Source organism: Camelus bactrianus, chromosome 11 (assembly GCF_048773025.1).
Source record: "Camelus bactrianus isolate YW-2024 breed Bactrian camel chromosome 11, ASM4877302v1, whole genome shotgun sequence".
Taxonomy (NCBI): Eukaryota; Metazoa; Chordata; class Mammalia; order Artiodactyla; family Camelidae; genus Camelus; species Camelus bactrianus.
Window position 1 is genome coordinate 82782245 of NC_133549.1, and position 143756 is coordinate 82926000.

At 46.8% G+C, this 143756-nt stretch overlaps 2 protein-coding genes, 1 long non-coding RNA gene and 1 pseudogene across 10 annotated transcripts; 2 read left to right on the forward strand and 2 right to left on the reverse strand.

The window, feature by feature from the left end:
* The first annotated feature begins 402 nt into the window (after window positions 1-402).
* Window positions 403-5739, forward strand: LOC123611871 (uncharacterized). The gene is made up of 3 exons (XR_006718961.2): window positions 403-558; window positions 2985-3066; window positions 4147-5739. It is a non-coding gene; the product is annotated as an uncharacterized LOC123611871 (long non-coding RNA).
* Window positions 5740-10458: 4719 nt separating this feature from the next.
* Window positions 10459-30122, reverse strand: LOC105078521 (rho GTPase-activating protein 22-like). Its single transcript, XM_074373120.1, is given in 10 exon segments — window positions 10459-10840; window positions 10843-11009; window positions 15001-15904; window positions 17927-18048; window positions 18629-18702; window positions 19099-19231; window positions 23487-23527; window positions 23529-23695; window positions 26342-26439; window positions 30094-30122. Coding segments are annotated over 10 exon segments (1776 nt in total). The 3' UTR covers window positions 10459-10799.
* A 12114-nt stretch (window positions 30123-42236) lies between these two features.
* LOC105072670 (uncharacterized) lies at window positions 42237-103932 on the forward strand. 8 transcript variants are annotated; one of them, XM_074374423.1, is made up of 13 exons: window positions 42237-42365; window positions 46104-46236; window positions 56582-56664; window positions 71486-71661; window positions 74433-74565; window positions 75626-75813; window positions 82584-82718; window positions 85690-85951; window positions 86071-86324; window positions 87722-87760; window positions 88882-88968; window positions 89373-89450; window positions 95554-103932. In XM_074374423.1, the coding sequence occupies exons 8-13, from the start codon at window positions 85861-85863 to the stop codon at window positions 95779-95781; spliced, it is 777 nt and encodes a 258-aa protein (XP_074230524.1). In that variant the 5' UTR covers window positions 42237-42365; window positions 46104-46236; window positions 56582-56664; window positions 71486-71661; window positions 74433-74565; window positions 75626-75813; window positions 82584-82718; window positions 85690-85860; the 3' UTR covers window positions 95782-103932. The 8 variants fall into 8 exon arrangements, with proteins under 8 accessions (XP_074230524.1, XP_074230522.1, XP_074230523.1 ...); XM_074374421.1 differs by lacking the exon at window positions 85690-85951; XM_074374422.1 differs by lacking the exons at window positions 74433-74565; window positions 85690-85951.
* A 32393-nt stretch (window positions 103933-136325) lies between these two features.
* The window catches only part of LOC123618302 (LRP chaperone MESD pseudogene), a 25060-nt pseudogene continuing 17629 nt past the window's right edge, over window positions 136326-143756 (reverse strand).

Genomic DNA, 143756 nt, shown 5'->3' on the forward strand with positions numbered 1-143756 from the left:
TAGCTGCCAAGAAGGAGAATCATTTTTCTGAGATGAGAGGAGACAAGGCAGGGAAGGCTGTAAAGGAGGGAAGATGAGTGAAAGCACAAAGAATTTTACAGACCAGGAGAGGCCAGTTGGGAAGTCCTCATGCAAGAGTGCATAAGTGTCTATCTCCTGGTGTGCGCAGCATGTATGTGCACGTGTGTGTCTGAGAGACAGAGTGAGACACTTTATGGGACATTGGAGTATAAGGTTGGAGAAGGATGCCATCCTGGCACTCTCTTCCAAGAAGACCCACATCTCCACAGGCCTCCTTCACCAGGATTCCTAAAATCCTTCATGAAAGTTACAGGAACTTCCAAGATTTAGGAAATGGACCGCAAAGCAGAAGAGTTGGGGTGGAGAGTAGAGCGATGGGCATGCACCTCCTTCCTGGCTACTCACTGGCTTCATTTTGAGCCTGTGTCATTTATAGCTTCTCACGAGCACATGCTTCCTCCCCAGCCCTAAACTGCGGATGTCCTTCGTCACCTTCTCCACACGTGGCCACGTCCTCATGAATCTCACCTCAGACAAGTAAGTGCTGCTTTAATCCCCAAAGGTAGTCATGGTGGGCGGGGTCCAGGGAAACCCAGGGAGCTGAGAGTTTCCACTAGTTGCAGGCTGGGCTGTCCTGGGCTCCCCTCAGGGCCCATCCTGAGAGCCCTGGCTCCCACAGACCCCTGACTGGGTGGGTACTGGCAGACCCCTGTGCTGCTAGACCATCTCCTCCCCCTCTAAGCCGTGTCCTCCACCTGTCCTGTGTCTTCTCAGTGCTCTTCCCTTTTCTTAGAACAGGCTGGCTCTGAGGACTTCTGGGATTGGGTGGAGCAGATGTGTGAGCCCTTTATGAACACTGGCCTGTATTGGGCACCTGCTGTGTGTGTCCCTTTCTGCTCTGGGCTTGTGGGGGAGGCAGGGAGGCAGAATCAGAACCAGAAGGCAGGGTTAGGGGTTGTCAAAGTGCTGAGGGCTTCAGGGGATGGAAGCTGGTTCCCTTGGTGGGTCTGAGACAAGGTAGCTCATGAGTTGGTTCTGAACACCAGGCTGGGCTGGGGTGCAGGAGGGAGGCATGTGGTGCAGGAGGGAGGCAAGCATCCTGGGTGAGACGTAGATGGACACAGCAATGGGCTCAAAGGCCTGGGGATAGGAAGATATGGCTCTCTTGAGTAGCTGTGAGGTTGAAAATCTCATGATGCAAGTGACTGGATCCCAGTTCAGTGGGTGAAATACCAAAGAGAGTTTGAGGACGTCAAGGACTGAATGCTCCAGGATTTGTGGCGCAGAGCCATGTTCGGCACCTTGAAGAGAAGCTCAGACCAGAAGAGGAGCCCAATAGCAAGGCTGCAGGGGAGGGGACGTGGCGGTGCCAGCGCACAGAGACAGCGCTCCTCAGGCCCAGCTCCCAGCAGAAGCAGGGGCAGGGCTGGCCCCTCAGTAAGCTGGGGGATGGTGTGGTTCTGTGTGTCCCTGTGGCCTGCATTTCAGAGAGAGAGACCTGAGTGAGTCTGAGGTGGAAGAAAACAAGGCAGTGAGGAGCTGTCAGGCAGGAGGCAGAGGCAGCGGGGGCTGGGCGTGGGCCTCTGGTGGAGGAGCTGCCCACGGGGAAGAGGGGGACCACGGCCTCCTCCAAGGTAGGGGTTCAGAATCTGAACCAAGGGAGCTGTGGGGAGGCCCTTGAGAGTCTTCCGGGTCCTCTCTGGAGAGTGAAGGTGGGGACCTATTCCTCAAGGGAAGGTGTCAGAGTGGGGGTGGGGCTCAAGGGAATGGAAAAGACGTGAATCTGTCTGTGATGGGTGATACATTACAAAGCAAACAGCTTGATGAGGGCATAAGCAGCCTGGTGTCCTCTCCACCTGCAGAGCTGGGAGTGGGGATTGGGGTGCAGGGGGAAGCGCAAGAAAAAGGCTCGCTCAGGCAAGAGTGAAGCTGGCCAAGCTCAGTCCCGGGCCAGAGACTGTGAAGGGCTGGGAGTTCCAGCACATTCGGAGTGCGGTCGACAAAGCAGACATCTTCCCACAGGTGCCAAGAAGAGGGGCTGGTGTTTGTGCTGAGGTGGGCAAAGCTGGGTTTGGCCTCCACTGGCCCTGGGTCTCAGGCGTCCTGCGCTCCTGGGTTGGGTCAGGCCGGGCAGGACCTGGGGCCCTCGGATCTCACCACAAATTGGCATCTCTTTGGCCCAGAGTGAGAGCCCCTTAATCTTGCTGTGATAGCTCAGTCCACACACTGGATCAGCCTGAACTAACCCCCCCACCCCACCTCATGTGTCCCAGCCCATCCCTCACCGTCTGCTTTAATACAGGCTGACAGCCCATCCTGGTGAGCCTGGGGTCACTGCGTGGATGGTGCTCAGGCCTCTTTTCCAGCCTATTGTCTCTTTCTCCAGGGGCACATGAAGTCCAGGAACCCTACCACTCTAATGAAGCGGCCTGGCCACTTCCTTAACATGGATCCCAAGGGGAAGTGGCTTGGAGGGACCAAGTGGACCTCAGGGGTCAGTGGCAGGGGCTGATGGGAAAGGGCAGGGGTGTCAGCAGGACGACCTTTTCCAAACTCAGCCTTTCCTGTTGGAGGACCATGCGCCCTCACCAGTCACATTGTGAGCACTGGATTCCCAGGTGCACGGCCCTGGGTGACCCCTCTCACCACGGACAGTCAAGGCAGGGCCCTTGCTGAGTCCCTGAGGTCACCTTCCTTTGACAGGGATGAGCACATTGGAAGCCAGACCCTTCCCATGGGGCCAGCAAAGCAGCATCCCCTATGCTCACCAAACAGGGGGCAGAGGAGTCCTGAACAAGGCCTGTCATGTCAGAGACGTGGGCAGGAAGGTCATGACGGGATGACTTGTGTCCTCTTCTGTCCAGGCAGGTCTGCATGGGGCAGAATGGCACCAGGACATCTGTGCTGTGATGTAACAGTCAACCCTCATTTCTCCACCACCCTCTTTTCTGATTTTTTTTCAGACAAGAAATACACGCTGGTCTTACCAAACTTCAGAAGGTAGTGCCTACAGGAGACACAAACATGCATGAAGGATTGAAAAAGGTACAGACCCCACAGCTCTGAGAACTTATTCTGCTTTTTCAAGTTCTTAGAATCTTTTGGGATCATCTCACTGCCCTCCACCCACATTCCTTCATTTTGTTGCAAGCGAATGAGCAGATTGAACAAACTAACTCGGGAGGTAAGTCACCTGCTGCCGTCACTGCTCTCGGGTGGGACAGAGCCAGGCCTGGGCCGCAGCAGGGGCTGGCGCAGACCCACCGCGGCCAGTTCCTAGCGCTGCCTCTTGGAGCGAGGTCCTTGCCCTCTCTGTGCGGCAGCTTCCTCCTCTGCACAGTGAGGATGAAACCACCCCCAGGGAGGTTTCTGAGAACCAGACGGTTCTTATTAGATGTGAGGTGCTTGACCTGCGGTTGGGCTGCACGAGACAGAAAAGGGGAAAGCCAGGGGCCGCGAGCAGACAGGGATCAGTTGAGGGAACAAAGGCCTTGATGTCCCCCTGGCTGCCCACACCTGTGTACACCCAGTTCCGGCTCTGCCTCCTTTCCCTTCAGCTTCCGCCCTCGGGTTGACTCTCGTCCTGTGACTGAGTCTCCACCAGTGGGAAAGGCTGTGCTCAGCCCTGAACCCTCAGCACCTGGACTGCAGGGTTGTGGCTCTTGTCAGGAGAGACACGTGGGTTGCAGGGAAAGGCTAGGAGCTGGGCGGGGGCTGCTGTCCAAGTGCCTTGACCTCGAGTCCTGAACGGCAGGACCCACAGAGCCCACAGGAAAGGCCGCAGGCGCCGCCCGGGCCGGAGCCCAGCTCCTGCCTTTGCTCACCTGAAAGGCTGGTCCTCGTCCAGGGAGGTCGCTGGAGCGGCCTTTCAGGGCCAAGGCTGTGCCATCTGGTCGTAGTGAGGGTTCACCAGGAAGAGCTCTGAGCCGCTCTCAGGCCCCTCATCTGTCAAGTGGGTCCTGGGCCTCGGCCCCTTCTCCCTCCAGGCGCTCTGGATGGCGGGCGCTTGGGTCGGGGTGGCCTCTCCCCAGGGAGGGGTGTGGGGAGCAGCGCTGTGGGCCTGGCAGCCTGAGGCGGGACCCTCCGGTGCCTTGTTGACCAGACTGCTCCCTGCTTCTTCTGCAGAAAACAAGGTTGCCTCCAGGATTATCTCTCTGACCGATGGAAATCTGGAGCCACAGGCGTTTGAAGACACTAAGGAGGAAGTGAACCCAGACCATCGTTAACAGCTTTGTGCTCCATGTATTTGGTGAATTATATTTGACACTTTTTTCTCTTAGACTCAGAAGTCTAGGAAATTGGAGGTGATTGTATACTGCGTGGGTGTAAATGACTATCAGAGAGACCAGGTAATTCAGAACAGGTAAACCAGCTGGGGAAAGCTTTCAAAGGCAGCTGTCCCAGGGTCACCCCGAGGATGGCCCTCTGCCCACCCCAATGTTCAGACAGCAGACAGCCACTGCAGATGAGCAACGAGTGCTGTGTAGACCTACACACCAGAGGTGTGGGTGGGGGCTTCCTGGTCCCTAAGAATGAGCTGCTGGCAGATGCCAGGCGGTGGCCCTTGGGGTCTAACATGGCAGGAAGCAGGAGCCTGTCTCCTGGGATGGGACCTGCTGGGTCCTCAACCCCTGGCTGTGGGCCAAGCCATTTCCTCTCCCTTGCAGATATTGGAAATTGCAGGCAGCCCAGATCACATATTTGGAGTGGACACAGGATTCAGTGGTCTTAAAAGCATCGTTAACTCAGTGAGTGAGGGCTGGATGTGAGAAGCGGGAAGAGGTGGCTTTGCGCCATGCCCCCACCGTTCATGCCCCCTTCCCCTGCCCCTCATTCTAGCTTGCAGCTAAGTCTTGTATTGAAATTACAACCATGACGCCTTCCAGTCTCTGTACAGGAGGCAAGAGCTGGAGTCGCCCTTGTAAACACAAGGGTGTGTTTGTGTGAGTTGTGAGTGTGCCCCATGTGCACTGTGGGAGTGCTGCCAACACGTGGTTTCAGTACGTGTAACATGTGTGGTGTATGTGTGGTTTGAGTGGAGTGAGTGTGTATGGCATGTGTATGTGGTGTGTGTGAGTGTGGTGTCTGAGTGCGTGGTGTAGGCACATGGGTTGGTTGTACACAAATGTGTTGGGCATATGACTACATTGGGCACATAAGCGTGTGTTTATGTGAGGTGTGTATGCCACAGGTTGTGGGGTGTGTGTTGTTAGTTACTTCTTTCTTCCAGTTTTACTGAGATGTAATTGACATACAGCTCTGTATAAGGTTAAGGTGTGTCCCCTAATGACACAAAAATACTGTGAAATTATTACCAAAAGTTTAGTGTACATATTTTTTAAAACTGAAAACCAAACGTTTAATTAAGAAATAAGAAAATTTTTATTTTAAAAGCCTCAACATTCTTTCTTTCTCTCTTTCATCTTTTAAAGGATAGCATACATAAAGTGCACTAATTGTGTACAGTTAAGTGAACTTTTACATAGGTAAAAACTCATTCAGGGTTAGCATCTTTTTATTTACATTTCACTATAAACAGAGGACTGGCAAATGCCTCATTAATGAAAGGAAGGAAGGAAGGAAGGAAGGAAGGAAGGAAGGAAGGAAGGAAGGAAGGAAGGAAGGAAGAAAGAAAGAAAGAAAGAAGGAAAGAAAGAAAGAAAGAAAGAAAGAAAGAAAGAAAGAAAGAAAGAAAGAAAGAAAGAAAGAAAGAAAGAAAGAAAGAAAGGAAGAAAGGGAGGAAGGGAGGAAGGAAGGAAGGAAGGAAGGAAGGAAGGAAGGGAGGAAGGAAGGGAGGAAGGAAGGGAGAGAGAGGAAGGGAGGGAGGGAGGGAGGGAGGGAGAGAGAGGAAGGGAGGGAGGGAGGGAGGGAGAAAGAAAGAAAGAAAAGAAAGGAAACCTAGCCAACTAAGGAGGTGAATCAGAATACTCAGAACTTGAGACATAATGATAAAAGACTAGTCATAAGCATTGAATCTATTGTAATTTAGAGATTGACAATGTGGAAGTTAAAGCAATAGAACAGAACATAAATGTCTTTAGAATTTAAAAGTAAATAAAACTAAAGGAAAAAGAAAAAAACTCTCAACAAAATACTAGCAAATGAAATCCAACAACATATAAAAAAAATACATCAAGACTAATTAAGGGTTCACCCTAGAAATGTGAGTCTGATTTAATATTCAATTTCTCAATGTAAATTACCACATCAGCCAATGGAGAAGGGAAACATGATTGTCTCAAGAGATGAAGAAAAAAATTGGACTCAGTTCGATCCCAGCATCATACTAGGAACACGGCCTGACAAAGGCATCACGCGAATACTCACAGCCAGCATTACACCCAGCGGTTAGATGGGGAAGGCCTCTCCCTGAGGTCTGGAACTGGACAGGGCTGCCCTCTCTTCCCCAGGAGGGTCCCCGCATTAGTGCGGGGAGGACCCTGTGCAGGTCCTTTTCTGACAGGAGCCCTCTCTCTGCAGTGAGCGCTGTGTGTGCCGGCTCACGTGTCCACATCACTGGAGTTTGTGCAGCTGAGGCTGGGGGACGAGCACACGCTTCCACAGGGACCAGCACTCAGCCAGATGCAGCTGGACGCAGACTCGGGAGCTGGGCCTGGCCCGTGCTCTGAACAGCACGGCTGCAGTGCACGAGGCCGGGGTCAGATGGAGCAGCGTCCGTTCCTGAGCTCTGCTGCCCACAGGCACAAACCGGGGCAAATTGCTGACTATCTGTGAGCTACACTTGCATCCCCTAGTGGTAGAAATAGCAGGACGCACTGTCAGATGTGCAGTGAGACATAGTCCTGTGGAGTCCACAGTGACCCACACAGGATCTAGAAGCCGGGGCCCCTCACCACTGGGAGCTGGTGCTCAGATTCCATCACTGACTACGGCTCCCCCGCAACACCCCCATGTCAGCCCAGGTTGGGGGGAAGCGGTTTAAGAACATCCAGGGGGAAGGGGCTCCAGCTGAGCCCGCTATTGCTGGCAGCTGTCAGACTCCTCCTGTCTTCTGACCCCAGGACCTGCAGGGTGGAGTGTGGACATGGGCCTGAGACCCCACACACAGAGGGTCCTCCCCTGCTTCTCTGGTGCCACGTGCCAGCCGTGCAGCGGCCTGACAGCTGCAGGTCTCTGCTTGTGTCCCCGGGACACACACAGACCCGTCAAGCCCCAGAGAGGATGCCAATTGTCACCTATGCCCTGGGGTGGCCCAGCCAAGGTGACTGGTGCCCACTGCACCCCCACCCCCGCCTGCGTGGCCCAGCAGCGCTGCTCTGACACTGGCTGGGTGGATGCTAACCTCAGGGACAGCTGTGCCTTTGAAAACAGCATGGTCCCTCCACATCTCTACTGCCTTCCGTCACTCCTTCCTCAGTCATGACTATGTCACATGACTATGTGCAGGGCTCCATCCTGGGCCCAGAGGGACAGAAATGAAGCAGCCCCACCCCCGCCCACAGGAGCTCACGGCCTGGTGGCTTGTCTGGTGTGGGAGCCTGTGGGGCACTGAGGGTAAATGTCACCTTCAGGGGGTGTGGCAGGTGTCCTGATAAAGTAGGACAATAGCCAAGGACAGAGACTGGCCCAGGGAGGGGACCAGAGAGCTGGGTGAGGAAGAGGGCAAAGCAGAGCTGAGAAAGGACACGCCAACCAGCAGAGAAGCAGCAGGTCGGGTTTCTGCAAAGAGGGGATGTAAGGAGAGAGAGGCCAGGTGAGGGGGGCGGACTGGCACCCCTGAGGGCTGGGAGGCCGGGGCTGTGGGGACGGGAGGTGAGGGGGGAGGAGGAAGGGGTCGGAGTGCTCTCTTGTCTTCATATGACGTCAGGGCTGCTGGTGAGACTCCCAGGGGGGCCTCTACCAGGGACCAGCAGCCTTAGTCTGCCTGCCTCCCCCTCGACCCTGCAGGGAGGGGCCAACTTGCCTGTGATAAATGAGGAGCCTGAGGCTCAGGGAGGTGGAGCCTGTTGGTTACAAACCCTCAGGCAAGGGACACCCAGACTCACACCCCAAAGCCCATGTTCTGTCCGCCTGCTGCTGCTGAGCAGGGTCCCCTCCTGTCTGCAAAGCCGAGCCAGAGCCCCACAGGCCCCTTCCAACCTATGATTATGTCACCGTGCCCCACAGTGATTGTTCCTCTTTGCATACCAAGTAGGCAGGAAAAAGATGGATGGAGGTGACAAGAGTCATCATGGAGGGAGCTGTGACCCCCAGGCTGGGGTGGGAGGAGAAGGAGCCAGTTCATGCCAGAGGCCTGTCCCCAAAGGTGTCACTTCGTTGGAGATAAACTTTATGGGCACTGGACTTTGACCACTTCAACTTTGATCACTTCCATTCTAGACCGTCAAGGAGCCACCACCAACCCAGGAAAGAGCAAAGGTAAGTGGTGTGTTTGGTCCTGATGTTGTCAGCCTGCCTGATGCACACACTGACCCGCCAGAGAGGCCTCCTGCCGCCGATGGGGATACGTCCCCTCCACCCCTCCAGCTCCCACCTACCTGGGCAGGGAGAGCTGGCAGGAGGAGGATGGTGACAGAGAGGCACAGAGTGACCCCAGGGAGGACATGGGACTCACCAGTATCACCCAGAAAACACACTCCCCATGTTCCCAGCACAGCCTCATTCAGAGCCTTTGTCACTGAATCAGCAACACGGTGAAGCCTGTTTCAGGAACAGCTATGATCCCTCCTGAAATAAATGGGCTTTTTGTCAATTCCTAAGGGATGTTTGTAGGATGGTCCTTCCCCAGGACTCAGGTGAGCTTTTGGAAAAGGACCCTCAGGTTTCACGGACCTGGTCCCCCTTCTCCAGACTCTGAGTCCGTTGGGCTCCGTTCCCTTGGTCTTCATCTCTGTCTGTTGTCAGCATGAGGGCCTTGGCTGGCGGTGACCTTTAAGGACATGGCACTGAGAAGGGAGGGAGGAGGGCATTGAGCTGTGAAGGGGGTGCAGCCCAGGTGAGCCCAGGGACCAAGGGACAGGGGAGCAGGCTGTGGCTCACCCGGGTGGGTGCCCAAACCAGGGCCCATAAGAGGCAGTTGGAGCAGGGGCATGGTGTCCCAAGAAAGGGGACCTGGGCCTGAGGTCTGGTGGGAAACCGGGTCACTGCCCGGGCTGGCATCTGCGCTGGTTGCAGTGTGGCCTGGGGACGCTGGATCTGCCAGATTCGGGTGAGTACACCCCGTCCCTGCTTATGACCCACCTCCCACAGCCTCCATCATGTGACACAGCCCCAGGCCCAGCTTCTCCAACAAGGGCAACTCCAGGCACCAAGGGGACAGGACAGAGTTTGTTGGCCTTTGTAGAAGGCCCATCTCTGTGAAGCAGAAGCGTGTGTCTCACACGGAGGACTGTCTTACTGTGCCCGCCACTGCTCATGTGTCCTTGATTCTCCAGCAAACATTCCCTGAGTGACCAGAACTTGACAGGTGCTGGGGCAACAGATGTCATGTGTCTGCAGCCAGCAGCTGCCAGACGAGGAAGCAGACAGGGTTTTCTCTTCCTAGGAGCCTGAGGACACGTGTCCCATGCAGACATGCCCCACGGTGATTGTCCCCTGTGGGTGCCAAGGAGGCTGGATGAAACAGATGGAGGTGAGAAGGGCCCTAGGGAACAGGAGGGGAGGGGAGCCGCTTCGTGCACAGGCCTGGGCCCGTAAGGCACGGCCCGAGTAGAAATGAGCTACAGGCAGTGGACTACAGTCACTGGGACCAGAGAAAAGCCAAAAGCCTCCTGACCTAGTGGCCCAAGAGAGGCCAAAATGTATGCGGGCTCATGCTACCATCACCACCAGGGTTCCTAGCAAAAGGATTTCCCCCTCAGGATGGGGCCAGCATTCTGTTGGTGTGTGGCCCCAGGTGGAGGCTACAGTGCTGTCTTGGGGTGGTGGTGGGGACAGAGCCCTGGGAGGCCATCTCAAGTCAGAGGGGACACAACCCCTCTAGTGGCAACATCTATGCCTGTAGATCCCTCACAACCACACCTCTTTTCAGGGAAAACTGGATCATTTGTGTGACTTTGTTCAGCGCTGCAGCCAGGTACCAGAGATGCAGTGCCCGCCCAGGGCCATGGTAAACAGGGCACAGGGATGCTCCCCATGGCCAAGGTCTTGTCTTTGCCCTTTATTGTTGCCCCTTGAGACTCTGGGTCAGAAGGCCCTGGGTCAGCAGGTGGTGGGGAGAGGGAGGGAGGAAAACCCTCATGCTTGGAGCACAGATGGTGGAGCTGAGAGCACACACACACGTGCGCCTACGGCCAGCTTCAGTGGCCATGACAAGGCTGGGTGCTCCCTAGGGTGCTTCACACCCCACTCCTGAAGACCCCCTGCCATTCCATGCACAGGACACCCTGAGGACTCCCAACCTTGTGAGAAACAGAGGAGGTCACTTGGTAACCCTCACTTTGCGTGACAGTAAAAAAGGAGTCAGGCATCAAGGCATCATGCTTTCAGAGCAGATTTAACAAATGCAAAATGTTCCCAGGGGGCTGCTCGGATCCTGGGTGTCATCTGTTTCAGTGGCAACAGGACTGTCCCCTCTGATGCCTGCCCCAGCCTGCATGGTCAGAGCTGCATCCAGAACCCGTGTGGGGCTCAGGCTCCCGACAGTGCCCCCCAGCATCCCAGGGGTGCGGAGGTGTGTGTCAGGACTTCCCTCTCCAGCCAGCTCTGCATCTCTGGGCGCCACAGAGGCCCAGGTCCCAGCTGCAGAGGCTCTGGCTCCTCCTCCCTGCCGACGGGAGGGTGTGCCACGAGGCACAAAGTGAGTTCCCCCCATTCCTTTATTCTGGGGCTCTGGCACCTTTGGCCCCAATAGTCAGGTTTCCTCCATTTCCTTCTGCAGCAGCTGGTTCCTCTTCTCCGCGTCCTCCCGCGCCCGCTCCGAGTTCCGCAGCTTTATTTCCAGCATCACGTACTTCTTCTTCTCCTGGTCCAGCTCTTCTTCTAGCCGTGACATTCGTTTCCTCAGGTCGGCACTACCTTCTCCGAGTCTTAAAAATCAAGAAGAAAGTGATATTTGATATTTGTCTTTCCCTGAAATAACCTATAATGAAAAATATGAAAGAATATATAACGTATATGTGTGACTGAGTCACTATGCTGTACACCAGACACTAACAACCCTGTAGATCAACTGTACTACAATTTAAAGAAATCTCTGCCAACTTGACAGACAAGTAAATAAATACCATGAGTAGATGTCAAAAAAAGAAAAAAATTGAGAAGACGTTTTAGACTTGGGCCCACAGGGTTTGCCAGGTGGGCTCCACCGTCTGCAGACGTGGGATGGTCGGTCAGCCTGGCACGTGGGAGAGGACGGTGCGGGCTCAGACCCGGCGCCAGGCGAGGCCGCATGGACCACGTCTCCTCACAAGACCCTGCGCTTCACCCCGAGCCAGCAGGGGGCTCACCCCCAGAGACCCTCCCTCGGTTTCTGGCACTCGAGGCCGAGCCTCCCTGAGTCTGCACGCAAATACGGGTGACCACTTGCCTTCCGGCCCAGCCAACTGTCCTGCTGAGGGATGGCCTGCCGGCTGGCAGAGAACAGGATTGGGCCCTGAACTGAGAGGGCAGCAGGAACCTGTCCCTGAGTTTGCTCTCCTGCGAGGCCCCTTGAGCTCCAGTGACTCACAGGAAACCCTATTCGGGATGTCACTTCATCTTCCATTCCCACTCAGCCTCCACACCCCGGCCCAGAGGCCGCACCGCCTGGGGAGCGTCTCCTGATCCTCCCCAGCAGCTCACACACACCTCTGCTCCTTCCTGCTACCACAGGGCTCCGCCACGGGCACCCATGGAGGGGGGCACCGCACCATGCAGACGTTAGCACAGCATCTTTTCCACCAGACAACGTGCTCCTGTCAGGCCTGAGGGACGTGTGGCGCCTGGCCCCTGGGAACCGGGCTGACTGAGACACGTGACTGTGCGTGGGACACAGACTGCTCTCAGCCCTGGTGCCCTCTCCTAAAAAGCAGGGGACAACCTTCCCCCAGTGTAGCTACAATGGCCCAAGGAGACCACGTGTGCACCACGCACCACCTGGTACACGGTGTGTGTGTGTAGCAAATACCGATTCCCCGCAGCACCCAGACCCAGGCCCAGGCCTCCACCCTCAACCACTGAACACAAAGCACGGAGAAGGGAGAGAGCCTCCCTTCACCCCCACCCCCATCTGAGCACTGGGCCTGCTGTCAGAAAGAAGACCCCCCCCCACTGCTTCTCCTCCAGTCCGGGTCCCTCCTTTGCCAGGTCCTCCCCACCCCCGTTGCTCTCAGGCACAGCCTGGGCCTCCCCTCCACGCCGCTCCTTGAGTGACCTTGTCCAGCCTCCAGACTCAAAAGCACCAGCTCCGTGCCGACAGCTCTCGATCTTTATCTCCCTCGGTTCCACTCAGAAACTTAATAAGCATCTCCAACCTAACAGGCCCACCACCGAGCTCCTGACCCTCCCTCCCCAAGTCACCCTCCCACTGCCCCAGGCTCCCCGCCCAGTGACTACCTTCCTCCAGTTGCGCAGCCAAAACAAAAACGTCCCTCAAGTCAGTCCTTCCTCCCCCTCCCCACATCCAATCAAAACTGGAAAAACTCTTCCAAACATGTTCAGAATCTGGCTGCTTCTCCCACCTCAACTGCTGCCCCTTAGGTCCACGCCACCCGCAGTTCTGGCCTGGGTGGCCGGGGCCTCCTAACTGGACTTTGTCTGCCCTTGAGCCCCGTCAGGAGCCCCTGAGCGCAGCAGCCAGGGTAACTCATCAAAGTGATCAAAGTCCTCACGGCCCTGCAGCAGCTTCGCATCTCACTGGGAATAAAATCAGGGCATCACTCCTGCCAAAAGGCCTCTCGGCCCCCTGTGCCCCCACTCTTCCCTCCACCTGCCCACACAGCCCCAGCCCCCCTCAGCTGCCGGCTTCTGCACCTGGCCTTCTGCCCACAGCACTGATGCCCCCTCCCAGCCGTGCCTCCCCACCCTCTCCCCCATGCTCCCCTTTGTTCACCTCCTCTACCTAAGCTTCTAACATATTTTTTTAAAAATCTATCCTGTTTATGGTCTCTCTGTTCCCCCTCCCACTCTCACCAAATAGGAGCAAGATTTTGATCAGTCTGGGTCATAGCCGTGTCCCCAGCATTGCAGACAAGCAACACAGTCAGGTGTCTGGGGAATGCAGGGATCAGGGAGCAGGGGAGGGGCTCTGAGTCCCAGGAGGCAGGGCAGAAAGCTGGTCTCCCCGCCCCTCCCAGACCAGACTCCATCTGGGCAGACATGTCCCCCAAAGACCCACTGGAGGGGGCCCCAGTCCTACCTGTGTCCCTCTAGAACACCCCCTCTAGTCAGGATGACGGCCAGGCCACTCTGCCAGCGAGAGCCCCCCAAGGGCTGCCGCTGCTCTCCCTTTGTCTCTGAGAGCCTTGCCTGACCTCCGACCCACCAAGCAGGTCACGCGAGCATGCTGGACGTGCCGGGGTCTGTACCGGGCACCCCCACCTACTACATCACTTCCTCCTCACGACAAACCGATGAGGTCACTTGTGCCCAGAGGGCCTGCCCAGACACTCAGCCAATACACAAGGGGCAGGGACTCGAATCCAGAGCCCACCAGGTGACAACACTGCATTTCCCCTTGAGAACCCCAGCCTCTGAGACGGTGAAAGGCCTAGAGGCTCAAGCCAGCCCCATAAACAGCCGAGGGAGCGAGAAGGTGGTCCTCACCCCACTCTGAGGCCATCCTCAGCCAGCCTCCGCCCAGGGCACCTCCAGGCTTTCCGCAGTTTAGTCTGAGCTCACCTTCAGCAGTCATCACCTCCCAGCGAGCCTGCAGGGAGCTTCCACTGCTACCTCTGCCTGGTCAGTTCCAACCCAGTGCTGACAGTGTGGGTTTTATCCACAATTTTAAACCCCAGGGTTTTTCTCCTACCGTGTCCTTTCTCCTCCTCCCTCAACTCAGTCCTGTTGGTCCTTCAAGTCCTGGCTCAGACATCACCTGCTGTGACTCCCACCCCCGACCTCCCCCAGGGCAGGGGCCACTGCCCTTTCCTGCCATCTTCCCACCGTGGACACAGCACCTGTACACGCCTGACACACCCCAGGTACCCACGAGATGGCTACAGCAGAACAGGAAGGCCAAGTGCTGCCTTTCCATCTCCCTGTGGAAATCCCAGGCTCAGAATTAGAATCCCTTCCATCTCCACAGTCTGATGGGAAAAGGCAGCCCTCAGAACCTGCTGAAGCCCTCTGCTATCATACGCCAGATGGCTGACACCAGGCCTGGGGCGAGCGGAGCTAAGGGGTCTGAGATGCTGATGGAAGCACTGTCCAGTGCGGGCTCTGCTGGTGACGTTCACCGGGGAACTCAGCCTCTCAGAGCTGGAAAGTACCCTCCTCAGAGGGAGGCTGGGAGGATGGAACCAGGGCCCATCAGTGAGCAAGACTTAGAGAGTGGCACGAGGTGCCCTCTGACCGAGCAGGAGTGAGGGCTGGGCTCAGCACGGCCAGCTCCCTCCTCGGAGGAAACTGGATTCCGATCAGGAGTCTTCACTCCACGCCAGGCCCAAGCACGGTCAGCCAGCCAGGCCGGTCCGGGGCCTGCACTGCACGTGGGCCCTGCCCCCACACACAGCGCCCGGGCTGCAACACACCTTGGGGGCTGGCCTCCTCCCTACCTGAGGGCCACATAGGGACTCCCACTCCGAGTCACTCTGAGCAGCTCAGGCTGAGATTCTAACTCACTCAGTGGTTCAGCAGGCCCTGAGGCGTTCTGACTGCATGCCAGGGCCCCAGCTCCCACACTTCCCCAGGATAGGACCCCCACCCCTCCATTCCCAGCCCTGTCCTGGGGACATTCTCCCAGAAGGGCAGCTGGCGGCTCTGAGCCCTGCTCCAGAGGCTGACTGCCTGGGGCCGGTGTCCAGTGAGCAGCTGGCTGCGAGCGCTCTGCCCAGCCAGGGAGGGCCAGCCTCGCACACCCCTGCAGCCACAGCCCTTTACCTTTGCACACTCGCCTCGTACTCAGTCCTCTGCCGGCACAGCTGTGCCCTGAGCTCTGCGACCAGGCCCTGGAGCGCCTCGGAGCGGCGGGCGTGCTCCCAGGCCGGGCTGCCCGGCTCGCTGGCCTCGCTGCTGCTGATGCAGGTGCCCACCCCATCCAGGCCGCGCTCCGGGCCCAGGGGTCTGCACTCCTCACTGCTGCTGGGGGCGGGGGAGGGCTCCAGGGCCCCCTCGGTGTGCAGGGAGCTGCAGGCGGAGGAGTCGCTGGCCCGGCAGGCCGTGCAGCTGCTGACCGAGTCCCTGGCCGAGGCCTCGTAGGAGGAGGCCCCAGACCACGGCGTGCCAGCCCCCCTGGACGTGCTGGGGAAGAGGCTGGCTGGGGGCACGTTGTCGTAGGTGGAGAGTCTCTGCTCGGAGCCTGAGTCCTTGAGCCGGTCTCCCGAGGAGGCCCAGCGGTGGCCGCGAAGGAAGGACAGCCCGTTCATGAGCCAGTTCCCTCCGGAGGAGATAATGGGTACCTCCAGGGATGCGCTGCCCACCTTCGGGCTCCCGGACCGGGACCCCGACTGCCAGAAGGAGGACCTCCAGTTGGGCAGAGTCTGCACCTTCTTCCCAGGGCTGGTGGCAGCAGGGCCGCGTCGGCTCCCCAGGCCCGTGGGAGAGGTTCTGGAGAGCGCCGCCACGGCGGACCCATCCAGAGAAGAGGTCCTGTGCGAGGGCAGGCCGGGGGCGCCGGGGCTGCCAGGCTCTGGCTGGCTGTCCCTGGTGACCTCCTCCGGGCCCCATCCCACGGTGCACGGGGGGCCCCCATGTGGGGAGGCTGGCCCTTCTGTGGTCCTCAAGGTGAAGAGCTGGCTGTGTTTGCGGATCAGGACGGTCATCAGGTGCTGGACCAGGCAAGTGCCTGCCAGGAAGAAGCAGCGAGAGAGGCCTGGCTGTGAATGTGAGGGCCTCCAGCCCAGGCTCTCCAGAACCTCTCCCAGGGGTCAGGGGAAGCTACAGCTCGGACCCAGGGTGTCCGGCCCTGCTTGTAGCCCCAGATCAAGCTGCCCTTTAAGTGAGGACTCCATGAGAGCTTGCCATCTGCCAGCCTGAAGGAAAGGACGGACACCACACCCTCCAAGTCCAGGCATGGACAGAAGGACCGTGCCCAAGATCCCCTTCCTCCGACGTGGGGCCAGGAGCACAGAGAGGCACTTCGCGCCCACCCCAACCAGCTGGTGGGGGGAGGAGAGGCACGATGCCCGTGAGGGCTGCGGGGTGAGCCAGTGTAGGCTGAGGCTGGAAACCACAACCTCGATTGCAGAGCCCTCCCGGTTGCCCCATGTCACCGCCCTGGGCAGCCCACAATGGCTGTGCCTGACTGTCCATACCCTGGAGGGCACAGGACACTGAAACAGGGAATAGAGATGTCCTACAGGTGCATGTGGGCACACACACACAACCCTATATACACACAACACACACACATACAATCCCCCCCACAGTCATAACACACACACAATCCCCTACAGTCATACACACACACACAATCCCTTACACAGCCACATACACACACACAATTCCATGCACATACATACAAATCCACACAGCCACCCCTGAACAGTCCCCCCAATGCAAACACAGTCACACACCCATACACACAACCCCTCTTCTCCAGGCCACGGCCCCTGACGTGCAGCCTGTGGCATCTGTGGGGACTCGGTTCCTGAGGCGGTGCGGTGGGGGAGGGGTCAGCGACAAAGGGAGGCACTGCAGAGGGTCCAGGGTATTGATCCACCTGCCTCCTCGCCTCCTGTCATCCTCAACCAAAGACCAGAGCCGGGTGAGTGGAGGGCGGCTTCGACATGATAAGGTGGGTGAAATGCTTGGATGTAACTGAGAATCGTGGGGAAAATTAAGTAAAGAATCTTTAGTCCAGAAGAGCAAGTGAAGCAGGAACTCAGCAAAGTCATCAGGGTAAGCATTTGCCCTCAGGCATTCGTGCAACATGGCAGGTGGGAAGGAGCTCTGGGGCCTGGGGTGGGAGACCTACAGTAGGCCAAGGGGGTGCTGGGCATGAGCACTACCCAAGAGCCACACCCTCAGCTGGGGGAGGGGAGCAGAGCAGCCCCAGAGCCACCCCACACCCTTCACACCCCCCGCAGGTCACACTCAGTGAGGAATGGCATGGGGTTGGGGGGTCCTGCCTGAGCCCTGGCCAGTCTGTGCACCCCTTGGGTGCACTGGGACTGGCTGTGGGTTTCCCGTCTGTGAGCGGCAAGACTCTCACAAACCCCTTGGGGACCATCTTCCGTGAGGTCTCCAAGCAGGGCTTTCATTTCCATGCCAGCCTGCACCTGTGCCCTTTGAAAAATCTGGAGGACAAGTCAGCTTGTCCCTCCTGGCCTGGATCATCTGTAAAATGGGGGCAGTAACCACAGCTCGGGCTGCTTGCAAGGTTCAAACAAGGTGATGGAAGTAAAGCCCTCGGTGGAGGCTCTGGCATATTGAAAGCAGCTGCTATGGCTGCTAGTTTTTATCTTTTTATTCTTTTTCATTATTGAACAGAAGATCCCCAGGGTTTGCAAAGCTCTGACATCCAGAATAAGCCTATGACAACTACTTACTTGAAATTACTTTAATAAAGCAAAAACACCTGTGTGTATTCAAGGGCAAGGACACCGACCTTTTCTATACACCGCTGCCCGCCCCCGCCCCCCGCCATTCTAATTGTACCCTATGACCCCGTGATTTGCCTTCTACAGCTGACCCCACGGGGGAGGAGGAGCCGGGAGAGGAACGAGGCGGTCCGGGGAGGCTCCTGCCAAGCCCCCAGGGATGGAGCCACCGGTCCCGCTGGCCTGGCATGAGGGTTCTGAGGACCTGCCCAGGACCAAAGCGAGCCCAGAGCACCGAGCACCACCACGCCCACCCCGCCCGTCACCTTCCATGATGGTCACCGGGTCTTCTATCTGTGGCCAAAGTATATTAGGTCCAAAAACGGTTGCCAGGTTCTGGACACTCATCTTGTTGACATCTGAGTGGGACTGAACTTCATCCAGAAACCTTCAAAGTTAGGAAGAGACAGCTGGCAGAGAAGCAAATCCTGATGCCAGATCTCCTGGGAGCTGCCAGGCCCCCATGCTCGGCTGCACCCACGTGTTTCCACAGCTGCCGGGCACAGCCAGCTGCTGCTGCCAGGCTTGGAAGGCGCAGAGCTTCCCCTGGGGTCTCAGCGGGCCATCAGAAGCAAAGGCCACAGGGACAAGGGCCCGTCGTTGGCATGGAGAGACACAATTCTCCCACCTGCAGTGGGGACAGATGCCTAGGAAGACCCAAGGGCTGGCGGGGGATCACCCTGGAGGTCCTCTCCCACCACCTGAGCCCAGGTCATGGTCAGGAGGCAGACCCAGAGGAGGCAGAAGGAACAGGCTACGTCCCCTTCCTCCAGGAAAGATGCACTCAGGACTGTGTGACCCCGCCTGCTCCCAAGGGGCCTGTGTGCTCCAAGAGTGCGGGGTGTGTCCTTTTATATTTCCTATTGGCTTGACACTCAGGGAGAAGTGCAGGCGAGAGCAGAGCCAGGCTCCATGGAGGGCACGGAGCCGGAGCACGGGGAACGGGAGCCCCCACCCCAGTCACTTACTTGCAGATGTATCTGAGCAGGTTGTAGTTGACCAGGGGAAGGCTGCTCACTTGTTTAGCCAACTCCAGAGTCCCCTCGGGATTGAGAGAGAAAAAGAGCATTTCAAAGCAGTGTGGCCCCAGCTCTTCTCTTACTGGAGGAAAGGGTTGGTGAAGGGGAGTTGGGACTCAGAGTCCAGACCTCCATCCATTCTCCGCCAATGTAGCCGGGCCCCAGTTGACCAGGAGGTGCCACCACTCCCGTCTCCCTTCAAGGAGCAGTCAGGCCAGGCTTGTGAGGATCCAGGCCTGTCCCCTCACCAGAGCAAGCCACTCCAGGGCTGCACCCTGAACCCTAGACACACACAGAGCAGGCTGCAAGCCAGGATCTGTGCCAGGAAAAGTCATGAAAAGTCCTGACTCCACATTCTCCCCCACCAACTGGCAGGCCCCCCTCAGCCCCCACAAGATGGGTCCCCATGAGCCACTAACCTCCCCCTCGTCCTTGGTGAGCAGCTAGGCACAGCTGAGGAAGTCCTCGTACCTGGCGAAGGGGACTACGGGCTTGGGGAGCTCCCGCAGGCAGAGCTTCAGCAGGGAGGCCACCGTGTGCACGTCTGTGGTGCTGCAGGCGGGGGGCCATGTGTGAGGCCGGGGCACCAAGGAACCGCAGGAGTGACCAACACCTCGCACCACTCACCTCAGGGGCAGCCTCTGCTAGCATGTCCTTGTGAGCACGTGTGTGAGCACACACGCACGTGCACTGTGACAGCTGGCTAGGGAAGCGGTGGGAGTGAAGGGCCCCCTTCCACTGGCCTGATGCCCACCCCAACCCCCACTGCCTTTTCCCAGACACCTCTTCTGCCAACACCCTCACCTCCTGGGTGCTTATGGCCCCAGTGGGTGCCCAGCCTTGAGCCCAGCGCCCCTTCCCTGACCCGGGGCGTTCACGAGTTCACTGCCAGCCACTCTGTGAGCCGGAGCCCAGGAGGGCTGGTGGGTGGCGGGGCAGGACAGGAGGCAAGGAGGATCAGCGGTCTTGCCTTTGGACAAGGGCCAGCCATTCTACCTCCCCCGGGGCAGAGGAGTGGGGGTGCATTTCTGATCTGGGCCAAGTAGACGCAGAGTGGCCTCCACTCTGCAGACCTCGCTGGCGGCATCCATGCCCATAGCCCCTTCCTGGCTCCTCCTGGCTGCTGGTGGTTCACAGCGCTCCTGGGCCCGGGAGGCCCGGCCCAGCCAGTGGGGCAGCCCCAGCTCAGGGCGCCCTGCCCCTCCCCAGGGCCTTGCCCTGATGGCCTCACCTTCCTTCCTCCATTCCTAGAAATGCACTTCCTCTCCGCCCTCCCCACAGTTGGCACAAGGCTTTTTCTTGGTACTTTTTTCCTAAACTCCCCTCCAACCCTCCGTCCCTGAATCCAGCCCTCACCCCCAGCACTCAAGGAGAATGTTCCACAGCCCACAGCACCACGGGCGCACACCAGCCTGGGAGCCCTTCCAGGGCAGGTGCTGTCACCCGTCCCGATCCTGCACCCAGTGCATCCAGAACACAGCCACGGTCTCCTGCCTGTCCCCTGTACACCTCACTCCCCTACAATCCACTCTCCACGCGGCGGCCCAGCCCCTATTTCTCACCTCAGCCCCTCTGCTGGCTTCCAGGCACCAACCATTACCTCGCTGGGGGCCAAGCTGCCTGCTGCTCCCATCTGCTCTGGGAGCCAGGAGCATGCCCTGCTCTGTGCCGTGGGCCAGGCGGGAGGGGGCCCCCGGCTGGGTGATAGGAGCCTGGGCTGGTTCCCTGTGTGCATGACTTGTCATTTGTCCCAGCCACATGAGGGCGGGACCTTGTCTACTGTCTGTCTCATTCACAGCAGCCTCCCATGCTCTCACTCAACGGATGGATGCTGAGTGTCATAAGGAGGGTGTGAGAGTCACTGGAGCCACCAGGGTTGGGCACAGGGGAGACCCTCCTCCACGCTCAACAGCATGGTCAGGGCTGCAGGAGCTGCTGTGGACCAGGAACCAGGGAGGGACAGGTGTGACTGCAGCTTCCAAGCCCAGTGGGGCTCTTTATGAAAAGCGGGCCCAGGACCGGAAGCCAGAGTTCATCCTGGTGGAGAGTGTGGTCTACGCCCAGGGAGTGAGCCTGGATTACCTCTGCCAGAGTGTGGGCCCCGGGACCCTTCTGTCAGGGAGTGAAGAAGAGGAGCCCTGGGACCTCTGTGTAGGGGGTGGGCACAAGTGCAGGGCCGAGGAGCTGCCGAGGAGATGCCAGGAAGTGGGAGAGAACGGTGTCAGATACCCCAGGGAGAAGTTTCCAGAAGGGAGAGGCACCCAGAGAGGCCAGGGCAGCGGTGGCAGTGCAGGGAACACTGTGAGATGGGCCCTGGAAAGGCAGGTGGAGGAGCCCGGACATTCAGGGGGCGGAGGACAGGCAAGGGTGGATGACGGACAAGAGGCCCCACGTAACAGGAGGGAGTAACAGGATGGTTCTGGAAGGGTAAGCAGGGACTCAGAGAGAGGGACTTTTTTGGAGGGGGGATGTAAGTGGAGGGCAAGGGGCTCTGGGAAAGAGGCCAGAATCTGGCTGGGCAGAGGCCACATCTGGGCATCTGGGGCAAGTTCTATGGGATTAGCCTTGGGTCCTAATCCACAAAATGGACACATGACCATTTAAGAAAAGACTGTAAGCACACTGAGGGCAGGGTTTACTGTGGGGTACTCCAGATGGGAGCAGGGGGTCGGGGCACCAGCAGAGGGCAGGGGGAAAGAGAGGCTGAAGAGAAGCTGAGGCTTAGGGGGCCAGAGAGGGGCCTGCCTTGCCCCCTCTCATCCCACTCACCCCAGCTCCAGTGAGCGGCTCCCCCTTGACCACTGACCCCTAAATCTGGTTGTTAAGCAGAATCACTGGGGGCTTTTAAACATGCAAATTCCCACTCCCCCTGCCGCTCCCCTGCCCCGAGTCTGATTCCACAGGAGCGGAGAGGGCAGGGCCTGGAATCTGGGCTTTCAGAAGCTCCCAGGGATCCAGACATACTGTCCGACGTCTGATGCCAACCCAGGGGATTTCTACAAATACAAACCAGATCTGGCTACTGCCTCCTCCAATTCTGCCAGGGCTCCCAGGACTCAGGATAAAACCTAGCTCCCTGGAGTGCCTCCCTCTGCTTTGCCTGCACTGCACACATGCTCTATGCCAAGCTGAAGCTCCTGAAAGCCTCAGGCTGGGTCCTCTCCCCTCCTGGCCCACCAGCTGTATACCCCCTAGAGAGGCAGAGCCCCTCAGACTCCCCCACCGTGCAGTCCTGACTCCTGACCTCTCAGCAGAGTGGGGCGGGCCTTCCCTGGGCTTCAGTCTCCCTCTGCCATTTCTGTTTCTATTCCTAGGATCACTTCCAGCCCATCCTCCACAGCAGAGCTTCTCAGGTTGTACCCCTCCCTCTCTTCTCCTTCATCCCCTCCCAGGTGTGCCCACTCGCTCCCACACCCTGTTGTTGCCCTGTTTAAACAGATGATGCCCCACGTCTGCCCCCAGACTCTCCCCCTTGGTTCTGGATCCCAGGGTTCCTCTGGCTACTGACCACATCACCTCCCTTAGATTTCCCACTGGTGCACCACACTCAGCTCCTCAGCACCTTCCCGCTGAGGGGAGGCAGAGAAAGGAGAGGCTGTGGTCATCCACAGCCAGAGGAGAGCTCAGGGTGTGGGGTCAGAGGCAACCTGGGCTGTGGTCCCTTCTCTGAAAAGCCCCAAAGTGAAGAGCAAGTTTCCAGGAACCACAGAAGGGGCATTATTTGAAGCTATCTCCAGTCCCAACATCTGACTGCACAGGATAGATGAGGCTTGACTAGACGGGGTTCAGAGTGGACCACAAGCTCACTGAGATTGTAAATACTGGACCACATGCTCAGAGTGTCGGATGGAGATTCACGGGGCTCCAGGTGAAGGAACCCTTGCACCCCCCTTGAGCAGATCTCCTCTAGGAAATGGTGGCCAGTCACAGACTCCACATCTAAAAAGAAATTGACAGACTCTCCTGGCTGTGGTGACACATCTGGGCAGAATCTGGAAGGGCTGGGGGTGTTCTGTCCCAAGAGGGGACCTGAAAAGGCCAGCAGAAACCTGTGGGCCTGTCCTGGGACAGAGGGGACCCTGCCATCTCAGATGGCAGATCTGAGAAGAATGGGCAGAAGCCCCATGGGGACTGGGGTTCACCTGATGCAGAAAGAACTTTCTATGAATAACTGCCCCACAATGAGGGTCCTGTCAGAGAGACGAGGCCCCCAAACAGCCACCTCTTCCCTGCCGTTCTTATTCCCGGGCTCTAAGTGACTCTGGCTGTATCCCAGGGTCAAGCCCAGGACCGGATAAGCCCCAGTAACAGACTGGGATGTGCACTGGCCCAAGACTAGTGGAGGAAACTCGCTCCCCCAGCCTCATCCAAAACCTGCAAGGATGTGGGGCTGGAGCTGCTGCAGCTCCAGGTTGACACCAAAGGAGCCTGGGGGTAGGTCCTCCTGAGAAGGCAGAGCCAAGAGACAGACGGTGCAGGAGGCCTGGAGTCCCAGGCGATGCCTGTAGGGGCCCTTCTCTTCTCCTGCTGAGGTGGGCTTCCAGGCATTCGCAGTGGGTACAGCCTGCATGGAGGTGAGCGGGCCCCGGCTGGGGCAGGATCCATCCCCGGGGGAGACCCAGGGCTGCTGCAGTGATTCTGTGCCCTGCACTTTGCCCGTCGGGGGTGCTGGCTGGGCACACATAAGGCACCATCCCACCTACCACCCACTCCCCATCTCTGCCCAAGGGAGCCGGCGTCCTGAGAGGAGGCCCTGCAGGGGGAATGGGCGGGTGGCCCCATCTGTGCCCCCATCCCAGGAGCTCACCTGTCGAACAGGGGCTTCTCCCCGCAGTCGAAGGAATCCTGGCAGGTCCCTCACCAGGTTGGCCGGGCCGGGCATGCGGAAGAGGCCCTCATCGGTGAGCCCGCGCTCCCGGATGAAGTCCACGCACTGCTCCACCAGCAGGGGCGCCAGGCTTGGGCCATACTTGCTCTCGTGGTGGACGGTGTCCTCCAGGCGCTGCCCAAAGATCCCTGGGCACAGAGATCCCTGGTCACACCCTCAGCTCTCCGGCCCAGCGATGGGGAAGGGCACCGGGGACAACGGACGGCAGGGGACGCTGCCAGGGCCAAGGGCAGCTCCCTCCCAAGGGAGCAAATGAGAAAGAGGGAGGAGACGCACCAGGCGGCTGGGATGGGGCTGGAGCACACAGCTGGCAGTAGCCCGGCCTGTGGACCCTTCAAATGGTCCTTAGGGAGTATGCATTGCCCGGCCTGTGGACCCTTCAAATGGTCCTTAGGGAGTATGCATTATGTGCTTTACTGATTGGTTTATTTACACAGCACTAACCTTCAAATAGGAATGGCTTACATTAAAAACCCAGCAGTGTCCACTAAGAGACGCGCCCTTCAACTGGCCCCTCTCAGGCCCAGTTGAAGGCACCATCAGAGGGTGTGGTGTGTGCAGGGGCTAGAGAGGCCCAGGTGTGGTGGTGGAAGGAGGTCAGGAGGGGGTGCTGGAGAGGGGTGTCAGGGTAACACCCTCAAGGTTAAGAAGCTGGGCTTTCCATTACTAAAGAAAAAGAAAGAGGCTGGAGGAATAACCCTCCTAGACTTCAGACAATACTACAGAGCTACAGTAATCAAAACAGCATGGTATTTGTACAAAAACAGACATATGGACCAATGGAACAGAATAGAGAGCCCAGAAATGAACCCACAAACTTTTGGTCAACTAATCTTCAACAAAGGAGGCAAGAACATACAATGGAATAAAGACAGTCTCTTCAGCAAACGGTGTTGGGCAAACTGGACAGCAGCATGTAAATTAATGAAGCTACAACACTCCCGTACACCATACACAAAAATAAACTCAAAATGGATCAAAGACTTAAGCATAAGACAAGATACAATAAACCTCCTAGAAGAAAACATAGGCAAAACATTATCTCACATACATCTCAAAAATGTTCTCCTAGGGCAGTCTACCCAAGCAATAGAAATAAAAGCAAGAATAAACAAACGGGACCTAATGAAACGTACAAGTTTTTGCACAACAAAGGAAACCATAAGTAAAACAAAAAGACAACCTACAGGAATGGGAGAAAATTTTTGCAAAAGATGAAACCAACAAAGGCTTGATCTCCAGAATATATAAGCAGCTCATATGACTTAATAAGAAAAAAACAAACAACCCAATCCAAAAATGGGCAGAAAACCTAAATAAGCAATTCTCGAAGACTTATGAATGTTCAATAGGCACATAAAAAATGCTCAATATCACTAATTATCAGAGAACTGCAAATCAAAACTACAATGAGGTATCACCTCACACCAGTCAGAATGGCCAGCATTCAAAAGTCCACAAATGACAAATGCTGGAGAGGCTGTGGAGAAAAGGGAACCCTCCTTCACTGCTGGTGGGAATGCAGTTTGGTGCAGCCACTGTGGAAAACAGTATGGAGATTCCTCAAAAGACTAGGAATAGACTTACCATATGACCCAGGAATCCCACTCCTGGGCATATATCCAGAAGGAACCCTACTTCAAAAAGAGACCTGCACCCCAATATTCATAGCAGTATTATTTACAATAACCAAGACATGGAAACAGCCTAAATGTCCATCAACAGATGACTGGATAAAGAAGATGTAGTATATTTATATAATGGAATACTATTCAGCCATTAAAAATGACAACATAATGCCATTTGCAGCAACATGGATGTCCCTGAAGAATGTCATTCTAAGTGAAATAAGCCAAAAAGAGAAAAAAAAAATACCATATGAGATCGCTCATGTGTGGAATCTAAAAAAAAAAAAAAAAAGATGAACATAAATACAAAACAGAAACAGACTCATAGACATAGAATACAAACTTGTGGTTGCCAGGGGGGTGGGGGGTGGGAAGGGACAGATGGGGAGTTCAAAATTTGTAGGTACTGACAGGTATATATAGACTAGATAAACAAGATTATACTGTATAGCACAGAGAAATGTATACAAGATCTTGTGGTAGCTCACAGTGAAAAAGAATGCGACAATGAATATATGTATGTTAATGTATAACTGAAAAATTGTGTTCCACACTGGAAATTGACACAACATTGTAAACTGACTATAACTCAATAAAATAAAATTTAAAAAAAAAGAAATTAACTGTTAAACCAAAAAAAAAAAAAAACTGGGCTTTCATCTGCAGGCCCTGTGGGGCCGAGATGGGGTTTGAGGAGGGATACAGGGTAACAGGAGCCATGCATGGGATGCTGGCTTGGGCTGTGGGCTAGAAGTGGCAGGGACGAACTTGGGATGACTGGTCAGGAAAGCCAGCGCGGTCAAGAGGATGAGGGTCTCCCTGGAGATTGCAGTGGCCTTGGAGGCAGGGATGGGGACATTGCCCTGGGCAGGATCTCAGGAGCTGTCAGCCTTTGGTCATGGGGAATGAAGCAGGGGACAGAGCTGAGAGCCAGGAAGCTGGGAGAAGAGACAGGAGGGAGTGCTGGACTCCAGCTGGCATTCTGGATTTGCAGGCTGGAGGGGGGCACTGCAGAGGTGGGGGGGGCAGAGGATTTGGGGGCTGCTTCCTTAGAGGTGATCACAATAATGCCAAGGGAGGCAGGAAGGGCTGGGCAGGGGCTGTCCGAGAGGAGGGGTGTGGGCAGCTCTCAAATGCTCAGAGCACCGGGATGGTTCACCAGGTCCAGCACCGGCACGGGTGTCAGGGACAAGGGTAGGAGGAGCAGAATGGGGATGCAGGGACCAGCAGACTGCTCCTGGGGGCTGATGATGGAGGGAAGGAGACGTGGGCTAGGCTGTGGCATGTACAAGGGTAAGAGATGGGTTTAAAAAAAAATGTTCTGATGAATGACTGAGGCAAGTTTGTGGGCTGAGAGAAGGAGCCAGTGGAAGGGAGGGTGAGAGTACTGGGGACAGTCAGGACATGACAGGGAACAAGATCCCAGAAGACAGGAGGGCTCCTAGTGCTGAGACCACCCGGAAGCGTGAGGGGCAAAGACTGGCAGCAGGGGGCCAGTGCACCTCAGAGGTCTCAGGGACCTGCAATCTGCCCTTGCCCCCTCCCTGGCCTAGAACAAAAGCTGCCTTGGTGCTGCCCTCCTGTACGACTTCTTCCTCCAAGTCTCAGCCTTGGGCCACGAGGCAAAGTTGAAGCAAATGAAATCTGCCACTGAACAGACCCACCACAGAGCTCAACATAGCAGAAGCACCTGGAAACATCTCCCAGAAACAATGAAATCAGTGTCTTCAGAGTTCAGAGCAAGTCCGTGAGGGTGTAATCCTTCTCTGCACATCAGAGCCCCCTCGCTGAACTTTTGACTTCTGCAGAAGCCCCCGGGACCCAGGATGGCTCCATTTGTAACAATGTCTCACAGGTAACAGTAAATGTGATTAATATCACAGCATATCAAGCCCCAAAACGCACCTGGAGCAATCCCTCCCCAGGTCCAGGCTGCCCGCCTGCAGCTCCACCACTAGCAGGAGAGCAAGTGTCCCCTGGAGAGAGAGCCAGGCTTCAGATTTTAAAGACATGTTGATTAGATCCACTATGGTGACTCCAGCACATGCTGTAGTTTTGCTGCTTTCTTCATGGGGTTTATTGTTTGAGTTTGCCTGCTTTATCAAGTACACTTTTACCCAGGGATGACATGGTCAACTACCCTGTTGTAAAAATTTTGATTCAGAAATATCCAAGAACGAAGTCAAGAACAACAGCTGTTGTCTTGGGAAAAGTTATACCAATGACTAATGGACTCTCTTTTGATCTTAAATTTTAAAAGAAACCCGCAAACTGGAAAGTCAGAAAGCTTCTTCACAGGTACCTTGCAACAGCTAAACACACACCACACACCCCAAACAGGCGTGCTGCGTCACTGCTATGACAACTGAGTCACAGTCCAAAGCAGCATTTCTCAAAGTGTGTTCAAAGATGTACTTGCTGGAATATGCTCTACGAAAGGCGAGTTGCCGGGGCCAAAGTTTGGCGACTGTATCTACCATCCACCTGATTTGGAGTTGCACAAGTGTACCAATGTGTTGGAAGCTCTGAGAAGTCTTGCAGTGAAAAACCATCCAAACTTCGATAACTCACCATTTCTAAGGTTATGAGCAAAGGAAACTTGCCCCCTGTTTGCAGCAGTACCAATTTGGAACAATGGTCCAAACTGTCTCCTGCCTAGCCAGACTGGCCACATGGCTTCAAATGTGTTAAATGAGGTGACGACATTCAAACATTTGAAGATTTGACATTAAAAACTAAATGTCTGCCTTCCTTGAACTGCAGATCATCCTTCTTGCCTGCCAGTGACTGGCTGCCCGCTCTGGACAGGGCAGGATCACTCTGACACCACAATGCTCCCCAGCCCCTCCTGCTCCAGGCTTGGCCAGCTCTGCTAATCTACATGGGCTTTGGGAATTTGTGGGCCCCTCAGACTGGGTCCCTGTTCATGGGCTGCTGTGGCCAGCTGTGCCTTAGGATGCGTGGCAGGATGGGGGCAAACTGGGAAACATTCCTACACCAGGCCTGGTCATTACCTGGATGGGTATAGCCTGGGGCCCCCAGCCCCAGAAGACAACCCTGGCAGGAGATGCCCCTGCCTCCCTTCCAGGCCTGCTGATTGAGTCCTCCCTAATCAAGGCCTTGCAAATCCATCCTTACTTCTGGGACTCTGGCTCCAACTCCCTGCAGGGTTTACTGAGAAATGGTCAGCAAAGAGTAAAGCTGCAGCCAGCTCCCCAGTGAAATCCTTCCTGCTTTGCTCTGGGCTGCCCCCAGCAGCTGGACCCTACCCTCTGAATCCTACTGCAGCCCTGGCCACCGCAACAGCCAAGACATGCTGGCCCTCGGTCTCCTCCCTCCAAACATGAAGCCCCACATGCAAAATTCTTTTTTTAAATCAAAGCTAGGAAAACTGTTGCTCTGGAGTAATGAAAACCATGTAAATGTTCATATTTGGTTTTAGCTGCAAAAGCCTTAACCACAAATACTGTCTTACAGTCAGATTAACTCAGTTCTCTCTCTATACGACCTGCTTAAATGTAGGATCTAATTTAGTTGTTATATTTATTACACGTTATAAGCTACCTCAAACCCTTTGCGAAACAAACCTTTGTATTTGTGCCATCCTTAACATCACCTGGACAAGAATCCTTCAAGCTGTTTGACACATTTACACCTTTATCAGACCTTTCCAGGATATACTTTTCAAGGAACCGGAGCCTGGCGTCCATCCTGGTAAAGCCTGGCTGACCATTCGGTTTACAGGCAAGGCTTCTCAGACGCACGTTGTCATAACAGTCCCTTAGAGAAGTCCTTAAACACACAACCTCACAGGCTCTTCCCCAGAGCCTATCCAGAAAGGTCAGGGTGGGGCCCGGGAATCTGCATGTTTAACAAGAAGTGGGTGCGGGGCACGTGGGTTTTAGGTTCCAGCGAGTTTGGGGAGCGCTGCTAAAGGGTTGTATCACTATGTTTCTGACAATCAACAGGGATCGTTTTAGGCAGTCAAGGGTTAAACTGGAAGGGCCACGGCCCAAAGGAGGCCGGACCTCAGGCTGCCGCCCACGGCTTCAGCGCGTTTCTCGGCTTGGAGCCCTCTCCAAGCCCGCCGCATTCCGCAAGCAGCTCCCCTTAAGGTTCCGCCACGACTTTTGGAAAACTCTGAGTCGGGGCCCCTGGGTCCAAGTTAGTGACAGAGGCAGGCGAAGAGAATGAATGACCCCGCTCCGAGGCGGTTAAGCCGCAGAGGCGGCGCCGGGCGCGGGCCAGGATCCCTCTGCAGAGGACCTGCGGGCGGGGCCGGGCACCGGGGTCTCCGCCGCCCCAGCCTTGGACTTGGTGGACCCGCGGCCAGCACTCACTGTCCGCTCCGGGCCCCGGAGGGCGGGCGCTCCCCTCCGTTCGGCTCCCCTCCCACCCCGGAGCCGGACCCTAACCCCCATCCGAGCTCCGCGGAACAAGAGGAGCCCCTGGACGCGCGCGCTGCAAAGTTCGGAAACTCTAGGGGAGTTGCAGCCACACCTGAGCCCTTTCCAAGGCGGGGGCAGGTGTCGGGTGGCCCAGGGGAACCGGCAGACCAGTCCCCCAGGCGGGGCTGGCAGCCCCCAGTGGCAGCTGGAGGGAGCTGGCGGGACGCGCGCTGCGCGGGAGCGCTGAGGTCCCGAGCCTGCGGCGCACATGCGCGCCCGAGAGTTACCTTTGGGCGCTCGCAGGTGTCCCCTCTAGTCTTTGCAGCGGCACAGCCCCTTCGCAGCGGCCCGCGCCCGCCGCTCGCCTCCGCTGCCTGACACACCGCCTGCTGCCCGTGCCCCCGGAGCGGCGCGGCCAAGGTCTGGCCTCCGGGCAGTGCCCAGCCCGGCGCGGGGTTGCGCGAGGGGCTGCGCGCGGGGCCACCGGCCCAGCCGGTCCCTTCCCCTCACTCTTCGTCCGGGTCCCGCGCCTCGGGCATCCCGGCCTCCAGGCAGACCCTGCTAATCAATAGGAGAACGCGCAGATCGCGCCGGCCGCGCCGCCAGCCCGCTTTTATCTCCGGGCGCCGGGGCGGCCCCGCGCCGGCTCCCTGCCCTCGCGGGCGCCCTCCCCGCCGCCCGTTACTCTCCCGGGGTGCCGAGCTGCGCGCTCGCGAGGGGCCGCCAGGGGGCGCTGTGCGAGAGGGCGCGGTCTGCGGCTCCCTCCCCTGCCCGCAGGGAGCTGGCTAAGTATGCCGGGCCATGATACCAACCCACCGCAGACCGGAAGGAAAGGTCCCCTCGTGGTGCAAGTGCGGCGGCGCCCCTCCCCCAGCATCCTCTAAGTAGTCACCTCTTGGGTGACTTGGGGAGCGTCTACCAGCGCCACTCTGCTTTCAGTTTCCCAGCTCACCTGCACTCTACAACTGTGAGTTGCCCAGGCTACCCCTAGACCTGCCTGGTCTACCTATGGACTGTGTGACTTGGGGTAACCCTTCCTCCCTGAGACAGCTCTCCTGAAATGTGCGGGAAAGGCCGCTTCAGGTGTCATTTAGCACAAATTAAAGGTTTGATGGTATCAAGTTACTCAAACACTTCGTGCTCAGTTTCCTCATCTATCAGATGGAAAGACTAATAGAACAGCTTCACTGGGTCTTTGTGGGGATTAAATGAATACATACACATATGATTTAGGACACAAATGGCATGTTGCTAAGTGCTTTGTAAATGTGAACCATCATTAGCAAGTGTTGGTGAGGATTTGGGCAAATGGACACTTTTGCCAGAAGAGTCTGTTTTGGTGCAATCACTTTGGAAGTTTACGTTCATTTGCTGTGCTTATGAAAACATACAAATGCTAATACCCTGGGTCCAAACAATTCCATTTCTCAGCATGCGCTCAGCCCGAACCCCCAGGAAAACCTCTACCGGGCTTTTCATTGCAGCCTTGTTTGTAACTGTGAAAGTTGAAACCAACAGGATGATCAGCAGTAAAGGGGTCATCAAATACACTGGCATTTTCATAAAATGAAATACTGCATCAAAGGAGGGAGATGCAGCTGAATGTTTAAGATCTGTGGATTCATAGCACTGATGTAAAGCACACACCCTAAGAATTATTACTATACTACATAATGCCCACTCTATGCTGGGTACTGCTCTAAGCACTGGGTCTAGAAAAACACTTGTGAAGAAAAAACAGCAAATCGAGAGTGATTCCCTCTAGGGAGACGGTGAGTGACAAGAGTGGATTGAAAGTGGGTGTCAAGGGAATTTAACGTTCTTACAGTGGTCTAATTTCTTTAAAGGAAGGTATATTTACATGTTATTGTGTAATTAATCTAATGAGAGAAATTATTTCAACTATCTGGCAGAGTAGGCTTCTTAATACTAGATTCTCTCTCACCCCTCCAGCTCCAGGGATCTGTTCCTTCCCCTGAAACAGGGCTGTGGTCAACCTCTGACGGCCTTGGCTGGACTAGCATTTTCTCCTTCCCTTCCAACCCCCATCCCAACTTGAGGAAACAGAGGCAGTCCATGAGAAGAGCAGTGGCGAGGCCAGGCCAGAGGCAGAGGCTGCCAGCAGCATGGAGGAGAAGAGTTAATGGGGGGGGGGGGGGGCAGGGAAAGAGGAAAGAATGACTTGGAACAGGGAAGAGGTTTTCCCAGGAGTTAAGTCTCATTCAAAGGAGAGATTAACACCAGTGGGACAGATTTCTGCCTCCCTCTCTAACTCTCCAGAAAGACCAGGATGAGGCTTCTTCAGGGAGAGAGGAGGCTTGTCCTGCACCCGATCTGGCAAGAAAGATGTTTTCATTTCATGACATGTAGGCGGGGGTTACAAAAAGGGAGGAACTGAGAAAAAACAGAGAGACCTGACTTCTGGTTGCTGCCAAGTCATTTTAAACAGTTTTAGCACCAGGCAAGATCACTTAGTCACAGCAGGCTTAATGAGGCCCCAGGAATTCCAAGCTGGAGCTCCCTGCATTCAGGGAGAGCATGTGCGGGGAGCGAGCCCCCGAGTGACTGTCCAACAGCCAAATCCTACATTTGGAAAGCAAGATTTAAAAGAAAACATCACAGCGGCCATTGTGGGCTGCTTGTTTATCTTTCTAAGACGAAGTAGCAATGCAGGATCATTTCAAACGAGCCTGTTACAGAGGGTCAGTATCCCCACTGAACCATTCAAATGCATTTTGGGATACTCAGCTTTTCAAAGTGGCTTTAAATATCAACTCCCAGGGAAGTTTACGAGACAGAACACAAGGCAAGAGCTTATGGTATTATTGTCCTTGGTTTCACACACTTTAATTCCTGATTTTACATCGTTTTCTGGTTGTGTGTCTATTCCCTAATAGGGAAGGAAAATAACAGTCACTATGTGTTTCCCATCCTGTGCCAGGCAACTCACAAGTCCTATTATCTTAATTAACCACAGGACAACCCCATGAGGCAGGTGTCGTTAAATTCGATTTACAGAGGGAGAAACTAAAGTTCAGAGAGGTGAAGAGACTTGCCCAAGACCAGTGAAATGGTAAGTGTCAGAATCTGGATGGATGGATGGACGGATGGATGGGTGGGTGGATGGGTGGACAGATGGGTGGGTGGGTGAGTGAACAGATGGACAGATAGATGGATGGATGGCATTTCCCCAGTTAGGTATAGAGTCATGGTCTGCAACTGGAAAAGCACACATGAAAAGCCACACACTGAGCACGGAATTTGCCTGAAAGCTCTGTCCCCTGAATTGATCATGACCCCAAACCATCTTGAATTGAGCCAAAACATAAAGATCACTTGGTGCTGCAAGGCTCCAGCTGAGCTCAAGCCACCAACTCCAGAAAACTGACCAGAGAGGTGGGGACTCCTGAGCATCCCACACATCATGGGAAAGCAGAGCCAGAACCAGGGGCTGGGTATCCAGGGAGTGCAGTGGGCTCTGAGAGAAGAGCTGGATGTCAGCTTTGGAGGACAGAGGCTCCGGTGGGGCTGAGGCCACCCCCAGCCACCCAGAGCTCCACACCCTATGTGGTCCTGTGCCCTTGAATCTGGGCTGCCCTGTGACTTGCTTTAACCAGCAGAAGGTGACAGAAGTGAAGTGACTCTGGACCAGTCTTGGGCCTAAATCCTAAGGCACACAGTAGCTTCTCCTTTTGTCTTCTAGGGAAAGCCATCTCCTTGTGAGCAGTGGGACCACTCAGAGACCGCCATGCTCCCGGAAGCCCAACCCACCCAGCCATGCGGACAGCTGAGGTCAGGGCCAGCATGTGAGTGCAGTGGTCCTCCAGCTGATGCAAGTAGAGCAGAGACAGTTGTCCCTACCAAGCCCTGCCCCCGCTGCAGAGCAGAGGGTTACATGTTGAAGTCACTAAGTTTTGGGGTACTTTGTTAGGCACTAACACACCTGAAATGGGGGGTCATATATAACACCAGTAGCTAACACTGCCTGGCCCTGGTGGCGAGCCAGGCTACAAGCATGACCTTCCATTCAGAATCAGAGCAGGCCTATGTGTTTGGTACCATCATTATTTCCACTTTAAAGAGGAGAACACCGAGGCACAGAGAGGTGAAGTAATTTACACAAGTAATTCACACAGCTAATTAGTGGCCGAGCTTGTATTAGAACACAGCCTGTCTTGCTTCAGAGCCTACGCTCTTCACACTATGGTAGATATTTTAGTGGGAGAAGGGACAGCACTCGGTGATGGATTCATGCCCCATGGATCTAAGGCATGTCCGTGGGTGAGACTTGTGGTAAAACAGACAAATTCTAGGGAGCGCTAGACGGTGTCCAGCAGGATGACCACGTGAGGCTCACTGCTTTACTGCTTTTCAGAGTAGCATCTGTTCCCTGGCAGCCCTGATACCTGGTAGAGAGGGCTTCTTGAAGATAAAAGCACTTTGTAGACCACTTATTGCAAAGCGACCCCATCCTGGTGCTGGTACCTGACAGGCATTATGTCATTTAATTTTCACAGCAGCCCCGTGATGGTGATAGGTCATCATGTGCACTTTACAGGTGAGAATATGGACACCTGCCCAGGTTGTGCAAGCTCTCAAAGTCACAGAGCTGGTAGGTGGGAGAGCCTGTCCTTTCATCCAGGCAGTCTGACCACCATAGATAGCCTTCTTAATGACCTGTCCCCTGCCTCCTGCCTCCTGCCTTTTAGAGGTGAAGGTCTCCATCTGGTCCTGCTTCCCCTCTCTCATCCTCTCCTCTCGTCATAGTTCTGATCTGTGTTAGAAGTTTGGCCAAAATCCAGTGTGCACACGCCATACATACGACACTCACAGACATTCTGAAATTGGAAGGGACTTTACATTTTAATACATCCTTATTTTTCCTGGGAAATCTGAGGTCCAGAGAGGCTAGAGCTACTCCACGTCAGTCACTTCTTGAGGACCTACTATGTGCTGGGCACTGAAGTTGAGTTAGTGACAAGTTGGGGCTACCCCAAGTCAACTTCAGTTTTCCCTTTGAAATAGAAATGACAAGCAGAATAGAGGCCTCTCCCACCATCTCTCAAAATATGTTTTGTGCACTTTTGCCACAGTGCATGGAAGCCAACTGATATGAATGTAGCTATCCAGTTAAATGTGTTAACTAGCTCCTCCCCCCACCCCTGCCATTATCCCTCATCAACAGCATTGCCATTATTCACTTTACAGACTCATCATTCTGGTTTTGTTTTGTTTTGTTTTTTACTGAAGTATGTGACTCTGGGAAAGGTAGAGTCTAGCACACTGCTTTGTGCTAGAAACAGCTGTGGATCCCATAAGAACTGGTATGCATTTTCCTTTCTCTTAATGAGATTTAAGTCTCAATTTTTCTTTTTCCCTTGGCTACCAGGAAGCTCAGAGGAATTTTAGTTTGTCTCTGGCAAGTATGAAGGCCTTAAAGTAGATCTTCACATTTGTTTGTTCCCTGATTTTGCTTTTCTACTTTTATTTGCATTTTCTCAGCTCCTTAATATTTTAAATTTTTACTATTGTGTTACCATCATTTCATTCTACGTGTTCTCATTACAAGCCATTTCAAATCCTTTGTGGATTAACATGAGGAGTATAAGTTAATAGGTGAATGTAATACCTCCTATTTTAAACTAGGAGTTAAACTTTTTCTAAGGGGCAGATCATAAAACGTATTTAAGCTTTGCCTTATGGTCTCCATAGCAACTACTCAACTCTGCCCTGGCAGGATGAAATCAGCCATAGACAATACAGAAATGAATGAGTGGGGCTGTGTTTCAATAAAACTTTATTTACAAAACATGGTGAGCCAGATTTGGCCTGTGGGCTTTTTGAGGGGGGTGGTAATTAGATTTATTTATGTATTTTTAAATTATTATTATTATTACTTTTAGCAGAGGTATTGGGGATTGGATGGATGGATTTATTAAAGAATTTTGTTAAAGCATTGTCAAACTTGTTTTATTTGATTACATGGTCCCAAGCAAGATAAAGGGTAGATGAGCTCAGTTGAAATATGAAGAAAGAAGCTATTTGAAGACTATCGATCCATGTGGCACATGATGAAACCAATAAAATTCTCTTGTCAATGGGAGACTGTGGGTTGCCCAGTGGGGTTGGAAAAAAGCAGGGCTTCAAACAACATTGTCAGCAAAGTTAGTACAGACACAGTGCTTCTCCACTGGGGACGACTGTGGTCCCTCTCCCTGGGGAAAGAAACTGGCAATTTCTGGAGATACTTTTAATGGTCATGACTGGGGAAGTGCAACCGGCATCAAGTCGAGGTCAGGGATGCTGCTTAAACATCCCCCCATGCATCAAGTCAAGGTCATCCCCCCGCAACAGAATTATCAGGCCCCAAATGCCAGTGATGCTGCTGTTGAAAAACCCTAGTGTAGGCCTATGACTTTGCTCTGCTGGAGGGGTATGACTTTTTTTTTTTTTTGATAATTTAAAAACTATAGTAAAATACATATAACACTTAACATTTTCACACTTTTAAGTGTACAAGTCAGTGGTGTTAAGCACATTCAAACTGTTGTGTAACCATCACTTCTATTTCCAGAACTTTTTCATCATTCCAGATAAGTGGAATCATTTAATAATTTGTTGTTTTAAATTCAGGTTATTTCACCTAGAATAATCTTTTCAAGGTTCATCCATATTGTAGCCTGTGTCAGAACTTCCTTTTTATGTTGAATAATATTCTATTACGTGTATGTACTACATTTTGTTTATCCATTCGTCTTGGATTGTTCCTACCTTTTGGCTATTGTGAATAATGCTGCAATGAACATCAGTGTACACATAACTGTTTTGAGTCTGTGCTTTCAATTCTGGTTATATACCTAGGAGTGGAATTACCATAGAATATGGTAATTCTATGTTTAGTTTTTTGAGAAACCACTAATGTATGAACCTTGATTAGATTCTCAAGTGAAAATTAAAAATCTGTAAGGGTCATTTTAAGGAAAATTTTAACATGGATCTTACAGTAATGACACTCCCAAATATTAATTTTCTTGGATATAATGGTTACATGGTTCACTAGAAGAACCCTTATTTTTAGGAGATAAATGAAGAATTTAGGGGTAAATTTATGATGTCTGGAAATTAACTTGAAAATGGTTCAGTAAAAAAGTGTGTCTCAAGACAAGTGGCACAAAAGCAAAGGTGGCAAGAAGTTCACCATGACTGAGTCTAAGTGACAGGCAGGTAAGTGTTCAGCTACAATTTTGGTTCTTCTTTGAGTTTAAAATATTTCAAAATAAGTTGCAGAGAAATAAGTAAGCCAGAAATTAACCCAGGTATATATGGTCAAATGATACTCAACAAGGGTGCGAAGACCATTCAATGAGGAAAGGACAGTATGAATTTGGATGTAACTTTACATCATATACAAAAGGTAACTCAAAGTGGATCAAAGGCATAAACATATGAGCTAAAACTATAAAACTGCTAGAAGAAAACAGGGTAAAAGCTTCATGATGTTGGATTTGGTATTTCTTGGCTATCACACCAAGAGTAAAGCACCGGTAACAAAAGAAAAAAATAGATAAATTGGATCACTACAATTAATAGCTTTTGTGTATCAAAGGATACCATTAACAGAGCAAAAAGGCAGCACACAGAATGGGAGAAAATACTTGCAAATCACATATTCAGATTTTTTTTAAAAAACTGTAGCAAAAAAAAAAAAACCCAATTCAAAAATTGGCAAAAGATTTGAATGCAAATGGCCAGTAAGCACCGAAAAGATGTTCAATATCACTAGGGAAAATGCAAATCAAATCATTAGGATAGTGCAGATCAAAACCAAAATAAGATGCCACTCCACATCTACCGGCCAAAAAGCAGAGAAATGTTGGCGAGGACGTGAAGATAACTAAATACCTTGTGCATTGCTGGTGGGAATGTAAACTGTGCAACCATAGTGGAAAACAATCTGCAGTTCTTAAAAAAGCTAATCGAAGAATTACCATATGATCCAACAATTCCACTTCTGAATATTTACACAGAAGAAGCCGGGGTCCTGGAGAACGGTGCCCCTGCTTCCTTTATGCTGGTTCCATGGGTACTGGCAGGGCAGTAAGTGGTGAAGACATCAAGACCTGGTATCCTCGCTGCCTGAGTTCAAATCCCAGTTCTGTCCTTCCCAACTGTGAGTTTAGACAAGTTAGTTAACCTTTTTGTACCTCAGTTCCCTTATCTCCAAAAGAAGGAGAACCTACCTCACCGGAGGGTCACTGTGACCACTAGATGAGCTGACCATGTTTAAAGCATTAGCAGGGTGCCTGGCTCGTGGTAGTGCTCTGTTAAATGTTAGCTTTCATTTTTATTGTTGAGTGAGGGCCACAGCTCGGGAGTCTGGGGTAGAGGGAATCATTTAAGCAAAAAGAGGATGTTAGGGGAGAAAAGGCAAAGCATTTCATTTTGAACTGGATTTAGTGAGTCAGACAGAACCACTCAAGTGCTTTGAGCGAGAGAACTATATGATCCAAGGTGGTGCTCTGGGGAGGGGACCAGAGACAGTGAAGAGGCTTTGGAGGCTGAAAAAAAGATGAGAGGATCCAGAATGTACCCCTGTGAGGGTGGTGGTGTTGTTTTGGAGGAGTTTTGGGGGTTTTTTTGTTTTGTTTTTTCACTGGACTCTTATCTACCTAAAAGCAGAGCCTCCCAAAAGAGTTCAACAGTCATAAGTCCCTTCCCCTGGGGTTCCAAAACCAGAGCCGATTGACTCCTATCACCACAGAGTAGCAGTTGGCTCCACTGGGATAAGAAATGACTTAAACAGATATTGTCACAAAACTGTCCTATCTCCCATCTGTTCTCCTACAGGTTGATTTATCTTTCCCCAAAGTCATTTGTTTTTCCCATTAGTGCCCTTTGTCTCCCTCCCCTTCCCCTATTAAGATGATGTATCAAGCCCTCAATTCTAACCTGAGTCACATTTCTCTGTGAACTCCCTCAGAGGTGGATATAAACCTGCATTTTCCTCTTGCTGATCTGTTTTTTGTCAGTTTAATTAACAGGCCCTTATATTCAGGACATAGAGGGTAGAGAAAAAGTTCTTCCTCTGTGATAAGGATCTGACTGGTGCAAAAATGGAAGTGGTAATAAAAAGAGAAAACTTTTAAAATAAATGAAGACTTAGTGTGGGGAAGGTATAACTCAGTGACAGAGCTGCTGCCTAGCGTGCTGAGGTCCTGGGTTCAATCCCTAGTACCTCCGTTAAAAAACAAAAACAAACCAAATTACCTCCTGCAAAAAAATTAGAATCAGCAATCTTCAGTGACCTCTGTGGAGTGGGTGGTAGGGATTATCACAGTGACTAAGGTTTTGAGACAAATAGGGTAAGAACTTAGGAGTCACCTAAGGAAATGGAATGCAACCACTAGAGTTACCAAATGTGGCTTTAGAAGGTAAGAACCCACAAGAACCTTCAGTTTGCTGGGGTCTTTATAGAAATTCTGTTTCTACAAAAACAACCATAAGTAACTGTTGGATGCTTTAGGCTTGGTTTAATTCTGGACTGAGGCAAACCGCCTGCTTAGATAGCTTGTTCGTCTCCTGACCCTAAAGTTCCTGCTCATGGGCTCCTTGTTGGCCAACTTCAAATCAATGGAACACATTGTACATGAATACAGGCCTCTGTGTGTGTCTTGAACATCCCCATACGGTTCATCGCATGTAGCTCCGGTGGGTATCGGTTGTGATGGATATTTAATAGCCTATTAGCAGGGGTCTCCCAGCTGTACTTCTGTGTTTTAACAGAGCTGCCCAGAACCAACTGAGGAAGGGGCTACCCAAATTCAATTCCTATAAACTAAAATTCCATGAGTGTAAATACTGAATTTTTAAAAAATAGGGTACTTTAAATCCCCTTTGAATAATTTTTTAGGCCAGGAGAGGTCTGAGAATGCCTCACTTTTTTTAGATACAGGGCACACCTCCAATATCCTATTATATGTATTAAAATAACCCAATGTTCCATGAGGGATGTATTTTCTTGCTGTAAAAATTTTTATAGAATCTTTATAACATTGCTTTCAAGATTATGCATGTCACTTTGTGGTATCTGAGCCTATGGAGCCAGGAAGATAAAATCTGGTGCCATAATGCTTTGGGATAAAGGAGTCTCAGCTCTGGGAACCCTCTGATCGTTTGTAAATCCCACACCAGTACTGTCCTTAGACTTGGGCTAAGGACATCCCAAATCCTCACTCACACCACACTCCGGTTTTGAGACCTTCGAATTCCCTGCCCAGCCATCCCTGAGCCTGCTTCCAGGGATTTGTGGGCCTCCTTCGCTTGATCTGCCCACCGGAAGATACACCTTGCTCCCTGCATGTGCATCCCCTTTGTGGCAGGCATTGCTAAATACTTAAGAGCAGTGTCATTTTAACTCCCCAGGATAGGCTTGTGAAAATGGTTCTGTTATCTTCTCATTTTAGAGAGTAGGAAATGGATTTGGGCTGGAGCCCAGAGAAATAGGAGTGCCCAGGAAGGGGTCTGACTCACTGAGAAGACCCACATCTCACTTCCCAAGATTTCCAGCAGCTAAATGCTAAAGAGCAGTCATCACTCATGAACGCAGGCTAGCTCAGGGGATCTCAAGGAGAAGCAGGACGTCCTCTTGGGAGCAGTTTTGTAAAGTAGCTTTTAGAGCTTGTGACATGATATGTGAGATTATTGACTTTTAGTGAAAGAAGTGGCAGGCATGCTAAAGGTCTTGCCCTCAGAAGCGCTGTCCTGGATTTGCAGCAAGCCTTTCAGTCAACATGACTTTTGAATGTCCCATCAGGATTCATGTAGGTGAAAACCTGTTTTCAATGATATGAATCTCCAACCCATTCTGTTTTACATATTAACTCAATCTTGATGAGGCATGATTTTAATAGACACTGATTTTTCTGGGAATGCATGTAAATGGAGTAAAGATCCAACTTTTATTGGGAATTTTACTTATTTCATTTAAGAAATCATATCCAACAGAAACAGACTCACAGACATAGAATACAGACTCGTGGTTGCCAGGGGGGAGGTGGGTGGGAAGGGATAAACTGGGAGTTTGAGATTTGCAGATACTGACTGGTATACATAAAATAGATGAACAAGTTTATACTGTACAGCACAGGAAAATATATTCAGTGTCTTGTGGTAGCTTACAGTGGGGGAGAATATGAAAATGAATATATGTGTATTCATGTATGACTGAAGAATTGTGCTGTACACCAGAAACTGACACAACATTGTAAACTGACTATACTTCAATAAAAAAAGTTTAAACATGGATGCTCCTGGAGAATGTCATTCTAAGTGAAGTAAGCCAGAAAGAGAAAGAAAAATACCATATGAGATCGCTCATATGTGGAATCTAAAAAACAAAAACAAAAAAAAACAAACAAAAACAAAGCGTAAATAAAGAACAGAAATAGACTCACAGACAGAGAATACAGACTTGTGGTTACCAGGGGGGTGGAGGGTGGGAAGGGATAGACTGGGATTTCAAAATTGTAGAATAGACTACACTGTATAGCACAGGGAAATATACACAAAATGTTATGATAACTCACAGAGAAAAAAATGTGACAATGAGCGTGTATATGTCCATGAATAACTGAAAATTGTGCTGAACACTGGAATTTGACACAACATTGTAAAATGATTATAAGTCAATAAAAAATGTTAAAAAAAAAAGTTTAAGAAATCATATCCACAATGGAATACTACTCAGTCATAAAAAAGAATAAAATAATGCCATTTGCAGCAACATGGATGGACCTAAAGATTGTCATTCTAAGTGAAGTAAGCCAGAAAGAGAAAGAAAAATACCACAGGATATCACTCATATTTGGAATCTAAAAAAAAAAAGGACACAATGAACTCATCTACAAAACAGAAACAGACTCTCAGACATAGTAAACAATCTTACGGTTACCAGGAAAAGGGGGTGGGAAGGGATAATTTTGGGAGTTTGAGATTTACAAATGATAGCCACTATATATAAAAATAGATTTTTTAAAAGTTCTGTATAGCACAGGGATCTATGTTTAATATTATATAATAACCTTTAATGAAAAAGAGTATGAAAACGAATATATGTATGTATAAGCATGACTGGGACATTGTGCTGTACACCAGAAATTGACACATTGCGACTGACTGTACTTCAATAACAAAAATCAAATCCAATAACAATATTTGTAGCTACTCATAATGGATGGATGTGTTTAGTACTTATTTTTAAACTCAATAATGAAGAAATTCAACAATATGCAGTTGCATATCCCCAAACTTCATTATAAGGTGCAGCATCTGTTTACTTCACTATGAATCTTTCAGCGTTTTGATACCCGAATATTTTCATACTGAAATGCATATTATTTCATGATTAAACTACTTTTCTCACCCTTTTTCTTTATATAGACGTTAACCTATTGAGTTTCTGAAATTGTGCGCGTACTTAGTTTGTGTTACCTATGTTTATTCCTCCCTCCCGGGAGTGCAGGGGGCCTGAGAAGAGTTCTTTGTGAAGGGGGCGTTCCCGACTAAGTCGGCCCCGCCCCACGCCTCAGGCCCCGCCCCTAGGGCCTCGGCCACACTCAATCTGGCAGCGGCTCCGGTCGGCCTAGGCGCCTGCGCAGATCGCCAAGTGGCGCGTTCCACTCTAGTCAGCGAGGCACCCCAGCAGGCTGCGGGCGGCGGGGCTCTGGAAACGTGTGGTCTGGAGCGGGTTTTGGAGGCGCTGAAGCTTCTGCTGAGCCTGGGAGGTGAGAGAACGGATCTTTCTCATCAGTTCTTACTGCAGCCCTGTAAGGCAGGGTTTCAGGCAGCTGCTGCTGAAAAGCAGCTTCAGAGAGGGCCCGACCTCTTGAGGGCGCAGGGTCTGATGTGGACGCTGGAGATTTGTACAAAATGCCAAGGAGCCCAGAAAAAGAAGCAGTGACGTTTGAGCTGGATTTGGGAGAGGATTTAGGGACTTACAGTCTATGGGAGAGATTTACGGTCACTTTTAATCTTTCTTGGTGTGTTAAGATCTTCTCAATTTAGAATTAGAAGGGACCTTAGAGTGATGTAGCCTGTCACTCTCCTTTTAGTTTTTACAGTGGAGGACACACCCACGACTCACTAAAGAAATTAAGTAACCTGACCAAAATCACATAGTCAAATTAGGGACAGAACACGGACCTAGAACAAAGGTCTGTGGAACCCCCTTCTCAAACTGAGGCATGTTATTCAGTATAGAGCGTCTGATGTTACCCGGAGCTTTGAGAAAGATGTACAAGAAATATGGCCCTACTTGTAATTAGCGTGTATACTTTGGAGGAAGAGGTTTGTAGAGTGGGCGAGGTAAGGTACATGACCGTGACGTTCCCAGTCTCTGATTTTGAGATTACCCACTCTCCAAAACTGCGAACGAAACTACCATACTTCGGGCAAGTAAAAAGTTATTAGTTGCAGTAATTAAATGCCTACTAAGTATCCCTCTCCAGAGCCTGCTGTTTACATATGTGTCATTTTACCCTCACAACAATCCCATGAGATAGGTATTACTTGTAATCCATTTTACAGATAAAGGAACCAAGGTGCAGTATATTGGACATTGCCCAATGCCAGTCTGCTAAGTGGTAGAGCTAGGATTTGAACTCAGACCCTCTCCACTATAGTATGACAACTGTACTGCTTTGCCCCAGTGAACAATTAAATTGGAAAGTACAGTCTTAACTTGCTAATTAAAAAAAAAAACTCGCTAATTGAGAGGTCACTTGTGTAGCAACTGCAACTGTCTAGAACATGACTGAGAACAGAGACAAGTAAAAATAATCCGGATATAATCATCGTCACAAAGCTCATATACTTCATTTACAGAAGACCCTAACTCTCAAAGAATGTGTGGTGGAGTTACATACATGTACTCATGTATCTTAGAATTCAAGCATTACTATTTGAAAAAGAATAATTTAAATAGTGCAGTAAAATGATAGTATTTTACATAGATTATTATATATTGTGTGACTCTTTCTGCTGTTTTCTTTTGTATCAGCTGCTGAGGGAATTAAAAAATTATCTGTGCTTAATAAGTATTCAGATGTTCCTGATGGGCAGAGGGTGTTGAAACAGGATGAAAGTATTTGTTAAAATTACATCCTGCTAGATTAAACTTCTTTTGACCCGTCTTTTTTTTAAGTTGATTTTTTTTTTTTTGGTGGAGGGGGACATAATTAGGTTTATTATTTATTTTAATGGAGGTACTGGGGATTGAACCTAGGACCTCATGCATGCTAGGTATGCACTGTACCACTGAGCTGTACCCTGCCCCCTTGATCTGTCTTTAAATTGACTACTTTTGAGGTAGTATTTACTTAGAGCCAACTGTATATAGTATTCTATCCTCAGTGCTTTTGGAGATAGAAATAAATATATGATATATATATATATGTGTGTGTGTGTATATATATATATATATATATATATATATATATATAAACAACTTGTGCTTTCAAGCATCTTGTTTGTTTGGAGAGATGGTACCACATATATAGACCAACGATATTAAACATGGCAGGATAATATTGGTGGTGAATGGATGGTACAGGTAACAGTTGGATAGAAAAGAAGTTGTCAAAGGATGGGACTATAGAGGCAGCAAGAAGAATTCAGTCTAGGTGGGAATTGAATAGACAGGACGGAAGGAGGATACCAAGTCTTTCCCTTTCAAGCCATCAAAAGTTCTGCTGCATTAAGCATTTTCTTTTCCCCTGCCTTCCATTTATACTCTCAATTATGGAGCAAATAAGAATATCGCCACCTCCATTATTAAGGAGTGTGTTAAGCAGTATTTGAAAGGGGTTTGTCAGTTTTAGTGAAGTTTTGCTCGAAGTCATCTTAGCAATAGTTTTCCTACAAAATAACTGTCCATATTAAAAATATATTCATTGAACTCTGTCATTAAATTTGAATTTTGCAGTGCGAGGGAGGGCTGGAAATGTTGATAATTTGTAAATAATGAAGCTGTATCACCCTTATTCTTGCATGCCATATTGCTTTGCACTTTGAACTTAATAAACAGTACCACACAATCATGAAGTCTGCTTTTAAATGTCACAAAGCATAGACATTTAAATTGGTGATTGGGAAGAATAAATAATGCTGTTTTTGAGGGCAGCATTTCCCAAAGTGTTGTTACGGAAATGACAGGCCAGCAAGAAACAAGCACCACTCAGGGTTGGAGTACTCAGATTTATTACGCCAGCGGGCTCAGAGGGGCTTTTGCTCCGAAGCTCTGAGCGCCTCCAAGACGTGTGCATGAGGTTTTATAGGGTTAATTACAAGCTTGGGGTATTCGGCCAATAGTCATGGAACAGCTTTAGCAGCATCATTATCACAAAAGTAGAGGCAGGGAGGCAGCAAAGCAACATTTCAAGGCCAGATATGTCTCTTTGAAAATCCAGCTGGCTAGTAAAAAAAAACATGAGCAGGGAATCGGCAAACCGACACTTGTTAACTTAGATTTACAAGTTAGCCCAGCAGAAATCAGATCAGTAATCCGACACTTATTACACTTAGATTTCAGCCCAGCTTTTCCTTCACAGTGTGGTAGGTGTGGTCTTAGGCAGTCTGCAGGGAAACATTTTGAGGCTGAATAGCACATAGTAGTGATCAAGAGCTTGGGTTCTGAAGCCAGGTTGCCAGAGCTGAATATGCACTGGGGCAGACAGTTTAGCCTCATCTGGAAACAAAGAATATAATACTCTATACCTTACAGAGTTGGTGTGACAATTGAATCAAATACAGAAAGCCCTTAGGACAGTGTGTTAACTATTACTAATTTAAGATTTTAAAAATGATTTAATTTGAAGAAATAAGCAAGTAACAATACAACTGGTACTCAGATAAATGGCAAGAATTGTGGAAGTGCTATATGGCTGTCATTTGGAGAGCACTGTTTTAAGGCAGCAGATCTGAAACTTTTTGGCTTCAGCACTCTTGCGGTCTTGAAGAGTGCTGAGGAGGGGAAACTATAGCTCAGTGGTGGAGGGTGGGCTTAGCATGCCTAGGTCCTGGGTTCAATCCCGAGTACCTCCATTTAAAAAAATAAATAAATAAACCTAATTATCCCCTCCAAAAAGAAGAGTAAGAAAAAAATTTTTTAAGATAAGGATTAAAAAAAAACTTTAAAAAATTTAAAAAATTAAAAGTGCTGAGGAGTTCGAGAAGTTTTTATGTGGGTTATGTGTATCAGTGTTTAACATACTAGAAATTAAGGCTTAAGGAGAAACCATTTAAATTTATTTAAATATAACAATAACAAACCTGTTACATGTTATCATAATGACATTTTTAATGAAAAATGTATTTAGCAACGTAAAATAATTTATCAGGAAGAGAGGCATTGTTTTACACTTGAGTGACGTTGTTTTACATTTTTGCAAATCTTCTTAATGTTTGGCTTGTTAGAAGACAGCTGGATTTTCATATTTGCTTCTCTGTTCTGTTTGTCTTGACAGGTGGTTTTGATTGAAATAGACGAAGAAAATCTAAATGCACACAGATATGTAGTTTGAAAGGAAGGAGATTTCAATCATCTTTTCAGATAATTGTGTATATTCCTCTTTATATTCTGTTAAAGCTCAACAAGAGGTAACTTCGTAAGTTCATATCAATGAACTTTTCGCACTTGGTACATTCTAGAAAGAATAACAGCATAAAAGATAATGTCTTAGTATTAATATGAAAATAGTTTTGACTTTGCAGACTCAGAGAATCTTGGGAAGGGCCTCAAAACCTGAGTCGCTATACCACACTTCCGGAAATGCTGCTTTAGGAGAATGCCTTATTTATTTTCAAGTAGAGTTTATTTTTGTAACCAGTAGAGGGCAGAGAAGACTGCTTTATTACGGGGCTCTTGAAAAAAAGGCAATTAGCTTTTGTTTTAAATCTCTTTCTTTGTGTCCCATGTTTGAATTTCAAGATCGTATACAGTCACAGGAAGTCACTTAGAAGTTGTTTAGTGATCTTAATGGTTAGTGGCAACAAGCTATGAGAGCACTCATTTCCTTTTTAGGTATAAGCCAAAGGAAGCAGATACTCATGTCGGTGGGTTAGAACACTTCGCCTGAACAGTGTTAGAGCAGAACTGGAAAATCTTCCTATTCTGATTCTCATTATTTTGAAAGAAAAATGTTACTGTTCCTTTTTCTTTATAGAAGTAGTTAATATTTCTTATAGTAAAGCTTTAAAAAAATACAGAGAAACTAAAAGAAGAAAATTAAAATGACCTTAATCACACTACCCAGAGATAACATTTTGGGAAATACATATATATATTTTGTTTACAAAAGCGGTCTCATATACTACATACTGTTTTGTAACCTTAAAATATGTTTTTAGTACAGAAACAATACATACTGTAGATAAAAATTTTAAATACAGTGAAGCAAAAAAGAAAAACTACCCAAAGCCCTGCCTTCCAGAGATCATCACCGTTAATACTTTGAAGTATAGCTTTTGTGATCTTTTTCTGTGTGCACACACATGCGTATGCATTTTAGTACGGTTAGGTTCATTCTGTTCCTTTATTGAATTTTCAGAATAACACATTAGTGTCTTAGCAGTCTCCAAAGGTAGCCAATGGAGTGATTTTTTTTGTTTTGTTTTATTGTGGACTAATAGGGGTTTTTTTGTATTTATGGTATGTTTTAATTACTGTACTCATTATTCTTGCTAAATTGTCCCACTTGTGGCCTGTGGGAGCCACTTCAAGTTGGCTGGGGGACTCTTTCATGTGCCCCAAGTGCCTTTGATTGCTTCTTTGCTTTCAGACATGACAAGATATCCCAGACTCATCATCGTATACATTTCTTGCCCTAGTCTTGAAAACAACTCTCTTTAAGAAGAAGTGGTAGAAACCACAAGATAGACACTAGAAATGTTTATTGCCACTGAATGTCATTGCTTCCAGACTTTTTCAATGATTAGAGCTAGGAAATATGTGGATTTTCAGAAGACTAAAAATAGGCCAAGAGTTCTTACTGATATTTCCAATTAAAATGAAATGTAGAGTTTAAGTTTTTTCTAACATTTTATTTTGAAAATTTTGAAGCTTATAGAAAGATTAAAGGAATTTTACCTGGAAAATTTATGTACCAGATATTTTCTCATGTGTTTGTCCTCCTAGCCATTCTTCTTTACTATATTTTATATTTTTATATTTGTACTTCTTTCCCCTTATCTGAAGATACTGAAATCTTCAATAGATTAATCTGAAGATTAATGAAATTAATGTAATTATATATATATATATATATATATATATATATATATATACACAACAAATATTGAGGCTAAATACCACATAGTCACATATTCATGCATACACATTACTATAATATTTTAAAATAAATCCTACATTAGCAACATCAACAAATCTATTGTTTCTAAGGGATTTTTGTTTATTTATTGTCCTCAGGATGTACAGGGTTCTCTATTTCAAGGCACTTGAAGTAATTCTTTGTGTAGTAATGCTGCTAATTTGGTTTAGAGTAGGAGCCTGCACACTTTTTCCGTAAAGGAACAAGCAGTAAATATTTTGGGCTTTGTGACTAATACTCTCTCTGTCACAGCTATTCAGTTCTGCCATTGTATCTTGAAAGCAGCCATACATAATATGTAAATAAATGAGCATGACTGTGTTCCAATAAAACTTTATTTATAGAAATAGGTGGTGGGCCAGATTTGACCTGCAGGTTGTTGCTTGGCAACCTTGGATATAAAGTATAGAATTATTAGTTTCATTGTTTTTTATTTTAGGAATATTTTGAATTTTCTTTTTATTTAAATGGTTTTTTTTAACTATAAAAGACATACAGGGCTCCAAAACAAAAACTCTAAAACTGGATACAATCATACCTGTCTCCTCCCCACTAATCTCTCCCTCTCTGTGTAAATAACTCATTTCAGTTACTTATTAATTTGTTCTTCCATTGCTTTTTTAAAAAATGAAAGCAAATAATATATTTCATATTCCTTCCCATTCTTACACAAAAGTTAGCACACATTCTTTTACACCTTACTTTTTAAATTCAGAGTCTTAGTGATCACTGCATTGTGGTGCATGGAAATCTTCCTCTTTCCCTTTTCTAGCTGCATAGTGGATATGCCACTGTTAATTCATCACTTCTCTATTAATGGACATTTGGGTTGTTTCAAGCTTTTATTAATGTAAGAAATACTTTTACCAGACTCAGTGGGTCCATCACTTGGGGTGCTTAGCCAGTGAACACACCAAGTACTTTCGTTTAAAGCAGAAGTATTTACCACTTGTGACAAGTCAGGGAGATAGTGTTACTGAGTCCAAGCTCATACAGAGGGGCAGACAGGCCAATAAATGGAGGGACAGGTGCTGGGGCAAGAAATAACAACTTTATTCAGAAAGCCAGCAAACTGAGAGGATGGTGGACTAGTGTCCCAAAGGATTGTTTTACTGGAGTTAGAATTCAGGCTTCTTTTATACTAAAAGGGGAGAAAGTGTGACTTGTTACAAACTTCTTGGTGCTGGCCAGACCCTGGTTCTTGCAGCTGTCCACATAGGTCTAGTCATGATGTTCCCGTAAACCTCCAAGGGGACAAATGATATTTTCTGTTTTGCAGCTTTTTTTCTCTATATGAATGAGAAAGTATACCTTTGAAGATCAAGCCTGGGAAGTAGGGCATTGAGAAAGGGCTGTCATAGGCAAAATTGTTTTACAAAGGTACTGAGCCAGCATGACTAAGCTCAGGCTACAGAGCACAAAGGTTAGAGATAAAGGAGTAGATTCAAAAGGGAGTCAGGTTTGTTCTCCTCTGTTACATTAGCTCTCAAAGCACTGTCTCTCCTAACCACTGGAGCAGGGAAGTTTTAAGCCTGGGGCATATGCATATTCATGAAAGGGCAGGCATGATCATCTGTAAGCATTATACTGAGGCAAAGGTTACTCTAGTTTGCCAAAAACTGCAAGCAGCAGGTGCTTGGGTGTTTGCTTGCACTGTGGCATCTTGTTGACGGGGTGCATTGTAACCTTTTTGAAACATCTGGTGTCTAGAACTTTGTGCAATCTAATGGTTGGTTTCTGCAAAACAAAGCACACTGGTTTAACCCCGTCCCTTCCCTACTGCTGCCTAGGTAACAATACTACAAGTGAATAGCCTTGTGTATATGTCATTCTGCATTTTTGCCTGTGTATCTATCTATAGGATGGATTGCTGGGCCAACGGTTAAATTCCTATGTCATTTTGCTAGATGCTGCCAAATTTCTCTTCTTAGGGATGTACCATTTTAGCTCCTTACCAGCTATGTATGAGAGTGCGTGTTTTCCCAAAACACACAATGTGTTATAAAAACTTTTGGATTTTAGCCACTTGATAGATGGCAAGTGCTATTTCAGTATAGTTTTAATTTACTTTTCTCTTATGAGCAAGGTTGATCATATGCTCATGTTTAAGAGCAGTTTGCATTTCTTTTTTTGTAAACTGTTCTTTGCCCATGTAGTGTGTCATACTCTGTTCACTTTAGAATATATTTAGTGGACATGTCATTAAATACTGTTCAACATAGTTTAACGGCTGCAAATAATCCATTATTTGTTCATTCAACAACTACTTATTTGGAACAGCTGCTATGTGTCAGACAGGCCTTGTTGCAGGGAGAGAGAACACAGCAGTGAACACAACAGAGCAGCATCCCTGTCTTCAGAGGGCTTTTATTCTAGTTGATGGAGAGACAGTAATAAAATAAATATTACATACCCATATAGTATGTTAGATACAGGTAGAACATAATTTACTCAACCTATCCCCTGTTTTTGGACATATATTTCTGATTTTACACTATTATAAGTAAGGCACTGTTCAACACCCTTTTAGTTACCATCAATTACATTTTGATCTTTTCTAATTTGTTTCTTAGAAGATATATCAACTTCAGGGATTTTGTTGTTGTTGTTGTTTTTTAACATTTTTTTTATTGAGTTATAGTCAGTTTACAATGTTGTGTCAATTTCCAATGTAGAGCACAATTTTTCAGTTATACATGAACATACATATATTCATTGTCACATTCTTTTTCTCTGTGAGCTACCACAAGATCTTGTATATATTTCCCTGTGCTTTACAGTATAATCTTGTTTATCTGTTCTACATATGCCTGTCAGTATCTACAGATTTCGAACTCACAGTCTGTACCTTCCCACCACTCTCCCCCTTGGCTACCACAATTTTGTATTCTATGCCTGTGAGTCTGTTTCTGTTTTGTATATGTGTTCTTTTTTTCTTTCTTTCTTTCTTTTTTTAGATTCCACACATGAGCGATCTCATGTGGTATTTTTCTTTCTCTTTCTGGCTTACTTCACTTAGAATGACATTCTCCAGGAACATCCCTGTTGCTGCAAATGGCGTTATGTTGTTGTTTTTATGGCTGACTAGTATTCCATTGTATAAATATATCACATCTTCTTTATCCAGTCATCTGTTGATGGACATTAAGGCTGTTTCCATGCCTTGGCTATTGTAAATAGTGCTGCTATGAACACTGGGGTGCAGGTGTCTTTTTGAAGTAGGGTTCCTTCTGGATATATGCCCAGGAGTGGGATTCCTGGGTCATCTAGTAAATCTATTCCTAGTCTTTTGAGGACTCTCCATACTGTTTTCCACAATGGCTTTCCTTGCTTCCCTCTCCCACTCTTAATGATTTAGATGTCTTCTTTTACAATTTTGTGTTTATTCTATTTGTAATTCATGGTAGTTATCACCTTTCCAGTTATGAGTTTCTCATTTTTGTAGCATCTTGCTTCTTTTCTATTTAGAGTAGACCTGTCAATATTTCTTTTAGCATGAGTTTAGTGTTGCTAAACTCTTTTAGTTTTTGCTTGTCTGTGAAGTTCTTTATCTCTCCTTCTATTCTAAAGGATAGCCTTGCTGGATTGAGTATCCTAGGCTGCATCTTTTTTTCATTCAGGACTTCAAATATATCTTGCCTCTCCCTTCTGGCCTGTAGTGTTTGTGTAGAGAAATCCTCTGAGAGCCTTATGGGGGTTCCCTTGTAACTCACTCTTTGTTTTTCTCTTGCTGCCTTTAGGATCATTTCTTTATCCTTGACTCTGGCCATCTTGATTATGATATGTCTTGGTATGGGTCTGTTTGGGTTCTTCCTGTTTGGGACCCTCTGAGCCTCCTGTACTTGGATATCTGATTCCTTCTTTAGATTTGAGAAGTTTTCAGTCATGATTTCTTCGAATACCTTTTCAATCCCTTTTGTTCTTTCCTCCCCTTCTGGAACCCCTATTATGCATAGATTGGCATGCTTTATATTATACCATAGGTCTTTTATAGTGTTTTCACTGGTTTTTAATTGTTTTTCTCTCAGCTGTTCTGATTGGGTGCTTTCTGTTATCCTGTCTTCTAGGTCACCTATTCGTTCCTCTGCATTATCTAGTCTGCTTTACACAGCCTTTAGGTTAGCTCTCATCTCAGCAAATCAGTTTACTAATTCTACGTGGTTCTTCTTTATAGCTTCTATTTCATTTTTGACATATTTTATATCTCTAAACACTATTTCTTTTAGTTCCTTCAGTACTTTGATCTGTCCTATTTTGAAATCTTGATCTAGTAGTCCATCAATGTGTATTTCCTTGATCGTGCTTTCAGGGGATTTCTCTTGATCTTTTAATTGGGAGTGGTTCCTCTGCTTCATTTTGCTCATATCTCTCTGGCACTGTGGCTGGTGGCCAGTGGGCCACTCCCCCTCCCGATGCCGCAGTCAGATGCTGCGCTTGGGTGAGGCAGGTGGGCAGATTGTGCGCCCTCCAAGCACCATGGTCAGGTGCTGTGTTCCTGCCAGGAGGGTGGGTGGCCCCTGCCCTCTCCCAGCACCGGTTGCTCCACTGCTCTGTGCAGCTGCCCACTCTGCCTTGGGTTGGCGCTCCATAGGCAGGCTTGAGGAAGACCGTGGAACATCCCAGCCCCTGCTCTGTGCCAAATCTCAGCTCCTTGTTTGTCTTGGCGGTGCACGTTCTCTGAGGTGCCAAGGCAGAAAGATCCTATCTGCCTCGGGCTGTAAACAAGTCTCAGTCCTGCCTAGGAGGTTGCGGAGCCCCCGGGTGCAGATTCAGGTCTCTGCCCCGCCCCCACCTGGGCACTCGCACTCGCACCGGAGGAGATGGCAGCTGTGGCTGTGCCCTGCCTCCCTTCTCACGAGAAGCACCAGTAATGGCACCGGGGGTCTGAGGAGACAAAGGCTATGGCGCCCCTCCCCCCAGGGCACATCAGCCTTGTTGCTTTGCTTTTTTCACAGTTTATGGGGGACTGAGGTGGTTCTGCTCCATATCCCCTCCCAGCCACAGCACACAGCACCCTGCAGTCCCCGGGGGCTGCCTCAGTGCAGCCACCCCGTCCTCTGCCCGGCTTGGGCAGCCTGTCCCGGCCCCCAGCCGCCAGCTTGTGTCTCGGGCTGGGTGTCGCAGGGACCCTTTGTGCCCGTTTAACTTAGTTCTGTCGGTCAAGGGATGCTCAGGGAAGATCTGAGCCTCAGAGGCTCCCCCTCTGTCCTGTTGGCCTCTCCATTGGAGGGGAGAGACCCAGTGAACAAGCGCTAGTCTCCCTTTGCTGCTCCCTCCCCGCGGGACTGGTCCTGCACTGTTTTGTTTTTTCTTCTTTCTTTTTTCCTTTTCTCCTACAAGACTTTCAGTGTCTTTGTCTTTCAAAGAGGGTGATGTTCTGTCAGAGTTCAGCAGGTGCTCTGGTTGGCTGAGTGGGTCCGTAGATGTGAGTTTTGGTGTATTTGTGGGAGATGGTGAGCTACAAGCGTCCTACTCCGCCATCTTGCTTCTCTGTTACTGAGTCTCCTTTTGGCAGTGTCAGAGATGAAATACAGTTTTTGGACAGAAGATTCTCTTCTGTCTGTAAAAAGTACAAGAGTCACTTTTAAGCCAAGAAGCGAAATGCACTTTTCTGTTGAGTTCTTAGACTCAAGCTTGAGAGATTAATGTTTATTTTTAAAAATAAAGTAGACTTTTGTCTGGGATAGTTCAGACATGACAAGCTTTTCAGATCCTAAGTTTATTTATATGCCTCGACCCTGTGACCTTCATTTGGTGGTGCTATTTATCATAGCAAAATTTTGAGCAAAAAAACTGAATGTCTGGAAATAAAATTTTTGAGAAATTTTTAACAATATGAGATGGCTTCAGCAATGCATGAAACTAAATATTAAGTGTGGTCTCAGTTAAAAAGAAAAAAATATTATGTGGAAAACATATTGGAAAAAATATCTCAAAAATGTTTATAGTGATTTGAGAAGTCTTCATTTTCTTCTTAAAATTTTATTTTCCAGATTTTCTATAATGAGCATGTACTTTCCAAATTTGATAAAATTATTTAATACAAACATAGCCTCTCCAGTTCTTGTACTCTTTGACACTGTGATGTTAAGTTAAAAAACAAGAAACAAAAAAACAGTTCTCTTGAGTCAGTGTTACTGCAGTGAGTTTATTTTTTGGATTAAAGAAATTCATGCTTTCTCTTCTTAGTTAAGGTAATTGCTCCTCGCAGAGAACCTGCTATTTACTTCATGTAATTTTTCTTTTCGATTTTGGATTTATTTCACTTTCAAGATAAGCTGACAGTGTGACAGTTTCAGAGTTGTCACCTCTCCCTTTATAACCATGTCAAGAGAATGCCCACAACTGGCAGCAAAGTATCACCTTCAGGCGGTCTCAGCGCCTCTTCATCGGTGTTTAAACGCAGCAGGTAAAGGAGGGAGTCTGCTGGTTCGGTGTCCCTCTAAAGGACCTTCTTCCATGTTTTGGATTTAAATGACTTAAGTCTGATAGAATACAAACTTGTGGTTGCCAAGGGGCCAGGGGGTGGGAAGGGACAGGTTGGGATTTCAAAATTTGTAAACACTGACAGGCATATGCAGAATAGATAAACAAGGTTGTACTGTATAGAACAGGGAAATATATACAAGATCTTGTGGTAGCTCACAGTGAAAAAAAAAATGTGACAATGAATATATGTATGTTCATGTATAACTGAAAAATTGTGCTCTATACTGGAATTTGACACAACATTGTAAAATGAGTTCAACTCAATAAAAAAAATTTTAAAAATAATAAATAAATAAACGACTTAAGTCTGTGGTAATTCACCACCTTTAGTTTTACTTTTTTCCCCTCAACTTTTTATTTTGGAAATCTACTTCATAAAAGTTCCAAGAAGAGAGCATTGCACCACCCCTGTCCACTTCACATAGATTGAATTACTGTTAACATTTTAGCATATTTACAGTCTCTTTCTCTCTTTCTACACACGTACATATTTTTTCTGAAGCATTTGAGAGTTAGTTGTGGGCATCAATCTAATATGCAGACTTTATTCAAATTTCTCTTACTTGCCCACAGAATTTCCCTTACAGCTGTTTTTTAAAAATCGAGAATCCAGTCAAGAATTATGCATTGCATTTACTTGTTATGTCTTTTTAATTTTCTTTAATGTTGAATAGTTCCCTAGCCTTTCGCCTTTCACTGATGTTTTTGAAGCCTGGGTTATAGAATGTCCCTCAATTTGTATTCGTCTAACTGTTCCCTCATGAGATCTAGGGAAGCATTTCAGCAGGAATACTACATACAATGATACATATTTTTTTATTCTCTCTGATTTGAGCCACATGTTATCAGTTTATTCCATTATAGGTGATGTTAAATTTGCTCATTTGATTAAGGTGGTAGCAGCCATATTTCTCCACTGTAAAAGTTATGTTCCTCCCTTTGTAATTAATAACTAACCCGTAGAAGATCATCTGACACAGTGTGAATACCTGTTTCCCAGTAGTCCTTTGTACTGTGGTTTCGTATCCATGGATGATTCTTGCCCATAAAATGGTGACCTTCTATTTTTTTTGTTGTTGTTTCTGATTTGTTAGTTGGTATTCTTCTGTAAGGAAGAGTTTTCTTTTCTCCCTGCCTCATCTCTTTTTAAAAAATAGTTAAGGGTCAGTACAGATGGACAGATATTTTTTTTATTCAATAGGTGACCAAACATTCCTGTCCATTTTGATGCTTAAATTTTCCCAGATTTGGTTAGTGAGTTTAGTTGTATTTTAATGTCCTAAAAGATGAATTATCATATTTTATCAATTTCAAGATGCACTTTTTTCACATTAAGAAAACTTTTATTTTAGAAATCTTTTTCACATTTTAACAACTCTGATACCTAGATGCATCTTGCGATCATTGTTGGCCAGGTAGCAATCATGGCATTGTCCGTGCCTGCAAATGAGCATTAAAACTTGTAGAATGGATGTTAGTGACCTAGAAGAAAATCATGAAGATATTAGTAGAGTGGAAAAAGAATATACAGACAATATATTATGGCAAAACATGGATATCAGTAATGGTACTGAAATGTTTCAGAAGAGTTAGACATTTAGTATGAAGTTTTAATTCTTTATCCTGTTTATTCTAATTATTTAGCTTATATAAAGAATGATATATAACAAAATTATATAAGTAAATCTAAGAGAGCTCTTTAAATACTTTTTTAAACTTGATTTTAAAACTTTTTATAGGGAAATTTTCAAACGCATCTACCAGGAATAGTATAATGAACTCCTGTGTACCAATCACCTAGACACAACTCTTGACTCTGCTATTTTCATTTAATCTAATCTTCAATTTTTCATTCATTAATTTAAAATTAAAATTCTAAGTGATAATATTTCATAGGTTACTTGGCAGTGGGTTTTTTTTTCCTCAATGATTCATAAAATAACAATGTGTGTTTATAGTCGGTGAAATGTTCCATAAAATATTGTATTTGAATGGTGCCATATTGTAACCATATTGATTTTCTAGTTTTAGCTGTTACCAAACTTTTTACTAAAACTTTCCTTAGGCCCACTTTCTTCTATTCAGTGAAGTTCCAAGTGTGGGTAATTTTGGTTTTTGTTCTTTAGAGATTCCAGAAAGTGACATGGTGCCTGGGACCATTTTGGTGACAGAAGAAGAACTTAGTAGTTGTACTGAGGATGTATTTAAGGTTGGTAATTTGAGTCACTAATGTTTTTAGGTAATATTTGTGCTTAGTCTTTTAAAATAATTTTGCCTTTTTAAACTGGTACTTCAGGAATTAGAATGACTAATCTTAAATTCCAAACTATCAAAATCTTTTTACTTGAAAACTGGAAACTATAAGCTGTCAGTGGAAAAAAGTGGTACATTTTAAAACTCTGTCAATTTCATCATTTACACTTAACGTTGAACAGTTCAAATTCTCTAAGTGGCACATGCCACTGACGAAAGCATGGCTTTTGAAGAAATTGACAAAGGCATTTACAATACTGTAAGCTTCTTAAAAGTGTATGATTTTATATATATATATGTATTTCAATTGAAGTATAGGTGATTTACAATGTTGCATTAGTTTCAAGTATATAGCAGTGATTCAGTATATACATATACTGAATATATATATTATGTATATATGTATATATTCTTATATGTGTGTATGTATGTATATATATATATGTATATATTCCTTTTCAGATTCTTTTCCACTATAGATTAGTACAAAATACTGAATATAGTTCCCTGTGCTATACAGTAGGTCCTTGTTGTTAATCAATTTTATATATAGTGGTGTGTATCTGTTAATCCCAAACTCCTAGTTTATCCCTCCTTCTCCCCCTTTCCCCTTTCATCACCAGAGTTTGTTTTCTATGTCTGTGAGTCTATTTCTGTTTTGTAAATAAGTTCATTTGTATCATTAAAAGTGTACGATAATATTGAATCTACTTTATAATTTTGATAGAATCATCATCATAAAGAAGGAAGTTTGAATAAAAGAATCCTGCAAATGACTAAATATATACTGAAAATGAAAAAATATTTATATAAATTGTATGGTCTCTATGATTACAATCTTATAAATATATATGAAGTACATATTTTTAGACAGAAATGGAATCCATTGTGTTAGATCCAGATGGCATTTAACTCTTTAAAGTTTATTTCAATAAATTTATAATAAAGACATTTATACTAGTAAATAGCTTTCAAAATTATATTTTATGTAACAGGGTGCAGCCACTTTAGAAAATAGTTTGGCAGTTTCTCAAAAAGTTAAATGTGGAGTTATTATATGACCCAGCAATTTCACTCTTAGGTATATACATGAGAGAAGTGAAAACATGTTCATGCAAAAACCTGTACATGAGTGTTCATAGCAGCATTATTCATAAGAGCCAAAATGTGGAAACAACTGAGATGTCTGTCAACTGATAAATGAATTAAGAAATGTGCTATATCCATATAATGGAATATTTTTCATCCATAAAAAGGAATTAAGTATGGATAAATGTTGAAACATGGATGAACATTTAAAATTATAATTTTTTTAATTTTAAAAGACACCAGACCCAAAAGACCATCCATTGTATGATTCTGTTTAAATGAAATGTCCAGAATAGGCCAATTCATAAACACAGAAAGTAGGTTAGTGGTTGCTGGGGGCTGGGGCTGGGGAATTGGGAGTGACTGATTATGGGTGTGGGGCTTCTTTCTGAGGTAAGGAAAATGTTCTGGAGTTAGATAGTGGTGGTGGTCATACAACCTTGTGAAAACCACTGGATTTTACATTTTAAGAGAGTAAATTTTATGGAATGTGAATTACATCTCAAAAATTTTTATTCCTTATTTCTTATTTCTTTTTTATGGTGGTAAATTAAACATTTTAGAGTAAACTTTAAAAGTTTAGTCTGTTATAAAATAGGTCTAACATACTAAAAAAAAAAAAAAAGAGTAAAACATTCATGCACCAGCCACTCAGCTTAAAAAATTAAATATTATCCAGAAATTGACACAACATTGTAAACTGACTATACTTCAATAACATATATATATATATAAAATTAAACATTATCAATTCATTTGAAATCCTCTATCTACACATCCATGATCACATTTCCCTTGCTTCCCACCCAAAGGGAACCACTGTCCTGAATTTGTATTTATTATTCCTTAAGCTATTTTTAGTATTGTTATGCATGATCTTAAATATTATTTAAATAGCATTGTAATATATCTGACTTTAATCCATTCATTTCCACTGCTAGATGTTGTTCCATTATATGACTATATTACCATTTACTTGCTTATTCTTCTCTTGATAGACATTTGAGTTGTTCCCAGAGAGTTTTGTCAATCTGTTAGGTGTGTTGTGGTTTTAGGTAGCAGTTAGCTCTCTTACTATTAGTGAGGTTGAACCATTTTGTGTGCTTTGGTTCATTCATATTTTCTCTTCTTTAAATTGCCTGTTTATATATTTTGCCTGTTTTAATAATGGGGTTATTTGCCTATGTAAAATCTTTTTAGAGTAAATCTTTTTTTTTTATAAAACAGCTTTATTGAAATATACTTTACAGATCATAAAATAATGTTTTAAATATAATTCAGTGATTTTTCCATAAATTTATAGAGTTGTGAAAACATCACCACAGTACAGCTTTAAAGCATTTCCATCACCCCAAAAAGACCTCTTTGTGCCTATGTACAGCCATTCCCACCCCCAGTCCCCAAGCAACCACTAGTCTGCCTTTATCTCTATGGACTTGCCTTTTGTGGATATTTTGCATGAGGGAATCATGCAAAATATGTTATTTTGTAACTGACTTCTCCCCCTTAGCATCATGTTTCTGAGAGTCATCCAGGTTGCTGCATATATCAATATTTTGTCCCTTTTTATTGCTAAGTAATATTTCATTTTATGAATGTATACCATATTTTGTTTATTTGTCATCAGTTGATGGACATTTGGATGTAGAGTAAATCTTTTTCTAGACAGCTTTATGAGATATATTTTACATATTCATCCATTTACAGTGTGCAAAATTATAAAATAGCCAGGTGTGGAATGTTAGAAAGACTTGAAAGTGCTGGTGGGGGTAGGACTAATTATGACTAAATTTTGATATGGACCCCTCAGAGTATTCCATAGAAGTCAACAAATTGCTTTCAGAGGAAAAAGAAATCAAAGCAGCTTCTTTCTGGCAAGTTAATTAGCCTCTAAAAACCAGACAGATCGAGAAATAGTGAATCCTGCCATTTCTCCTCTTCTTGCCCCCCCAAAGCAGGGGAAACCCTTCATAGTTTGGTGAACAGTTTGGCAAATTAAAAACTTCCTGGAGAGGCAAGCAAAACATTAGTTTTTTGTAGACACTTGATTATGCCCAAGGACTGGGACTGAAAGCAGGAAGGGGTGTAGAAGGGTAATTATTCTCTCTACAAGGTTTTGGCAACTCAGCTGCAGTGGGGAAACAAAGGAGATGTGTATGTTGGAGGAAAATGGTAAACACTGTATAAAATTTAGCAACAAAGGATATGTTGCCTTTACTAACTTTCTGCTGATACTAAGTTATAGAGTACAGCTCAACAGCGGGAAATAAGGAGAACATCTGGGATGGTTGAATTGATCCAGCAACTCACTTGGTAACAAGAAAGTGCAGGAGAGTGTTTAATTTTAGAGAGGCATTTTGGAACATTTCCAACTCTGATTTTCTCTCTGTCTCTTTTCTTTTTAACAGATTTGTTGCGATGGAACTCACCTACCGCACAGTTCACCCGTTTAGAGTGCTCAGTTCAATGTTTTTGATATATTCGCAGGGTTGTGCAACCATCACAGCAACCTAATTTTAGAACATTTTTGCCCTCCCCTAAAAGGCCCCCATAACTATTAGCTGATCCCATTCTCCCCACTTTGCGTCCAGCCCTATGCAACCGCTAATCTAATTCCTGTCTTTATAGGTTTGCCTATTCTGGACATTTCATATAAATGGAACATATAATATGTAGTCTTTTGTAGTTGGCTCTCCACTTAGCATAATGTTTTTAAGATTCATCTTAAAGTATCGTGAAGCAGTACTGCATAGCTTTCAGTGCCAAACAGTATTCTGCGGTATGGATCTACCACACTTTGTTACCTTTTTATCAGTTGATGGAAATTTGCATTCTTTCCACATTTTGGCTATTATGAGCAATGTTGCTGTGGACATTCATGTGCAGGTTTTGTGTGTATGTGTGTTGTCATTTCTCTTAGGTGGGCACCTAGGAGCAGAACTGCTGGATCTTTTGGTGACTGTTCAATCTTTTGAAGTACTGCCAGATCCTTTTCCAAGGTGGCTGCACCATTCTACTTTCCCACCAGCAATCTATGAGGATTCCAATTTATCCACATTGTGGCCTACGCTTGTCAATATCCTTTTAAAAAAAAACAAAAAACATTCCTAGTAGGAGTAAAGTAGTGGCTCATTGTGGTTTTGATTCACATTTCCCTAGTGGCTGATGATGTTGAACAGCCTGTCATGTGCTCGTTGGCAAATTGCATGTCTGCCTTGGAGACATTTCTGTTAAGATCCTTTACCCATTTTTAAATTGGGTTGCCTTTTTATCATTGGTGGGTTGCAGAATGGGGCTCACTCTCACCAACAGCTCCAAAGAAATCCTCCTTGTCAGTCTCCCCTCGGTCTCCACACCTTTGGTCTTCTCTGCCCTCTTTCTGAATGAGGAGCTTTTATAGCTTTGTTCTCACCATAGTCTGGTATCCTTCTTTGGAGTTTTAAGTCTGTTTAAGTCTATGGCACCTCACTTGACATTTCCAGTTTAATGTCTCATGTCACCTGTGTGATGACAGCTGTCCATCTGGCTGCCATCTCAGTCTAACTGCAGGGCCCCTTAATTCCTCAGAACCAGTTTCATCTTTGTTTTATACAGTCCTGATCAGACTGCTTATCTGATTTTTAAGACCATAGCAGAATTAAAAGTAACAAATTAGAAGTTAGACTAACTAAGGGACAAAGACAAGAGTAGAGGAGCAAGAAAAGAGACAGAAAAAAATACCCCCAAAGGGTATATATTTGAAAAGCAGAGCAAGTTGGGGCTGGTATGTTCAGTGTACGTCATTTAAAAAGGCAGGGATTGCGTATAACTCATTTTAGAGATACTTCCTTCTAAAAGAGTTAAAACATAAATACATTTTACATTTAAAGGGATAAACTCTCAGCTCTGTGAATGAAAATTTTATGGCAGGACAGTTACAAGGGAAGGCCTTTTTACACTGGCATCCTTCACACACAGCAGGGAGTGGAGTGGCGTAACTCTGGTGGGCCAGCTGGAAAGTTCTCAGCAAGACAAGTGTATATACAGGTGTTGTCGGATTGAATTGAAAACTTGGAGTAGCACCTTGTACTTCATCTGCATAAATAATTCTCATCATTTCTATGTGTGTACCTTATTTCTGGTAAAAAAAATTATCTAAGCCAAAAAAGGGTGTGCACCTCCAATAGCTTTTAGTCCGATGGCTTCCCATTCTGTCTCCTTCTGCCTCTGTGTGTCTGGGCCCAACCTCCAGAAGGCTTGCATGCCTTTGTCCTCCCTGGTATGAGGGGGATTAATGTTTTTTCTTTGCCTGGAGAGGTGAAGAGAGGCTAAGATTGCATAGAGATTGGTTCTGGTTAGGGCAGGGTAAAAGAATACCAGTTCTTTCTGATTTGGACCTTTTCTTGCTCTTAAGGGAACTGGCCAGAATCTGATACTGGAGGCAGAGGGATGTTACTTTTAGTATTCCTCACAGTGCTTGCTCAAGGCCCCCTGAAGGCAGAAATTTTAGGGTAGGAAAGTCTACGAGGTACCTAATTAGTTTATTTTCTACATTCTCATTTCCATTTTATCTCTGTGTTTCCTGATTCAGGGATTCTTTACTTTAATTATCCAAGTCTTTCCCTCCCCCATCTAATCTTTTTTTTTTCCAAAATTTTCTCTTTTTTTAAACATTTTTTTTATTGAGTTATAGTAATTTTATAATGCCCCCCCATCTATCTTAATGAATTTCTAATTAAAGTTTCTCTGTCAGATTGACTGGTGGACTCCTCCTTCTGAATTTTTAATTATTTGTGTAGAATTAATTAGAATATTACAATCTTAGAGCTGGAAGGAACTTTAGAAATAATTTAATATAACCCTTCTTTTTTTTTTTAGTAGACTTTATTTTTTAGAGCAGTTTTAGGTTCACAGAAAAATTGAGTGGAAAGTACAGAGAGTTCCCATGTATTCTCTGCCCTCACATTTGCACAGCCTCTCCCACTATCAACAGCCCACCTCAGGTGGTGTATTTGTTACAGCTGATGAACTTACACTGACATGTCAATATCATCGTAAGTCCATAGTTTACATTGAGGTTCACCCCCTCATGTGGTACATTCTTTGGATTTTGACAAATTAATCCCTCATTTTATAGTAAAGGAAACAAAATCCAAAAGACTGTGAAGTCATTGTCCCAAGTCATTCTAGTGAGTGGCAGAGCTGGTCCAGTATCCGGGACCAGTATTTCTTTCTGTCTTTCTCTCGCTCGCTTTCTTTGTATAGAAAAGATAATATTTGTACATGGTACAAATTTAGCAAGTGCAAAAGGCTCTCCAGTGAAGAGTTAATCTCCTTCCCACCTATGGCCCCTCCCTAAAGGCAATCATTCTTTCTGGATGTTTTCATCTCCTGTTGAACTGTGACCTTGAATAACATGGAAAGGGCTATAAAAAGTATCCTTCAAGGATGTGGAGATTCAAGCATTAGATTTTCTAAATGTTTCAGTTCGGATTCTGTGGTATCCCGCAGTGAAAAGCAGCTGACCATTTGAGTCAAATGGACCTAGGTTGGAATTTGGCTCCAGGGTTGACTATCCATGTGACTTTAGGTGACTTAAATTTGACACCTTGAGTTGCAGGTGGATAAATAATGTAAATTTTGGTAGGTTCATTACATTCATTAGTACGTAATAGGTGTTCAAAAACCTGTCAGTTCCCTTTCAGTTCAGGAAACCTCTCTTTTAGAAAGACAATTTGAAGCATTATGCTCTGAAAGCATGCGTAGTGCAAAATACTATATTAAGTAACAACCTGGTTCTTTTGCTTCTCACAAGTCTTAATTAAACTCAGTAAATGCATTAGAAGTTCTGGAACACTGCTATCAAAAGGATCACTGTGATATTTTGAAGGCAGCATTTGACTAGTTTAATCTTCAGCAGGAGTAAAATCAAGTTCCAGCCTGTACTGACTTTCAACGTTAGGATGCAGTCAGCTTGACTGTGGACAGGCTCATCATGTTTGTATTTCCATACATGTACATCCCTGCTGAAGATAAGGCCATACATTAAGAAAACTGTTTCATTTACAGTAGCATCAACAGGAATAAAATATTTGGGAGTAAATTTAACATTTGCATATGGCTGTATATTTTACAAAATGTTTTAATATGAATTGTCTTAACCGATCCTCATGCTAAAAACTTAATGCCTACATTATACATGAGGAAACTGGGACCTAGAGAGGTTTAAATGTCTTATCCATGTTCACTCACTTAGTATGTGGCTTTGGGCAATCACTTAGGTGGCAGAAGCAAAATTCACAGCCACCTTTCCTGATTCCTGACTTCCCAGTGCTCTTTCGAGTCCTCTTCCACAGCCTCTAAGGGGTGTATTTAGCAATGTCATGGAAGCCTATGAAATGGGCATGTGAGGGCTGCTTTCAGTTTTGTTTTGCTTTGCAACAGAAACACATGTTTATTCTTAATACTCTTGACCATTTTGAGTCCTCCAAATTTTTCCTCTCTTTTTAAATTCAAATTTCCAGTCAATCTTTCCAGAGAAATTCAGTCCTCCAGACACTAAAGATAGATGCAGAACAAGCCAATATAATAAAATCAAGCCTTCTATTGTTCAATATGCTCTCCCTTCCATGACTGGAGTTCTGTGATTCTGTTTAGTTAATTTACACTGATTGAATACCTTCTAGCAACAGCTTGAAGAAGATAAAAAAATGAAAATAGAGAGGGCACTGTAACTTCCTCACAAAAATAGAGCTTTTAAGAAAGTCAACAGAAGTCAATCTGCTTTGTTCATTCATTTTTTGATTCAGTTAATCACTCACCAAAAAATGTACAAAAATACCTACTGAATGGCAGACATTCTGCTCGGTTTACCGATACAGAAATGATTAAGAGCCAGCCACTGCCTTTAAGGAGCTCCTAGTCGGGCAAATAGTTACAGTAGTGTGTGATCTGTAGTTAAGAGTATCCAGAAACATGCCTCTCTCACTTGTTAGAGCAGCAGTCCTCTACAATTTAGATGAAGGGTTGTAAAGCTTAACCACGGACGCCTCTTCTCATGGTTGGTCCTGTAATAGGAAGCCAAGATGCATCCAGGAAGGAATGTGGAACCCCCGGAAAGGAACGAGGAAATCTCCAGGCTGCCAGTGGGTCATTGGTGCCCATCTGTCTCCTTGTCTAATCTGTTCTGAACCGCTTTGGTTGTCCTAGATCCATACTGGTCTCTTATGTTGCCCCTCAGCAATGTCCTACACATTTATACTGAAAAAGCCACAGGCAGATATGGAAATTATACTTTTCTTCAAAGCACCATTTCACCTACTCTCAGAGAGGCTTCTTCACATGAAAGAATTCAAAAGGTACTCTGAGAGCCTGTCTCTCCCTTCCCTGCTTCAGATTTCCCATCTCTTGGTATTTTGTTTGGTGATCCCAGGTTGTACAGATACCTCAGGTAGCCAGAAAACAACCTTTCGGCTAAACAGGATTTCATCTTTAAAGTACTAACTCCAGAACCAGTGGAGCAGAAAGCATGTGAGGAAGGGTTAGAAATTTGTTACATCTTGGCCAGGTAGGTTCAGTGTTTCAAAAAATTTTGAGTGAGGCGGGGATGGTTCATTTTTTTCAACTAGTCTTACCTCTTCATGGCTGAGGTACCAGAAAACTATAGAAGACAATGAGCAAGCTTGCAAACAAGTCAGAGAATGCTAGAGCAGATAGAACAGAGCTTTAAAGCTTGATTAATCCAATCTCTTTGTTTTCCAGATAAGGAAACTGAGACTCAGAGAAGTCAATTGTTTTGGGTTAAGTCTCTGAGCTGGTCAGTGGAAGTATTTCCAAACAGCTCTATGTGAAACTTACCCAAAAGTTAAACTGCTAAAAAAAGAAAACTTCCAAAAGATATGAAAATATTTATCACAGGTAGGAGTAATATATCAAGTATTAGATTACATTTTGACTTGAATTCAGACCCCGCTTTGCCTCCTAGTGAGCAAGGAAGAACACCCTCAGCTTGAAAGGGGTGGGGTATAGCTCAGTGATAGAGTGCATGCTTAGCATGCATGAGGTCCTGGTTTCAATCCTCAGCACCTCCTCTAAGAATAAACAAACAAACAAACAAACAGACCTAATTAGCTCCCCCCGCCAAAAAGGTAGAAAGGTACTGCACATAAGCACAGTCTAAGGAAATTCCACAGCATGCGATGTTAGGGCACAGAGACAGGGCAGTAGGGCCCTCCCCTCGGTGGGGCAGGAACAGCTTACTTGTTGTGCCTTCATTCTTCTTCAGGTGGTGCTGTCAGCAGCCTAGCATGCAGGAGCCTGGAAGGAACTGGCCCCAACAATTTTTTTTTTTCCATATGTGGTCTGACTTATTGGAAGGATTCTTTTTTCCTAGGACATTTGATCATTGTCAGTGCTGGCACCAAGAGATCACAGTGCAGCACTGACTGAATCAGTCTAGCCTCCCGTGTCCCTTTATGGGTCACTAAACTCAATACAAGTCAATGACATGGGGTGTCCACCTTAAGGGGGAAGTGACCAGATTCCACTTTGGGGTTGTAAGTAGAAGGTGATGTTGGATGTCAGGTGCGACCAAACTGTTAACCTGAATATGAGTTCAGTTTGAGGCAAGAGACTGGAAGAGGGAGCTGTTGTTGGAAAGGACTGGCTACCCCGTGGCCTTGGAGATCTACCAGAAGACTTGGTAGAAGGGGCTGTGTAAGACTCAGTAGGAGGAAGGGGTGGTACAGAAGCTGCTGTCCAAGGTGCCACTTGGAAATTCAGCCCGACTTGGCAGAGGTTGCAAGAACAGGGCTGTTAACAGCCAGACAAGCTAGGATCTACTGATTCCGAGGAGGGACAGCTGGATAAAGTTGTTATGAGTTAGGAACTGAAACAATAAAAATATTATGCACAAGGGGAGGTCAGTATTGGGAGGCCATGGGGTACATGCTTTGTTCTTTTTTACATTGTGGTGAAATACGTATAACATAAACCTTACCATGTTAACCATGCTGTAATTCAGTGGTATTCAGAGTGCTGCGCAGCCATCACTACCGTCTCGTTCCAGAACTTTTTCTTCACCCCAAATGGAAACCCTGTAGCCATTAAGCAGTCAGTCCCCATTCCTCCCTCCCCTCAACCCTGGCAACTTCTAATCTGCTTTCTGTCTTTATGTACTGTGCGTGGATCTTATGTCAGACAGATCTGGGTTCATCCTGGCCCTGCCATCTACTAACAGTCTACCTTTGCTCACCTAACTTTGCTTCTCTGAGCCTCAGTTTTCCACAGCTTTAGGATGAGAACAAAATGCTTAACTTGCAGTACTTTTATGAGAATTGATTGTATGTTTAACGTTTAGCTGAATGCCTGATTCACTCTTGAATGGCCAAGCAATAAGTGGTAGTTATCGTCTGCTTTATAAAAGCAGTAACAGTGGGGTTCCTTTAAATTGTGTACTACTGCTTTTCCACCAAAAATTTGAGTAACACAACTTAATCATCTATTCTTACAGATGCTGAAGTAGGGAGCTTGACTGTTGCCTTCCAGGCTAGTTGAAGAGCTCAGAGACAACTATATATTCAAGGATTGAATATATGTTACCAGCTTTAAAATGCTGCTGGTATTTAGAGGAGAAAACTCATTAATGGTGGTTAGATGCTTAGTGAATATTTGAATTAGAGAATGAATGAATGAGCAGTTGAGCAGTTAAATAATATAGCAAGTCTGTGGAAGAAGTAAAAGTTGAGTTGGTCAATTTAATAAGTACCACTGCCTGTCTTTCGTCTATAAAATGCAACCTGGTCATTAGAATGCAGAGCAACCCGTAAGTGGATAAAAGAACTGGATTTTGGTGATTGCTTTTAGATGGCCAGTCCAAAACTTTTGGAAAATAGATATACTTCCATAAGGATGTTTAAAGAGAGGTAGATTGGGGCTGTGTACAAGGAAACTTTTTAACTATTAATGTTGCAAGGAAGGTGACAATCCTGTGTGTGTCAAGTGGAGGCCATTCAAGTTCTTTGAGATATTGAGAAAGCTTATTGATCAATCTGAGCCAAAGGAGACTTTAAATCTTTCCATTTTGAAAAAAAAAATCCCCATTTCTCTGTTCTTATCTGTGAATTTAATGGATTTTTAGTTGATGAATTGATAAGTTATTCTTAATTTCTCTCTCTTTCCACATGTTCTTCCCCTCATCACTTTCTATCCCTTTAACCTGTTTTTCTTCATAGCACTTGTCACTATCAGATATTATGTATTTATTTTTTATTTTCTGGCCCCTCAGTAGAATGTATGCTCCTTTCAAGCAGCTAATTTGTTTCCCACTGTATCCACAGCTCCACAGATGTGTCTAGTACACAACTGGCACACAGTACACATATGTTGAACCTTTATATAAAAATGAATAACATATATATATAAATAACTGCAGTTTTTTCTATTCCTTGCAAGAAAATACAGAAAAGTATAAGAAGAGAATTGAAAAATTGGAGGAGTTGATCAACAAGAAGATATAACTCTGAGAGATGTGGTTGATTTGAATTTGTGTTAAAGTTTGAGATGCTTTGGCCTGACTAAGGCAGTATAATAGAGATTTAACTCCATTTGTTTTGTTTTTTTATACAAAAGATGCTGGTAAGGAAGGATGGCTCCACAGGGATTACCTCCGGGAATACACAATCCAGAGCCTAACAATAGGCCCTTACTAAATTATCTAGGAGAATCTCTTTTCTACCTCCTGTAATTGGTGATACCATAATTAGGCCTGCGCATTACTTCTGAACCCTGCCATACATGCACCTCATTTAGCTGGGCTTACGGAGAGTACATCATGCACAGGAAGCTGGCTTCTTGGTTATCAGGCTCCACAGAGGAGCTGGGAGGCTTAAGGAGCGTGGAAAAATTAGGGTTGATTTAAAGGGGCAGGGTTCCCTGGAAAAGCACAGAGGTTTTTCCAGCTTGTGCCTCCATGACCTTTAATTTCCCATCAACAGCATTGATACCTGCCTCAGTACTCTTTCTGTAAATTAGGGCATCTTTCAGTTTCCCTTTCCTCATCCTTTAAAATAGGACTGCTGATACAGACTTTGTGAGACTGTTATAATTTTAATGAGCTAACTCTTGAAAGACTCTAACTTAGTGCTTGGAAGATAAAAATCCTAGCACAGTTCCTGGAATATGTACTAAGAGTATAATTATTGTCAGTTCCTCTTCTTTCTTCTTTTATCATGATCACTGTCTACACTGTCAGGTTTTAATTAATTCATTATGACAGAATTACATTTTAAAATCCTATTGTGTTTGGAGTTTTGAATAGCATTTTGGTACTTGGTGAGATACTTTAAATTATCCACCTTACCTAATGATGATGATGGTGATGATTAATAATAATAATAATAATAATAATAATAATAAATAATAATATTGGTTTACTTGTTTTATTCTTCCTGTTAGAACACAAGCAACAGAGGGAATGTTCATTCATTTTTATTTTGACTGCAGAGCCTAGAGCAGTACTTTGATTCCAGTAGGTATTCCCAAAAGTTTGTTGTATCCTTTTTGAAAGGTACAACTAAAAATATTTAACATAATTATTGTTAATAAAAACCAGCATCCTCACACACTTAACTTTGTTAAAGCCAGTGCAGATCTAAGTGCACAGCGTAATTTCTTTGAACCTTTACTGAACTGGAGAGAATAGGACATGCCTGTGTGGCGGCTACATCTTAAGAATGACAGATCTAGAGCAAGCTATGTTTTGTTTTGCGTCATTTTCTTTCAAATCTAGTTTTAAGCTTTTCTATTTGGTGGTAATTGTTTGTTAGTCCCTAACAGCAGGGCCTTCAGCAATAAGATAATTATTGTATAGATGAATAATAGATGGGGAGACTTGGAGGTACTCAGAAGGAGGAAAGGAAAGAAGGGGTCAGAAAACGGGTTTCCTTACCCAGTTTACCTGGCAGTTCAGGCTGCACACACCAAAGGGCGCTGCTCCCTGTCAGTCTCCCTGTGTTTCAGCCTGTCTGCCCATCTCAGATGGTTTCCTTAGCCTTAGAGCTAAAATTGTTCCCCCTAGGACTGGAGTGTTGCCTAAGTTAAGACTGCAAGCCCTGCTAATAAGCATATGGCACTTAACTCCCATTCCTCTGGCCTTGCGCTCATGGTACCACCGTGTCCTTTTCTCTAGGTGCACATTTTGGTTGATTCCCTGCTTCCTGTCCTGGGAGTGCTCTTCTCTCTCTACTGTTTTACCAAGCAGGGTGTGACTCACATAAGGGAAACAATCTAGAGAACCTTATTATTTGTGCATAGTGAAGTCTTTCTTGCATGTTGTTCTTGTTCTTATTTTGAACGTGACTTATGCCACTTTGTAATTTCTTTTTCTTTCAAAGTCAGGAAAACATTTGACAGTCCTTTATTCCACTCATCTAGAAAAAAGAGAGCTCTGCCGATTGCAGGGGATTGGATCTAGTTTATAGAATGACTTTCCTCAGCCTCTGTCTTGGACATCAGAGGTGAAATCTCAGTTCACATGTATAAACATGCCCCTGTTTGATCAGTCACAAATACTGGAATTACATGTCTAGGAAGGAGGAAGTAGAGATTGGATGATAACTACCTTGTGAGGAGTTAGAGGTTGAGTTGGGGGAGTCTGGATCTGAAAGTGGCATCTGTAATGCAGGCTTGCATTTGGTGTTAGAGCTGTACAGTGTTGTTTAGACTGAAGGGATTTCTTAGTCATTCAGAAAATAATCTTTCGTATAGGAATTTAAGGAGGACTCATTTTGTATCAGCTCTATTTTCAGAGCGATTTATGTTGTTTCTTCCTCCTTGTAAGACTTTATGTCCTTTCAAAAGTCCTATAGAATTCTGATTTTGGGTATTTGGAAGTCCCCCATGTGTAATCTCATAACCAATGATAGTATCTTCTTCCGTGGGATTGTTATGAAGACTTAACTACACATTAAAGTGTTTAGCATTGTCTCTGGCAGATAGTAAGCTCAATAAATGGCCACTATCATCATCGTCAAGTGGTGAAGGGAAGTACTCAGTCTTGCGTATTATTCGAAGCTTGCTTGTTGCCTTTGACTCTCTAACTTTTGGCAGCCCATCACTGAAGCCCACAGCTCTGAGGGAAGTGACAAGAGAAAGTGCAGTGGAAATGGAGGCTATAAATATGTGACTTTTGAAGACCATTCATATAATAACTCTTATTTTAGTTTTGAAATCCCTTCCTCATCAGAGACTGAGACGGAAGACGTACACGTTTACTCCATTCCTCTCCTGGCTGATTGGCACAGATAAGCGGGGATAAGGAGTCAGCAAGAGTTTGTCAGTCTGCTGTTTCTTGGTCACCAGTTCTTGGAACCATTGAACGTAGGTGATTTTATCAGTGTAAACTTTCACAGTGCCTGATCCAAAGGCAGTCAGTACACTTGAATTAAAAAAATCATGTGAGGCTCACGTGTCATATCAGGGCTGCATCTAGAGCCAAGGATTCGTTAGTCACTCGTTGAATTTTAGGGTATTTGCATTCTGAAATTCACTAGAAGCATCGTTTCCACTCCTGTGCTTCAGTAGTGCTAGGTGAATTGTGCCAGCATTTGGAATGCATGGAGCCTGACAGTCATTCTTTCTTTTTTTATGTCACCTTGTTAGACATGTAGAGTAAGATGACAAGCTCATTTATAACTGCTTTTTTCTGCCAGGTCACTTTGCCAAGAGATCTTACTATGGATTCTGGGGAAATGGGAGAGGAAGAAGGCAATCGCTAGCCTGAAAGGAATTGCAGGCTTGGACAGATCTGTGCCCTCTCTCCAGTCATTTTGTCGCTTTGGAGTGACCAGTCAAGGTGGCATTATGTCACCATCAGAGAGGCCATTTGGTGAGTCCACCCATCCTTTGCTCTCTCTTCAGATTTAATTGTACCCAGAAGGCCATCTGCAACTCGCCGACTAAGGGGCGCTGATAGAAAGGAAACTAGAAACTCAGGCAGCTGAAGTGCTGCCACTTACAATCTCTAAATGAAGTGGGTGCCTGAAATGGTCCTCCAGGTTTTTCCTAGATGCTGGCTAATAGTAGGTGCATTTGCTGGAGCCTCGCAGCTCTGCATCACAACAAGCTCACTCACTTCACAAAGTCTTCGCCAGTGAATCAGAGGAAAAGGCAGACACATGTTCACCCTCAGAGCCAGAACAATCCAGTTCTCTTTCTGACTCTCAGAATGGTCTGTGTGTGTTCAGAGCCAGGCTTACTCCTGAGGGAAGTTGTCTGGGAGCTCCCTTTATGGTAATTTTAGGGTGAGGGCTTGTTTCTCCTAGGGATTGATTAGAAGGTGCTTAACAAGTGGATAATTTATTTCCCCAACATTTCACAAGTGTATTTTAAATTATTCCCACTTTCTGGGTGATATGTGAAGATGTTATTACCTCGGAACATAAGTTCTTATTGATCCGAGCCTGCATAGTATTTAACTGGTGGCAGCTGCTCTACTCAGATTTCATGTCACATTCAAAGCTGCTGTTTATTCAAATGTTTAATTTTTAATTCACGTTTAACTTGGTTAAGTTTTAAAACACTTATTCAGTATGATGGACTTGAGGAAAATAGAAAAAATTCATTGATTGCAAACAGAATCATCAGTACAAACTCAAGCTACTAATTTACTGAGAGTTGCTGAGCATTCCTAGGTTTTGTGGTTATAACCATGCTCCTGAACTGAAAGATTTTAACATTTTTTGGCGTATTTATTTTAAAAACACTTTCAGTTTAACCTGGGACCAATTTAGTGACAAATAGAGAATTTTATAGTATTTGACTTACCAGCGGTTAAAACTTACTGCTGTCTTAAGTTTTTAGTGTACTTCTTAGTGCACATACGTCAAAACCAACAGTTCTTATTGGAACTATAGTTTGTCTTCTTGGCAGGAGAAAAAGTGAATAGGCAGCAACTGAATGACTCTCCATCCACTACAAGAAGCAACAAATTCTTAACCTGGGGTCTCTACATAGACTTCTTGGAATCTCTAATCCTCTTGAAGTTATACATAAGAAATTTTTATATGCAAACATGAATTTTTGTTGCTAAAAATAGGATCCATAGCTTTCATAAGATACTGAAAACACTCCATGTCTCCAAAAAGTTGATACTCACTGTACCAGAGAAATACTATGATTTTATGTTTTGTTCTAAGGATCCTGCTTATGGTCTGGTTCCCCAAGGGCAGGGTCCATGTCACCACCTGGTCTCTATCATCACTTACCTTTCCCTGTACCATTCTGCCCTTCAGCACCAGTTGTTGATAAAAAGTTTGGTTAAAGAAACTCTAAAAGAACAGCTTAGATTTCAGGATCATGAATTTTTACTTTTCTGGAACTAAATATACCTATTTGGAACGGACTTTTTCATTGAAATTTTAAGAATGAATAAACTAGTGCTTCTTAAGGTAATTGTGATGTATCTTTTAAATGACTATTTGAATATAGCACTTCACTTTGACAGCCAGGATGGTTCACAGAAGCTTAGAAGCTATTTCCCTTTTCTTCTAACTCAAAGTGTGGTGGAGGTAACATGAGTGATCTGAAGGACTCTGGGATAATCTGTGATAAAATAGGAAGTAATCCTAAACTTAATCTGTGGGTTATTCATACTACTAGAGGAGTATAAGGGCTATGTTATTAGTGAACTGGTAAATTGGGACAGACTACCCAGGGAGATGGTCTGCCAAATTACCTTTAATAATTGTACTTTTCAGTGAGATGATGCAAATCTGTCATTTTTTTCCCTCAATTCAATATGAAAGAGATTTTCTTTCTTTCTTTTTTAATCACAGAAGTAATACATGTTCTTTGTATAATACAAAAAAGCACAAAGAGGAAAACAGAAATCAACCACTGTCCTAGTCACTGTTTACCTTATTTTAGTATTTTGTTTTCTAGTACATCTTCCGTACCTGTGTATTTATTTACATGCTATAGTATAATAATATTGTATCTTGGCCTTTTCATTTATCTGATGAATGAAAACTAAAAGCCTTAGTACCTCATAAGAAGCTTCTTGAGACTTTTTTGCAGAAATCATAGCACTGTTTTCGATATCTTAGCCACATTTTATTACTTGGAAATTTGGTCAACTCAGTTTCCTGAACCTTTATGCATTTTTCACTGCTCAACTAATTGGTTCTTATTAGCTGAGACTGACTGAATCTCCTCCTGTGAAGATCATGTATTTTTCCATTGCCCGTAACCCTCCAGTGGCTCACTGGAAAAAGTCCACGTTCCTTTGAATGGCATCCAAGGCCCTCTGTGATCCTTCTCTTCTCTTCCTCAAGAACTGGAATATCTACATACAACTTATACCTTAATTCCTCCTTGCTTTTGCAACTTATTGAAATAATAGTAATTCTTCAACATTCATCTTAAAATGAATCTTTTCCTCATTTGAGCAAACGACTGTGTAGAACATGATACCCTAGCTTCTGAGAATACTTTTTCAGCATGGAGAAACAGGAGAATAAGCACATTTTTGAGCTTTTTCTAATGATGTACTGTATGGAAATAACATGTTACTTCAGAAGATTATTAATGGGGCTTCCAAAAAATAATATCTCTGGATGATAAATCTTACCAAGATAAGCATTAACCCCCACATTGCAGTGAGGAAGATGAAGGTGAAGCCCTGTACCAGAAGGTGTCCTCAGAGCAGAGCCAGGTAGAGCACCTCGGGGACTTGCTGTCCCACTGCCCGGAGTGTGGTTTGGCAGGCGACTTCTTCATCTTTTACTTGAAGGTAAGCACTACATATAGTGCATGGTCAGCTTTATTCTAGGGTAGCTCCAGGAGCCCTTTGAATTTACAAAGCAGTCATAATTTTAGGTTCTAAAATTAGGTCTTCATTCCACAGATATAGAGGACATAAAGGTAATTTGTTTTTCAGTAGTCTTTGGTTTGGTAAAAAGAATAAATTTACCTTCAGCAGTACACACATGTTCGAACTACTTTCCAAGGTAATCTGCACTGAAATTTTAGAGATGACCAAAGCAGAACTCTTGATCCGTGAAAGGATTCATCTTTGACCTGTGTTAACAGTAAGAGCCCTTTTGAAGTTAATAGCAGGTTTACAGCTATGGAGTAATCCCTTATTCTCTCTGACTGTCGCTTTGTCAGGTATCTGCAGGGGAAATTTAGCAGTTCCGCCTCTCTCACTTCGTTTGTAGCCACTTGAAACCTTTCCTGGGTTTGTTTCTTTCTTCAAAACGGTGGTTGTGCTTCCTTTTGCCCTGATTCTCCTACAGTAACCCACACCCCACACTGTTGCTCCTTATTTCCACTGTTAGAGACCATAGGCCATGTATCTTGGATTCCCTGTCCTCCATCTCTGCCTTCTTTAATATTTTCCCTAAATAGAGTGCCTATTCTAAGAGAGTCTCTGTGGAGTTTAAGGTTGGGGTTGGCATGGGAGGGTACGAGGAGGGAGTTAGAGCTAATATCCCGAGAATCCAAGTAGGGGAGACTTTTTTGATGTTTCTGATCACCCACATTCGAATTCATCCCCTTGCCCAGATTGGTTCTTTTTTTTTTTTAAGTTATAGTCAGTTTACAATGTTGTATCAACTGCTGGTATACAGCGTAATTTTTCAGTCATACGTGAATATATGTATATTCATTTTCATATTCTCTTTCACCATGAGCTACTACAAGATCTTGACTATATTCCCCTGTGCTATACAGTATAAACTTGTTTCAGACTGGTTCTTTATATACACATTTCAAACAGTTTTCTAGCTGTTTTTAAAGTCCTTAGTTTGACAGGATTTTTCTTCACTTTTCTTATTCTCCCACATTGATAGGAGTTGAGTCTCGTGGCCGTGGAAGATGAAGCAAAGTTAAAAACAAAGCCCTTTTCCAGCAGAAGCCTCTTGGAGGTAGAGCAGCACCAGGCTCTCCTTATGGAAGGCCAGGAGCGGAAGCTGCTGGTCCTCCAGCTGATGGCTGTTCTGAGGGAGAGAATGAGCAGATATTCACAAACATCACTCAGGTCAGTGGCCAGCGCATTCCAGGTCCCAGGCTGGTGGTGTTTGTCTGTTTTGGTTTCTGTCATTCTTTCCAAAAAATGTTCAAATGAATGTTACTCAGGGTGTGGTTTGATGACACCTGCATCCATGTTACCTGGGATGCTGGTTAAACCTGTAAATTTCCGAGCCCACATCAGATTACGAGAATCAGGACTTTCATGGGTCCTGCGAGTTGGCATGTTTAACAAGCTCCTGAGGTGATTCTCATGCACATAAAACTGGTAAGTGTTTTAAATATTTATATATCACAGTAGTTTTCAATTTTTGGTGCAAATAATATTGTCTGGGATCCTTTTCACAGTATTGATGCCCAGCCCACTTTTAGAGATTCTGATTCAGCATGTCTACATTAGAGCCTCAGCACATGTATTTTTTTAAACCCTGTGGATGATTCTAATGTGCATTAGAAATTGAGAATGATTAAAACTCAAATTTAAAAAAAAATCAGTGATGATAGAATCACCTTGAATTTACAGGTTCTCTAGCTCACAGCTTATTCCACAGCAGCCTGTGAAGCTTTTAAGATTTTTTAAAAAATTCTTTCAGAGTAGAATAACTATGTGAACCAGTCCTGCTTAATGGCTCAGACATTATTTTTTACCAGCTTTTTTTAAAAATAGGAAATAAAAGTCATGAAGTATAGGCACTATATTTTACCACTTGACCACAGTTAGCTGTTGCCTGGTTGGTGACTGGTCAGTTGTAAGATGGTATGATTGTCACGCTTAAACCCGACTCTCCAGCTCTTTGTGCCGTCATCATTGTCACCTGCCTTCCAGTGTTGCTAAGCAGCGTTTCACTACAGCTCCCGCTGAGAAAATCTGCAGCTGCCTGTCAGCTCTGACCTATCATGCCTACTTAATGAGCATTATGTTCATGATTTCTTTCCTGGCCTCTTATTCCTTCAGTTCACTGACCCCTTATTTACTCAGTAGAGTAATTTGTTTCTCTCATGTTTGTATCAGTTCCCTAAAGACTTTTTCACCCAGACTTTATGTTTTTGTCTCAGGATGCTAGCTGGAAAGGCAAATGATCTAAAAACTGATATGACCTAAGCTTTCCCACTTACCTCCTTTTACTCCTAATTAAGGAACAATGGTGCTAGGCTGATACAAAAGTGGTATGTCCCATTAAATTATCCTTCAGCTGAGGTTAAAATGTATCAGGACAAAAAGCACCCCCCCAAAAAAAATTAAATTGCATTTAGTAGTCTTACTGCTAGTGATAATTTTGGTATGTTATTTTGAAATACTCACGCATGTGAGTAAGCAGTAAGCAATAAGTTAAAGTAATTTTGTTAATATCATTAAGATCTTTAGCATAAGAAGAAGAGTTATAAGTATAAAATTAAGGAACTTGAGTAAAACCCCCATAATATTACATTTTAATTGGAGGTGTTTGTATGAACTCATGGTTTTTTTCTTTTTAAAAAAATAGACATTTCCTAGCTCAACCCACTGTCAATGTCAAGAAGCAGTGACAACCCAGTGGCAATTAGCATCCCCAGTACCAGATTATAGTTTCTAAATAGCATTTCCTACTGAAAGAACACAAAGCTCATTGGATTAAAGGTTCATTTGGTTCTAGGGCAGGAGAACTGTACAATTTAGGCCTCAGGGCATCTTGTTGCGCTTGAATACGAGGACGCTATCTGAGATGAACAGGGTCATGTCAGTATTCAGGAGCCATCCTGGGGGTGGTTCCTATTGATCATAGGTGGGGCAGTTTGAGTATTAAAAAGAATAATGCCTGCAGTGGATTGAAACACATTAAGAAACACATTAAGTTCCAAAAATCTCTGGTGGGACATCTTTGGAGGTTGCTAGGACATCAACTGACTATTTGGTAAATTGATAAATGAAGAAAAAGAATAAAATGTTTATCTTGTCTTTCCTGTAGGAACCATATTCAGTGTAATTAAATAGTCAACAAAGGAAATTTTTCCTTTATGTAAGAACCACAACTGAAAAATTCAAAAAGAGAACTAGAAATTATATTTTGCAATCCCCTAATGAAATAATGGATCTCGGTAACAATCATCAATGTCTGCTCTAAACATTAGGGGTACTTTATAATGAATGTATTAGGGCAAATGCACCCAAACCAACTGATCCTTTCTTCCCCCAGCAATTTATTATGAAAACTTCCAAATTTGAAAGAATTTCTTAGTGAGTACCTGCATACCCACTACCTAGATTCTACCGTTAACATTTTATTATACCTGCTTTATCACATATTAATCTATGTTTCCATCTGTCTATCCATTTTATTTTGGGTGCATTTCAGGGTTAATGCAAATATCAGTATATGTCCCCCAAATATTTCAGCCTGGACTGATTAATCTTAACATCACCACAAGAAGACAAGCAGACATCATCATGGCCTCCTCATGCAATGCAGTAGGAAGTATGCAGCACCGCCTAGGAAGGGTCCTTACCCCCAAAGCTCCCCCAAAATACAAAACAAACCAACCCCCCAAGATATGAACCTGAATCCAATCAAGAAAACGGGATTGAGGAGCAAGCTAAATGCCATGAGGAAACAATTAGTCAAATCCATAATGTGGGAAATTCTACAGTACAAATGACCCAGTTTCTTTGTCAAATAAATGGTGTTAAAAAGGAGTAAAGCTGTTGTAGCTTTAAAGAGACTTGAGTGATATCAATGAAACATAATATGTGCATCTTGATTCAAACAAACCAATTGTATGAAGACATTTTTTGCAACAATTATGGACCAGGTATTAGAAGATATAAGGGTTTTTTTTTTTACCATATACTATATTTATTTCTTTATTTTTATTTTTTGATTGAAGTATAAGAATTTTTACTGAGTGTAATCATAGTATAGTAGTTATGTAAAAAACAAATCTCCTTATTTGTTAGAAGTGCATATTGAAGTTTTCATGGATGAAAGATTAAAAATCCAATAAAGTGTGTTGGCAGATGGCATGTTAGTATGTGAGATGAGCCCTGTTCCAACTCCCGAGTTCTTTCATCCTGCAAATATGTATTGAGAGCCTACTGTGTGCCATGTACTCTTCCAGGTATCAGAGACACAGCTGTGAGCAGAACAGACACACATCTGTGCTCTCATGGAGCTTACAGTCACATAAGGGGAGAGGCAGTAAGCAAGTCAGCAAAATCACACAATGTGTTTGTTAGACGATGGTAAGTACCAGAGAGAAAAAATCAGCCAAGGAAAGGGGATGGTAAAGGAGTTTGTAAACAGGGTGGTCGTGGAGAACCTTGCTGAGAAAGTGACTTTTGAGCAAAGATCTAAGGCAGGAAAAGAGGGAGCTATTGAGATACCCAGGAGAAAAGTGTTTCAGACAAGAGGGAGCCTGCCTGGAGTGTGAAGGAGTCAGCAAGGGGGCCTGCGTATATGGAGAGGAATGAGCAAGGTTCCCTTTTATCTGCCCTTTGAGGGACTGCCACCCTCTGCACCCTTCTGTACCTGGATCATGTAATCAGAAGAATAGAAGGGGTTCTACATGCTTGTGGTTTTTTTTCATATGTTAAATTTTTTTAACATAAGTAACACATGTTCATTGTGAAAACATTTAAATAAAAGAGGTGCAAATTTTTTAAGTAGGGACTTATGGTTAAAGACAGTGTATTGAACAAAAATATTTATCTGGAAACCAGAGACCCACAGAGCAGGAGAGGAAAGACAGTAGATAAAAGAGAATAACAATGCATGGAAACTGTGAAATAGTAGCTGATTCAGCAACTTGAGAAAATGGAAAGCTAAGTGCCTGCACAGGAGAATTCACGAAGCAAGCACTATGCCTCAATAAAGCTGTTAAAATTTTTTTTGCAAAAGAAAAACAGAAGCAAGCCACTTCTCCCTGCAGAACCCTATAAGGGTGGGAGGCATCAGATAAGCTCCAAAGATGGAGCTGAATTTAGAGATTAAATCAGGTTGAAAGGCTCCACAAGATTCAGTAGACCCTCTGATTCCTTCCTCGACTTCATACAACCACCTCCCCGCTCCAGCCAAAGACTCAAGGTTTATTCTTGAGAGAGGTTGAACCCAGACTCTGAACTTGGGTGGTGGTAGCACACGGCAAAGCTGGAGAATTAAGCTGATGTCTGCAGACACAGCAGGGAGGCCTCAGCCCCCTTGCACTCATTTGCCAGAATGTTGACAGCAGGTTTATACATCCCATAGGATTATTATGAGGATTAAGTGAGTTAATACCTGTAGAATGTTCAGAACAGTACCTGGTAAATAGCAAATGCTTAATGTTATCACTAAACTAAACAGCTAAATAATTAAAACTGGTTGCCTCTGTAGAGTCAGAATCAGATGGAGAGAAACAGGGTAGGGCACTGCCATTTTTCATTATAAACTTTCAGGAATATTTGGCTTTTAGATTTATGTATCTTTACAAAAATTTTCAAGTAAAAAGTGAAAGTCTCCAAATGTTAACTACTATCTATAAATAGATTAAAAAATTTCTTCTGTATAGCACAAGGAACTGTATTCAATATCTTGTAATAACCTTTCATGAAAAAGAATATGAAAATGAATATATGTGTGTGTGTGTGTATGACTGGGGCATTATGGGAAATTGGCACATTGTAACTGACTATGCTTCAGTTAAAATAAAAAGTCTCTCTCCTTCTCTCCTCAATATGCAAAAATTCTAGATCAGGCATCAGTCACATACCTATCCTTGTGGCTGGCAGCTCCATAAAAAATCACAGGAAATGAGTAGTAGGGGAGGAGCTGTTGTCCCCATGGTGGTTTAGTTGTTGCATGCAAAATTTGAGGGAAAGGGTACACTTCATAAATGACAGTAACAACTGGCTATCACACCACAGTTAACAGCTCCCAGGGTTTTTTCTTTAACATACATAAAACTGAAAGTTTCTTCTTCTTTTAAATTTAAGTGTAGTTGATTTACAGTATTTCAGGTGTACAGCAAAGTGATATATACATATATTCTTTTTTCAGATTCTTTTCCATTATAGATAATTACAAGATATTGAATGTAGTTCCCTGTACTATACAGTAGATCCTTGTTATTTGTCTATTTTATATATAGTAATGTGTATCTGTTAATCCCAAATTCCTAAATTATCTTTCCCTTGCCTTTCCCCTATGGTAACCATAAGTTTGTTTTCTATGTCAGTGAGTCTATTTCTGTTTTTTGTTTTCTTTTGTTTTTTTTTAGATTTTTTTTTTTTTTTTTTTTTTTTTGGCAAAAGGGAGGGAGGTGATTAGGTTTATTTATTTATTTGTTTTTGAAGGAGATTACTGGGGATTGAACCTAGGACCGTGTGCAGGCTAATCATGCACTCTACCGCTTGAGCTATACCCTCCCCTTGTTTCTGTGTTGAAGTAAGTTCATTTGCATCATCTCTTGAAAGTTCATAGTACTAGAATCATACTACTTGTTCTGTAATGTTAAAAAAATTATATATATTATATATATAATATATTAGATCGTAGAGAGGAATTTAGAAAAAATTGGAAAGCTGGATAGTTCCAGCAATTTAATGGTATGTTTGTGCTGAAATAGAAGCTTCCTATAATCAAGGAGTGTTTGAGAAAACTCTTGGGAGGTAAAATAGGTGGCCCAAGATGGTAGATGAACTAGTTTCTCTGGGAAGAGCCAGGGTCCTTAACTAATAATGTCAATAAAGTCTTAATCTAGAGAGGATGGTGAATATTGCTGTTACTAGCATTGTTCATTACAGTAAGTGGAACTTTTAATAACCTTTCTAATTTCCTGCCTTGCTCCAAAAGACAAGTGTTAACAAGCCATTCTCCTGACTTTAAGCCTGCAATAAAGATTCTAGCATAGCACGTGATTTGCCCAGAGAGTTAAACATGCAAGCTTGCATGGTATTTAGAGGCTTATTATGACCTACCTCAACCATCCAATTTTCAAAATGATTTTTCCCTTTTGAGCCATTAGTCCTAAATACGCATGTAAGTGTATGCGCATGGACTTGTGCGCATGTGCGTGTATGGGTGTGTGTATGCTGTCTTTTATTCAAATGTGTTTCTACTTAAGATGATTAATTCAAGCACAGTTAAAATGATGCTGACCAAATTAATTCCATTTAAGGCTTAGTTGTTAGCCAAATGCTAAGTAAAATCTTATATATAATAAGTTAATATTTTAAAACTATTCGATAAAAAAAGTGACTCTGGATCGTTTGTGGAGATTGTTTGAGGACACTGAATTCTAAATAAAATTAATGCCTCTTCCCCCATTCCTTGCTTCCTAGAACTAGCCTGTCAGAACAGGCAAAGGGAATCCTTAAGGAGGAAACCTCATTAGGTGAAGCAGATATAGGATACTCTGAAATGGTCAGAAAGTAACAAATCATTTTTCATTTTAATTTCCTGGTAAGAATCATGAAAAGTAAAGGAAGGTGGGTTGGTATATTAAAACATTTGGGGAAGTGTAAAAGGGCTTTCTCATTTATTGACTGTATGACCTTGAGCAGATTGCCTCTGTAAGTCTCAGATTCTTCATCTGAAAATGAGGCCAAAAGTACTGATGTCCTAGAGTTGATATGAGACCTGAGTGAGCTTATGCATGTAAAACACTGAGCACCGTGCCTGCTATGTGGTAGCATTTGCTCTGGAAGCTTCTTGCTGTCATTATGTTGTTGAAGGAGAAGATGAGGATGTTCACAGTATATATATGAAGAGAATTTCGAGGGGTTTTTTTCTTACTCTTCACTAATTCTAAATTCCATTTCTGAGGTAGGTTGTGGACTTTGTACCAGCAACCCTGCAGCGAGCATGTGCAAGCCTGGCCCATCAGTCAGAGGGCACCGTGGAATCACAGACACTGAGCATGTCCGTGGGACTGGCGGCCGTCATGCTGAGAGGAGCCGTGCAGGTGAGCTGCAGACATGAACCAAACTTGAAAGGAGGGAGAAGAGACAAGAAAAACCTACTGCTTCCCTTCCATATCCTTGTGAGAAATAAGGATGGATATTGCATATAAGAGAACTAGAGTAAACAAGTGAGGTTGTTAATAAGAATTCTCCCCGAAGTAGAGGACAAGAATACTGTACCCCTTCCACCTTGTCACATGCCTAGACAGAGGCAGCCAGAGCCCTTTCTGACCTGGCATGAGCTTGATTTGGAAATACCTGGCACACTGTTTTGCATCCATGGTGATTACTAGATTCTCTGGCCCTCACTGTGGTTGCTCCCCATAGCTCAGCCCTGTCTGTCCTGCGGTGGTCAGGGGAGAACCCTTGTAACCTGCTGGCTGCTGAGGATCCCATGTTTTGAATAGTTCCACTTTAGCCCAGGATCCATTGTTCAACTCGTCATGTAACATGTTAAGGCTTTGTTTCCAGTGCATATGTCTTTTACATACTTAATTTATAATTTTTTAAATTTAATATACTTACTGCCCACTTGCCATGTGCCAGATTCTGAACTGAAGGTGCTGGGAATACGGCAGTGGACAAAGCAGACATGGTCCCTACCCTCATGAAGCTTAGAGCCAGTGAGAGAGACAGTCACTAAGTAACTCTTCAAAAAATATATGCTTAGAATTGAACGAAGTACCTCAAGAGAGAAATGGAGGGTACAAAGGAAACTTCTAGCCTAGGCAGGGAAGGTTTCCACTGAGGAAGTACATGTAATTTTAACTATGACTTGAACGATGAGTAGGAGTTTGGGGGGGTGTGTGGTGTGGATGGAGGAAACTCTTCCAATTTAAGGAAACATCATGTACGAGGGCTGGGAAGCAGAAGAGAGCCTGGTATACTTAAGAGACTGGTAGAAGGCCTGTGTAGCTGAACTGCAGGGACCAAGGGTCAGAGTAGTGCCAGACAAGGTGGACAGGTGGGCACGTGTGTGTGTGACTGGCTAATTACATACCACATTAGGTTGAGGGGATGGCAAGAAAGCAGACTAGGCTTGGTGCAAGTGTTATGAAATCTGATCTGAAATCAAACTGGACATAACTCATAGCAATGAGTAGGGAAACCCTCTGGGAATGGATTTTTGAGTTTGAGGATTAAAATCTGATACTGATTCTTGATACATTAGAATTTGCCTCTCTCTAGCCTGTCCTTAAGGGGAAAAGGAATTTTATCTGGGCCTCTTTTTAATGTGAAGTCTATTTCTTGGTAGATTTACTTAGCACTCCTAATTTTATATTTCCCTCACAGTTTAAAAAAAAACACATTTTTTGGTTCAGTTTCAAGAGTCATACTATCCCTGCTCTTAGAACGCTCAAGGAGGAATTCACCAATTGAATAGTTTTTCTTAAGTTGTACTGTTACTAGATTTAGTTGGCCTGATTGATTTTTTTGTAAACTCTTTATTTTTATTTTTAAAATTTACTTCTTATTTTTGGAGGGGGAGGTAATTAGGTTTATTTATTCATTTCAATGGAGGTACTGGGGATTGAAACAAGGACCTTGTGCATTTTAGACAGGCACTCTACCACTGAGCTATACCCTCCTCCGCCTGACTGATTTCTGTTTTGTGGGTTGAGTATTCATAGGAATAGTCTTAACTTCCATAGTTGAGAGCAGTTTTTTTTTGCAGATGTCATCAGCCTCCCTGTGCCTCTCCTCCTTTCTCGTGCTCATCAGCTGCTCCTCTTCCCTGACTCGCTCTGGTCTCTGCAGGGAGACTCTCTCCTCTGTCAGTGGGGAAGCTGTCAGGGCTGAGGGCAGGGTGGGGCTTCATCTCGGGGAGAGGAAGCTGGGAACACAGGGCTGCTCCCCTAAGACCCACTTTCCCAAGCTCCACATCATCCAGGCACCTTAGCGTGGGGCTGCCCGACATGGACCACAGAGTGTTAGGCGGGAGTGAGGTTCCCCTGGGAGTAGGGACGCCTGTGCCGAGTGGTCACCACCCTGGTGTCCAGTACCAGCTGGTGAGGGTTCCAATCATGTGATGGTATCCCTGTGTCTGTCTCCCTTGTCCTTGCACATCCCCATGCAGATCAGAGACTGAACCTACACGTTTCCCACCAGGGTCCCAACCCCCTGCAGCCACCTGTCCGCAGACACATTTAGGAGAGACCTCAGCAGCAGCCTGGGGCTCCGGGCCCAGCACAGGGTCCCCTCAGCCTGACTGGGCCTCTCCTTTCAGCCACCCTGTTTCCTGGGCAAGGCTCTCTCTGCCCCCTTCCCTGCCCTGCTTCTCTCAAGCAGAGCACATGACTTAGGGAAAGGCTGGGCAGTGCGCGCGTCCTTGGATGCAGCACACGTGCCATGGTTATGAACAACAACACAAGAACAGATCCCGTCCTTAAGCCCCCACGTGGCCCTGGCCTGTGCTGGGACTGTCTGTGGTCTCTCTCTGCAGCTCTCAGCTGCCTGCCATTTCCACACTGCAGCTGGGAAGACAGAGGCTCAGAGAGATGGAGTCATTTTGCCCAAGATTGCAGAGAAGTAGGGGAGAGAGGCTCCAGGGATGTGATCAGGGTGTCCTGGCTGTGTTCTTGGACGCCCACCTCTCAGGGGGCCCCAGCTGCCCCTCCCTCACCCATCCATGTAGCGTAGCTCTTTGTGGTCCTCACAGAGCCCCTGTGTGTCATACTAGGCAGTCAGTGAGGGCTGGGATATCACTACTTGGAGGACTGGACCTCCTTGACAGGGCTGTTGGGGAGCCGCTGAGCAGGGGCAGCCATGGGATCCGTGGCCCAGGGCTCCAGAGGGGCTCTCTGGGTACCAGCCCTGACCTCCCAGCCCTACTGTGGTCCCTCTACATGAGGTAACTTGAGGGGAAGGGAGAGTGAGCTGATGGGGAAATCAGCCGTGGGAAACAGTAGGTGGGCACCAGGGAAGAAATCACCAAGAGCAGCCCCAGGACTCTGACCCCTGTGCCTCCCGCAGAGTGAGCCCCAGAGACCAGCCCTGGACCAACGATGCCCACAGTGCCCACAGGTGTCATGATGATGGTCACAGTGCCTACAGTTGTCACAGTGAGGACCACAGTGCTGAAGACTGTCACCGTGGTGACCACAGTGACCAATGTTGTCACAACCACGACCACAGTGACAATGGATGTCACAGAGGAGGAGACCACAGGGCCTGAGCTCATCCCAGAGGGGCTCTCTGGGTATCAGCCCTAACCTCTTAGGATCTTTCTCCTCAGGTAGGGCAACCCAAGTCGAATGGGAACTGGGCAGATGGGGAGACTGGGATGGGATCTGAGTGGCAGGGGAAGATGTCAGCCAGGTACAAACCAGGATTCTGTCATGTGTTCTTCTGTAGGAACAAGGGTCAGAAGCAAGCTTCCCAACAGTCCCCCAGCAGCCTCCCCGATGGCACCTCTCTGGTTGGCCTCTCACGAGACGGCTCTTCCCCCAGCAGCACCTGCCCCACCTGAAGTGCCTCACCAGGCACCACCTCACCCAACCTCCCCATTCATCCTCACTGTCAACTTTCTCTGCTTGTTTTTGCCCATCCTGGCCCTGCTCCTATTCCTGTTGCTGCTCTGGTTCATCTATCGCCTGTGCTACAAGAAGGTGAGTGACCCCTGCCTGCACAGCCTGTGTCTAGCCCTCATCAACCCCCCAAGGGACCAGACACGTGTCTGCCACATGACACTGCCTGTGGGCAGGTTCTCATCAGCTCCAGGTCCTCACCCAGCAAACAAGGCACAGCCTCTGCCTTTCATCCGGGACAGACACAGCCTGGGCTTCCAGGTCACCACCTGCCTCCTGCTTTCACAGGGAGGAAGGGACCCCAGGTCCCTGAGACCAGGGCTGCTTCACAGCAGTCAGGCTTCTGGGGGACTCAGGTGGACCAAGGCTGGAGGGGCCTCTGCTCTTGGGGGAAGAAGAGGGGTCTACAGGGGCACCGATGGCCCAAAGGGAGGAGGACACTGGCTAGGTGGATGCTAACCTCGGGGACAGCTGTGCCTTTGAAGACACCACGGTCCCTCCACGTCTGTAGTGCCTTCTGTCACTCCTTCCTCGGTCACGACTATGTCAGCAGCATGTGCAGGGCTCCATCCTGGGCCCGGAGGGACAGAAATGAAGCAGCCCCACCCTTGCCCACAGGAGCTCATGGCCTGGTGGCTGGGCTGGTGTGGAAGCCTGTGGGGCACTGAGGGTAAATGTCCCCTTCAGGGGGTGTGGCAGGTGTGGCAGGTGATAAAACAGGACAGTAGCCAAGGCCCGGGGAGGGGGCCAGAGAGCTGGGTGAGGAAGAGGACAAAGCAGAGCTGAGAAAGGACACGCCAACCAGCAGAGAAGCAGCAGGTCGGGTTTCTGCAAAGAGGGGACATGGGGAGAAAGAGGCCGGGGGAGGGGGGCGGACTGGCACCCCTGAGGGCTGGGAGGCCGGGGCTGCAGGGACGGGAGGGGAGGGGAAGGAGGAAGGGATAGGGGTGCTCTCTTGTCTTCATATGACGTCAGGGCTGCTGGTGAGACTCCCAGGGGGGCCTCTACCAGGGACCAGCAGCCTGAGTCTGCCTGCCTCTCCCTTGACCCTGCAGGGAGGGACCGACTCCCCTGTGATAACTGAGGAGCCTGAGGCTCAGGGAGGTGGAGCCTGCTGGTTACAAACCCTCAGGCAAGGGACACCCAGACTCACACCCCAAAGCCCATGTTCTGTCCCCCTGCTGCCACTGAGCAGGGTCCTCTCCTGTCTGCAAAGCCGAGCCAGAGCCACAGGCCCCTTCCAACCTATGACTATGTCACCGTGCCCCACAATGATTGCTCTCTCTGCATATCAAGTACGCAAGAAAAAGATGGATGGAGGTGACAAGAGCCATCATGGAGGGAGCTGTGACCCCCAAGCTGGGGTGGGAGGAGAAGGAGCCAGTTCATGCCAGAGACACAAAGGTGTCTCTTCAGTGGACATAAACTTTATGGGCACTGGACTTTGACCACTTCAACTTTGATCACTTCCATTCTAGACCGTCAAGGAGCCACCACCAACCCAGGAAAGAGCAAAGGTAAGTGGTGTGTTTGGTCCTGATGTTGTCGGCCTGCCTGATGCACACGCTAACCCGCACAGAGAGGCCTCCTGCCGCCGATGGGGATACGTCCCCTCCACCCCTCCAGCTCCCACCTACCTGGGCAGGGAGAGCTGGCAGGAGGAGGATGGTGACAGAGAGGCACAGAGGGACCCCAGGGAGGACAAGGGACTCACCAGTATCACCCAGACAACACACTCCCCATGTTCCCAGCACAGCCTCATTCAGAGCCTTTGTCACTGAATCAGCAACACGGTGAAGCCTGTTTCAGGAACAGCTATGATCCCTCCGGAAATAAATGGGCTTTTTTTCAATTCCCAAGGGGTGTGTGTAGGATGGTCCTTCCCCAGGACTCAGGTGAGCTTTTGGAAAAGGACCCTCAGGTTTCACGGACCTGGTCCCCCTTCTCCAGGCTCTGAGTCCGTTGGGCTCTGTTCCCTTGGTCTTCATCTCTGTCTGTTGTCAGCATGAGGGCCTTGGCTGGCAGTGACCTTTAAGGACATGGCACTGAGAAGGGAGGGAGGAGGGCATTGAGCTGTGAAGGGGGTGCAGCCCAGGTGAGGGACTAAGGGACAGGGGAGCAGCTGTGGCTCACCAGGGCAGGTGCCCAAACCAGGGCCCATAAGAGGCAGTTGGAGCAGGGGCATGGTGTCCCAAGAAAGGGGACCTGGGCCTGAGGTCTGGTGGGAAACCGGGTCACTGCCCGGGCTGGCATCTGCGCTGGTTGCAGTGTGGCCTGGGGATGCTGGATCTGCCAGATTCGGGTGAGTACCCCCCGTCCATGCTTATGACCCGCCCCCCACAGCCTCCATCATGTGACACAGCCCCAGGCCCAGCTTCTCCAACAAGGGCGGCTCCGGGCACCAAGGGGACAGGACAGATTTTGCTGGCCTTTGTAGAAGGCCCATCTCTGTGAAGCAGAAGCGTGTGTCTCACACGGAGGACTGTCTTACTGTGCCCGCCACTGCTCATGTGTCCTTGATTCTCCAGCAAACATTCCCTGAGTGACCAGAACTTGACAGGTGCTGGGGCAACAGATGTCATGTGTCTGCAGCCAGGAGCTGCCAGACGAGGAAGCAGACAGGGTTTTCTCTTCCTAGGAGCCTGAGGACACGTGTCCCATGCAGACATGCCCCACGGTGATTGTCCCCTGTGGGTGCCAAGGAGGCCGGATGAAACAGATGGAGGTGAAAAGGGCCCTGGGGAGCAGGAGGGGAGGGGAGCCACTTCGTGCACAGGCCTGGGCCCGTAAGGCACGGCCCGAGTAGAAATGAGCTACAGGCCGTGGACTGCAGTTACTGGGACCAAAGAAAAGCCAAAGGCCTCCTGACCTAGTGGCCCAAGAAAGGCCAAAATGTATGCGGGCTCATGCTACCATCACCACCAGGGTTCCTAGCAAAAGGAATTCCCCCTCAGGATGGGGCCAGGGTTCTGGATGTTGGTGGGTGGCCCCAGGTGGAGGCTACAGTGCTGTCTTGAGGTGGTGGTGGGGACAGAGCCCTGGGAGGCCATCTCAAGTCAGAGGGGACACAACCCCTCTAGTGGCAACATCTATGCCTGTAGATCCCTCACAAGCACACCTGCTTTTCAGGGAAAACTGGATCGTTTGTGTTACTTTGTTCAGCGCTGCAGCCAGGCACCAGTGATGTGGTGCCCGCCCAGGGCCATGGTAAGCAGGGCACAGGGATGCTCCCCGTGGGCTGGGGTCTTGTCTTTGCCCTTGACTGTTGCCCCGTGGGACTCTGGGTCAGAGAGTCCTGTCTGGGCATCTGCCAAGGGGGACGCCCAAGACGTGGAGACCTGGTGCTCATGAGCCTCCCGGGTGATTCTCAACACATTTCGTGTGTGTCCTCATCCCAGGTGTGTCAGGAACTTTCTTATCCAGAGGAACACCCGGCACATCTGATCTTAAGTAAACAGGGATAGAGAGGAGGGCAGGCAGAGTCCTGTTGGCCTCCTAGTTCCTCCCCACTGCCCACCTGGCCCTGTGGGACTGCTGGCTGTGCCCCATCCATGAGACCCTCCTGGGCTGGTCACTCAGGTGCCAGGAGTGGTGGGGGACATGGTGACATCCCCTCCACAGTGTTGTCTGGAAACACTGACTGCTTTTACCAGGTAGTAAAGATGCCTTTCTGTGTCAGTGCCTGTGACAATGGGGAGAAACCAGATTGTTCCAGTTGTCATCCTTGGAATTTAATATAATGGCAGCTAATGTTTAAGTCCCTTCTGTGGGTCAGTTTCTAGCCTAAGATCTTTACATGTTTTTACTGCTTTAATCCTCCCAGTGACTATAGGTAAAGATGCTACCATTATCTCAGCTTTACTAAGAGGGTAAAGCCACAGAGTGGCTGAGTGACATGCCTCAAGTCACTAAGGATGGGAGGGCCAGAGCTGGACCTGAACCCAGAGCCTGGCTCCTCCCTTCTCATTGCTCTGCTCCACTTTCGGGTCAGCACTCATGATCTCATGGTGGTTACCCCCACACTACCAGAGGCTGCCCTTCTCAGGCCTCCAGATCCAAGAATCATGGTGCTCTTGTTTCATCTGGGAGTCATCTGCCTGGACATCATATTCCTGGGTGTCCCCATGCTCAGCCGCTCTGCACAGATGGGGCCTGGAGGATGTTGTGGTCCCAGGGTCCGTAAGGCGGGCTGCTCTGATGGCATTCACTGAATCAGGCAAACACTGGGTATCTGGGTGACTGGGCAGCGGGTATTTAGAAGCTCTGGACACACCTAAAAGCCTCTGGACACTGTTCATGACATACCTGAGGCATGTTCACACCCAGCAGAGACACTGTCTGGTGACAGAAGTGTCAGGGCTCCTCTGGCAGCTGGGACCCAGCCCTGGGTCTGAATTGAGCTCTCAGTCCCAGCCTTCATGGCATAGAAGCCTCATTCTCCACCTGATTCTCCTGGAGCCTCTGCCCAGAATCACAGCCCCACTGTGGTCAGGGGAGCCCCCACGCCAGCCTTATGCCCTGGGTGGAGATGCCCAGACAGAGATACCCACTCAGGAGCAGAAGGGACAGAGCCAGACAGAGGGTTGAAGCAGAGGGAGGCAAGAGACCCTAGGTGGACAAGGGGAAGATTCCAGAAACGGCCACCTGCCCAGCAAGGTGAGGGCAGGGTTGCTGAGCCCCTCTCCGAAACAGGCACATTCCGAGGGGCCACTCTTGGAAGCTCAGGTTGTGGGGGTGGCAAAGTGATGGGTTAGGGGCCCTTACAGCTGCCCAGGGCTCTGCTGGGCCCCTGAATGCCAGCTCTCCAGTCCCCCCGGCAGTGTGAGCTCACAGTGACCTGTGTGCTTGCTGAAAGCAAAACTGAGGCCTGAGAGGTCAGGGGAGTTGCCAAGGCCACTGGGAGAGAAAGTGGCAGCAGCCAGAGCTGCCTGAAATCAACCTGCTCCTCCTCAGAGGGGCTGGGAGCCCATAACTGTGCCTTGTGGACATGCCCCCCAACTCCTCTGCCCCATCCCCCCGACCTCATCCCTCCCACCCATCGCCCTGGAGACCCGAGTGTTGTAGGATTTCCACGGGTACCCCTTATTCCATCAGGTGCAGGGGTCCTGGCTCCTTCTCATGAAGAATTCAGTGCACTGGTCCCAGGCCTTAGAGTGAATCACAGACTAAGAGATGGGATGTCAGCTGGGATCTGCATCTCTGTGAACCAGTCACCCCAGCCCTGAGTGTGCAGAGTGTGGTTCTGGGGAGAGGCTCCAGGAGAATCACGTGGAGAATGCTGCTTCCATGCAAGTAAGGCTGGGACTGAGAACTCAAACTGCCAGGCTGCTTGGGGACACATTACCCAGGAGTGTCCTCATGGCCTTCTGGGTACTATGGCAGTCAGTCTTGTTTACTGTAACCTTCTGTGAAGTGACCCTGTCTTTCTGCCCCACCGCCTTTTATTCCACAGAGGAATCTTTCTAATAATGGTCCCTTCCCGACCATCTTGCTGCACACATATATGAAATGATGCAACAAGACAGTCTAGTTTCTCAGCCTTGAGCCAAACCCTGACTCCCATCCAAGGTCTGATTCTCCTTCTTCACTGCCTTTCCCAGGGTAGTCCATTCACTTCATGAAAATCAATTCTCCTAGATCCGTCAGGAAAATCACATAACTTTGTGAAACCTTCCCCTGTCTCACTGCATGTGACGCTGACAGTGATACAGCTGTCTCCAGAAAGTACAGCCTGGGTGATGTCGCCACCACCCAAGGCCCTTTACCTACGAATCTCATTTCGTTGTCACAATAACAGCGGTCATTTATACGGAGCAGGGATGGCCAGGCACTGAGTACTTTACACAAGCACATGCTTTTCATCCTTCCAACAACTGAATGGCGGAGGAAGCTGACCCCTACTCAGTGGAGTCACCTGCCCAGTTGCACAGCCATGAAGCAGGAAGATCAGTACCAAAGCCAGGCACCCAGCTCCTCCCCACAAGCTTGGCTGCCTCTCTGTCCTACCAGGTGTCACTGCTCTGCATTTTGAAGCTGAAGAAATTGAGGCTCTGACATCCCATGATAGGGCTGGGGGAGTTAGCGGGGCTGTGAATGACTCCATGGGAGGCTCACTTCCTAGTCCAGTCTACGTCTCCTATATCCTGCTGTCAGGGTGATAGAGAAACATCTGGAAAGTACTTCCTTCTTCATGCAAACCATTGTGAATGTTAATTGCTATATTCACACTGTTGTTTGCAGGCTGTGTTTCAATTTGAGCTCGTATGTATTTGCTGGAAACAGTTGTCCTGGGTAACGATTAGAGCTGCAGACAGGCCATATGATGCATTCATGGCCAAGGAGGTCCTGAATCCCAGTCCTTTGACACCGTCCACAGAGGGGTGTGTGATAAAAGCTGGGACAGGGCTTCAGCCCTCCAGGAAGTCCTAACTTGACAGCTGTGCTTCAGGAAAGTCTCAGATCATGACTTTGGGGTAGTGATGGAAGCAGGCTTGATGACCCCTGCACCCCCACTCCTCACATACATGCAGGCACACAGACACACACACACACACACACACACACACACACACACACACACAGGCACACGCACACACATCCTTATGTAATAAGCAGGAAATTCAGAATTGGAGCCAAAGCTCCAAAGCACTGGAAGTTAAGATTCAATCAGCCATGTGCCAGTCGTGTCAAGAAACATCCCTTCTCTGTGGAGCAACTGAACGAAAGTCCTGGGGCAGCTGGGCTTGGCAATTGGAAAAGCTGGAAATCAAATACTACCTTCATCAATCCAATGGTCACAATGTTCACACGATACCCAGTGTCACACATGGGGTGTGGGGGACAGATACACAGCAGCCCTGTAGGTCAGAGTGTTGCAGGAACACCAAAGTCAGGAGTTTCCCTGCATGTGGGTCCACACATACAGAGCTCACTGATGACGAATGAATGGATGGATGAGCCCTTCCAGTCACATGTGCTTCTGTGCAGATACCTTAATCATTTCTCTGACATTTTGGATCTGTCAATATAAATCTGCTTCAGGGGCCACTGTCAGGAATGTGGAAAGTTGCCTTGGTGTTTTCAGGAGTGATCATAGGAAAGAACTTGCTTCAACCTGTTACCAAGTCTGTGAACTTGGCCTAGTTTCTGCAAGCCTTGCCTTTCTTATCTCAAAGATTTGGATCAAAAAATACAGTTATGAAGAATGCCCATTTCAGTTTGGTGAGGCTAAGGGCATATCACTGTGAGCCCAAAGGCCAAAGGTGTGGAGTCCCACTGACAGATCCAATCCAAGGCTGCCTGCCGATTATTCCATCTGGTGGTAGTTCCCACTCGAGCATCAGTATAGACGGGGACGCTTCTGTCCCTGTTCTATCTGGGATGAACATCAGGAGAACAACAGCATGTCTAAGAATCTCCCATGCTCACTGATGCCTGTCCTCTCTTAGTGCTTGCCTGGGAAGATAACAGAGATGGGGACCCATTCTTTGCTTCCTGTTCTGGAGAAGAGTGTACCTGCTGGGTCCCCACCTTGACATACCCTCCTTACTCACAGTTGGAAAGGGAGCAACCTTAGCTCCCACCCTAGGAAAGTCACCCACAACATCCAACTTGTGGTGTCTCAGCCTGTACTCCTATAGGGCTTTCCCTTGAGACATAAAAGATGTGTGTGAAAGCACCTAGCATGGAAAAATGAATACGAAGCTCTTGAGAATGAAGAGAGAGAAGGAAATGAGACAAAATATGATCTGAGTTGGACCATGCCTGGAAAGTGGTGGTAACCAGGAGACAGAGCCCACGTCAGGGTTGGGAGAAGACATGGGGAAAGGCGAATGGTTAGCAATTGGCACAAACCCAGGACTCTTGGGTCCCATAGCTGTCATGTCCTCCTCACACAAAGGCTAGCACAGGGGACCCTCTTGGCTTCATCACAGATCCTACAGATAGGCAGGAAGAAGTTGAGGAGAACAAGGGACCACCCCTTCCTGGCTCCTGTTGAACCTCCCACTCATACCAGAACAGGGTTACTTATTGATTGTTACCCTGAAGGTGATGCAGTTACAGGGAGGATGCATGTCAGGTAAACTTGGGCAGCTGGGCCTCAGCTTTCTGCATATATTTTGAGAGGTTTCTTACCTGGGCCAACTTTGTGCTAAAGACTTCATGGTCTCTAATCTTTGCCTTAAAACAAGGAGTACACGAGAAGGCAATTAATGAGGAGGCTTTATTCTGGAGGACACTGGTTTGCATTGCAGTCCAGTCTTTTGTTGGACTGGACCATGTGACCCAGTGGTCAGTGGCAGGCCTTCCATCAGTCTCCCTGCAGGACATCCAGGCCAGAAGTCAGGAGCCTAATCTTAGCCACCACCACCCCACCCCAAGTTGTCACAACTCCCCAGAGACAGACAAGTAATGATAAAGTCTCAGAGATCAGGCTTCTTGCTCAAAAAGAAACATGATTGCCGGGTTCATAAGAAAAACAGTAGGAATAGTCATTTTTGTTGGAAATGAAGTTAAGGGGATTCATAGAGACGGGAGGACTTAGGGTGAGTCTTAAAAGGTGAGTAGCAGGCCACTAGGAAAACAAGATAAAGAAGGACACGCCAAAGAGAGGAAATAGCTTATTTAAAAACTTAGAAATAGAAGCTAGTTGCTCCAGGAAAGATTTTTATCTGACTGCCTGTGTCCTAAGCAGCCCAGAGACGCTGTCAGCTTGTCAGTGTACCCAGGCTCTGTCACATCCAGGACTCTCATCTGGGGACAAGGCGAACATGACAGCAAAGCCAGGGATAGTTGGTGCTGCAAACAGATTATGCTGTCTCAAACAGGGAACCAGTGTGTGCTGCTGACTTCACAGTCCATCACCCACCTGAGGGTGCCCCCACCTGCCCTTGCCCTGCAGGCCCTGAACCGAGCCTGAAGGTTGTGGTGAAGCTCATCCCTTCAGCACACACTCGCCAAGAGAGCCTTGGTGCTGGTGTTAAAGTGGGGGTCAGGCCTTGTCCTTGCTCCCCAGGCTCCCAGGCTAGCAGGTAACAGACAAGTTCAACATCAGAGCAGGGAGAGTCAGAGTCGGAACAGTGGGGCTCCCTAGGGGAAGGGAGGGCAGATGTCCAATCCCTGAACAGAGTCTAGAAATAAGAGCATAGGCTTGAGGCCAGCATCCAGGGGAAGGAAGGGCATCAAAAAAAGCCCACCTTGTGGAGCCTGGCAGGTACTGAGCCTCATCCCCTGAGCCAAGGAAACCACAGCCTTTGACTCCCAATTCCAGTGGCTTCTCAGTGACCCTCTCTCTCTCCTCTTCATACAGGGGAGGTGCATCAATTGCGCCTTAATGGAGCACCAGTGCAAGCAAATGTTCTGCGGCCAAAACACCTGCCTTCCACCCAGCCAGGAGAGCTTCCCCCTCAACAGCCGGTGCTCGCGTTCTCAGTGCTTTCCACCCATTTGCTCTCAGCCATCCTCCAGGTTGCCGCCACTGATCTCTCCCCCTGCCCTGGAGCCCTGCAGAGCTACTTTGTCACTCCCACCCCCATAGCCCAACACCCAAAACACCAAAAATACAAAATCTTTAGGAGCCCCTTTTGTACTGGTTTGGGCATATATTTTGTGTCTTGGTTTATAGTCAAAAGGAGTTGGAATTTGCTGCTGATCAGCAAGAGAGTTTGTTACGTAATGAGCATTGCTCCACTGTATGAGAAGCAACTATCCTGCTCCTTCCAGGACAAAGCACCCTGGTGTCCTGTGGGTGTAGGTGTGATGAGTCCATTTCCCCACAGATAGGTCCTTATCTGTCACCAAGGGATGAGATGCTTGTGGTTTTACCCAAAATATGCTCTTTCAAAAAAGCCCAAAATATCTTTGATGTTTGAATACAATCTGGTGTCCATTACTCACTTGCTGTTACTTAATCTCTTGGACAATTTACTTAATCTCCTAGTGCTTCAATTTCCTCACTGAAAAGATGTGGACAATGGTATCTCCTCTACAGGTTGCCTTGAGGGTGATAATTAACTGCTGCAACATGCTCAGCACAGGGCAATGTTTCTGGTAAAGACTCAGGGGCCCCTTTGTTAATGTCTTCCCTCCCTGCACCTGGAGAGGAGAGGATGATGAGCTCAGAGACATCAAGAAGTATGTGGTGAGGACAAGGGTGTCAGAAAAAAAAATCATGGCTGGGCCTTTCAGCTCTGGATATCAAGACTTGCAGTTGGCACATGTGAGAATTCTGTGTAAACTGCTGACCACATGTAGGTTAACATCCAAGGCCACCACTCATGTAATCTCCAAAACATCATCAAAAAAGGTCATGATACCTACTACCTCCTTCAGAGATGTTAGTTCCCTTCTTTTACCTTAACATTTCTCCTCATATAAAGGCAATTCCTGATGCCCTATTTTCCAAGCTTTGAAATCAACTCCTCCATTGACAGAGATGGACCTCCTAATTTTTTAGATCCCTCCTGCAGAAGCCTTAGAAGATGTAAAATTTTCCTTACACACTTATATGCTAAAGGACTATCAATAGACAAGAATTCACTGTGAAAATCACGGAACAGGTGTAAAGATGAAGCAACACCCTGGACCACAAAGTCCAAGAAGGGAAGAAGAGACTGCTTACTCGGATGTGCACATACGAATGCAACAAATCAGGGACCATGAAGAATCAAGTAACGATATGATGAAAATAAATAAATCTCTAATAGTCTAGAGGAATAGACATCTATGAACTGTCCTACAAAGAATTCAAAATAATCCTCTTAAAATAGTTTATTGAAAACAAGAACACAAAGACAAACAACTATATGAAATTCGGGGTAAAAATGTATGAACAAAATGAGAAGTTCACCAAAGAAATAGAAACCATCAAAATAAATAGAAACTAGAGCTGAAGGTTACAGTGACTGTACTGAAGAATAGGATAGAGATCTTCGCAACAAACTCTAGCAAGCAAAAGAAAGAATCAGAGAACTAAAAGATAGTCATTTGGAATTATCCTGTCACAGAAGTGAAAAGAAAAATATTTAAAAGAGTGAAGAAACACTTTGAAACATTATCAATAGAAATAATAGTGAATTGGGGCCCCACAGGAGAAGAGAGAAAGAGACAGAAAGCATATTTTAAACAAAAGGGTTGAAAACTTAACAAAACATGGAAAGAGAGATGGACATCCAGATTTATGAGTCTCAAAGGATCCCAAATAGGTTGAACCTCCAATGGCTACAGCAAATTGCATCCCAAGTAAATTGTCTATGGTCAAAGACATAGGTAAGTTTGAAAGCAACAAGAGAATCATGAGTCATCACATGCAAGTCAGCCCCATGAAACTTAAGATGGATTTCTCAGTAGAAACTTTGTAGTCCAGGAGAGAGAGAGAGAATGTATTCAAATATAGAAGAAAAAAACCTTTCAAACAAAAATATGGTACCCAGCAAACCTGTTCTTCAGAAATGAAGGAGACATTGAAAACATACGAAAACCAATAAAGCTGAAAGAGTATTACCAGAAGACTTGCTGCACAAGAAATGCTGCAGGAATTTCTTCAAGCAGAAATAAATGGATAATAATTAGCATTGTGAAAACATAAGAAGTTTGTCAAACTCTTCCAAAGAAATGAAGAGGAGAGAACACTCCCAAAGTCATTTACAAGGCCATCACTATCCTGAATCCAAAGCCAGAAAAGGGCATTACAAGAAAAGAAAACTACAGACCAATATCCCTGGTGAATATAATGGAAAATTTCCCCCCAAAATACTAGTGAACCAAGTTGAGCAGCACCATTAAAAGGATCATGCACCATGACCAAGTGGGATTCTCTGAAATGCAAGGATAGTTTGACATGCACAAAACAATAAATGTGATACCTCACATTAATAGATTGAAAGAAAAAAATCGTATGTTCATCTCAATAGGTGCAGAAAAAGCATTTGACAAAATTCAAGATCCGTTGATGAATATGGACATGAGCCATTAATTCCCTAATGTGAGCATTCACACAGCTTTTGTGAAATTATTCAGTATCTAGGGCAACCTTGAAAATAATCTGTTCACTTAGGATTCTGTGTCTAACTGAACTGTTATTCAAGAGTAAGAAAAAAAACAGATATTTTTAGATGTACGGAACCTAAGTTTAACATCATCGCAACCTTGTTGCTGAAAAACCCACTGACTATTGAGAATAACTGTATATTGAAAATCACAGGGACGATCACCAATTTGGAGAGTTTTTCTCTTGAAAAGGATGGAGAGCATGAAATAGGTTGGTTAGGAAGAGTCTCAGAGGGTAGAACAGTCCCAAATGAGTTTCAGCCTTGAAGCTGGGGAGACCTGGATCCATCAAAGGAGACTGAGCTCTCCTACACACGGGCCGGCATCAGTATCCTTGCTGAGCTCAGCTCTTGGCTGGCAGCAGGTACTTGCCTCTGTTTGAATGAGGGGGTGGATTGTGGTCGTGGATGGTGGACCCAGAGCACCCTCCTCTTCAATTATACTCCCTACTGTCAGAAATCTGAGTGGTGCCTTTTCAAGGCACCCACTATGTAAATGGACTTGACCTACCAGTTAAAGACAGAGTTACCAGATTGTTTATAATTCTAGGTGTATACTTCTAAAAGGAAGCACATCTAATACATAAGAACAATAAAGAGTGGACTGTAAAAGAATGGATAGTGATATGCCAGAGATGCTGGGAAAACCAAAAGAAGGCTAGAGTCTTCAAAAACAATGACAAAAATAGCATTAGGGCTAAAGAGGGCAAGTTCCTAATGATAAAGTTTCATGTTTTAGAAAGCTACAAAATTGTTAAACTGGAATGCACTTAACAAAAGGAAAATTATAACTGATAAGGAGAATATGCCAAATCCACTGTTATTCTGAGAAAATTTGAACAATTATCAGTCAAGGCAATATATTACTTAAACTGTAGAAGATTTGAATAATACAATAAACTTGGTATAATGGGACTGGAAAGAATCTTCCACTCAGTCATGTGTCAAAATAAGTCCCCATAAAAGTAAAAGAAATAAAAGTAAAAGACCATGTTCTCTGATCACAATACAATTCGTTTGGAAATCAATGACAAAAAAATTTTGAAAAAATGCATACAATTGAAAATGTAAAATCAGACATGTAAATAATTATGGATCAAAGGATAAATCAAAACTAAAATTAAAATATCAGATGATAATAATTGTTACCTATGAAAACATGAGATACAGTGAAAGAAAAACATGATATTTGAGGCTCAAAAGTTTCATATTACAGAAAAACAGGTAAAAATTAATGAGCTAATAATCCAACTAAACCTATTAGAAAAAGAATTGTAAAATACTCAAAGAAAATGAAAGAGAGAAGATGTGGAAGAAAGAAAAAGTAAATTAAATAGAAAATCAAAATTCAATAGAGAGTAATAACAAAACCAATTATTTGAAAAGTTTACAAATATAGATACTACACTAATGGAACTGATCAAAAACAAGACAGAGTTTCCCAACCTCTTTTTTAAATGAACATCCCAGGAGCTTTTTAAAACATTTTTTTCTGACAGCCGTGCTCTCTCATGAAGTTTAGTACCACAGATCTACTGTTTATCACTTTGTGTGCTGTGCCTCATACTCAAAAGAGTAAGACAAATTTTCACCCCCTTGGGACAATATCCTCCCTGTTCTGAATGCATGCAATAAGAAAAGATACAATTAAGTTATAATAGGAATTATAAAGAAGGTATAACTAAGGACAGCAGAACCATAAAAATCGAACGTATTCTGCAAACTTTATACCAACGTACATGAATAGATGTTCATATTCCAAGAAAAACGTGATACTTGAAATGACTGATAAAAGAAATAGAAGCACTAAAAATCCAGTGTGTTAGTCTGCTCGGGCTGCCACAACAAACTATCACAGGACTAGGGGAATTAAACACAGAATTCATTTTCCCCACAGTTCTGGAGGCTGGAAGTCTAAGGTCAAGGCGTCAGCAGGGTTGGTTTCTGATGAGGCCTCTCTTCCTGGATTGCAGATGGCCACCTTCCCTCTGTGTCCCCAGCTGCCTTTCCACTGTGACTGTGTGGAATGATAGCTATGGGGACTCTTCCTCTTCTGATGAGGACACCAAACCTATAGGATTAGGGCCCAACCCTTATGACTTCATTTAACCATAATCACCTCCTAAAGGCCCCACATCCAAATGCAGTCACATTAAGGATAAGGGCTCAATATATGAATTTGGGGAGAGGGGCATAATTCAGTCCATCGTATTTAGTAAATATAAATAAATTGTACCAGTAGTTTAAAGACTTCCTTCAAAGAAAACACCAGGTATAGGAGATATCATACCAAATATTCAAGAAGCAGATTATTGTGATCATGTTCAAAGTCTTTCCAAAGAGAACATAAAACACTTCCAGGTATATTTTATGAGGCTAATATTACCTAGTATCAAATTCAGATAAGAACAGCACAAAAATAGAAAATTACAGGCCAGTTCCTCTCATGATCATAGGCAAAAAAAAAAAAAAAAAAAAAACCTAAACTAATACCAAACAAATCCAGTGGTACTTTAAAAATTATCATGACCAATGTGGGTCTGGTTATAACATGTCAATATTGGTTTCATACTAGCAGATTACTATAGAGAAATATATATTTCTCACAAAATATACAGGAAAAAAAATAGATAAAATTCAACACTCATTCTTGATTTCTAACACACCAAAAATAGTAGTGATGTGCCCTTATCTGATAAAGGATTTCAACCAAAAGGTTTCAATAAATACCACTCTTAATGGTGATGTGTTAGAAGCATTCTCTTTAAAATCAAGAATGCCTCCATCACAGCTCTAGTCAACACTTCACTAGAAAAATAATCAGAACAATGTTTTTGGGGGGACAAGGGTTGGGTTTTTTTATTATTTATAGTAACCCAAATTATATTCAATACCTTATATAACCTGTAATGGAACAAAATCTTAAAAAAAATAACTGAATCGCTTTGATGTATACCTGAAACTAACAATATTGTAAATCAATATACTTCAATTAAAAAGATATTAAACTAGTAGGGCGGTGGGTGGGAAGGGACAGACTGGGGTTCCAAAATTTGTAGACACTGACAGGCATATGCAGAATAGATAAACAAGATTATACTGTACAGTACAGGGAAATATCTACAAGGTCTTGTGGTAGCTCACAGCAAAAAAAAATGTGACAATGAATATATGTATGTTCATGTATAACTGAAAAATTGTGCTCTACACTGGAATTTGACACGACATTGTAAAATGACTACAGCTTAATAAAAAATGTTAAAAAAAAAAAAAGGAAGAAAAAAATAAATAAGAAACTAATAGGAAAATATATAAAGATGTGACAATACCAAGTTTCATGAAGGATGTGAATCAAGTAAAACCTAATATGATGTTGGGAATACACTAGATTTCATCAATTCCAAATATCATTTATTTAAGATATTCCGTTATTTTAAACAATTTAAAAAAAAACAATAGTAATTGCTAAGACAATGCTTTATTTTTGTTACACATATTTAAAGATCTATTTTAGACCTATTAGAGAATAAGTTTTAGTATATTTCAATCCTTTGTGCATATAAAAGAAACAAAACAAAATAAATTGGTTAAAATACTTCTAAAAATTTGTACATACACAGTCTGAGTGTTTGAATTACTTTTGACTCAGTTGTTAATGCCCAGTGTTGACCCATGGAGCAGAGACAGGCCGTCCCCACTCAGCGCTCTCTGATTTCTGGTCACAGAAACTGTGAGCATAACAAAATAGTTCATTTGTTGTCACTCAGTCTGGGGTGGTTTGATAGCAGAAGGTAACAGGAATGCCCCTCATTCAGAAGAGACTTTGACATTCTTGCAGGACCTTCTTCCTCTCTGGATCCTTCCATCCTGGGTCACACAAATGACCACTGCCACAATCCAGACTCCCCGGTCCTTGACATCCTCCCCTACAGTGATGTCCTCATCTAAGCCACCTCAGCTGCCCTCTCATTTGACAAAAAAATTCAATGGCTTAATGCCACTTCAGGGCAACTGTAATGATCTTTTTTGAAAGGAAATTTGATCAAATTGTTTAAAAATTCACCCAGAAAAAGTTAAAAATTTTTGAAGAGGAAAATCAATATATCAAGATTTACCATATCCTAGACTCTGCCAATTAACATAACTACTGTAATGGGCCCATAAAATAATGGCCCCAAGTCAAGCAAGCACTAGCTGGAAGAGATTGTATAAATGAAATGGTGGCTCACACCATGTTTGAGCATCTGTGTGTGCATGAGTGTTTGGCTGTACTTATATATGTTTAATGATTCCTAACATGGTTTTGTAAAATTTGGCAAGCTCTTGAAGGGAAAATATAAAGGCTATTTCATGAGCTACTAAAAAACTTCTGAATATTTTTAAAAGTTAACTATTTTATATAGGGCATCTTCAGGCACAAAGAAAGAGATAGTATTAAATGTAAAGAAGAAAATTTTATCGTCCAGTAAAAATCTCCAAACCTTGCAGCTGTTTCGAGCAGACAGCAATATAGCTCTAAAATTCTTTGAACTTCTAACAGAATGTGGTAATAAAAAGTGAAACTATCAAAAAAAAGTTAGCTATTTTCAAAGCATTACTATTAATAACTAGAATAAAATACAAATAAATACACAAGAGCCAATGGATGGTGAATGTATGGCCTAGTGTCTGAAATGCTCCAAGCCTTATCTTTCTTATCTCAAAAACAGGGATAAAATAATAAAACTCAAAATAATGCAGTTATGAAGAGAGCTAGGTCAGTTTTTGATGAGGCTAAGGGGATATCCATGTGAGCCTGAATAGCCCAAAGGCCAGAAGTCCTGGAGTCCTGCTGACCGAGCCAATGCAGGGGTGCCTACCAGTTGTTCCATCTGGTGGTAGTTGCCACTCCTGCATCAGTGTAGACAGGGTATGGTTCTGGTTCCTCGTTCTGTCTGGGATGAACATCAGGGGAACAGCAGCATGTCTAAGAATCTCCCATGCTCACTGATGCCCATCTCCTCTTCATGCTTGTTGGGGAGGATGATGAAGATGGGGACCCACTCTTTGCCTCCTGTTCTGGAGAAGAGCTTACGTGCTGAGTCCTCACCTTGATGTACCCTCCCTCCTCACAGTTGGAAAGGGAGCAAACTTAACCCCCAACCCAGGAAAGTCACCCATGGCATAACATTTCAACTTGTGGCATCTCAGTCTGTGTTCCTATGAGACTTATTCTTGAGAAATAAAAAAGATGTGTTTGAAAGCATCTAGCATGGAAAAATCAATGTGGAGCTCTTAGGAATGAAGAAAGGGAAACTTAAGAAGGAAAGAAGACAAAATATCATCTGAGTTGGAACATGGCTGGAATGAGGTGGTAAACAGAAGACAAAGCCTTGGCACTGCAGTTGATGGAAGCCATGGGGAGAGACAAGTGGTCACCAGCTGGCACCACCCCTGAACCTCGGTCCCCATACCTGGCTCCTCTTCCTCCCTCAGTGACTAGCACAGGTGGGCTCCTTTCAGCATCACCACAGACCCTGCAGCTGGGTGGGAAGAAGCTGAGGATGACAAAGGCCCACCCTTTCCTGGCTCTTGTCCTACCTGTCACCCAACAGGACAGGACGGCTTATCAATTATTACCCCAAAGGCGATGCAGCTATAGGAAGGACGCATAAAGTAAGGATGGCCTGTCTGCTTCAGAAGTCATCCCACTTAGGCCTGGTTTATGCTAAAAACATCGTGGTCTCTAACCTGTGCCTTAAAATATGTGAGGAGTACAAAAGGGAAGACAATTAATGAGGGGGATTTATTCTGGAGGCGATTGGCTTGCATCACGGTCCAGTTTTTTGTTGGACTTAACAATGTGAGCTGCGGTCTGTGTGACAGGCCTCTCCTCAGTCTCCCTGCAGGCCATCCAAGCCAGAAGGTAGGAACTTGACCGCCTCCACCCCTCAACTGTCACAACTCCTGGGGGACTGACAAATAATGAAAGAGTCTCAGACCTCAGGCTTCTTGTTAGAGGACCAGCACCAGGAAGACAAGGTCCTGGGACATACGGCTTTGAGAACAAGTGGGGCTTATATCCAGGAGAGCTGGAAGGCTGTAGGAAACTGAGATTTCTAAAGAACTAGCACACAGATTCACTCACAATGAGTCAGAGCACAGAGGCAGCAATATGAAAATTGCCTAGGTCATATATGAAGGAGATTCATTGACTAATTTTACATGGAGTGCCAAAGGGGCAGGAATCTGCTGGGACACTATCTGAGGGCATAAACTCTTGAAGGTGCCACTTTTTAAATTCTCCCTCTACCTAGCTGGCACAGCACACAAATGGGTGCCATATCTGACATGCACCATCTACCTTGTTAACCTCATTTCCCCTATCCCAGCATTCCCCTGAAGACCTGTCCCAGCTGGTGCCTCCTCAAAGCAGCTCCCACCATGCCAAACCCAGCAGGTGGGCTCACCTGGGACTGATGCTGCCCCAGAGGGGTTCCCACCTCTCTACACCCAATTTTTGGCCTCACCCAGACCAGCACCTCCCCCAACTCCCACTCCAGAGGGTTAGACCCACCTACCAGCATTGCAACTAGGACCCACAGCCAGCCCAAGCAGAGCCAGTCTCATCCACCATGGTGCCCACAGCAGCTGCAGCAAAGCCTGGCAGCAAGCCATGCCAGGGGCAAGCGACACTCACCAGTATGCCAACAATGGTCATGGCCAAGCCTTGCAGCCAGACATGCTGTGGGTTGTATGAGTACAGAATGACTGTCAGTTATTGGCTGTTGCCCTTTGTGATCGTGTGGCTGACTGGGAGCTGTGGTCCAGCACCCCGAGACAATACTGCGTTTCAGTAGCCCAGGAAAAGATCAGAATTCGAAATCTGAAGTACAGTTTCTACTGAATGCATATTGCTCTCACACTATCATGAGGTCAAAAAATCATTAGGTCAAATCATTATAAATCAGGGAACTTCTGTAGTCTGTTTCCAAAGAGTTTTTCATTTTAGTTTTTATTTTTTCTTTAACCCAAGTTGCCTTTCTCTTTTTCCCCCTTTTATCCTGTTTATTACAAATTCATTTGACGGTATAGATTTCCCTCTAAACCCCAATTTTGTTGAATTCTATAATTTTTATATGAATACCTTATTACTATTGAGATCCAAACACTTAATAATTCCCATTGTGGAAATTAATTTTGTTTCCAAAATGCATTTTTAATGTTGTCTTATTACTGTTTCTAATTAATTGTATTGCAACCTGGGGATAGAATGTGATTTATGAAAGGTGTCAAGGTTTCCTGGCTCATCCAGCACATCCTCAATGTTTCCAAATGCTCTACAGGAGTTGAGAAGAACATGTGTTCTCTGTTGGGTTCAATTCTTTCTGTAAAAGTTAGAGATATCCCGATCTGTTCTCCTGTTTTGTGACAGCCTCATTTGTTTTGTTTGCACAAATCTCTGGATCTAGTGAATCTTAAGGTATCCAGGATGTTTCTCCGCTTAGGCTGAAGGGGTAGAGTGGAGAGAAGCCAGAGACCTGCTGTCCAGGACTGGCACCTTTTCATTGGCTCTCGTCGTGTCTTACCAGGCAACCGCCCTCCTGCCGTCGCCTGTAGTGAGCTCAGTGGGCGGGAGTCACAGGGCGGAGATGCATTTCCCCTGGGTTGGGGCGGGGGTCCCACCTCCATTGTAGCAGCTGAGACACTGCCCACCTCCCTGCTTCAAGATAGCTCTTGTTGGCCAACTGGCTCCCAACTGGCCTGGGCTCCTGGCCGGCCCACTGTGCGGAGATGGTCCGAGCAGGGATGAGGAGGAAGGCAGTTTCCTGCAAGGGCGCCAGGGCTCCCTGGGGGGCCCTGCAGCTCTGACACCAGGGTGTTGGGAAGTCCTACACCCTTTCCTGAGAGCAGGCAGTTCTCCTCCTCGGGGGGCTCTCAGGGTGCCCCCCTCAGCCTGCAGCCCAGTCTCTCTTGCACTCCATTTTACCCTGCTCCTTCACCTCTTCATCCTCTATTTTTGCACACCAGCTCACAGCTTCCCTGAGGTTTCTGAGAGCCGATGCTAGTGTGGTGTGGAGTGTGGATTTTTTTTAAAGCAGAGGCTCGAACAGATATTTACACACTCATGTTCACAGCAGCCTTATTCCCAGTAGCCAAAAATTAGAAGCACCCTTCAGTAGATGAAGGGATAAACAAAATGGAATATGACAGCCTTAAAAAAGAGGAAGAAGATTCCGACATTTGCTACAAGATGGATGAACCTTGAAAATATTATGCTTAGTATAAGCCAGACACAACAGGACAAATTCTATGTGATTCCACTTATGTGAGGTAACTTTAGAAAAGACAAATTCAAAGGGATAGAAAATAGAACAGTGTTTGCCAGGGGCCGGGGGACGGGAGAATCCAGGGTTGTCTCATGGGTTAGGGTTTCAGTTTGGGAAGGTGAAAAAGTGCTGGAGGTGGACAGCGCTGGTGGTTGCACAATATTGTGAATGTACTTAATGCCACTAAAATGGTTAAATGGAAAGTTTTATGTTATGTATATTTTACCACAACTAAAAAAAAAAAGGCATGGATTTAGGAGCCAGTCTGCATATTTCAAATCCTGCCTTGGCCACCAAGTCGCACAGCCCTAAGCAGGTTACTAAACCTCCTTGTGCCTCAGTCCTCATCCACACAGTGGGAATCCTAGTACCTTAAAGCATGGCTCTGGGGCGGGGGAACACGGGCAGAGCTGTTAGCGGTCCTGGCCCAGTGTTAGCTGCTACCTGGGCTGGGCTCCTCCCTGGGGGTGGGCACTGCCAGAAGGGAGCCCAGTTTACCGTCTTGTTTATCCCCAGCCTTATTCCAGGAGGGCTTAGCCATGCTTCTCCTCCTGGCCAAGCCTCAGCACCCCTCCCCTGCCCATCGCGCCCTGCTTGTTCCTGGACCCCCAGTAACATCTTGTTCATGCTCAGCTCTAGACTGGCCTCTCCCAGCTCCTGACCACTGGCGTCCCCAGTTCCCGATGGGCTCGGCGCAGGCATCCATCTTCTGTCTCCTAACACGTTACTGCATCTGTTTGCGGAGACACCTGCTTCCACCACTGGATGTTAAGTCCTGGACAAGGTCCTCGGCTGTGACTGACCGGATCCCCGGGGTCCTCCGGGGTCCTCCGCTGCTGCAGCCAGCCTGCCCGGCTCTGCAGGGCAGCCCATCTCCCAGGAACCGACCACGGTGTCACAACCCTTGCTGCCCTAACACCCAGCCCTGCTGCCGGGCCAGCAAATGCTGTGGGACTGGACAGGACGTGTGTTCTCCTCTGGGGGTCGTAGTTTCCCCATGCATAATGTAAACAGACGAGGTCGTCGTAGCTCTGATCCCGTGTGCCTTTCGGATGGTAAGCGGTGTCGAGTCGGTGTAAGCCTAGAGGGGCCACCCAGTGAGAGCGAGTGTGCGTGCACGCGTGTGAGTGCGGGTGAGAGTGTGTTCGAGTGCGCCGCGCGTACGTGCGTGTATAGGTGCGCATCTGTGTGTTCAAAGAGAGGACGGCCATTCCTCCCAGCAAAGCGGGAGACTTTCTTCCTCTTACCCGCCTGGGGGGATAGAGGACGAGGATGGTTCAGTGAAGAGCGGTGGGGGTCGCGCTACCCGGGATGCGCGCGCCGCGGGGCTCGGGCTCCGCTCCCCGCCCTTGTCCCCGGGAGCTACACGCAGGGGCCAGGAGGGGGCGCCGCAGGCAAGCAAACGCGCGGGGACGGCAGGCGGGCCTTCTGACTGCCGGGGAGGCGTAGCCCTCGCCGCTGAGCCATGCCTGCGGATGAGAAAGAGAATAATTATTAGTCACGACAATGATGGTTTATTTAGCACTTATGTTTTCAGGCACTGGGCTGACTGCATAAAGTACATTGTCCCATTTTATTGCTCCAATATTTGGAACTATTTTTGGAAATCTGTTATTAAAAAACACCCGGAATTGAGTTAAAAGTACTAAAGACCTGAGCTCTGGTACTCGATAGTTGTGTGACTTTGGTCTTTCAGCCTGAGATTCTTCTACATAAAATAGATTTTTTTTTAGCATAACTGTATGTGTGCACATGCACACAGGTGTGTGCTCATGCCTGTGTTTTCATGGACGTGTCTCTGTGTGTGTGCTTGCACGTGTACGTTAAGGCTCCCAGGGTTGGAGTTTTAAGAGTCACGAGGAGATGCCAGGAAGGAAGCTAGGAATTTGGTGCCCAGGAGAGAAGCCACGTTCCAGATGCACCGTGGGGTCGTGTTTTGGGGCAAGAGGCTCAGAGCCTGCTTCTGGTCAGGAAAGAGGAGGGCTGGGGGCCGCACCAGGGCCTTCCTGTGCTTCAGGGGAGCACGACTGAGAAGATGGCGAGAGTGGTCGGAGAAGGGAGTGGAAATAGGGAGCACTGAGGAATGCACAGGCTGCCAGGAGGGCATCTTGGCACCTGGGCTAAGGCTGTCCCTTGAGGAGGCTGCTGTTGGCATTGTGCTTGCGGGACAGAACAGAAGCCCTGGAAGGAGGCCTGGGCATTATGGACAAGTGGGCATAAGACAATGATGGTGCCACTTGAAGGCACCACTGAAGCAGGAAGGCGATGGGTTATTCAACAGGCGTGGTTGGGACAACTAGTTAATCCACTGAAAAAACAAAACATAAAGTCACTCCTCACACTATGGTTTTAAATAAATTTCAGGTGAATTAAACCTTTAAATGTCAAAAAGAGGGAAACCTAAAAGAAAAGGCTTATGAGCAGGTGGTTAATTTGGGCTGATCCCAGGAAGCTTGGGTGAGGGAGTGAAGACGGGCAAGGGTGGCCGAGATGCTGGGGTATTTCTCTGTTTTTGTGCATATACTATGTGTCTCCATTATGGTCTTTATTGTTCTCTTCCCTCTGTTAGCTTTGGATTTAGTTCTTTTATTTTTATAGTTCTATAAAATGTAAAGTTACCTTATTTATTTGAGATCTTTCTTCTTTTTTAGTATACTGTTTATAGCTCTACATTTTCCCTCTTGGCACCACTTGTGCTGCGTCCCATACATTTTGATTTGTTGAGTTTTTATTTTCATTTGTCTTGTGGTATTTTTAAATTTCTCTTGTCATTTCTTCCTTGATCTATTGGTTGTATAAAATTGTATTGTCTAATATTCACATATTTTTGGATTCTCCAGGTTTCCTTCTATTGGTGACTTCTCACTTCGTTCCTTTGTTGGAAAAGACACGTAGATGATTTCCATCTTTTAGAATTTCTTTGGACTTAAACTGTGGCCTAACGCATGATCTACTGAGGAGAATATTCTGTGTGCACTTGAAGAAAACCTGCGTTCTGTTATTGTTAGCTACAGTATTCTGTGCAAATCTGTTAAGTACAACTGGTTTATAGGGTTGTTCACATTCTCTCTTACTTTATTTTTCTATTTCCTAATATTACTGTCTTGTTGTTCTACCCTTGTTGAAAGTTTGGCATTGAAGTCTTCAGCTTTTGTTGTAGATCTGTCTACTTCTCTCTTAAATTCTAATAGTTGCCTCTTAAATTTTGATATTTAAGTGCATATCTGTTTAAAATTGTTATATTTTCTTGTTGAATTGACCCTTCTATAAATGTAATGTAATGCCCTTCTTTGCCTTTTATAAGTTTTTCACTTAAAGTCTACATCTAATATAGTCACCCCAGCTGTCTTTGGGTTTCCGTTTGCACGGAACATGAATCCTTCCTTTCCTTTCTAAGTATTTGTGTCCTTGCATCAAAGTAAGTCTCCTGTAGACGGTATGCATAAAAATCTTTTTTTTTAATCCATTCTGCCAATCTATGTTGTTTGGAGAGTTTAATCCATTTACATTTGAAGTAATTACTACATGGAAGGACTTCTGCCATTTTGTGACTTGTTTTCCTATGTCTTCTAGCTTTTTGTTCCTTATGTCTTCATTTCTACCTACTTATATATTTACTAGATTATTTTGTAGTGACAGGTTTTGATTTTCTTATTTCCTTTGTGTGTATTCTATTATAGATATTTTCTCTGTAATTACATAGGCATTAACCTGGTAAATGCCTGTGGTAAAGTTTAACAGTGGTAAAGTAACAGGGTAGAGTTTAACAGTCTTATTAGAATTGAACTATCTTAACTTCAATCACAGACAAAAACTCTCCTCTTACACTGATGGACGTACTATCCTCCTTTGTGTTTTCAGTGTCACAAATTACAGTACCTACTGTGCCCCCAAAACATTGATTTATAGTGACTGTAATGGTTAAACTCTGTAGAGAATAAAATATTCATTCAAAAGAAGACTTTAATTATACCAGCTTTTATATTTGCTCATGTATTTTGTTAACAGAATGTTTTTCTTTATATGACTCCAAGCTGTCATCTGGTGTCCCTCCACTTTAATCACAAAGACTCCTTTTACCATTTCTTACATGGCAGCTCTAGTGGAAATTAACTCCTTCAGTATCTGTTTATCTGTGAATACCTTAAATTCTCCCTCACTCATAAAGGACAGTTTTGTAGAGTATGACATTCTCGGTTGACTGCGTTTTATTTTTTGTAGCACTTTAGATATATTCTCTATTTCCTTCTGGTGTCAAAGTTTTATGAAGAAAAATCTAGCCTCTTCTGTCTTGTTACTTTCAAGATTCTCTCTTAGTCTTTGTCCTCAACAGTTTGATTATAATGTGTCTGAGTGTGGATCTGTTTGTTTTATTGCATTTGGAGTTATCTGGGATTAGTGAAATTGCAGGATCATGTATTTCAAGTAATTTTGCACATTTTGACTGTTACTTTTTCAAAAAAAATCTTTCACTTCTTTCTTTTGTTTCCTTCTATGATTCACACAATATGTATGTTGGTCCTCTAACAGGTGTTCTGTAGGTCCCTTAGACTCTGACTACTTTTATTCATTCCTTTTCTTTATGCTTCTGACACTCAGTAGTATCAATTATCCTATCTTCAACTTTGTTGATTCCTTGCTTTGCTTAGTAAAGTCTGTTACTGAACCACTCTAATAAAATTTTCAGTTTATTATTGCACTTTTCTGCTCCAGAATTTGTGTTTATTTTGTTAATAATTAATGTCCTTGTTGGTATTTATTTTACTCATGTATTGTTGTCCTGACTCCTCTGTTTCTTTGTCTTTATGTTCCCTTACCTCTATTTAAGACAGATGCTTTTAAGTGTTTGTCTAGTAAGTCTGATGCCTCGCCTGCTTTGGGAATGGTTTCTCTAATCTGATTTAGTTCCTTTTACTGAATAATGATCTCCTGTTTCTTTGTATGTTCTCTGATTTTTTTGTTAAAAGTTGGGATTTTTATTATTATAATATGGTACCTCTAGAAAGCAGAATTCACCATAGCTTACTGGGTTGCATTTGCTTTTATCTGTTAATGAAGATGTGGGTCATAGTCTGTTTATTCTGAAACTTTTCCAAACTATATTTGCAAAGAATATTCCATGTTGTGTGTGATCAATGAAGTTTCTGTTCTTTTAGCTCTTATTCAGCAAATGTACAGGCAGAGATTTCCTTGAATGCCAGGATCTGAAACAAGCATAAAACCACCACAGAATTGTACACACACACACACACAGATGCCATACAAAGAGCAGCCACCTCTTTCATTCTTTCATCCATTCTTTGCAGAATGGTTCTTTGCTGGGGCATCCGTTAGCACTTAGCTAGGTTAGCAGTGAACCTAAGGATCAGCCTAAGGGGAAAGCTTAAGGTCTTCTCAAGGCTTTCCTGAGGATTCTCCTGACCTGGGCATATGTGTCAGCTTCTAAATTCATCTACATTCACAGCTGCTTTTGAATATCCTAGTTGACTCCAGGCAAGGAAGGAGAGTTTTAGGCAATAATTTGTGATTAAGATCTACACTGCTCCCTTTGGATCAAGGACAACATAGAACTGGGCCAGTAGTCAAGACCAAAACTGCCACCATGCCAGGGGAGGAGTGGGGGAGGGGTGGTGAAATATGCATCAAAACTCTCGTACCGTTTTGAAGATAGCTGTTTCTTGAATGCGTGTTTGCTTTATTGTTGTAAATGTTTTATTGTCTCCTAGAGCTCATACAAAGTGGGTGCTGACAGCTTACGATTGTTCAATGTATCTACAGGAGAATGAGGGATTCGAGTTTCAGAATCTGCCATTTTGGTGACATCCCCCATGCTGCAAGTTTTTATTTGCATTTCAGTGGAAATGCTTGACCATAAATGTAAAATCAAACAATATTATGTTCATAACAAAAATCTTGAGACTCCTGACCCTCTCCACCCCTCATCTGAGCCCACTCCCCAGAGGAGGTGCTTACAAATCTTCCAGATACTTCTTCTGATATTGTGACCATGTTTCTAACACCACTGTTTCCTGATGTTTGAGGTTTACACATTCTCGACTGTGTTTTTATTATGGGGGAGGAAATTTTATCTTTCCTGTAACTCAGCTCCCCTGCATGACCTTGCCCCAGCCACTTCCATTCTCCTGGCATAGTTATCGCACTAGGATGTTTTGGCCTCAAGCTTTAATAGCAGAGATATACTCAAATTTCTGGTGGTCCTTGTCTTTCTACTCCCATTTAAGAGTGGGACACTAAAATATGATGGAAGCTCTCTGTGCCAGAAGTCCAAGTCTTCCAAACTGTCTCCTTTCTTTATACCTGTAGGTCCCTGTGACATTTTCCACTGCCAAAAGCATCCGTGTGCTTCGATAAAAACCTTCCTTCAAATTAATCAACCTTTTCCAGAGAAGGTGGGTGGGTTGAAGACTATTTGTTTCCTCTGTATCTTCTTTGCAAAATCCTCTTCACTGGGGGAAAATGCAGAGGAGAGGAGTTATGAGAAGGAAAATGGAGAGTAGTGCCAGTAGTTAGGAAAGGAGCTGCCTTGCACTAAAGCATAGAAGCTCCCACGGAAAAGTCTGCATCATGGGTGGGTTGACAGTGTCTCATGCTTTGCCACCCACAGTTGTCACACACAGCAGTGTCACCCAGATCTGCCAAGTTCACAGGGTAGAGCATAGATTTTGCAGCTAGATCTGGGTTCAGATCCATGCTAGCCATGGAAATTTTGGAAAATTCCTTGACCTGTGAGAGCTTCCATTTTCTCATCTATAAAATGAGAATAATGATTATATCATAGGATTCTTTTGGAACTGTAAGCCATTCGTGAATGTATCTTGTATATACACACTCCACGAATGATAATCCTAGTATTGTTAGAATTATCCATCCTTAATTTACTTGCCATCTCTTGACAGTTGAGATGCAGCCAAAGGGAGGTAGAAGGGATGGAAGAGAGGAGAAGGATGCTCTTAGGTTTATGGAAACCAAACACATAAATATGACATTCCGGATGTTTAGGGGCATAGTGATCACTAGAGGTGAAATGAAGGAGCTCCCGGGAGTTTCTCAGACTCACATGTCATCTCAAAGACATGAGCCAACATTCACTGGCAAAGACCCCAGGACAGGGCACCATCCTCAGGTTCCCCCCTACCATCTGCTGAACCTTGACAAAGCACTTAGCCAATGAGACGCACATTTGCCCTCTATAACCAGACTAGTGCAGACCTGCAGATGTGTGGGATCGCAGGGACCTTTGCACTCTGGCCAGTTCAGCACATCAAGTCCTTCCCACCTAGACAGAGGGGTCATGAAGCCTCAATGCCTCCCAGCCTCCTTATTCTCCACTCAGCTACTACAGTGGGAGCTGATGAGAGTGAGGAACTCAATGTAGGGACAAGAAGGTCCTGCAGCTTCCTGTGCGTAATGACTCCAGGACAGCAGCATCCCAAACCAAGCTCTGCCTTTTCCTGGAAGTGCTCCCCAGAAAGGCCTTCTGTGTCCAGAGTGGCTCAGCTTTGCAGTTTGATAAGAAAGAAAGGAAGTGAAATAGTCTGAGTAGCACATCCTCTCCCAGACAAGACCAGGGTGCCTGTTGGTGTGTCGGTAACCAACACGCCCTCCCTTACTCCTTGTGTATCAGCCCTCCCGGTTTGCCACCAAAGTGCCTCATCCCCAAGCATACAAGTCTGGTTGGTCACCCTCCCCACCCCCACACTGATGAAAGCCGCCCCCAGGGTGACCCGCTGACGTTGCTGAGGGAGGGCAGCAGCCTTCAGCTCCGTGGGGCGGGAAGGAGTTGCTAGAGGGTCTGTTGGAAATGGGAGGGAGAAACTGCCCACCCAGTGGAGGTGCTTTATCTCTCGTAATCAGGTCTTTTTTGTTTTCAGGTTGAGCGGCGTAGGCAACAAATGGAAGGACATTTACAAAGTAGTGGATGACATGATGAAGTGGTGCACAAACTATGGCTGGTGCTTTGTTCTGCTGGGCGGAGTGCACCCTTTAGACTCGGGAGGCAAGGGAGCCCCTCGGGTCAGGAGCGCAGAGCCCAGGGTGGTGACCTGAAGCAGAAAGAATTACCAATCACACTGGTTCCATCGCTCCCAGCAGCTTTCTTGGCTCCTGCCTGGGAGTCAGGCCACATTGTAGAGGACAGAGTCTGTCCAGAGGACCTCACAGATTAGGAAATAGCCGAACTAGTAGCATATAACTAAACACAGGTCAGATGGTGCCAAGGGCCAAAAGAGGAGTTCAAAGGATTTACTTGCAATTTAAGGAAAAAAGCAAGTATTCTTAGGGAATAAAAAGGCAAGAATGGCTTCTCAGAGGATGTCGAATTTTGAACTAGATCTTGAAGGATAAGAAAAGACAAGTTAACAGGAACCATCAAGGAGACTTCTTGTGCAGTGACCCATCTGTTTGGCTGGAAAGCAGGCCTAATTCAGGGGAGGGCTGGTAGAGAGGTTGGACAGGACAGTTTGGGGCTAAGTCCATGGGGTCATAATGCCAAGCTTCGGCGCTTGGATTTCCTGGGAGCTATAGATGATTTTGGGGTAGGGTCTAACAAAATTATGGTTAGGCTACAGGAGAAAAATCTAATAATTATGGGTAAAATGAGTTGGAGCATAAACTAAGAGAAGACGGAACCCAGGAAGGGACATATGGTAGCAATTTAGCTAAAAGATAATGAGGATCAATGGACCAGAAGACAGTGGAAGAAAAAGGGAAGGATATATATGAATTGTTACTGAGAGGTAGAACAATTTCTTTGAGGTGAGAGGCAGGCAGGGAAGACAGGCAAGAGGGGAGGTGTGGGAAGTTGAAGTTCCAAAGAATTTTACATTCGAAGAGAGCCCAGGGGAGAGGCCCTCATGCAGGAGCATGGGTGCCTACACTCTTGTGCACGCAGGGAGAGTGTGCATATACCTCTGTGTGTGTGTGTATGTGTGTGTGTGAGAGAGAGAGCGAAAGACCTGAGGGTGTTGGGGGATAACGATGGAACATGATGCCACCCAGACTCTCTCTTCCAGCAAGACATCACTTCTTACAGGCCTCCCAACCCTTTACAAAGGGAATGGGAAATTCCAGGGTTTGGGAGATTCCAGGGTTTGGGAAATAGGGCCCAAACAGAAGAGTTGGGGTGGGGAGCAGGGAAATTGGAATGTACCCCCTTCCTCGCTGCTCAGGGGTGTAATTTTGAGCTTCTCACACACACACATGCTTCCTCCCCAGCCCTAAACTGCAGGTGTCCTTCATCACCTACTCGCAATACGGCAACGTCCTCATGCCCCTCACCTCAGACAGGTAAATGCTGTTTTAATCCCCTAAGGCAACCCTATTGGTGAGGGCACAGGGAATTGAGGGGTTCCCTGAGACCTCATGAGGACCCACTGGGTGCAGGCTGGGCCATCCTGGGCTCCCCTCAAATGCCCATGCTGACCCCCAGCCCCAGCTCCCTGGGTCCTGCTGACCCCTGGCTGCGCTGGCACTGGCCGACCCCTGTGCTGCTGGACCACCTCTACCCCTCTAAGCCCTGCCCTCCACCTGTCCTGTGTCCTCTCAGTGCTTTTCTGTTTTCCCAGATCGGGCTCGCTGTGAGCATTTCCTTGATCAGGTTTACAGATGTATGTACGCTGGTCTGTGTTGGGCACTTGCTGTGTGTCACTCTGTCCCAGGCCAGTGGGGGTGAGAAGGAGACAGTCACACCTAGGGAGTAAGGGATGGGCTGTGTTGAGGAGCTGGAGGCCTCAGTGGAAGGGAGCTTGGTCTTGGTGGGATTGAAGCAAGAGAGTTCACAAGTATGGTTCTGAAGATCTGGCTGGACTGGAGTTCAGGAAGCGGGCCCAGCAGTGGGCCCAAAGGCCTGGAGGTGGGAAGATATGGCTCTTCTGAGTAGCTGAAAAATTAAGATTCTTATGGATGCAAATGACTGGAACCCAACTAAGAGTGAGTAAAGCACCAAAGCCAGGCTGAGGACATTTAGACCTGATGGTCCCAGGACTTGGGTCACAGAGTTGCTTTTCAGGACCTTGGAGAGAACCGCAGAGCTTCTGATGGGCCAGCACAGCAAGGCTGCAGGTGGGGGAGCAGGGCTGCCCCTTCGTGGAGACAGCACTCTCCGTGCCTGGCTCCCGGGAGAAGAGGGGAATGGGCTTCCTACTCGGTGAGCGAGGGAAAGGCAAAGTTGTGTGCATGTGTGTGGCTCAGTTTTAGGAGAGAGACTGGAGTGGGTTTGAAGTAAAAGAAAGCAAGTCTGTGAGGAGGGACTCCGGCAGGAGGCAGGGAGAGAGGCAGTGGGAACTGGAGGTGGGTTTCTGGTGGAGGAGCTGCTCATGAGGGAGAGGAAGACCACTGACTTCTCCAAGGCAGGGGCTCAAGGCCGGGACCAAGAGAGCTTTGGTGAAGCTCATGGAAGGCCTCCCTGCTCTTCTCTGGAGAGAAATCTTCCATGAAACAGGGTCCAGGAGAGAGAGTGGAGCTCAGAGGAGTTGAAAACATGTGAAATCCTGTGTGAGGAATGGACATACGCACTAAGAAGACATCTCAAAATCAACCATGGCTCTAGCTAATCAACCTAACACTTCCAGCTCACAAAGGACCCGTAGAATCTTACTAGAAGCTGGGCTCATCTTGAGATTGGGCCTTCCCAGTAGTGTCCCACAGCCTAGGAGTTTAGGAGTGTGTGGCAGAGGGCTGTGGTCAGTCCTGGTATGCAGGGTGAGTCCAGAAGTGGCCAGTGGAGCCTGATAAGTGGTGTGACTGGTGGGTCTGCAGAGAACGTGGGGCCAGGACTGGGGCCAGGGATGGTGCTTTCTGAGCCTTGTCCACTAGGGGGAGCAGGATGGAGATGGCACAGGCCACACAGGGCTTGCTCTGGGTGCTGCAGAATCCAGACAGCACAGGGACTAGGAGGCCCCAGGGGTGATGGCTTGGTGAGCGAGAACTGGGAAGAGGTGAAGGGGCTCTCAGGAGTTGAGGGGGTATTTTAAGAGCAGAAGGGATTGCTGAGGGTGCCAGGGGCCTGGGGTCCACTATGAGCCAAGCTGGGCATAGCACTGGAGGGGCAGCACCAGGGAAAGCCCACACAGGCAAGAACTTCACCTGGCAACATGGGTCCTGGGCAGGAGGCTGGGGAGGGCTGAGAGTTCCAGCATATTTCGGGATGTGATTGAGCAAATGGAAATCTTCCAAAAAGTGCCAAGACAGGTGTCTGGCTAGACTAGGCAAGTCCTGGTTTGGCCTCCACTGGCCATTGTTACCCGCCCTCTCCTCCTGGGCTGGGCTGGGAAGGCCTGGGCTCTCATATCGCACCGCACATCAGAATCTCTTCTTCCCACAGTGAGAAGCCAGCCTTCAGGATCCAGATCCTCCTCGGACTTCAAATCCAGTCACACTGGATTAGCCTGAGCTAGCCCCACCCCCTCATGTGTCCCAGCCCACCCCTCACCGTCTGCTTTAACAGAAGCCGACATGTGAAGCCTGGGGTCGCTGCTCTCCTCCTGCGTTGACCGCCCTCAGGCCTCTTTTCCAGCCTATTGTCTTTCTCCAGGGGCACATGAAGTCCAGGAGCCCCAGCACTCTGACAAAGCGGCTCAGCCACTTCCTTTAGCACGGATCCCAAGGGGAAGTGGCTTGGAGGGACCAAGTGGACCAGGGGTCTGTGGCAGGGGCTGATGGGAAAGGGCGGGGGTATCAGCAGGACGACCTTTTCCAAACTCAGCCTTGTCTATTGTAGGACGATGTGCCATCACGAGGGAGCCCTTAGGTGCCAGCAGTCCCACCAGTCACGTTGTGAGCACTGGATTCCCAGGTGCACGGCCCCGGGTGACCCCTCTCACCACGGACAGCCGAGGCAGGGCCCTTGCTGAGTCCCTGAAGTCACCTTCCTATGACAGGGATGAGCACATTGGAAGCCAGACCCTTCCCGTGGGACCAGCAAAGCAGCATCCCAAACGCTCACCAAACGGGGCAGAGGAGTCCTGAGCAAGGCCTGTCGTGTCAGAGATGTGAGCAGGAAGGTCATGATGGGGTGACTTGTGTCCTTTCCCATCCAAGCAGGTCTGCATGGGGCAGAACGGTGCCAGGACAGGTCTGTTTTTTGGGGTATTTTTTTTTAATGTAGCAATCAACTCTCATTCCTCCTCTACCCTTTTTTCTGATTTTTTCAGACAAGAAATAAAAGCTGCTCTTAAAAGACTTCAGAACATAATACCTGCAGGACCTAGAAACATGCATGAAGGATTGAAAAAGGTACAGACCCCACAGCTCTGAGAACTTATTCTGCTTTATCAAGTTCTTAGAGTCTTTTGGGCTCATCTCACTGCCCTCCACCCACATTCCTTCATTTTGTTGCAGGTGAATGAGCAGATTGAACAAACTAACTCGGGAGGTAAGTCGCCTGCTGCCGTCACTGCGCTCGGGTGGGACAGAGCCAGGCCCGGGCCGCAGCAGGGGCTGGCGCAGACCCACCGCGGCCAGTTCCTAGTGCTGCCTCTTGGAGCGAGGTCCTTGCCCTCTCTGTGCGGCAGCTTCCTCCTCTGCACAGTGAGGATGAAACCACCCCCAGGGAGGTTTCTGAGAACCAGACGGTTCTTATTAGACGTGAGGTGCTTGACCTGCGGTTGGGCTGCACGAGACAGAAAAGGGAAAAGCCAGGGGCCGCGAGCAGACAGGGATCAGCTGAGGGAACAAAGGCCTTGATGTCCCCCTGGCTGCCCACACCTGTGTCCACCCCAATTCTTGCTCCGCCTCCTTTCCCTTCAGCTTCCTCCCTCGGGTTGACTCTCATCCTGTGACTGAGTCTCCACCAGTGGGAAAGGCTGTGCTCGGCCCTGAACCCTCAGCACCTGGACTGGAGGGTGTGGCTTTTGTCAGGAGAGACACGTGGGTTGCAGGGAAAGGCAGGGAGCTGGGCGGGGGCCACTGTCCAAGCATCTTGACCTCAAGTCCTGAACAGCAGGCCCCACAGAGCCCACAGGAAAGGCCGCAGGCGCTGCCTGGGCTGGAGCCCAGCTCCTGCCTTTGCTCACCTGAAAGGCTGGTCCTCGTCCAGGGAGGTCGCTGGAGTGGCCTTTCAGGGCCAAGGCTGTGCCATCTGGTCATAGGGTTCACCAGGAAGAGCTCTGAGCCGCTCTCAGCCGCCTCATCTGTCACGTGGGTCCTGGGCCTCGGCCCCTTCTCCCTCCAGGTGCTCTGGATGGCGGGTTCTCGGGTCAGGGTGGCCTCCCCCCAGGGAGGGAGCAGCGCTGTGGGCCTGGCAGCCAGTGCCTTGCAGACCAGACCGCTCCCTGCTCCTTCTGCAGACAGGAAGGCTGCCAGCCTGTATTCACTGTGGCCGCTGGACCACTCCTGCCAACACCTTTATGGGAATCTAAGAGCCAGGTGAGTCCCATCCATCATCACCAGCTTTGTGCTCTGTGTGCTTGTGTGTTTTATACTCAAAGCCTTTCTTTCTCTTAGGCTAACAGGGCTCGGAATATGAAAGCCAAGTTTTACCGCCTGGGTGTAAATGACTATCAGAGAGACCAGGGAATTCAGAACAGGTGAACCAGTTGGGGAAAGCTTCAAAGGCAGCTGTCCCAGGGTCACCCCGAGGATGGCCCTCTGCCCACCCCAGTGCTCAGACAGCAGACAGCCCCTGCAGATGAGCAACGAGTGTTGTGTAGACCTACACACGGAGGTGCGGGCGGGGGGCTTCCCGGTCCCTAACGATGGGCAGCTGGCAGATGCCAGGCGGTGGCCCTTGGAGTCTAACATGGCAGGAGGCAGGAGCCTGTCTCCTGGGATGGGACCTGCTGGGTCCTCAACCCCTGGCTGATTCCCTGTAGCTGATTCAAATGGTAGAAGGAAAGGAACAACTGCACAAGGTGCCCCATCCCAGGGACGGTGACGGCTTTCTTACACCGGCGAGTGTGGGCTAAGTGTGAGGACGGGGTAGGGTGGTTTCTCAGCATGGTCACACCCGTCACTCTCCCTGACCCTGCCACCCATCCCTGTGTCCCGGCTGGTGGGAAATTCCTGTAAGGAAGGTATGGCTAGAGATACTTACTAAGCCTGTGTGGGAGGTGAGGGCTGGGGTCATTGTTTTGGACTAAGTAATGTTTGTCTGTGTGTATGTGAATGTGCCTCAGTGTGTCTGTGTAAGTGCAGTGTGAGTGTGGTGTGTGTGTGTTTGGTGTGTTTGTGTGGGGTATTGTGTTGTGAATGGAGTGAGTATCTACAGTGTGCGTGTGCATGAATGTGGTGTCTGAGTGTGTGGTGTGTGTGTGCCTGGGTGTTTTTACAGAAGTGTGTCAGATATGTGATTGTGCCCTGAGCATATAACTAAGTGTATGTTTATGTGAGCTGGGTCGGCCGGGGGCTGTGCTGTGAATATGTGCGTAGCTGCCTTTTCTTCCCGATACACCTGACATACAGCTCTGTATAAATTTAAGGTAAACCACGCAATGACTTGACATACATTTATTGGGAAATAATTACCCCTGTAAGTTTACTTTTTAAAACTCAAAAACAAAAGTTTAATTAAAAAAATGAGAAAAGATAGTTTTTAAACCCTGAACATAACACTAGCAAATGAAATCCAATAACATATAAAAAGGACAATGCATTAAGACTAATTAGGGGTCACTCTAGAAATGCAAGTCTGATTCAATATTTGAAATATCAGTATAATTTATCACATCAGCCAATGGAGAAGGGAAATATGATTGTCTCAACAGATGAAGAAAAGAACTGGACACAGTTCAGTTACAGCATCATACTAGGAACCCGGCCTGACAAAGGCATCACGCGAATACTCACAGCCAGCGTTACACCCAGCGGCTAGATGGGGAAGGCCTCTCCCTGGGGTCTGGAACTGGGCAAGGCTGCCCTCTTCCCCAGGAGGGTCCCCACATCAGTGCGGGGAGGACCCTGTGCAGGTCCTTTTCTGACAGGAGCCCTCTCTCTGGAGTGAGTGCTGTGTGTGCCAGCTCATGCGTCCACATCACTGGGGTTTGTGCCACTGAGGCCGGGGGACGAGCACACGCTTCCACAAGGACCAGCACTCAGCCAGATGCAGCTGGATGCAGGCCCGGGAGCTGGGCCTGCCCCGTGCTCCGAACTGCAGGGCTTCAGTGCACGAGGCCAGGGTCAGACGGAGCGGTGTCCGTTCCTGAGCTCTGCTGCCCACGGGCACAAACCGGGGCAAATTGCTGACTGTCTGTGAGCTCCACTTCCGTCCCCTAGAAGTAGAAATAGCAGGACCCACTGTCAGATGTGCAGTGAGACATAGACCAGTGGAGTCCACAGTGACCCGCACAGGATCTAGAAGCCGGGGCCCCTCACCACCGGGAGCTGGTGCTCAGATTCCATCACTGACTATGGCTCCCCCCAACCCCATGTCAGCCCAGGTTTGGGGGGGAAGTGGTTTAAGAACATCCAGGGGGAAGGGGCTCCAGCTGAACTCGCGGTTGCTGGCAGCTATCAGACTCCTCCTGTCTTCTGACCCTGGGACCTGCAAGGCGGGGTGTGGACATGGGCCAGAGACCCCACACAAGGAGTGTCCTCCCCTGCTTCTCTGGTGCCACATGCCAGCCATGCAGCAGCCTGACAGCTGCAGGTCTCTGCTTGTGTCCCCAGGACACACACAGGCCTGTCAAACCCCAGAGAGGATGCCAGTTGTCACCTATGTCCTGGGGTGGCCCAGCTGAGGTGACAAGTGCCCACTGCACCCCCCACCCCCACCTGTATGGCCCAGCAGCGCTGCTCTGACCTTTAAAACTGCTGTCATCTTGTCGAAAGCTGCCGCACAGCATGACAGTCCTTGGAGGAATATCTCAGGGCAGGAGCCTGGACCCCAGTAAAGTTGAAGATGTTCATCGGGCTGCTATTCTGAATAAGTCAGTGGGCCGGGTGTGAGGAGGCCGGGAGGGGGTGAGCAGGAGGCACTCGGCTTCCTCGGCCTCTCGGGCTCCCTCCTGGGCTGGGCAGAGGCCTCTGCTGGCCTCCCTGCCTCCAGGCCTGTGCTCCAGCCCATCCTGTGCCCAGGGCCCGAGGGACTGAGAAAGCCACTTCCCTAACCCAGCCTGACCGGGGAGGCTGAGGTCCCCTCGCCAGACAGCCGGGCCCCCCAAGGTCCAGCCTCTGCTCTAAGCCCACCTGCTGCAGAGACAGGGCAGTGCGGGGCATGGGGGACTAGGCTTCCTGAAAAACCTTCCTTAGAGCTACGGGATCCAGCCCACCCAGCCTCTGAGACTTTACCCTTGGGGCACCTCAATCCTGAAGCCTTTCCTGATCAGCTGGCCCCTCTGGCCTCCTACAGTCCTCATCTGTTCCTCTTAGTAGTCACTTGTCACCCAGTATGTACCATGACTTCTGCTTGGCTGTGTCCACAGCTTGATTTTTTTTTTATTTTTATCATTCAGTTCATTGTTTTTCTTCCAGTCTTTCATGACAACTCCAAGCCTACAGCAAAGGAGAAATGCTTGTACAGTGGACACCCCTAGCTCTGACACCTGGATTTGTAGTTAATATCTGACCACATTTCCTTTATCATTTATTTATCTAACTCTTTCTTGTATTTTTGTCTTCATCAAACTACCTCATTTTTTGATGCATTTCAAAGTAAATTACAGTCATCAGGCTGCTGCCTCCCCAGACCCTTCATTCTGCATATCTTTAATTGGGAAACAGTTTTTGCTGAGTTCTCTTTTTTAAAAGCAGCAAACTCAAGTGTATCATTTGATGAGTTCTGACAGGACACCTGTGTAACCCCAAACCCCGTGAAGACTCAGAACAGCATGGTTGTCCCCAAAAGTCCCCTCGGGAACCTTCCCAGGCAACCCCTGCCCCGCCCCCTGGAGGCAGCTACCGTCTGATTTCTTCCTCCACGGGCTAGTCTGCTCTTTAGAGCATCTGCTCAGTGACTCACGTGGGATGAATGGCGTGTGTGGCTTTGCGCACCTGGCACCGTGGTTTGGAGATTCGTCCCTGCTATGTGTTCGCTAGATCTGGCTGCGCTTGGGGCTTTCCCCCCGGGGGTGGGCTGGAGGCGGTAACCTGGTAGTTCCTTTCCCTGCCTGTGACGGGGCCGAGGGCGTGTCTGCAAGAAGCCCAGCAGGTGGCTCACAGCGGTGGCGGCCACAGTAGGACACGGTGCAGAGCAGGGCGTCCCTCTGAGGTCCGATGTCCAGGTCTGCATCGTGGCCAGAGACCCTCTATGGGGGAGGGAGGGGCAGGAGGGCCTGAAGGAGGGAGGCAGGACACACTGTGCAGACAGAGACCCTCCTGCAACCAGCCGGGGTAACAGCTGTCCCTCCATTACGATAAGGCTCTCCCATGTTTTATCTACTGTCTCCAGAGATAACAACCACATATCGTTAATCATATACGTAAATACTGATCTAAATATACTTTACAAGGATACTTTTACATAATGGGATTATGCAGTTCATGATAGTTTCCAACCATCTCCACAGTATTCCATTGTATGGATGGGCCGATTTACTTCATTAGTCTTCCTCGGTCAATATTCAGATTGTTCCTAATTAGTCTACAAGCAGCTTTGTGTGGGGACCATCCTGACGCTTACGTCTCTGTGAGCTTGGGAAAGGAATTCCGTGGCGTCAAGACCAGAAGCAGAATTGCTGCGTTAAGGACACACCTAGGTTAAAGTTGGTCAGTGTCCCATCTCTCTGTTTTCTTCCAGGAGTTTTAATGTTTCCCGTCTTATATTAGTTCTTTAATCTGTTCGGGGTTTATTTTTATAGATGGTGTGAGAAATGTTCCAATTTCATCCATTTACATGGACTGTCTAGTTTTGCCAACAGCGCTTATTGAAGAGATTCTCTTTTCCTCTTTGTACTCTTGCCTCCATTGTCATAAATCAATTTACCATGTGAGCATGGGGTTATTGGGGGGGGGTCTCTGTTTTGTCCCGTTGACCTCTGTGTCTGTGCTTGTGCAAGCACCATACTGCTTTGATTCCTGTCGCTTTGTAGTGTGGTCTGAAATAAGGAGCAAGGTACCTCCAGCTTCATTCTTCTTTCTCAAGATTGTTTTGACTCTTTGAGGTCAAGGATATTTGCAGACTTTTAAACATAGGCTCTACTATTTTGTAAACCTAAAAACTCATATCAGCAGGCCAACTTCAGCCCACAGGACAAGAATCTGTTCGCTCCAAAGCAGAGAATTTGCAAATTCTGCCTTGATCTGATGGGAGCTGCAGGAAGATCTGGAGCAGGAGGAATCAGGACTGCCAGGGCCAAGGCTGTGCTGGCATTTCTGAGGAAAGTTCCTTAAGTTAATCAACCTTAGACAATTAATTGGCCTTGACAAGAAGGCAGGGGTGGAGGCTAATGACCTTGGACTTGCAGCAGAAGGACCTACGTGTTATCCTGGCCAGCTCCCCAGGGGTCAGGCCCACCAGCTGCCCTTTCTGGATCCCCTCATATTTGTTTCCATTTCTGGGAAGCACCAGTGGAGATCTAAAAGCCTGGGGAGGGACTATGGCCCAGAGAAATTGCACCTTAGCATAACAGTGCCTCCCACCCTAGTGAAATGAAGTGCTTGGTGAATCCTTGTGGGGTAGGGGAGGCACATGAAGGGTCAGGGAAGGGGAGAGGAGGAGCAGTCATTGCAGACTCAGAACAACAGCTAACATGGGATTTCACCTTCCGTGGGGACTCTCCCATGCAGGGTTCTCGCCTCCTGGCTTACATCACCCAAGTCCCAGCCTTGCTCTTAGGGTTACCACCCTGCCACAGGCACACAGAAACTGTGAGGGGGGGAGGAACAGACCCCCCCAAGTGTCAGAAAGTCCCACAGGCACCTAGAAATGTGTGCTCCCCTCAGACAAGGGTCAGGGCTGTCTTCAGCCAGCATTGTCTTGGTTCCACTGCCATTTATGCAAGAAAGGGCCAGGTGGAGAGCACTGCCTGCACCCGTAGGGGAGACCTTGGAGGTTCTGGGTTAATAACCACGGCGGGGTTTGCCCAGGGAGAGGGGATGAGACTGAGTGCCTTTAATAAGCTTGATGGGTAATGATGGTTGGTGACAGGCCCCCCTGAGAACTCAAAGCCCAAACCCACTGCCTCTGAGAGAACCATCAGTGACAACAGATGAGCTCAGGGTGCAAACAGATGTTGGTTCAGACACAGCTGCTTTCTCAGAGGAGTCCCCTTGGAATTCAGTTGTCATAATTTTGAGGTCAGAGGGAAGACAGCGCTCAGCCCCTCCTAACACAGACCTCTGGTTGTTGCCCTTGCAGAACCCTACAAACTTGGATTTTTTGCATATGGCCTTATTCAAAGCAAAATTCCGGAATAAGCTTGCAGATATAAGTTGGACAAAACCACAATCTACAGTAAGTACCCACCTTTGTGCCTCCAGGTGACACACTTCCCACACAACACTGCATCCCCTCCGCCAGCTGAGATTTCAGAGCCCCTGCTGACCACTCACTGCAGACACTGTGAGGACAGAGGCAGCGTGGACAAGTGGAAGGAGGGTCTGACTGGGGAGCCCAGCCACCTTTTCCTTTATGTGCAAAACCAAGGAGTAAGCAATCTCTCAGCACATTAAGAGTATCCTGGAGCATAGCTTACACCTTTCAAGGCTGGGTTTGAGGTACTCAGAGCTGAATTCCCACCAATACCTTTCTCAGCTCTGCCTTCCCTTGACAGACAAGGACATGAATCGCACGAGTCTGCTGGTGGGGTGTGGAGGCAGCCCCAGGGCCCTGAGTCTGTGTCAGGTGTGCTGGTAGCTCTCCCAGGAGGGTGTGGTCACCTTGGATTGAGAGAGGATGCCAACTGCTGGGCCTGGGCCCTGGAATCCTGGCTCAGGCCCACTTACATGTGTGACCTTGACCTAATGAGTGTTCTGGGTCAGCCTCTACTGTCTGCACTATAAAATGGGGCCAATATGGTAGGTGCACTAACTAAGCACTATCATGCATGTAAAGCTACTGTTTGGAAATACTCAGGCGTCAGGTGTCCGTCCATGATGGGTGAGTGGCCTGAGAAAGCACACGGCTGGGGCAGCAGATGTGACCTCGGCACTGACATTGGGGTGACCCCCCACAGGGTGCCTGGGGACAGTGGGACTTTCTGCTTCCCCCTCAGCCCTCCCAGTAAGCCCCCTGATACAGCCATTTGATGTAATTAGGTCATGTTCAAAGACTTCTCATTCCAGGGCCACCTGGTCAACCCAGAGCAACTCCTCTCGCCCAGCACACTCTGGGCTGTCTCTCCTTCTTCCACGGGCACGTAGCATGGGCAGGGCTCTGCCACTGCCACACTCCCACACCACACAGTGAGTAGATGGCCTCAGGATGTTAGATGCCCCTTGCTTTATACTTTCTCAGGAGTGGTTAGGGACTGGGTAACTCAACTGTGTGGAGAGCTGGTGTTATTGGGCACCTACTACATCAGATAATGCGCTAAGTGTGTTGCTATCCCAATTAATTGTCAAAAGACCTATTGCTATTCCTCTGTATGGAGCTGGTGCAGCAAGAACTGGAAAGTAGACACAGGCGATCTGACTGCCTAACCTGGGCCTTCTGCCTTGCTGACGACAGTCCTGGAGAAATTGTAGATACAGCCTATCCCCCAGGAAATGCAATCAGATACACCCTCTGTGGTCCGTGGCTCTGCAGCTCTCCCAGCCTGGGCGTCACTAGTGTTCCTCCCCGAGGTGGACCAGCACCGAGTCTCACATCCCACAGTCCTGAGCTCCTCTGCCGCCCGCCTGCTGCACCTGCCGGGGGCTGGCCGGGAGGGCTGGGCCAGGGCCGCTTACTGCCGGGAGCCCAGACGCACCAGTGAGGGCTGACTGGGTTGTTTTAGATTACACTTTACTCTAATTAAAACATTTGAGAAAATAGTTTAATAAATACAGAGAAACATAAGAAAGAAAAATATTGAAATCAATATGTGAATAAGTTTTATGTTGTCTATCTTCAGTGTAAAATGTTTTTTAAGAAGTCTCTAAAATACGGCAGCAGAAGTACTCGGTTTAACCAGTTAATACCGGTGAGAAAGCTCCTCCCCCGTCAGCCCTGCTTTTCTGGCCGCTCAGCAGCGAGCCGCCCGCCCGCAGCTGCTCCTCGCTGCCCCGTGAGCGCTGTGGGCAGCTCACCGCATTGCCCCGGGGCTGTTTTCACAGGCATCCCGGCCGTCACGCCCCTCAGACACAGATGCCTCCCTCACCCATGCTCGGTGATTGGCTTCATTATCAGCCCCCGTGAAAGGATGAAACAGTTCGGAAGTTCATAGCTAACCTGACAAGTGAGTCATGGCAAAAAGTGGGCCACCTGGAAGTGAACCCTCCGTAGGGAACAGGCCTGACCTGTGGCCACAGTCGGGGGTGTGAGGGGACTGAGGGCTCAGGAGAGAGGAGGCACCACAGCTGCCAGCTGTGAGCTGTCTGAGCCCCGTGAGTGCCGCCTCCCAGCTCCGCCAGACAACAGAGCGCAAACACACACACACACACACACACACACACACACACACACACACACACACACACACAGGCCCCGCCCCCTCCTCAGGCTCCCCTGTGTCAGTAAATGGCACCCCCACCCCCAGGCGCTCAGGTCACTGACCTGCACGTCGTTCTGGATCCCCCTTGGGTCCCACCCCCACATCCAGTCCCCCTCGCAGGTCCTGCTGCCTCTGTCCAAACGCACGAGGACCTGCAGCCCCTCCACAGACTCACTGCACTTAGAGTAAAGCCCCAACCCCTTCCCGGGGCCCCCCTCACCTCTTTCCCCTCAACCAACTCAGCTGGTTACAGCTCAGGCCTCCGCACAGGCGCCCACAGCCGGGACCCTCTGCCCCGGGACTTTCCCTGGCCGTCCCCTCAGGGGGCCTTAGCTCCAGGAGCAGCGCCTCAGAAAGACCTCAACTTACTGGGAATTTTCAATACTATACAAAAGCACAAAAGTTGTACAGCACACTGGGAGCCGCCTCCACCTACCTCAGTGATGGTCAACCCCAGCCAGCCTGGTTTTACTGATCCCTCACCATTGATTATTTTGAAGCAAATCCCAGACATTGCACCATTTCCTGTATAAATATTTCACTTTCTCTTAAAGAAAAATTGTCTCTAAAAGACAGGACAGGTCACCTGTTCTTAAACGGCTGTCCCTTCCCCTCCGCATTCTCTGTCCCTTCCCTTGTGTATTGACGTCACAGCACTTTTCATTTTAGCATCTGTATGTTCATTGTTTGTTACTTCATTGTCTGTCTCCCTCCCCAGTCCCTCCAGTGTCAGGCCCTGGAGAGCAGGGTGTCTGCCTGTCTTGTCCCCACTAAACCCCAGAGCCCTGCACAGTACCCGGTGCACAGGAGGTGACAGAACAGGGCAGAGAAGAGAAGCTACTTCTGCCAAAGTGTGATCTCGGCTCGCCAAGGGCAGGCAGAAGGGGAGGGACGGATGGATGCACAAGTCCAATGACAATTTTTTCTTGTGGTTTTCTTTTAGCTAAAAAAACCCAACTCTGTGACTCATGAAAAAATAATTTGCAATAGACATGTTTTTGATAAGTGTGGACAGTAAGTGTTTAGGGCTGGGAGCCATTTGGGCAAGTTTTGCCACCACGAGGAGTCCAGAATGTGGGATGCACCCTTTTCTCAGGCAGCACATGTCTGTCTCCAGGAGGGCTCAGGGCTTCCTCCATACCTGCCCTGGTCGGTGGTCCCCTGGGATGCTCAGGGATCTGCCATGGTCCAGGCTCTGTAGAGAAAGGCAGGATGTGCGAGATGATGTACAGCAAGGATGGTACCTTTTCTCCAGGCAGCTTTTCCGAGTGAAGCCAACGTACTCGATAAATACAGAGGAGTCGGGATAGTGACACTGTAGTGCCATCCCTGGTCACTTAGCTCATGGCCGTGAGGTCATCTGATTCCACACGGAACTCCTCACTGCCTGGGCAGCCTTCATTGCAGTGGTTGACTTCGTAAGGATAAGCGCTCCTTATCCTCGCTGTCTGCTCTGCGGTAGCCCGGAATGCCTGATCTTCAAAGTCATCACAGCGAGGAGAGCTGGGGCTACAGAAGGAGCCAAGTGCGAGAGCTGCGTCAGTCCCAGCTCCTGGTCACACCTGCCCTTTCTGTGCTTTAGGGTGGTTGAGGTTGATTACGCTCTGGACCAGGGCAACTACTTCAGTGAGCGAGGGTTGAAAGTCACCAGCAAGGACTGTGTGAGTAGCGTGTTCGGGCTTCAGCCTCCCTCCAGGGCTGTCCAGAGAGAATCTGCTCTTGAGGGACAGATACCCAGAGGATGCAAGAGAGGGGAATAAACTCCCTAGGGAAGGACCAGCACGTAGCCTCTGCAGACAGGCACCTTGGGCAGCATTTCGCAGCCTACTCAGTGCCCTTAGCCCTTTACTGGGAAGTTGTCCCCCCACTCATTCAGGTTTGGGAAATTCCTTGGAATGCCTCTATAAGACTCATGGGGTACATCCAGCTATCCAGGTCCTGGAGAAATTCTGCTGTCTCTGTGAACCAAGTATCATTGAAAGCACGTGGAAGGGACCAATTAGAGCTCTAAGCAGCCCCAGAAACGGTGTTGAGGCTCTGCCCTCCCTGGACCTGCCTGGCCACCCCCACTGGCCCAGGCCCTGTGCCGGGGAGCTCCGGGCTCCATCTCGGATTCCAGCGGGGTGAGCGGGAGAGGCTGGGACACTGTGTCCTAGGAGACAGAGTGCCGTACCTCTGGGACACTCGGGCCCTCCAAATCAGGTTCCTGGGCACAGGGGTCAGGAGGCCTGGACCAGCTGTGGCCGAGCACACTCAGGGACTGTTCCCACCGTGTGGCTGAAGCAGCTGGCAGGGCTCTGAGCCCACTCCTGACCATCACAGCTCCCGCCTCCTGAGCCTGTCTGGGGACACCGGCTGTCACTTTGCAGATGTCATCAGCCTCCCTGTGCCTCTCCTTTCTCATGCTCCTCAGCTGTCCTCTGCTGACTCGCTCTGGTCTCTGCAGGGAGACTCTCTCCTCTGTCAGGGCCATGGGGGAGGGCAGGGGTTCATCTCAGGGAGAGGAAGCTGGGAACACAGGGCTGCTCCCCTAAGACCTGCTTTTCCAAGCTCTACATCAGCCGTGCACCTTAACCTGAGGCTGCCCGACATGGACCACAGAGAGCATTAGCTGGGAGTGAGGTTCCCCTGGGAGGAGGAACGCCTGTGCTAAACGGCCACCACCCTTGTGTCCAATACCAGCTGGTGAGGGTTCCAACCATGTGACGGTCTCTCTGTGTCTGTCTCCCTTGTCCCTGCACATCCCCCTGCAGATCAGAGACTGAACCTACACATTTTCCACCAGGGTCCCACCCCCTGCAGCCGCCCGTCCGCAGGCACATTTAGGAGAGACCTCAGGAGCAGCCTGGGACTCCAGGCCCAGCACAGGTCCCCTCAGACTGACTGGGCCTCTCCTTTCAGCCTAGGCCTCTTCCTGTTTCCTTGGCACAGGCTGTCTCTGCCCCCTTCCCTGCCCTGCTTCTCTCAAGCAGAGCACTTGACTTAGGAGAGGGCTGTGCAGTACATGGGTCCTTGGATGCAGCACACGTGCCGTGCTTATGAACAACATGAGAACAGATCCTGTCCTTAAGCCCCCACGTGGCCCTGGCCTGTGCTGGGACTGTCTGTGGTCTCTCTGCAGCTCTCAGCTGCCTGCCATTTCCACACTGCAGCGGAAGGGACAGAGGCTCAGAGAGATGGAGTCATTTTGCCCAAGATTGCAGAGAAGTAGGGGAGAGAGGCTCCAGGGATGTGATCAGGGTCTCCTGGCTGTGTTCTTGGACGCCCACCTCTCAGGGGGCCCCAGCTGCCCCTCCCTCACCCATCCATGTAGCGTAGCTCTTTGTGGTCCTCACAGAGCCCCTGTGTGTCATACTAGGCAGGCAGTGAGGGCTGGGATGTCACTGCTTGGAGGACTGGACCTCCTTGACAGGGCCATGGGGGAGCCGCTGAGCGGGGGCAGCCATGGGATCCGTGGCCCAGGGCTCCAGAGGGGCTCTCTGGGTACCAGCCCTGACCTCCCAGCCCTACTGTGGTCCCTCTACATGAGGTAACTTGAGGGGAAGGGAGAGTGAGCTGATGGGGGAATCAGCCATGGGACACAGTAGGTGGGCACCTGGGAGGAAGTCACCAAGAGCAGCCCCAGGACTCTGACCCCTGTGCCTTCCACAGAGAGCCCCAGAGACCAGCCCTGGACCAACGATGCCCACAGTGCCCACAGGTGTCATGATGATGGTCACAGTGCCTACAGTTGTCACAGTGAGGACCACAGTGCTGAAGGCTGTCAACACGATGACCACAGTGACCAATGTTGTCACAACCACGACCACAGTGACAATGGAAGTCACAGAGGAGGAGACCACAGGGCCTGAGCTCATCCCAGAGGGGCTCTCTGGGTATCAGCCCTAACCTCTTAGGATCTTTCTCCTCAGGTAGGGCAACCCAAGTCAAATGGGAACTGGGCAGATGGGGAGACTGGGATGGGATCTGAGTGGCAGGGGAAGATGTCAGCCAGGTACAAACCAGGATTCTGTCATGTGTTCTTCTGTAGGAACAAGGGTCAGAAGCAAGCTTCCCAACAGTCCCCCAGCAGCCTCCCCGATGGCACCTCTCTGGTTGGCCTCTCACGAGACGGCTCTTCCCCCAGCAGCACCTGCCCCACCTGAAGTGCCTCACCAGGCACCACCTCACCCAACCTCCCCGTTCATCCTCAGTGTCAACTTTCTCTGCTTGTTTTTGCCCATCCTGGCCCTGCTTCTGCTCCTCCTGCTGCTCTGGTTCATCTGTCATCTGTGCCACCAGAAGGTGAGTGACCCCTGCCTGCACAGCCTGTGTCCAGCCCTCATCAACCCCCCAGGGACCAGACACGTGTCTGCCCCATGACACTGCCTGTGGGCAGGTTCTCATCAGCTCCAGGTCCTCACCCAGCAAACAAGGCACAGCCTCTGCCTTTCATCCGGGACAGACACAGCCTGGGCTTCCAGGTCACCACCTGCCTCCTGCTTTCACAGGGAGGTGGCCTATGACTTGTCCCAGGCCTGAGGAGAAGGGACCCCAGGTCCCCTGAGACCAGGGCTGCTTCACAGCAGTCAGGCTTCTGGGGGACTCAGGTGGACCAAGGCTGGAGGGGCCTCTGCTCTTGGGGGAAGAAGAGGGGTCTGCAGGGGCACCGATGGCCCGAAGGAAGGAGCACACTGGTCGGGTGGATGCTAACCTTGGGGACAGCTGTGCCTTTGAAGACAGCATGGTCCTTCCACGTCTCTAGTGCCTTCTGTCACTCCTTCCTCGGTCACGACTATGTCAGCAGCATGTGCAGGGCTCCATCCTGGGCCCAGAGGGACAGAAATGAAGCAGCCCCACCCCTGCCCACAGGAGCTCACGGCCTGGTGGCTGGTCTGGTGTGGAAGCCTGTGGGGCACTGAGGGTAAATGTCCCCTTCAGGGGGTGTGGCAGGTGTCCTGATAAAGCAGGACAGTAGCCAAGGACAGAGACTGGCCCGGGGAGGGAGCCAGAGAGCTGGGTGAGGAAGAGGACAAAGCAGAGCTGAGAAAGGACACACCAACCAGCAGAGAAGCAGCAGGTCGGGTTTCTGCAAAGAGGGTACGTGAGGAGAGAGAGGCCGGGGGAGGGGGGCAGAGTGGCACCCCTGAGGGCTGGGAGGCCGGGGCTGTGGGGACGGGAGGTGAGGGGGGAGGAGGAAGGAGTGGGGTGCTCTCTTGTCTTCGTATGACATCAGGGCTGCTGGTGAGACTCCCGGGGGGGCCTCTACCAGGGACCAGCAGCCTTAGTCTGCCTGCCTCCCCCTCGACCCTGCAGGGAGGGACCGACTCCCCTGTGATAACTGAGGAGCCTGAGGCTCAGGGAGGTGGAGCCTGTTGGTTACAAACCCTCAGGCCAGGGACACCCAGCTTGACAACCCCAAAGCCCATGTTCGGCTGAGCAGGGTCCCCCCCTGTCCTCCTGGCTGAGCCAGAGCCCCATAGGCCCCTTCCAGCCTGTATGAATATCTCTTTAACATTGTAGATCGTCAAGGTTCCATCACCAACCCAGAAATTTGGAAAGGTAAGCGATGTGTTTGGTCCTGATGTTGTCAGCCTGCCTGATGCACACACTGACCCGCACAGAGAGGCCTCCTGCCGCCGATGGGGATACGTCCTCCCCACTCCCCCAGCTCCCACCTACCTGGGCAGGGAGAGCTGGCAGAAAGAAGATGGTGACAGAAAGGCACAGAGGGACACCAGGGAAGACATGGGACTCACCGATATCACCTAGACAACACACTTTCCATGTTCCCAACATGGCCTAAACCAGACCCTTGAAACTGAATCAGCAACATGGTGAAGCCTGTTTTAGGAACTGTTATGAGACCTCCTGAAATAAAGGAGCTTTTTGTCAATTCCCAAGAGACTGTTTGTAGGCTGAGCCTTCTCCAGGATTCCAGAGCATCCTTTTTGGAAAAGGACCCTCAGGTTTCAGGGATCTGGTCCCCCTTCTCCAGGCTCTGAGTCCATTGGGCTCCATTCCCTTGGTCTCCATCTCCGTCTGTTGTCAGCATGAGGGTCTTGGCTGGGGGTGGCCTTGAGGGACAGGGGACTGAGGAGAGGGGAGGGAGGAGGGCATTGAGCTGTGAAGGGGGTGCAGCCCAGGTGAGCCCAGGGACCAAGGGACAGGGGAGCAGGCTGTGGCTCACCAGGGCGGGTGCCCAAACAGGGCCCATAAGAGGCAGTTGGAGCAGGAGCACGGTGTCCCAAGAAAGGGGACCTGGGCCTGAGGTCTGGTGGGAAACAGGGTCACTGCCTGGGCTGGCATCTGCACTGGATGCAGTGTGGCCTGGGGATGCTGGATCTGCCAGAGTCAGGTGAGTACCCCCCGTCCCTGCTCATGACCCGCCTCCCACAGCCTCCATCATGTGACACAGCCCCAGGCCCAGCTTCTCCAACAAGTGTGGCTCCAGGAACCAAGGAGACAGGATAGAGTTTGTTGGCCTTTGGAGAAGAGCCATCTTTGTGAACCAGAAGGGGTTGGCGTGTTTTTCACACAGAGGACTCTCTCTTACTGTGCCCGCCACTGCTCATCTGTCCTTGATTCTCCAGCAAACATTCCCTGAGTGACCAGAACTTGACAGGTGCTGGGGCAACAGATGTCATGTGTCTGCAGCCAGCAGCTGCCAGACAAGGAAGCAGACAATTATTTTTCCTTTCTAGAAATGATGTGCCATACAACCACATACCGAGGTGATCGTTTCCCATAGTGAGAGTCAGGAAGACAGGACAACGATGGAGGTGAGAAGGGCCCTTAGGGAAGGAGGGAGGGACCACCCCACCAGGCTGGGGGCTGGGAGGAGAGGGGAGCCACTTTCTGCAGCAGAGGCCTGGACCAAAGTCCTGGCCGGGTGGAGATGAGCTTTATGGGCCTGGACCTTGGTCACTTGGGCCCCAGCACCACGGTCTCCCCCTTGGACCGGGCCCAGGATTCTGGATGCTGGCCGCAGTAGCTTGGGTTTCACTGGCCAATGACTGGATGAGTGAAAACAAACTAAATTACAAACAACCTCACGCAGGTCAGGAACAAATATTTCTGAGCCGTGATCTCACCACCATTAAACTACCCAGAAGTGCCCCCAGCTCCTGCTGTCCTAGCGGAAGTCTGCTCAGTGAGGGAGGGAGAGCGCTCACTACATTGTCCTTGTGGCCCCTGAGATGGCTGACGAGATCCTCAAGGAGGAGGGGGCCTGAGGACACTTTCTTCCCTGGGGAGTGCTGAGCCCATCCTGGTGACTGTGATCCCAGCCCGGTGGGGGCAAGAGATGGCAGGGATGCAGAAGGCTCTCGGTGGCTCATGTGAGGAAGGAAAAACCCACCATCTCTGCCCCCCCAAACCCCCACACTGCCCTCCTGCACACACACCAAGGGCCCCCCACGCCCTCCCCCGCCCCTGTCCTGCCTCTGTCCATGGTACTACCCACTGCTCCCTCCTAGGAGTGTCAATAGCAGCTGGAGGGCCAGCCCCACGTCTCCCCTGACAGTCAGTGTGCGGCACAGAGAAGCCACAGCAGCCCTTCCGGAGAGGGAGGAAGCCACCTGCCTGGGTTTGTTCCTGCTCACAGGGCCGACCCCCCAGGTCCACTTTCTTGTCTGCTCTTGGTCCTCACCTTTCTCACTTGCCCCCAGTGTCAGGACCCTGTACCCTGAGCAGGGGTGGGTCCTCTTCCCTGCCTTCTCCCTCCCTGTGCCCCAAATGCACGCTGTCTTCCCCCTTCTTCCAGCTCCTGCCCAGGTGCCCACGAGGACCGCACGTTTCCCCTTCAGGCCCTCTCCTGGCTACTGCATATCTCCTCCAACTTTGTACTGTTTTCTCCTAAAAGTAGCCTCGACTTCTCCTACCCCAAAAGCACTGATTTGTTCCAGAACCCAAAACAATCTGTGACTGACGGTGACCACACCTGGAACCCATATCAATGACCGGATCATATGGAAATTAATCAAGCAATTTTTCAGTGGGTGAAAGTAAACATACACACCCATTGATTTTATTAATAATATATGTCTATAAAGCACACAAAAATCTTAAAATAGAACCTATTATACATTACAGGACACTAAAACAGGATCTGTTTTCTTTAAACTGCTGTGGTTGGAATTACTGAGGCTGCAATGCTTATCTGTTTTCTACTAATGAAATACTGGAAATTTTGAAGTTGAACAAATTCACAGAAACTCTGAAAAAGAGAACGAATGTTTTAATGTACAAGTTATTTTTTTCAATCTGTCCTAACCTGATTGCAATTTCATAACCTTTTGATAAGCAACTTGTCTTAACTGTACATAGGAGACATCTTGGGAACCAAGAAACTAAGAAACTCTTGTGTCTTAATCAGAAACAAAGAGGTGACCTGTAACAATTCAATCACCCTCTCAGGCTCCACACGTTTTATAAATGAGGCAGAGAGAGAGATTAACTTGTATACCCTCCCTGCACTACCACTGTGTGATCTAAGTTCAGAATAATAGGAGAATAAAAAGATCTAGATACTAAATACATGGCTACACATAATACATCAGTTCAAGATCTGGAAAAAGTAAGTGAAGAACAAAAGAAATGTGGGCTGTTTGGGGAGTTCAATAAAACTTCCTCAGCTCTGGAGACGCCTCCCCCAGGATAAGCACCCACGGAGAAGGGACGTTTCCGGTGCAGCCCGTCCCTCACTCACCACTCAGTGCAGCACACCTGTCTGCTGAAACCTGGTCCTGACCTTCCACTTGACAAAGCTGTGACCTCTGAAGACATGCTCACTTAGGGAAGGGAGATCAACAATTGCTCCTGGCCTTGGCAATCTAGAATCTGTTTGAGGGGAAGGGGTCTGGCCTTGGCAATCTAGAATCTGTTTGAGGGGAAGGGGTCTCTTCCATTTCCGCTCTGAAGCTCTGGTGAGAGGTCTGAGGGGTTCTCGGGGTGCTTTCTTCTCAGGTGGGTTTCTGGTTCATGAACTTCTTTCCTATCACTCCAGAATTGCTTTGTTCCCAGAGAAATGGGACTCGGGTATACAGGACAAAATAATTTAGTTGGAATCTTCATACAGGGCCCCCAATCTGACTCCAGGAGGTTGCTCCCCAGTCTACACGTTCTGTAAGCTGAGCACACAGGCTGGGAAGGTTAGGAGAAGCCCATACTCTGGACCGTGGACTTTGAGCCTAGGGCTCCTGAGAGTAGCAGGAAGGGACCTGTGCCGCTTTGGAGCTGTGAAGGACCTAGCACTGGCTTCCTATTCGCAGCAACTGATTTAGACGACAGATCCAACTCCCTCGCTGCTAGCTATGAACTTGGGTAAATCATTCATCTCTCCCGGCTGGTTTTCTTATTTGCTAAAACAGGTGGTGGTGAAAAATTAAAGAGATGCCAAATGACAGCAACAGCTGTTTAATCATTCATCACAAGCCCCTGGGTTCAACGCTTCACACGTGTCGTCGCTTGGAGCGCAGAGAAGCGGGCTGAAGAGCCCGGTCTCCCTCGGGAGCGCGGCTGAGAGCGGAGCTGGGCCGCTTTGGGAGGCCCAGGATACCTGCCCAGGGCCGCAGTCCTCCGGACGGCCGGCGGCTCAGCCACAGAGTCTGCGCGCTGGCGACGCGCTCTCGCCGCGAGCCGCCCACCTTTCCCCGCGCGGGGCCCTCGAGCTTCCCCGGAGCCCATCCCACACGGGCTGGCGTCGGCCGCGCTCCAACCTCCATGCACCCCGGCAGGCGCGCGGCTCCAGGGAGAGCCCCAGAAGAACTGCAACCAACAGACGGACGCCGCCAAAAGCCAGGCGCCCGCCGCCGAGCGCACATGTGCATAGGGGTGGGAGGCGTGGCCGCTCGCAACTTCCCATCAGCCCCAGCGGGGTGTGTACGCTCCTCCGCGAAGGGTGGGGCCGAGCGCAGGGCTGAGCACATAGTGGTACCCGCGCCAGGAGACCCGGTGGATGCTCGGGAAGATGCGCGGGGTGACTTCAACGCTGGAAGTGAGACCTGCGACCCGCTGGGAATGAAAAACACCCGAACAGCAAGGTTTCTCCCAGGACCAGAAAATAATGATGAATGTTTTTTATTATCCTACTTTTTAAGAGACAAGTTTTCAAGAATTAGTAATATAGAAAGATTTCAGGAAAACCTGAAAATACACGCAAATCAAAAGAAAGAAACAATAAATAGAGCTTCACATCCCGCTCCCTGAGATATGTGGGCTTAACCATGAAAGGTACAACCTTCTGATAGTTTGCAGAAATGCGATCGTATATGATAGGTTTTATCACTAACCTTGCAGAAAACATTTTCATATAAAATATAACCCCAATTATTTTTTCCCAACAACAATAATAATAATAAAGTTATTTTAATAGTATCAAAAGTTGTACAAAATACTTATTATTCCAGTAATAAATGAAAACCTGTAAAGACAGTGACATTTTGTAGAGTATGACGTTTAAAATTTTTTAATAGGTACTGGTTTCTTTTACTTTCCCAGAAAGCAAACTCAATCTATAACAATATGCCAAACAGAATCTCAACAACTTTCTGTGACTTTTTTCTTTTTTCTTTTTTATTGTCTTACTGAACAGGACATTGTAACCTTACTTCTATTTCCAAAAAGTTAGAATGGATTGGGAGGGAACAGTAATGCTTAACATATTAAAAGTCATCTGCTGTTATAATTTTTTTCAGTTTGGAATTGACACCAAAGGAAAAGAATATTTAAGAACTTACTACACAATTTAGCAAGGAAATAATTGAGTATTCAGTTAATCACACTGGACAAATAGACACTTGAGATTAAACTTGCTTTGTAAACCAGTTCACCAATTGCAACAGCATTTCAAAAATATGAAATAAAGATTAACATTTTACATGCAAGTTATTATATTTTTCTTACAATTTTTTAAACAGTGTTTTCCCTAGCTCTGGCCACTCAAACAGCCTAGACAATCTCCCAGTAGCAATGAGCACAGTTAATACTCAGAAATCATCCATGGAAAGTAGACAGTGATCTTTGGAAAAGTGATTCATTGTAAGTCAGGCCAAGAAAAGTACAAGATAAAATTAGGAAAACTTACGGTGCTAGAGAATAAAGAAGCCCTCACAGATCAATGGGGTAAAATACATGTAGGAGCAAGCTTGAGGTGGTACCGACTAGCAAAATTATGAGATCAATTAAAGCACCTAGAATAATAATTTTTTTAAATGAGGAGGGACACTGCCACGTCTGAGAAGATAGAGTAGATGTACTTCTATTCCACCTCCTAAATACAGTTGGAAACCCTGGAATTATATATAAAACAAATAAAAGAAGCCTCTGACAGATGCAGAGAAGATAAACAGCTAGGGACCCCTGGAACCAAGGAGAAAAATAGTGATCAGTTCTTCTTGCTTCAAATGTTCCAAATTTGGAGCTAAAGGAAATGACAACCTGGAAATGCCAAGGGGTACAGACAACAAATGCCCCAAAACAAGCCTGCTGTCTCTAGCCAAAGAACCAGGAAAGGGGCAGCCTAGGAAGATGGAAAGCTTTTAGTCAACAATCACTATACCGCAGACAAATATCACAGAAAGAACTGTGGCTCAATCCCACCCACACCAGTGAAGAGTGAGCAGGAAGCCTCAATTTCCACACTCACCAGTCTGTAATGATGTGCCTCAATCCCCTACACCCCCCTTAACTCCCCACCACATACACACACACACACAATGAGGTGGTGTCAGAAAGGCTGAGAAGGGAACTGGGACATTTGTCTTCATCCAGTAGTAATGAAGGTATCCCTACCATGATTCAGTGGAGAGCATTTGGGGAACCAGAACTCCCACCCTCCCTCAGGAGCCCAACTCAGGTTTCAAAGAAGAGCCAGTGGGAAACATAATGGAATTCTACCTCCAACTTTTAATAAAAAAGCAATACCCTCCAACTCCCCGGCTGGAGCAGTATGAGCGAAAGCCAGCCAAAACAGAAGATTTACATAAGATGCAGAGTCTCTTAAGGTAATATGGAAATACCCAAGTTCTGACTAAAAAATCACTCATAACAAGAAAAAGGAAGCTCTCAAGCTGAATGGAAAAAAAAAAAAAGATAATCAGCGGAAGACTAGAAAAAAGAATATTAAAGTTATCTGACAAAGGCATCACAGCAACCATGATGAAAATGTTTCAACAAGCAATTTCAAACACATTTGACCAAATAAAAAGCTGAAAATCTCAGCAAAAAAATAGGAGATACACAGAACTAGCAAGTGGAATTTTTAGAAATGAAATAACCAAAATTAAAAACTAAGTGGATGGGCTTTAAAAAAGAGAAAGAAAGAATGAAGGGGACAAAGGAAAGGATAGTGAACTTCAAGAAAGGCAGGTGATAAAAACAAAAAAAACAAAAAAAAACAAGAAACAAAATGAACAAATATAAAATATAAACTAAAAGGCAGACTTAAGCCTTAATATATCAATAATAACACTAAATCTTTATGGTCTAAATATGCCAATTAAAAGACAAAGATTGGCAGCGTGGCTTTTTTAAATGACCCAGCTATATACTGTCTAAAAGAAATTATATAGGCAGGTTGGCAGTAAATGTGACAACCAATGGACTAATTCCTCAAAAAAAAAAAAATCATAACTCACCAAGTGTGAAATAGATAATGTGAATAGCTCTATAACAATTAAGGAAGTTGGATTCATAATTTTAAAAACTCCCCAAAAGGGAAATTTCCAGATGTTCTTACTGGAGAAATCTACCAAACACTTAATGGAGAATTAACACCAATTCTACAGAATATCTTTTAGAAAATAGAAGAGGAAGGAACGTTTCCCAATTTATTTGATGAGGATAGTATTCCTCTGATATCAAAACCACACAAAGACATTGCTAAAAAAGAAAACTACAGACCAATATTTCTCATGAATATAGGTACAAAACTCCTTGACAAAATATAAGCAAATATAATTCAGTAATATGTAAAGAGGGTTAAATACATCATGGGATTTATTCCAGGAAGAAATGTTTCAATATTCAATAGAATCCACCGTATTAACAGGCTAAAGAAGAAACATCACATGATGATATCAGTTGATGCAAAAAGAAAAAAAATCACAAAATTCAACAACTACACAAGATTAAAAAATCCCAGAAATACAGGAGTAGAGGGGAACAACATGATAAATAACATACACAAAACCCTCCAACTACCATTATACATTACCATTATACTAGTGACAGACTGAATGGTTGCCTCTAAAATCAGGAAAAAGGCAAGAATGTCACTCTCATCACTCTTATTCAACATACTGCTGGAAGTTTTAGCCAGTGCAATAGACAAGTAAATAAAACAAAGGCATACGAATCAGAAAGACACTAAACTCCCTATTTTCAGATCACGTGATTGTCTATATAGAACATCTCATGGAATATGTATTTTTTAAAGGTTGCAGGATACAAGATAAACATACAAATGTATCAATGGCATTTCTGTATACTAACAACAAACACACAGACATCAAAATTGAAACTACAACACCAACGCTCAAAAAACTTAAATGCTTAGGTGTAAATCTAACAAAACATATACAGGACTTGTATGCAGAAAATTACAAAAGGCTAATGAAAGAAATCAAAGAAGATCTAAACAAATGGAGAGAGACAATATGTTCATGGATTGGAAGATTTATTATAGTAAAGACAATTCTCCCCAAAAATGTAATTACTATTTAAAAATCCCAGCACAATTTTTTGTTTATATAGACAAGATTATTCTAAAATGTATATGGAAAGACAGAAGAGCTAAAGAAAGAAGAATTCACCTGCTAACCAAAATTTCAGAAACCAGGATCTGATTGAAATAAAAAGGTGTTTATTTGGGGTTTGTTAGGACTGCAGCCCAGGAGACACAGATTCAGGAAGCACTTGATATGTTCCTCCAGACTGCAAAATGGAGGTGGTTTACAAAGACAAAAACCAGAAGGTTACAGTTATTTATATGAGTTATTTATCAAGAATTATTCATTGGAGCTGGCAAGAGGTAAGGATGCTTGTCAAGTAAGAATTGGTGGGTCAGATATGGTTGCCTAGTTACAAGCAGAGACCTAAAGACCGTAAGTTTGCAGCCAGCAGGTGTTCTGAATACAGATGTTCTTGGGTCTGGTACAGTTCAAAGAAAGTTCAAGTTCTCAGTGGTACAGAGATGTTTCTGAGACCAGATCCTCAATGGCCATCTGACTCCATTTTTATATACCTGAACTGTGACTATCCCTTCTGAAAACTCTATTCATAAATGAAAAAAACTGATAAATTGAATTTCATCAAAATTAAAAACTTTTATTCCGATACAGACAAAAGTTCACTTTAAAAGAGTGGATTTTATGGTATTTATGGTACGGTATGTTAATTATGCCACAATAAAGCTGGAAAGAAAAAAAAAAGAAAGCTACTGGCAGAAAATATTTGCAAACCACATATCTGATAAAAGACTATTATATAAAGAGCTCTCAAAAGTCAACAGTAAAAAGTAAACACCCAATTAGAAAATTGTCAGAAGACATGAAAAGAGATTTCCCTAAAGAAGAGACACACACAGCTAATAAGCAGAAGGAAAGATATTCAACATTATTAGTCATTAGGGAAATGAAAACCTAAACAATGATGTGCTATCACAACTACCAGAATGGCTAAAATAAAAAACGTAAGTCCACACAAAAACGTGTACACTGTTATTCACGACAACATTACTGGTAATAGCCAAAAAGTGGAAACAAGCCAGATGTCCACAAACCAATGAATGGATAAATAAACTGTAGTACATCCTTACGATGAAATATTACTCAGCCACAAAAAGTAATTAAATACTGACACATGCTACAAAATGCACCTTGAAAACATGCTTAGTGAAAGAAGGCAGACACAAAAGGCCACATGTTGTATATTTCCATTTGTATGAAATATCCACAACAGGGAAATCTACAGAGGCAGAAGGTGGGTGTAGTTGCCAGAGGTGAGGGCAAAGGAGGGAATCTGAAATGAGTGCTACTTAGTGGTTTCTTTTTAGAGCAATGAAAACGTTCTAAAACTAGATAGTGGTAATGATTGCATTAACCCCACGAATATACTAAAAACCGCTGAACTGCACACTTTAAAGTGGTAAGCTTTATGATATATTAATTATATCTCAATAAATTTATTATTTAAAAAAAGCAAATAAAGTTTCTAATAGGAATGCAGTATCACCAGTAAGTTTAAAAATAATTTAACCAGAAAAAGAAAGCAGAGACAACGCTTAATGCTGGTGTGGATATAGAGAAAGTAGGTTACTCCTACATTGCTGATGGTAATGTAAAATGATAGTTATTCTGGAAAACAGTTTGGTAGTTTCTTTAAAAATTAAATATACAACTACAAAACAACCCAGTCTTTGCACACCTGGGCATTTATCCCAGAGAAATTAAAAGTTATGTTCACACAAAAATCTATATACAAATGCTTATAGCAATCTTATTGACAGTCGCCGAAGACTGAAGAAAAACAGATGTTGTTCAACAGTTGAGGGGTTAAACTGTAGTACATCCATACCACAGATACTACTCAGCAACGACAGGAGAGACTGACCTAATGACACACAGCAACCTGATGACTCACCAGAGAATCATG

What these genes read in the sequence shown, in the direction of transcription:
- LOC105072670 (XM_074374419.1), top strand. An exon ending in TGCTGAGAGGAGCCGTGCAG is followed by an intron (nt 82,719 to 86,070) that starts GTGAGCTGCAGA and finishes GTTCTTCTGTAG; the next exon opens with GAACAAGGGTCAGAAGCAAG. An exon ending in GGTGCCCGCCCAGGGCCATG is followed by an intron (nt 89,451 to 95,553) that starts GTAAGCAGGGCA and finishes CTCTTCATACAG; the next exon opens with GGGAGGTGCATCAATTGCGC.